The sequence below is a fragment of the Panthera leo genome, chromosome B4 (assembly GCF_018350215.1).
Source record: "Panthera leo isolate Ple1 chromosome B4, P.leo_Ple1_pat1.1, whole genome shotgun sequence".
Taxonomy (NCBI): domain Eukaryota; kingdom Metazoa; phylum Chordata; class Mammalia; order Carnivora; family Felidae; genus Panthera; species Panthera leo.
The window spans coordinates 73076590-73220768 of NC_056685.1; the positions used below are offsets into that span (position 1 = coordinate 73076590).

Sequence of the window (144179 nt, forward strand, 5' to 3'; positions counted from 1 at the left end):
AAAACTTTCCTAAGATCATGGAGAGGAGGAGTCAGTGATGGACAAAGCAAAGGCCAGGCTGCAGAAGCTTTGGAAGTACTGATATAAGTTTCTGTTTTATGGTGGCTACAATATGAGTAGAGGAAGACTAAAGTCTCGATTACAACATACCACAGAAATTAATATTCATAAAGAAGAACCTGAGTTTAAAAAGAAAGAATTATGTTCAACCTACTCTGATTACAAGGAATGGAGAAATATGTAATGTTTCAGATCAGATAGATTTCTATCAGAAGTACTTTAAGTTTGGGGAGGTAAATATAAGCTCTCATGAACATACAGTGTTCTAAAACACTGACAAATGTGTGCAAATCTGTCTCCAACAACCAAATGCCCCCCATTTTAGTATTGCATCCCAAAAGAATGAAGGCAAGTTCAAAAATACTTTTAGTTCACATTTTTAATGTTTAAAAACTATGTTAACAGAACAATTATAGAACAGAACTTCTTATATTTCTTTATTTACACCACATCCTGGGGGGAAAATAAACTATTTGATTAACCATGAATAGCAAAATTTTGTGACTTGTGACATTCACTTCTATCACCCATCTGAAAGTCATTTACAAGTTTTTACATTAATAAAACTGTGGTGTGCTACATATATTGGACTTATATGAAGTCTAAAATACAACTGGACTCTGGAGAGTGGATTAAGTACCAATGATCAAGATTCAAATGTTTTGGGTAAAAATGGCTTCAGACAGTCTATGTTGGCGTCAACACTGAAAATGAAAGGCAGACATGCGAGATTTTCAAAAACTTGATAAAATGGTCCTTCCCCCCCCCCCCCCCGCCCCTTCAAATTCGTGTTCATAGTTAATGTGCAGGTTTTTCCCCCCTTTCAAAGATCCCAAAGTTTGGGAAATGCAGCAATTCAATTTTGGAAAAAATTCTCCCCAACTTCTGTTTTTATAAACACTGTATAGTGGTATCAGTGTTAACAGTGAAAGAGCAGTATGAAGAAACAATTTGTCATTTTGAGTATATCTATATGACAATAACTTGGGTTTAAATATTCCTTATTTGTAGCTCAGAGGATTATCTCTTAAATAACTGAGCTTAATACCAGTATAAGAAATCAATACAGCTATTTCTCAGACATTTTGCTTTCTAAAACAATTAAGATTTTTAGATTCCAAGTTTACACTGAGAGAACAATGTTACCTGGGAGAAAATGTAAATCTGTCTAGTTCCCAAACAAAACCACTAATATCTAGGACAACATTTATTCTTGATATGTAGACTAGATTCTTGATATGCAGACTTCTATTTCAGTGTGGACCAACGACTGAAAAAATATACAGCCTCCTGTTTATTTACAACATATTTACATACAAACGAAGTACTTCCTACAATAAACCTCAGCTGCATAGATTCTTCCTTTTAAAAACACAAATTCAAACTTGTAGACAGCCAGGCCCAGTTCAAAGCCCTTCCTCTGAGAAAACCCTAAAGGAGAATGTCTGAGCCTTGTGAATGTTACAATTTTCAAGAACTTTCCCTTTTAGATTTAGTGATATTTTTCAGTTGTTAGCCACCCCATTCCCAATTTGTACCTGAAAGCCCTATGTCATCATAAATAATCCACTGTGTGTATTTTAGAGGAAGTGTGTTCTTCGCTAAAGGATTCTCAGATCTGCCATCCCTAAGGAAAACCATGTATTAGCATTGCTAAATGATATAGTCTGTACCTTCTTTGTTTTGAGAGCAGCTACAAGTTTACACAACCAGAATGGAGGAATTCTATTCTTAAAGCTTCCGCCCTTTCTAAGCCTCAAGCCATTTACATTGATAAACTGAGGGAAACTAATGGCTTTTGCTCTAAGGCATAAAATCAAATCTGATCTTATCATCAACTTCCTCCCCACTCCAATAAATGTGCCCTTCAGCATTCCGATCTGTTGAAATGGAGCTGGGCTCTACATCCTTTTCTGAGCAGCTTGGAGATGCTTATGAAGTGCAGAACTTTCTAGAGAATTCAATTTAAAAGAGGGACAGAATGGGTCATTACACAACGCACACCAACACTGTGGAGAGCTTACTCATGACACGAATTCAGTATCCAAGAATGCATGTACAGAGTGTGTTTTCATTCTCCACACACACACACACACACACACACACACACACACACACACCTCACCTCCTTCGCAGCTTCAAAAAATGTAATCTTAGCGCGCCTCAGCCCAGATACCCCCGAGTGCAGGCAGCCTTCCTTTATGATTGTGCACCTGCACCGGCGTTTCCTAGGTAACATACTCTGAGGTAGGACTAATGGGGAGAACAAATGAAAGACAAAGTGACCTGGAGTGGTTCTCAAACTTGATGTGCATCAAGATTGCCCAAAGGGCTCATTCAAACCCAGACTGCTGAAGGCTTCCACCCTGACAACTTCTGATTTCATTAGTTCTGGGGTGGGGCCCAAGAACCTGCGTTCTGACAAGGCCTCAGGTGATGCTGTCACTGCTGATCTGGGGGCCATACTTTGAGAACCACTGGCTTAGAGGCCTGAGTCCAACTCCAGAAAGAAGTCCGTTGCAGGGCAACTGTCTCACGTGTCCCCTGAGACACTGAGCAGTCTTACCACAGCTCCTTGTCCACCCCTAGCCCCATGACCATCACCCATGTGCACCTTTCTCAACACGGTCTGGAAGTATAAAGAAGGAAGGTCAGCAGAGAGCTTTTTTACACCGATCTGATTACTAGGCAGTTAAACAATGGTTTGTTAGCACTAAACCCATTAAAAGTGCTGTGTGCTTCAATGACTGGCATATAGGAGAAGCTAGGCAGCAACATCCTCTTCTGTAATGGGCAGGGAAGGAGACAAACGATAGGAGCAACAGGTCCTACGAACAGAAGAGTCAGGCCAAGCCTGAGAACTCCAGGCAAAAGAAAGGATAGCAGGGGAGGCACGTCCCTGGTGGTTTCCAGCCCACAAGAGGTCCCCTCATCCTCCTTCATCCTCCTTCTACCACCAGACTCTCTGGTGGCCCTGGATTTATTCTCCCCCTCCTGTGCTGGACACCCTGCTTCAGGCCACTGTGGTCACCACTAACTGGTGGTGGCTCTACCCCCACCATCCAGCAGCTGGTGTGTGGCTGGCGTGGGCAGTCCAGACTTCATTCACAGGAATGACATATTCTTGGCAACTCTGAACAAATACCCCTTAGAAACAATATTATTTTTGGTGGTTAGGCTTTTTAGCAATCATGTTACATTATCCTATTCTGCTAAACCATGGGTCTGATCATCTTTCCTAGCTGCTCTGGGAGCCTAAACAACATGTATAACATAGTTCCTGGAGGAAAATACATTCTGGCTTGCAAACAACCAACTAACAGGGCTTTGTAACATGATCTGCTTATAAATTGGGGACAGCCCGTGTTTAACAAGACTAGATTTCTTTCCTGTACACAGTTTACTACTCCACTCCCAGTAAGTAACGTTAAGTAAATTAGGGATTTACAGTATATTGTGTTATAAGAACTAGAGAACAGTTCTAAATCCAAAGTATGAAACTGGCACTGTTCACTAGTGTTAAGGTTCTATCTACCAAAGGAAAACGTGCTGCTCCCAATGGCTAAGGTATAATATTCTTTAGTCTACTAATTTAGCAGAAAAAACTTCTATAGCACTTGACTGTTGTTTAAATTCTACCTAACATCTGTGATACATGTATTTTTGGCTACCAGTTCACTATTCTGAACAAGAATTATTGCAGTACATTGACAGCTAATCCCACACAAATGATGTAATTAATCAGCGGTATATAACAAATAAACAGTGGGGTCTATTATATTCAGTTGATAATGAACTTAGATCACACACAAAGATTTTAAAAACCCATGGTATCACAGACATCAACAACGTGCCTCCTCTAAATAAATATTTTAAATAATAATAAAAATTCCTTGTGCTGACACATAAAATCCAGAGATCCAAAAATACCACTACACATCCCAAGAGTTCATGATAATTTTCTAAACTGACTTTGTGAGTGTAAAATGAATTGTTATAAATTAATGAGGAAAATACAAAGTAGCCTAATATTGCTTGTAAACTAAACTATGTATTTTTTTATGGAGGGTCAGTCCACTACCTGGCTATTTCACTACTCGGTGCTCTAGACAAGCCTCCAAGGGCCAAAGGACTTGCTTTGCTTTTCATCCAATATGGAAGATACTGCTGAAAGGGACAGAGGTGGCTGTGGATTTTACTAGGTTAGGTATTCATGTATAGGTAGGCATTCATATCTAATTACCTGGACTCTGTCTGACCTAATGTGGATGTAATTCAGAAGCATTACATTAAAAGCTATAATGATCCTACCAGGAAATGCAGGAAATAACCTTTCCTTCTCCCAAAGAGGATCACAACAAGGTACTTTGATGATGCCTTTTCTATGGGACATTAGTCTGTAAAGGGGGAGCGGACAGTTCCTGGTTACTCCCAGTGAATGGTGAGCAGAGGCCTTTGGGGATTTGAGTGAAGGAGGAACAGAACTCAGAGCTAAGTGCTTGGAAATCCTGCTAAGAGTCTGCAGTTAGATTCTGATCTCTGGATAAGAAATCCGTGCTCGGTGAACTTAGGTGTTTTGAGAAATTCAACCAGAATATAAATGAAATACAAATCCTGTTTCAAGAGACCAGCTCACAGAACACGAACATTTCTTACTGTGTGATATAGACTGTCCAATCACAGGTGATTGTCCAGCTTAGGGAACATGTGGTTCTAGGTTTCCTTACTTCCCCCCAACTTTCCAAGCTGTGTGACTTGTCCCCAACTCTCTTCTTTTTCAGTCTCTGTGGATTTTCCCTCTACCCTGTTTAGGGGACAGTGGGGCTGGGGTAAGAGTGTGAGGCAACTCTGTCCTCTGTGTGGGTCATGTCAGGCAGGCAGTAATGGCCCACTCCTTGGTTAGGGACAAGAAGAAGAAACAGCACAGGCGCCAGAGTCCCCATCTGAGGGAAGCAAGGTACACTGATTTTGTCACAAGTTCTTCTCAAAGGCTATTTCTGAGGGTGCTATGTTTCTTTTCTTTTTTTCTTTTTTTTTTTTCTTCAAGACTCTAGGTGGATTGTTAATAGAGAAGAAATAGGAATGAGGCTTATATTTAAGGTACAAAAATCTTGTATTTGTAATAACCTAAATTTATAGATATAAAACAAGTCTTTTAAAGACCCCCCTAAAGTACCCAATATAAAACAGGAATTACTTCTCTTAGATCGTCCTTGGCTAGATACACATTATTCCCTGTGCAAAAAGCTGGTGGACATGAGTAAAAGCTGCTGGGTTCATAATTTAAGAAAATGTTTTTTCTCCTTTCAACAATACAGGCGTAGGGTTGAAGGCTATTTTTTTCAGAGGAATATTTTCTTAAGCATTTTGGATACTCTTGCTTCTCAATTTATTACAAAGGTGTCATGGGTCTCCCTCAGTGGAAGGTGACTCAGCTCAGAGTAACTTTGACACAATTTGCCAAGAGGGAAACAAAACTTCACTTGCTAGGTAACCCAAATGTGTGGTTTAATATGTTTACCAAGGTAAGAAGTCATTCTCACCCCCTTCCCAGCTGAGAACATTCATTGGAGAATGTCTCTACATAAAGCAGGATGTAGTACCAATGAGGCCACTGGACTGCTAGAGCCCCCGGCTGCCGGGTGATCAGAGCCACCTCAAATATTGGGCAGGTTCTGATCCAGCAATGGCACACACCCTGTCACTCTCTTACAAGTATCCCTGTGTGCTATGTTAACCAAAGTAGGCAAAATACTTATGAAACCATTTTTTTTTTCTGTAAAGCAAAATAACTATATACAATTCAAGATTCTTTTCTAAAAAGGTACAGATGATGTGAGTGGAACATCGGCAGGAAAATTATTACAGAATCTGGATGTGTAATAAATAAACATGATTGATGATCATGTTTTCAAAGTTTTAAGGGACCAGGAAGTAACAAAAAAATAGAGTTAGAAGAGTGAAAAATAACTGTGAAGAGCACGGAGATACACAATTGCATGAAACTTAAAAAAAAAAAAAAATATCCACAATCCTTAAATTGATCTGAAATCTTAGAGGGACTGGAACCATTATAGAAACTGGTTTCTGTTTTGCTACCAAAATGTTATTCCATTTTAAGTATCTTGTGAATTTCTGTTTGCTTCTGTAAACTTGCAAAAGAAGTGATGAAGACTGCTGATGTGGGGTGACATGGCCGAGCAGCGGTCTGGAAATGTCTCCTGTCCTCAGCTGGTCTCAGTGGCCTTCGTCACTATTTGATGAGCAGGCCCAGTCATAGATGACCAATGGGATGCTGACCAGGGAAAACAACACCCCCAGGCCCAAGAAGAGGGCAGCCTGGAGCAACACAAAGGCAAGGGTTATTTTCAGTGAAGCCAACCACATACACCTGGGAAAAAAAGAGAAATGCCTTCCCTCTCTTTTTGTGTCCCCTTGTATTTGGGGTTTGTTACAGCCATTGCTGACCTGTGAGAATCATTCCAAGGCTGTATGGATATGATTCTCCAAGGATGGGGAAACAAGGACTAAGCTATGCAGGGCCATCCTCTCCATTCTAGTTCTTTGACTTCATGGTCACCTCAGAATGAATCCATTCTGTAACGCACTGGGTATCCTTACAGTTTCTTTCAAACTCAGACTACAACTAAAAGGGAAAAATGGCCTTTAACACCATACAGGTCATTTTGTTGCTTTTTACCAACCAACCTAGGTTATCGCTGGCAGGCAAACATTTCTGTTTGAAAAAGTGGGGGGAAAAGATATATAAGAGCAAAGTAGATTTGATCAAGTGAAATAGGAAATGAGTATCCACAACTAAGTTATTTTAAGGGTTGAGGAAGGCCAGCGTGGGGATAGGTTGCTAAATCCAGAATCTGAAGAACGTGAGGTTAGAAATTGCTTGGCCTTAAAAGTGTCCAATGAGAGCTTTGCAGGGAGAAGGATAAAGCAACAGAAGAGCCAAGGGGCTGGACTGGAGCCTGGAGGACAGAGCTAAGGAAGGGAAGGAGAAAAGGTGAATGGTGGAGTTGTACAGACTTTACCGTCAGAGAGCTGGTCTGACTCCCAGTGGGGCCCCACATGGACAGGATCCCTTGTCTAATGCTATCTGGTAGATCCTATGACCAGCTTTAACATGGGAGCAGGGTTGGGGAGGCCCAGCGAATTCATGGGCAACAGGCCTCTACCATTTTCTGATTTAATCTGAGTATATTTTACTGCTGCGCCAAAGTGACTGCTCCTTCTCTGTCCTTGTGAAACCCCTACTGGGAAGGTTTAGAAGGGTTTGGGACTTGCGGCTTCAGGGATAATCCTGTTGGGGAGGTAGGTGCTGTATCAGCATCAGTGCTGCCTCTCCTAAATGTACAAGGATGATCCCTCCTGCCTACATCTCTGCTGACTCTGTAATACGTGCAGTTGGAGCGCTTACACTATTTGGGAGGGCAGCTGAGAAGCCTTCTCCGAGGCCAAACAAAATGGTGCTCCAGAAGGTACTCATGTAGCAGCCACTTCACCCCTGCTTCCCTCACTGTCTCCAAGTGCACCACCTCCAAGATGCCTTTGAACTTCACTAGACCTGGAAACAAGAATCCCAATATAGAAAGGTAGTTTCTGAATCCAGGTCTGTTGTTCCAAAGTATTTTTGTCAAATCATAAAAAGGCTCTTTAAGCTAACTCAGCCACCTTAATTAAGGTGTCCCTTGTTCCCTGGGTTGTCGGAAGGAGTTGCATGACTAGGAATTCTACAGAAAACAGTGGGCTACATGAAATCTTTGAGTCTCTTTCCCTTTCCTGTCTTGATAAAGACAAAGCATTGCCTTACAGAGAAACAGGATGACGGCTGGCCCTAACCCTAGCTCAGAGCAAAATCTAAGGCACAGTAAGAGTAACACATTTTGAGAGAATAGAGAAGATTCTGATGTGATATTTTAAATCTCCCAAAGGGGAAAACTATAGGACTGGTGTCCCCTTTTGAGGTCACTAACAGTAGGATTAGGTGGTGGAGATGGACTATTAATTTGGTAAATTTAAATGAAAAACTAATCAGAAAACTTAGAGTGGCCGGCATGAGACATACCCAAATTCTTTGAGTCCCTTTATCTCCATCCTGACTTGTGATTTTTAAATAAAGAGATGAAGGAAGAATGAAAATAAGCATATTAGCAGATGTAACTCCTGTAAAATAAGAAAAAAAAAAAAGTTTGAAGTTGTTACGGTGAAACTGTAGCATTCTAAGCAGCTGTTGTAGAATGAGGAGCATAAAATAAAGCCATACCTACGACTCCAAAAATATCCTTCATGGAGGGTATGAAGATCACCAACAAGTTGATAATAACCAAGAGTATGAAGGTAACCAAGACATGACGACATAAATTAAACTTTGTTTTCTTAGCCAGTTCAAATAAAGATGAACGAACCTACAGGATCAAAAAACAAAGATTCTGTGAGGGCCTCTGGCCTGGCAACCCTCACATTCTCAGCAGAAACGAACATACTGGTGCATGGGAATCTGTGAAGTGTTTTCTAAGACCTTGTGCAGTATTACAACCAGGGGTCTTGATTTCAGGCAGGTATTTTTATTTATAAATAGGTAGTTTTCTTTTGTGGGGAATAATTTCTGTGTGTGTGTGTTTTAAGTTTATTTATTTATTTTGAGATAGAGAGAGTAGGGGGAGGGGCAGAGAGAGAGGGAGAGGGTGTGAGCCTCATGAGGAGCTCAAACTCATGAACCATGAAGTCATGACCTGAGCCGAAATCAAGAGTCAGAAGCTTAACTGACTGAGTTACCCAGGGGCCCTGATAAATATATTTTTTTAATGTTTATTCATTTTTGAGAGACAGAGTGCAAGAGGGGGAGGGTCAGAGAGAGAGGAAGACACAGAATCTGACAGGCTCCAGGCTCTGAGCTGTCAGCACAGAGCCCAACACAGGGCTCAAACTCACGAACCATGATGAGATCATGCATGACCTGAGCCGAAGTTGGACACTTAACCGACTGAGCCACCCAGGCACCCCTGGTAATTTCTGTTTTTATCTATGACTAAGTATTCTCTTCTGGTCCTTTTATGTTCTCTCATCATGGACAATCAAGATTCAAACATTCTATCTACATTTCTCTGTAAAGGAGGAACAGATTAATTAGAATTAAGATTCATTCCATCAAAGGCTACCCTATCTCACTGATCCTACTTTCTTTCTGAAGAGCCTCAACCGAGTCTCGGGGTCCTTTCCTGATACAGTTTCAGTGACACAGGATAGTTACCTGCAGCAGGCTTTCTCTGGAACAGCCTCCTTAACACAGAAGGAAAGGTGAGACCTCAACTTTTCTCATATTGCACCGAGGCCTTTTACTCACCGTGAAGAATAACACCGGCACTGTGAGGATGACAGCAACAATTACAGCCAGCCGCACTGTCAGGATGAGAATGTCATCTTTACTCTGGTACTTGTGAAGGAGGTCTGATTGCACATTTTCTAAACCGAGGAAAAGAGAGTATTAGAAAGAAAGCACATGGCCGAATGACAGTTTTTCTGAACATCAAAGAATTTATAAACTAAAGGGCAAGGAAAGCAATGTTCTGGGTGTTGAAATAACTATTAAAACAATTTATAAAGTTGAAAAGAAAAATCCCCGGTGTGAGACATGCTCCACCTGTCCATATGTAACTTCAAAAGGAATTTATAGTAATCACTAGAAAGAAGCTACACAGTGTCGGGATGCTTAATTTATACTAAATTCAACCTAGGTGTGAATTGGGATTAAAAATAACATACAGCTGAAGAACAAAACCCTTCTGGAGCACCTGAGTGGCTCAGTCAGTTAAGCGTCCGACTTTGGCTCAGCTCATGATCTTAGGGTTTGTGGGTTTGCGCCCCGTGTTGGGCTCTCTGCTCTCAGTACAGAGCCCATGCCGGATCCTCTGTCTCCCTCTCTCTCTGCCCCTGCGTCACTCACACACACTCCCTCTCTCTCAAAAATTAATATTTTAAAAAATGTTTTAAAATGCTTTAAAAACTCTTCTAATAATCTAGATTTTTCCTCCCTTGTTGCCATTCATCAAACAATGCTAAATTGCTGCAGTCTTGCTGAGGGGACTATAGGCTACATAGAGCGTTTTTCAAACCCTCCTCTTTTCACACAACTTCCAGTGGCCAAGCAACAGAGGTTGTAATGGAACTTCACCACAATCGGGAAGTAATTCTCTTTCATGTATGGTTTTCTTATTTTAAAAAAGTATTCAGCTTCTGTACCACTTTGAACTTTTTCTTAACTCTGAGCTTCTGAATGTTATTTCAAAGACAACCAAAGCTAGAATGAACCAATCTCAAGAGTCTGGGGGTGGGATTCCAATTCTATGCTGGGCCATAGACTGGCCTCAGTTTTGGAAAAAGGAGCCTAGGTTGTAATAAAAATCTCATTGGTTTTAATTTTCTTGATTCAAAACTCATAACCATCTAAAAATAGCTGAGCCTTTCGCTTTAACCTAAGAGTATGAAAGGGTTTGTATTCTACTTTATGTGGAAAAAGAAACGGATTTGCAAAGAAAACTCAAAGCTTGGACGAGATAACAGTGAGACTGTTCAACTAACATGAAGCTCTCCCTCCCTCCCTTTACCACCCCCTTTCCCAGGCCTGCAACTCTGCAGAAAACTTAGAAACACCATTTTTATGCAAAAATTTAATGTGGCATTTATGGATTCATCAGACAATGCTGTCTGCCACTGCTTGTGAAAATGGTAATAATACAACTATATAATCAAGGTAGCCTTTCTCTCCAGGCTGAATTAATCATCTCTAAACATGTTTAAATTTTGAGGCATTTGTGTTTATGAAAAAAAAATGCCCCAGAGAAATATTATTTAATAGAGAACAATGTGAAATATATGTATTCAAATTTAAATCAGGTCCCAAATTATAATAATAATGAAACATGTTAAATACAGCTGGAGGATAATTTGAATAGGAGAGGATGAAGACTTAGTAAAAGAAGGTAAACTATTCATACAAGGTCAATAAATTACAAATGAAATACAGTATATCTCTTTTTCAGGTTTCATTCCTTTTAACCTTCTCTGCCATTCCTTCAAATCTTTGCAGGGCTCCAAATTGCAGTGAACAGTCAGGCGTTTTATTTTTAATTAACACAAGTGTCAGGAGGGTAGCGCCCTGCTCTTTCTCACTTGCAAAATCTGTCTCTGTCTCTTTTCTATTAATGGAATCTGACCCAATTCGCAATAGCAATTAAGAAAGCCTCCTCTGGTATAGTTTTAAACTTTCCTCGGTAAAGGTGGAATACTTATAAAATGCAATTTCTTTTAAAGACAGTAGTAGGAGAAAAAAAATACAGTATCTTGTTTCAGTAATTATTCTACTGTGCAGTCTGCACAGATATATAAAGGAGGCATCACCATTTGTATCAGGAAAGACCAGCAAAATCAATGGGTAGATTTGTGGCTTTTTTGGGCTATCATGTTAAAAGTTATTTGGATACTAATTTTCGCTGATTTATTTACAAACACCTCTATTTATGTGCTAACAGAAGAAACTTACCATAGAATGTCAAGTAGCCAAAAATGGCAGTCAGGAAGTACATAACAAACATGGCGAAAAAGGAGATATTGGAAACCATCTGCATCTTTTTCTGTGATCGACTATGAACAAAGATAAAGGAATTTTAAAAATTAACAACCATGTTACTGAATTTAAGCACCAGTGTTAATACTGAAGAATAATAACAGCCTTCTATCAGGCTAGGACAGATCTGACCAGCTGAAATTACCTCCCTTTCCTGAACCCTCCCCTGCCCCCTGCAATTTCGCCAGCTTAGAATAACTTCTTTTATACCAAATGGGTATTGTGACAGAGAGATTCATGGAACTAACAATCCCTTGAGTGTTCTTCCCCATTCTTTTGAAAGAATATCAGGTTCTCATCTGAAGGGCAGAGAATATTTTTTAGTATTTGTTTTTGATATCTCCATACTCAGCATGTACGAGGAAAAGGGCAGAATAAATTCAGATGCTGTTCTCCCAGCCCCAGAGATCAGGGGCAAAGCTGGAACTTGACCTCAGGTGTTCTGTTGCTAAAGCTGCAGTTTAGGTTCCTTTTTTCCCACTGAGTAGCCAGGGATGCACCAGAAAGTCTCCGTTTCCAGAGCGATTAGTACACAAGTGGTTATGGATACGATGATGAAGGGCTCCTAACTCTTAGGTCAAGTTTACCCTGAGAGTTTGGACAAACCTGTAAGTTGCTTTAATGGCCCAAATAATTAATCTACAAGACTTGTGCTCAATAAGAGACCACGATAGTCCTAACTGTTGTTTGTGTCATAACAGGAAATATGGCAAACAAGAAAAATTAAGAATTACACACATCAGAAAATTACAAATTAAAAGCTGGACTATTAAATTTAAAAGATGTTAAAGACATATGTAAATACCCTAAGTATGGGATCATAAAGTATGATTGATGTACATTATGATTGATGTACACATAGGTAGCTGTAGGTATTTCAAAATTTACCCATATATCAATTACATATGAAAGAGTCCTGAGTGAATCAATGCTAAATGACATCTATTTTATTTTTGTTTCAAAATGGAAATAGACAGCTATATTGTATACATTTGCTGAGCTTAAGACTATGCCATGATGACTATTTTTGTATGGAAAGTCTGCTGACAGTGGGCTAAAAAGAGAACCCAGGATGGAATTTATAAGCAGGACTTTAATTTTCTCAAGAACAGCAATCAAAAACGTATCTATAGAATCATCTTAAGAGTTTAAAATGAATAATAATATACTTTTGTCCAGTTTGTGGCCTTAACATTAATTTCTTTCTGCCTGATTGAACAGCCTTTTCCATCTAAACCAAGAGGCAAATCAGACACAGCGCATTTTGCAACCTGATTATTATTATACACTTATAAAATAAGCATAAGTTACGTAAAGCAACACAAATACTTGAACTCGCCTAAGTAACACAGTATCTGAAAAATCAATTTAACAAAAAAGTCCACACACTTAGCCGCTTTATATATTTATGGTCAAAATATGCTGCAGCTTTCTGATGTTCCTTGCTCTTTTTTTTTTTTTTTTAAATATACTACTTGCTCAAGAATGTGAGAAAGTAAATGCTGAAGCTGGGTGATGAGTCTGTGGGGTTCATTATACAAGTCTATTTATTTTAATATAGGCTTTTCCCATTAATGAGGGAGATTATGGGGAGAAAAATGATTAAGGGGAGAAAAAAAAATCTCTTACTCTTTAAGCTCACTGTAAATCGGCAGGACTGATGGGTGGCAGACAAAAGCAAACGCAATGGTTGGCAAAGCATACACGGTCTATTGGGAAGAGAGAAATAAACATTAAGAAAAAGCATTCTTACCATAAACATTATTCAGCTCCAGTATTTTTTATTATTATTAATATGTTTAGTTATTTTTGAGAGACAGACAGAGTGGGTTGGAGAGGGGCAGAGAGAGAGGGAGACACAGAATCTGAAGCAGGATCCAGGCTCTGAGCTGTCAGCACAGAACCCGACCCGGGGCTCGAACCCATGAATCGTGAGATCATGACCTGAGCCCAAGTCGGATGTCTAACAGACTGAGCCACCCAGATGCCCCTTTCTGAGCTGTCTTTTTGTCTGATAGCTCTTCAGAATCCCTGGATTATTTGGTTATTAGGAGGGCTTTGATCTCTAAAATAGAAGCAGCTTTTCTAAGAGGTCTTATCTAGCTGGAGACATTAGGCACTTGGCACAGAGGGGTTAGAGGTTCACCTCACCTATAGCATATTTCACATACTTCAGGCATAGCATCGTGCTGGCTGGTCACACAGCATGTTTCCTACGTTATTTCACTGAGTCTCTACAACAACACTGATTAGTAGACAGACCACTGCTTTTCTCCTTACTCCCTCCAGCAGGTTAGGTGACATGCCCAGGACTTCTGCCTCTATTTCACTGCTCTTTGCTTTATAGGGCGTGTCAAATCAGACATAAAAGATGGCTCGAAAAAGAAAACTACTTCCACATTCACTACTTTGGCTGTATCATTAGAGTTGAGAGAGAGAGAGATCTATTTAGTTTTCTTAGATAAGACTTTTTAAAACTCAAACTCAGTGAGACTTCTTATGCAAAAAGAAGGAAGAAAAGTAACAATATATCATGCTCCAATTCTGCCCGAGCACTATACCAGGCACATTCTAAAAAATCCCGTAAGATACAGAACAGAATCCTGTTTTTCACAGGGTTTGGTAACTTGACTAAGGATTTAGATCCAAGCCTGACTGGTTCTATAGTCCACTGTTCCCCATACTATTAACAATATCTCAACAGTATGCAAGTTTCTTAAGCGCCAGTTTGTGGTGGTATCTGTATTTCTGCCACCAGCAGATAAGGTGCAGGGGGCTAAAGATGTTATTTATCATTTTTAAAGATCTACAAGCAAGAGAGGAGCTGAGACAATTATCCAGAGAGAGATTTTCGCAGAGAAAGCTTAAAGTTGCCCTATATGTAAACTGGACAAGACAGAGCATGAAATATAATATTTGTCTATTTCCCAAAGGTCTCTAGATTGTGGGAATTTGGAAGTACTGGTATGCTGTTCTATCGAGAATGAATATTTTCATCAAGGCAATTTAACTACAAATATGAAAAATATAATTCCCTTAACAAAATGCTCTTTATTATATTTAAAAGATAGGGAAACTTACCTTTGAATTGAAGGTAACATATTTTGGTGTACACATGTCAGGATTGGTTAAATTAGCACTTATTGTTGAATTTAGCTCTGGAACAATGCAGGGAATTTGAAATTTCTTGTAGATAACCTGGTATTAAGAAACATGGGAAAAACAATATAGACTTTATCAAATAAAGCCAAACAATGAAAAATTGCTGTGTGGCCTTGTACTATGGCAAAACCAAGCCAACCATTTTCGTCAGCACTTACCACTATTAGGAAAAAAACCATACAGCTCAAAGAAAAGCCACTGGTATAGCCAAGATACCCTAAAAGAAAAGTTGAAAAAACTTATTGTCATTATTTCACATATCACCTTGTTTCCTCCAATGCATCATTTCAAGCATAGTTCCAATAATATACAAATATGCTTATGTAAATATAAGACTTATTACTTGAGAGTGCTACTTGATTTGGCAATATAATGGTGACTTTAAATAAAAACATCATATTAATGTTTTGATTCCAGTTTTCGCTGATAACACCAGACAACGCAGATTCCCAGATCTAGGGAAAAAGAGACTCCCAAATGTGGCCATTGCTCTCTTTTGCTATACTCTGATGGATTCCTATTGCCAAATCCATTTACTCTTTGACTCTGATCTACTCAATAGTTCTTTACTATGCACCTATTGTGCACGTGGTGAATATCAGCTATAATGCTTCTCTTCTCAGATGAAGGGGATGCACAGAGGAGATGAAGTGATTTCTAGGAATAAACTGAGCATCTGGGGATCTTCACACTGGCTGCCCTTGGAATCCCCCAACCCCGTAACCTCCACATGGGCAGAGTTAAGTTGTTTCTGGGAGGATGCGCTATTCTTATCCCTGGAGAAGAAGAGGCCTTCCCTCCTTAAACTGCAAAGAGCTATGTGTATATACATAGAAAAGCCAAAACACAGACCTCGAAACCAGAAAATTAAGTCATTTTTTAAGAAATATACCTATTTATAGGGGCACCTGGGTGGTCAAGTGGTTAAGCGTCCAACTCTCAATTTTGGCTCTGGTCATGATCTCACAGTTCTTGAGATCAAGCCCTGCAGTCGGCTCTGCGCTATCAGCAGATTGGGATTCTTTCTCCTTTCTTTCTGCCCCTCTCTGGCTTGCATTCTCAATCTCCCCCCCCCCTCTCTCTCTCTGTCTCTCACAACAAATAAAAACATTAAAAAAAAAAAAAGAGAAATATCTATTTATAGATTTTACAGAACAGCTACAGAGGCTTGATATTTTTCATACAAAACACTATGGTTAGCAATCATTTGGGGAAGAACGTTAATCTAAATATGTCTGCCTTGAGGGGTGCCTGGGTGGCTCAGTCGGTTGCATGTCGACTTTGGCTCAGGTCACGATTTCACAGTTCATGGGTTTGAGCCCCGCGTCGGGCTCTGTGCTGACAGTTCGGAGCCTGGAGCCTGCTTCAGATTCTGTGTCTCCCTCTCTCTCTGCCCCTCCCCTGCTCACACTCTGTCTCTCTCAAAAATAAATATAAACATTAAAAAAAAAATGTTTTTAAAGGTAAATGTCTGCCTGGAGTTAGCCCAGAATTAAAGGAAATGCATTTTGGATTGGATAGCAGTTTGGCCACATTACTCAATGTGTAAAATTCCCATAACATCAGGCACATTTGTCTCTGAATACACACAAAAAAATGTCAGAACCAAATGGATGGGACTTAGTGATTATCTATTGAGTTTGACTTTTCACTTCTTCCTTCCTCCTCAGTAAAGCAAATAATTGAAAATGGTTAGACTGATAATTTAAGAGTGATTCATAATACTTTTGGGGATAAATATAAGCAACTTTCTGTCTTGATAACAGATTTTAAAATCTACGTATCTAAATAATCAGGATATATAAGATTTTGTGTAAGGAGAATTCCATTTTTGGAACTTTTCTCAGAGGAGCCTGTAGGTTATGCTATTGGACATAGCACTGTGTGTGTTCCTGACCCCAGAACCTCCCTTTTCCCTCCACAGCCCGGTAGAGGGATTGCTAAGGAGGTCACATATTGACCAGTGTTTTATCTCATATTAAAGTAAAGCCTGATTAATACTTGTAATTTATCACTCACTTAATCTTGACCCTACAAGGGAAAGTAGAGGGCAAAGTTGTTCATTTGTATTAGGTTTCTGATTCATCTGGGTTGGGCACTGTAGAGACTATGATAAAAGCAAGATCTTTCCTTACCTAAGTTCTTCAAGAGACACAGAGGGAGGATAATGCCAAAGGTAACTACCACCACCAAAACACGGCCATCCACATACCAGGCTCTGAAAAAGGCATTTAAGTGGTTGGGTCATATTTTCTTAGGAAGTATTATTTTTTCTCAAATGTAACATTTCACAATTTTACTAATTTTTTTGCCATCGTTATTTTCTATTATTGCTATTATTATTTTGCTATTTTTTGCTATTATTAATTTTTACCATGAATTTCTATCATTATTCAGGTTTACCCAAGCACTATAACCCAACCAACCACTCCTGTTTACTACAGTCTCTCCCAAGTGATGGAAGAAAGGGATTATTTCCCCTTCCCCCATCTGCTAACTGTGGCATTCCTTTGAATTAGTTACCTGGTTTCAAAGCTGAATGCATACACTGCATTCAGTCAGATTACAACATGTCTGATCAATTATTTAAGGAGAAGTTCCTTTTTGTTGTGTTTGGCTAATACCCTTGAAAAACAAGTCACCACAGGTAGGCATTGCTTTCTCCCTAATCTCTTGTACTTGACCTTGAGCCCTGGTGCTACACCACTAGGAACTCTGGCTTCTAGGATTCTCCCTTGAAAGAAAACAGAGAAACTAAGACTAACAAGAGCAGTCAAAGAGGAAGTCAAAACAAGGGATATGTCAGGTGCAGCTGTAGCGTCTTCCAGTTGGCTCATGTAAATTTCGCTCTCCAAGACAGAGATTAGGGTCTTCATGTTGTTGCATGTTCCACTTCTGTGTTAAATATACTTCTGTGTTAAAAATACTCCCTATCTGTTCTATTTTCTAGAAACCAGACATAGATTTTAGGCGCTTGGGGAGATGTAGCATCTATTGTTTGCAGCATGACAGATAAATCTACCTTTTAAATGTTCATATTCAAATAGCTTTCCCTGCTTCTTTCATTTACATAACCCCAGGGAAATTTGTTGGAGCTAGGAAGAAAGAGAAAAACAACCTAGGGAAAGCTAGGGTTTCTGCGGTTTTCAGAAAACACAAACTTTGGTCAGTCCACATTTAAGTTAAAAATATTTTAGTTATCTCACAAAGGAAAAAAAATGGTCCATAACTTACGAAAATGCCTCTTCCTTTCCCATCAGAAACTTTATGGCAGAGGGTAGTTCATTTTTTACGATGAAGAGGTAGCTCAGCATTGCTAGAGGAAGATGAGAACATTGTTAGAAAGGAGATACTAAGGCTCACGTTGCAGGCTGCATAAAAGGCTAACAGCCTGTTCTTACACTGACCTTCAATAGGACACAAAGACAGTTTTAGATACTCAGTATACTTGGTTTTGAGTAAGGGCTCTCTCTGCTTCACTTTCCTTGTGCCATTTAAGCAATGAGAAGGACACTGCTTCCATTTTGTTAAAATTCATGTGGCCACCCAACCACCAGAATTAGAAAAGATAATAATATTCACATACTTCAAAGTTATGTATAGAAAAGCGAGTTCTTTTTACCTCCAGTGTTCTGTAGAGAGGTGGCTCCGAAGATTACGAGCTTCCCTGTGGTGCCAAAGACCTGTTCTCCCAGCTTCTCATAAACCATGCAGCCTATTTAAAAATCATAGTTGAGGACACAAGAAATGACAGCGTTCTAAAAGCTAAAGAAAGCCAAGATTTCATCGTTCTATTGACTATTCCCCAAGTTATTCTGTGTCTTTCTCAAAATTACACAAATGGCCTTTATGGCTTTGCAAGGGTTAAGGTGTTGCAACCTCTTGACATTTTAAAATGTCAGACATGACCACGATTTCTCCCTTTTCAGGTTGGCTACAAAAGCATTCCAATTAAATTGTTAGGTCGTAAGGCTTATTTTTGACTATCTCAAAGAGTCTTCCTACTTTACTGGGGGGAAATTCCTACTCTGACCTCATTCTCAGGTTTGGTGCATATCATTAAAATAAAGATTTGATTTAAAAATAAAAATCCTGATGACTGAGATGAAAGTTTCCTTTTGAATTAATTACATGAACTGATTAGGCTAACAAGGAATTATCTTAATAATATTCCATGAATGCCTCATGTGTCCTAAATAGAGTAACAAACTTAGAAACATAATAGTCAACATCAGAATTTTGATCATTTGTAAAATTTACTTCAAAGATATGCCACTCACAAAAGAGACCAATAGATAAATCTGTCAAAAGAATAATTTGGCTACAGCAAAATCCTAAAGTGTTCAACTGGCTCATCTCAGTAAATACTAAACTGTTAAACCATTCATTAAAAAAACATGTTTACATTTCTTTATGACGGTTCAGCTCATGTTTTCAAAATGTTTACAGAAAGCAATATGGGTCAGACTATAATTAAACCTTTGTTTAATCCTTCATAAGACTGGTGTTTAAACTAGACAATGGTAGATCCTCCATCTATTACAAAATGTCCCAGTTAAATGGAGCCGTCTATGTACAATAATAGCTGGCCAATGTGGTTTTAGCCAATGTAAAAGTCAGAGTATTACAAACAGAATCCATTCGTCCCAGGAATAGAAAATAAACACTTCAGGTAGGACACTGCCCAGGACTTGGAGCCTTTCCACAGTACCCTCACTCCCACGTTGCCTTGGGAGTAACATTTTCTCCTTGGAATATACACAAAAAAGAATGAAAGCTCTGTTTACTTTTAAAATCGTGAAGGTTATAATATCAAAACATGGGATCCTTGTTCTGAATTTATAAAGAACTAAGTAAAAACTGAAGCCTTTCACATGGAGTCATCTTAAACTAGAAAAACAGGTATAATTGAGGGTTCACTTTAAATGGCAACGCTATTTTCTCAATGTTCATGACAATTTAATTTCTATGGTGCTGTATCTATTTCTCTGGGTAAATACCACTAGAGGTTTTCGAGTGACTGTAGGCCAACGTGCTCTTCAATAATCGGTGGCTGAACTGGGAGGGCATCATTTGTTCACAGTACCCTGGCTTTCACAAAATAGACGTATTATCAGCTTACCTGTTTCCTTTGAACAGATCAAAAGAAGGTTTATTGAATATATAGACAGCAGTGTCACAGAAGTCAAAAGTATCCTAAAGCAAAGAAAATAAGTCTTGTAATAACTATAAAAGAACATACCCTGACCTTACATTTTTTAGAAGGGCAAAGGCTTGTTTATATTGTTAACACTATTCGTTAGTAGCACCCAAATTTTGGGAACTATTAGTCATGCCCTCTTTAAAATCCTGAATAAAAATGTTCTACCCAATAAAGAACTGCTATTTAGAATCAGAGTAGCCCTAACAGTGCAAATCCCCTACATAATTCAAAGTCTAAATAGCTCTCTGAGGTCATTTCAGTTGAGATGACTTTCAAACAATATTATGAAAGATAGCTTTTATGGTCTATGATGCACTTTCCCTTACATCCGAGTGAGAAAGTGTGAGAAAGGGGTGAGGGGATAGGGTGAGGGTGGGGGCTGAGGAAAAGGCTTTTGTGACTCTTAGGTCAATGACTATGTGACTTTAGGCAACTTGCTCAATTTCTCCCATCCCTAGATTCCTTACCTATAGCATAGACACAGGCTCAATGATGTCTAAGGTACTTTTCATCTAATTACTCTAATGACTCTGTGGCTACTTTTGAATCTATACACTGGACCACAAAGATAATCCACTTTTTTTTTGCACCTGGTACCTTACTCTTAAAGAAAAAGCACTTCTTTTAACTGATGGGAAAACTTTGATAAGAAAAATAAAAAGACTTTTTTGAATGACGACCTCATGTTTTTGTTTTAGTACATCCGGCTCATTATCAAACCCTCCTCAAGAAAAAGCACAGTTAAAATGATGCAGGAGATTACACAGATTATTTCTGAATCATTTGGTTCATATTTAGTAATTGAAAATAAAGCCTATTTACTAAAAAGAAAAAAATTCTAGTCCCCGTAGTGAAACCACTCACTTTCCTGAGGTAGGGAAATATAACCTTAAACAATACGTTACTGCAGTTGATTCAACGTTTGAGTAATTAAGGCAATGATTTTTATAGCAAGTGCCATTGAGAGGTACTTGGCACATCATGTGTGGGCTCTCTCTTCCCAACCCTTCCCCCACCTTGCACACCCTCTGAACCACTGCCCTTGGGCCCAGCTCAGATGTCACCTCCTTGGGTGCCTTCCCTTGCCCCAGGCAGAAAGACAGCTCTGTGGCTCTCTCTTGTCTTATATCTCTCATGGCAGTTTGCTTCTCTTGTGTGCAGTGTGGCCATCAGGAGATAAGTGGGGACTACAGAATGGTTAACTGCAAAGTAGATGGAATGCCAGAGACTGGCCACAAAACATAAAAGAGGGACAGAGCTCAGTAGAGGTAAAACAAAACACTGGGAGAAATAATAGAAAAACCTAACACTTTGGGTGAAGACCAAACTGACCAGCTAATAAAAAGGGGAATTTAGGTTAAGATAGGATTGTAAGAAAGTGCATTCAGACACAGATTGACCTAGCTAAGATCCTTGAGTAGGAGGGTGATTAAGAGGGTAAGTCCCTTATTATCTATTCTGGCTGAGGGACTCGAGAAATAGATAGTTTCTCAAGAAACTGAGAGCAAGCATTTATTAACCAATCCAGTAGTTTTGAGATATGGTAATGGAACATGATTTTATATGCTCTGCCAGATAGGAAGATATAGGACACAATTGTGGTATGACTTTTCTTTCATCTTGAAGAGATGAACAATATTTATTTTAAAGAAGCAAGCTATGAAGTTCACTCAGAGCTCACTCATATTTTTTGGGACACTGAACACACACTGGCAACTCCTACATGAGCATGCAACAAGCCACAGAGAAATTCTGTGTGACACAGAATAGCATGGACTTCCAGTTGGGGACAGGATAGATGTCATTTTAGGAATCGCCATGGAGTGACCGACATGTCCCCCATTGAGTCTGTTCTCCCGCAACTGACCTGGGGAGGAGAGGGGATATTGCCACTGAGCCCCAGGCTAATGAGTAAAGAGCACGGCCTTGCAGGGACTATGTACCTAGCAGGAGAGAGACTTACCAACGTCTACATAATGATTAACCAAAGGCCCTAAGCCTAGAAGAACTGGGTATTTATTAGCAAAAGAAACATTATCAGGAAACATCGGTTACTCAGCTAAGTAGCTCATGGGACCACATGGTTCTCACACATGGTTGCCTCTTAACATGTTCTACTTGGTTGAATCTCTTTGTAGGTGATGCTCAGCTGGCCTGTGACCCTTGGCAAGAAGAAAAGGATTTCTTCATAAACTCCTATCACCTCTTTTTCTTTTGCAAGTGGGAGAAAAGTGTTGGTCAGGGAAAATATTAGCAGGGAGTTCACCTATTTTTTTCCCCACACTGAACAGCAGCACAGCGAGGTCCTCCCACGGTGAAGGAAACGACCCTCCCACTCCCATGTTTAAGAGACATAGCATTGCACCCCCACAAAAGGACCTGTAGTAGGAGCCTGACAACCTCTGCCTTTAACCACCCAGTCTCTAAGACTATCTTCTCCATTCCTCCCAAAATATAAATCTTCCCTTCGAAAACTGAAAACTAACATAAAACAAAGCCCTTTTTCTATCAGGTCATAAGAGACAAATTCTGTATGTAAAATGTTAAGACTGCTTTAGGCTGTAAGAGAATCTGGTGGTATTCACGGAATTAAAATTTAGAGAAGGACACCTTCTTGTCTAGATTCTTAGAAACACTAAGTTGTATAATTGGCTATCATAGATCCTAGAATAGTGTAAGGGGATCCAGAGATGTCAAAGACACAAAACATAACATCAACAAGAGTAGGAAGAATGAGTTGGGAGAGAATGTAATGACTTATTTGAACATTTCTCCTGTCTTGAGCATTGTGATTGTGCCTCTGTTTGTCCAGTTAGATATTTGTATACAGTTGTGGTTTGTTGGAAGAGAAATATAAGCTGGAATTCGTGTTCTGAGAGGAACATGTGATGCATTGTTTTCGTCTCATGTGGATATCTAGACACACTTCTCATATTGACCAAAAGTTTTAACATGGTTACGGCAAAAGCTGCATGCTGAAAAAGGTGTTCCGGTGGGAACTAAACCTCAGCAATAGGAACTGAGCTGTCAATGTTGGTATTTCAGACTTATGTTTAGCCTTGAAGAGAAGGGGATTCAGAACATGTGTCTGTCTGGACATGGGCACTGGGGAAGCAGTGGCAGGAGAGTTCTCTTGTTAAGAATGTGGTCAGGAACTTCTGAGAACCCTTGTGTCATTAACACTTTGAAGATATGTATGGTGTGGGGACATCCTCGGACAGTTTGTGTCCCCTGAGAAGAAAGAGGCCTGTTAGGAAACAATTCTAGACTCCTGGATCAGGGAGACAGCTTAGAGGCCACCCTGTCCAGCTTTGCACCCAGCACAGGAAACATCTATGCTCCATCCAACACACAGACATCCAGATCTAGAGAGTTATCTTACAGGGGACACATACGCAACCCATCGTGTTTCTGGAAAGTGCCATGCACGGGAACTGAGGCTGAGCTGAAACTACCGCTGCTATTTCTACCCTTGGGTCCTCATTTCATCCTGTAAACCTACTTGAATCTACTTGAAACCCTCTCCCACTAAACGGTCCATCTGATGGGCACTCACTTTAAGACTGTACCGTTTGACCCAAACCTCTCCAGTTCTTCCAGCTTTTGTCCTGTGATGGAGTGCTCGGGCTCTACATCTCAGTCATGGTCCAGTTCCTCCACTGTACTTTTTAATGGCTGTATGCCAAGAAAAGCACAATGCTGTCACCTCAGTTTCGGGCCCAACAGTACAAAGCATGTTAAGAGTATTAACTTGAGTTGGACATCATGCTTTCTTTAAGGCAACCTATTTCAGTGTTTGTTTTTATGGTGGCCATGCCACATTCTTCATTCTTGAGCTTCTGCTGTAAACTGCTATTAGGCTACTCTTCCTGGTTCTATCCTATGTACTTTTTTTGAAAGCTAAGTGCAGGACTCTGCACTTATTTCCACTACATTTTAGCTTTCCAGTCTTGTGACATCTTTTAGAATCGTTGATCCTTTCTCCTTATGTGCCAACTACCTCATCAAGCTTCATATCTTGAATTTGCCTTCATCCAAGTCACTGGTACCAACTTTGAATAGAACAAGACCATCTAGAAAAGGGCCCACCATCCAGTCAACTGCTCAAGCCAGAAACCTGGGAGTCACCCTTGATCTTTTATCTACTCTCTTATCCCTCATATCTAATTCACCGGCAAATGTCCTATCACTTCTACCTCCAAAACACATCCTAAATCCATATGCTTTTTCCCCCCAATCTCCATGGCCACTACTCCAATCCAAGTCACTATCACCCATAATTTCTGGGCAATTACAGTAGTCTCTATCTGTCTCCTGTTTCTTGCCCCCAATGATCCATCCTCTACCCAAGCACCCAAGTAATCTTTTTATTTCATTGCTTTATTATGTTCCTCCATTACTGGACAGGCCATGACAGTTTAATTTGGAGTCATGGCCTATCCTCTTTGCCTGTTTACATACAATACCAAACGAAGCACACTCTTAGCTAAGAATAAGTGCATTTACAAAATATTAGAATCTCATTTGTAAGTCATGTGAGATTATGCCAAATGTCCTGCTAAAATCAAGATACACTTTGCCTAAGACAGTCCTGTGACCTACTAGTTCACTGTTGTCTCAAAAGATGAAGCTAGTTTAACACAACTATTTAGGAAAACACTACTGGCCTCTGTGGAGCAATATTTTCTGCGGTATTTGCACATAAACAAGCTATTTAATAAATTGCCCTAGAATATTACTTGGGATCTACTTTTTACCACTTCTGAAAGCTGGGATGAAACTTGCCTGTCTCTAGTTCTCTGGCGATACTACTGTTCTCCATGGTCCACGATATATTTACTGTATTTGGTGCAAGAAAATTTTGACTCCTACCTTAAACAGTAACATCTAAACATCTATTTCAAAAACATTTATTGATTGTTTTGAATCACATTGATAAGACAGTAATTCTTTGTTCTTCCATAACTTACCCAAAGATTACATGGGTGACCTTATAATAATTTCATTTCTTAAAGCACTGTATGCTTAGAAAATGGAAAACCATGAGAATAAACGGAACCAAAACATTCAAGGCAATTGAAATGTTCTATCCCATGACTGTGGTGGTGATTTCACAACTGGATTTGGGCAAACTTATCAAATCCTATCCTTTAAATTGGAAAATTTTGTTGTATATAAACTACCTAAAACAAAACAAAACAAAGGACCAACGCCACATCACTTTATGGATGATGAGATTATCTTTTAAAAGCCTAGCTGAATAACAAGAAATCATATGACACACTCCCCACCCAGCACCAGAGCCCTGGAAAGAGGTGGAGATGAGGCAGCAGTCACTGCTGCGGATCCAGAAATAGCATTGATGGGGGTGTGCAGAAGGGGGTGTTCGGGGCTGCCGTGCAGGTGAGCGCTTTCAACTCCTCCAGGACCCACCCACTCCTCTTAAAACATAAGGGAACCCTTCCCAACTACTCTCCCCGCATTACTCTCCCTGTCCTCTTCCCTTGCCAAAGTTTAAGGCAGCTGTCCTCAGACTTTAATGCTCTATACAGATCTCCTTAGGATCTTGTTAAAATGAAGGTTCTAACTCAGTCGGTCTGGGGTGGGACCCGAGATTCTGCATTTCTCCCAAGCTACCAGGTATTGCGGATGCTGCTGGTCCAGCACGTATCTAAATCTGCAAGCTCTGGCCCTGTGGCATACACAATGCAGCGTTTCTGTTTCTCACAACCGCTGAACTGGTGCCGCATCGCCTTGCCACACTGTCTGGGTGAGGGGCCATGCCAGCACCACAACGTGATTAGCTGTAACACGGACCCCAAGGCTGTCCAGGTGAGACTGCAGTGAAGGGAACCATTTACAGCTGAATCATTATTGTTCCCGTGGGACACTGACTGGCTCTCAGTGTGAATGCAAGGTCTGGTCGACTTCCTCAGGGCATTAGGGCATCACTTACTTCACCAACGTGTATATTTTTAAATGATTTTCAACGCCAGACCTCTCCCCCCAACCCCACCCCCCAGCCAGGTCTCTTTCCTTCCAAAAGGGATCTGAGGCTCACCACACTTTTTAATTCTTCCTCTTCTAAACCAGGTTAAAAGTATAAAACTTTTGGGGCACCTGGGTGGCTCAGTTGGTTGAGCGTCCGACTCTTGATTTTGGCTCAGGTCATGATCTCACCTTTTGAGTTCGAGCCCCACATCGTGCTCTGTGCACTGACCATGTGGAGCCTGCTTGGGATTCTCTCTCTGCCCCTCCCCTGATCGCATTCTCTCTCTCTCTCTCAAAATTAATTAATTTTTTAAAAAAAGCTTAAAACTTTTACTGTCCTCATGGCTAGAACAGTCCATATAAAAACTCCCAGCACTGGAAGAAAAGTAGTCTTTAATATTAGTCTTGCTTTTACCTACCATCATCTCCCGCCAAATCCACAGCCCCTCTCTCCAAAACTCAGAGACATGTAAGCTGGTTGAGGCAGAATACTTACAAGAAAATTTAAAACTCCAATACAAGGGAATTGGACAAACTGTAGGAAACATATTGTTTTCTGGCCCGCCATCTTTCTCCAGTCCTTATCCTTATTACTGGTCTCTCCCTCACTCTCTTCTACCCCTTCCCCTGGTCCTACCTTTCCAAACTGTCTCCCCCTTCCTGTCTTCCCCCTCTCCACTTTTCCCTCATCTCTAATCTCCACTAACTCTCCCTACTCTTCCATCCCCTCCCTGCCAACTCCTCCGAAGGGAAGTATCAAAATGAGGTGAGTAAGGATTTAAAAACACAGAGAGCAGAGCGCTAGCTGGGGATGAGGGAAGGGTTGGGCAGCATGGAGAACCCAACTGAGGAGGAATTGAAAGTGTTACCCATCTGTGTGGTTAGATAGAGCTCAGTTTTGGGGGGTTTCCAGCTAGTGTGACAGAGAGCCAGTGGAGAAGGGAATTTTAGCATGTGGGAAAGAGAGGGGTTTTCAAGTGAAGGGCTTGTGACAGCTACATGGGATAGGAAAAGCAGCACAGTCCAGAGGTTCTCCATGACAGTAGAGGACAGGCACAGTGGCAATATCCAAGGGAGGAGCCTGGAACTGGAGGGGGCTGTGGTCAGTAGTAGGATGTCCGGCGGGTAACTGCAGAGGTAGGGTGGTGCATGCCAGCAGAAGGAGACAAGAGGAAGGATTGTCTATTTAATGAGAGCCCAGATGGAAGGAGACATCCCTGAAAGTGAGGAGAGAAGAATGAGGTGTCTGAGTCCCTAATTCAGTGAAAATTTTAAATATTTTGGAAAATTCAAAATTATCTTTTGTATACAAATGCATTTCCTAGAACTTTAATAGGGACTCAATATAATTACTAAAACACTTCACTGATCATTACTAATAATAAATTTAGCATATTTCCACTATGCCAGGCCCACACTAAGCCCTTTTTTATTAAATATTTCACTTATGGGTAGTACTATTACTACTTTACAGATAAGGAAATCGAAGTTCAGAGAGGGTAAATATTTGTCTAAGGTCACACAGCTGGCATCAGAGCCCCAAACCCTCATAGTCTGATTCCAGAGTCCTTACCCACCATGCTATATTGTCTGCCAAAGTCAAATGTCCACAGAAGAATGAGAGTATAAAAGGTAAAACCTAAGCAAAGACAAAAAAACTTGGAATGAAATACGCCACAATGTTACCAGAGCCTGTTCTAACAGTGAGACTCCAGGTGATTTCTTTACAGTTAATTTATTTTATGTACTTTCAAAATGGTCTTTAATGATTATCTTACTTTTACAGTAATAGTATTAAAATGAAAAATATTTCAAATGGTAGTATTATTATTCGAAACTTTTTTTGCGGGGGAGGGAGAAGAGTTGCATTTGTTTAAACCCCCAAGGTCATTCATTAATATTGTCCCTATTTCATTTAAAGAGCTCACAAAATACTTTAAAGGAGCAGAGGGACACCTGGGTGGCTCAGTCAGTTAAGCATCCAACTCTTGATTTTTTTCAGCTCAGGTCATGATCCCACAGTTCATGAGTTCGAGCCCTGCACTGGGCTAACAGAATGGAGCCTATTGGGATTCTCCCTGTCTCTCTCTCTTTGCCCCTTTCTTGCTCATGTGCTCTCTTTTGCTCTCTCTCTCTCAAATTAAATACATAAACATGAAAAAGGGAAGGAAGGAAGGAAGGAAGGAAGGAAGGAAGGAAGGAAGGAAGGAGAAAAGAAAAGAAAAGAAAAGAGAAGAAAAGAAAAAGAAGCAAAAATGTAAATATTCAGTCCCAAAGTGCACTTTTTATCATTAGATCCTGATTGACTTTCAACATTCTAAGGAGCAGAGGACCAGCACACCAGGTCTGATAGCATGCAATTATTTGTAATATTTACACATTAAACTAGGGAATGAAAGGGATGGTTTTTAAAGGCTGAGCCAGGAACAGGCAGGGATAAATTCTTTGTACAATTCCTTCCATTTATTTCCTCGTAGATAAGTCTAAATTGGTGCAAAGTTGCTCTTAAACTAACCTCACTGCTGGTTAAGTATTTTGTTTTGTCTAAGGAAAGAAATATGTCTCACTGATGACCAAATCAAATAATATCTAGTATAATCCTAAAAAAAAAAAAAAAAGAAGTATTGAAAAGAGGTATGCAGATAGAACTTGTCGGTTTAGTTAGTGCTTTAAGAGGTAAAAAATTTAGGAGGAGGTCTGACTTTAAATGAGGAAGCTGTACTGGTAAGAAAGAAAACTGTGCACCACCACCACTTCCTGTTTTTGCCTCCAGTCCTTAGAGGGGGTTGTGGGTTTTATGAGCTCTCCCTTTATAACTTGACATGTCCTCCTTCCTCTTCTTCCACTCCACAAGAATAACTAGCTTACTTTCCCCTCAAACCTAGATCCTTACTTTTGAAAGTGATGCCCCCTTTATCACATTCTTAAAATGTATCTCCTGAGTGACAGAAAAATGCCATATAACCATTAAATAAAGGTGTGTGCTGTTTGGGGTGGGTATTTTGGACTTCCACTCCAGCAGGAATGGTGGATCTGGGGCTTCATTCATACTTTCCTAATGTTTATTCATTTGAGAGAGAGAGAGAGAGAGAGAGAGAGGGAGGGAGGGAGAGGGAGGGGCAGTGAGAGGGAGACACAGAATCCCCAGCAGGCTCCAGGCTCTGAGCTGTCAGCACAGAGCCCAACATGGGGCTCAAACCTATGGACTGCAAGATCATGACCTGAGTCGAAGTCGGAGGCTTAACCTACTGAGCCACCCAGGCGCCCCTGTCTCTTTTTTTTTTAATGTTTATTTCCTTATTCTGTAACGTGGGAGTGAGCAGATGAGGGGCTGAGAGAGAGAAAGAGAGAGAATCCCAAACAAGCCCCACATTCAGGGCAGAGCCCTATGTGGGGCTCTATCCCACGACCATGAAGTCATGACTTGAGCGGATGTCAAGAGTCAGACCCTTAATAGACTGAGCCCCCCAGGTGCCCCCCCTATTATTCTGTTTCCATGGTAACAATGCACATCTAAAGAGAGATGGAAGAGTTCAGAGGACTACACCAGGGGCTTGTTCCCCTCCCTCCCCAGCCCCACCACCAATCACACTGTCATCCTAACAAGTTCCTTAGCCTCATGAGTTCTTAAGTTTCTTTACCTATAAAACAGGAATGATAACTAGGGATTGTTCTAAAGATCCCATGACACATGTATACTTTATAACTATCTTCTTTTTTTTTCTAACTCTTAAAAAAAATAAAAGCTATTCTCAGTCAGCAAGCCACGCAAAAAAAAGAGGCTGCAGGTCAGAAGAGGTTTTGGTCAGTACGTTGTAGTTTGCCAACCCCTGGCTATAGACGTAGATCACTGATACGAGGTACCTGATGTGAGGTGAAGCTTGTGGCCATAGAACAAAGCAAAACTAACTGGCCCACACCAGGGCGGTTTTCCACTCTACTAAACCAACTACCACTCTGAGTAGTAAAAGTTCAAGCTAACTCGGAAATCCCAATTTCTGAACTATGCTGATCTGCAGTGCGGATACACATCTGGGCTACTGCAACCCAGGAAAGTGAACGAAAAGGCCGTGTGCATGATGGAGGTATTAACACTGGTAAGACCTTAGAGAGTACACTTAAGTTGCCTCTTGCAGGCTACGAAAAACACAGTGCTACAAAATAGAGGCCATGCTCTTCTCCTTGGGTCCTCGTCCTTGCCCGACAGCAGGTGCAACTCAGCGTCGACAGGACGGAGCCCACTCTCTGCACATGCTCTTGAGCCCGCGTGCTGCACACACACGCCCACCTCTCTGGGGCCCCGAGAACTGCCTTCTTGGAACCCCTTATCAGACACATCTTAGATGACTCACCAACTAAGCATAACTGCTCAACTTTTAAAAACAATGGGTGGGACTCCTCTCCTACGCTTGCCAACGCTCTCCGTTTAGAAAAGAGGCACTCGTTTTAAGCACAACATTAACCACTTTCCTATTTCCCTATTTCTGAAAAGCTTCTTAATCCAATGCATTTCAATAGAGTTCAATGGCACTGCCACTGTCCTTTCTACATGTATTTCAAATGTTGGCAAGCCTGAATGTGCCACTTCTCCCCTTCCAGCATTATTATTCCCAAACAAGAGGCTCTGATGCCAGTGATTTTCCCTGCCAGCTGAAGGGCAACGATTTTCTCTTCAGATCATTTCTAAGGAACGGTGACTATAACTCAAAGAATTTTAAAAACAAGTAACTGATTGACAAGAGGGTAGATGAATGTGACTATACAGATGGGCCTCCCAGGATCACTGGAAGAGCAGGGCTTCCCTATTGACTTCCTCTTTAATCGCATCATTTTTATATCACAAGATCCAGCGTCGTCTCTCCTCAAGAGGCAAAGAACTGCCGGCTTAAGAGTGCACAGGGGAAGACAACTTAACATTTACAAGGAAGAACCTGATAAGTAGCCACGCAGACCATCTTCATTACTGCTAAGAGCAAAGTGACCCTCTTGGCGAGTGTGATTCATACTTTTGGGAATCTACATAAAGTAACGAAGCAATGGCGGTTCTTGAACGTGCAGAGTACATATTTGTGAAGCTGTGCTGCAATCTCACCCGAACTCATAGAATTTGCTGGAAAAGATGCAGACTTCAGAGCTATGCTGAGGCAGTTATGTAAGCCTTATGCAAGCCTCCTGATATCAGGAGAAGCCCATTTTTGGTGACAGGATAATAATGATGAAATACCTGTAAGACATGAACAGGACTTAGGGCACTGTGCTGATGGGTCTCTGGTTCCAATTCCATTTCTGTCTTCCTTTATGTAGGCGAAGGCCCCTGGAAGTCTGATCTTGGGTTTACAGAGATCCTTATATTTTAGATTTACCCTTACTGGCATGGCTATTTACTGGTATGTTTGTAAACACTGTAATTATAGGTAATACAATGTTGCATCTTTTTGGTGGAAGGATAATGAAAAAAACGCTCCACAAAGGTAAATATTAAGAAATAGACAGAGAGAATTCACCTACAATTGAGGCAAACACTCAACCACAAAGTGAAGGTAATTGCTGTAAACTAAAAATGACAATTACTGTCCTTTTTGCAAGTAGCAATTTAACAACAAATGCCCTTTTAGCAACGCAATACCAACCTCTTACAGTATTTAACAGCCTCAGAACTATTTAGAATTTTCACATGAAGGAGGCAATCCCAGGAAAGTAACCAAGTAACCACTTGGTGGTGAGTCCCGTGCTAACCTTGTTATTATCATTACATCTCCAAAGCCCATTCCAAATTTGAGGGTGAACTAAGGGTTTTGGTTGATATTTTCCCTCTGATAAGTCTGCAATAATTATGAGAGCCCTTGTTTTTCCCTAAAGCCTTGTTTTTTGTTTTGCAAAATCTAATTCTTATATATTCATTCATTCATTCATTCATTCATTTCAATGAAACTTTATTGAGCATCATCTTATATGCAAGCAACTATTCTAGATCTTGTCGGGGCAGAGGGGATGTTTGAACAAGGAAGAATTAGACATTAGTCCTGCTCTTGTAGGGCTCAGAGTTCAATTGGGAAGGTAAAATATATGCCTAATTAATGGAAGTAATACTTGTAATTAGAAAGGTAGAGATTACACTGGAAACACAAGGGAGGGAGAGCTTCCCCTGCACGTAGGAGGATCAGGGAAACATTTTTGGAGATGGCATCCAACTGGGCTTTACAGGCCTATTGGCATTCAGCAGCAGAGACGGGCACGGGAATAGGGAGGTGAAAAAATCAAGGCAACGAGGACAGTGCAGGTGACCTTTACAGAAAAGAAGGGGATTAGTGTAGCTGAAAGGGAGGCAATCTAAAGGGAGATGGGATTGAAAATATAGTTTGGAACGGGTGGCACAGCACCAACGGCTTATTCTCGCTCTCGTGGTCTAAACATCAACACTGAAAATCTGTTTTTCCTCAAGTTTTCTGTGGGCAAGAGGGAAGAAAAAAAGCCTTATTGCATTGGTTTTAAGTTCTCTAAAACACAAGGTTTTTTTCCAACTAGATTCGTCCCCCAAAAGGTAGAAAAGAGAATACAAGGGCACCTGGGTGTCTTAGCTGGTTAAGAATCCAAATCTTGGTTTCAGCTCCAGTCATGATCTCATGGTTCATGAGTTCAAGCCCTGCATCAGGCTCTGTGCTGACAGCTTGGAGCCTGCTTGGGATTCTCTCCCTCTGTGCCCTTCCCCCACTAGCATTCTCTCTGTCTCTCACAGGATAAATAAACTTTACTTTAAAAAAAAAAAAAAAGAGAGAGAAAGAAAATACAAAGAGTGTAAACTTTGCACTTCTGCTCCACCCTAGACCCCGTGTCACTCTCCAGAAGTATCCACTGTCCACAGCTTGCTTGTGTGCCCTCCCGACTAGTCTGTAGGGTATATACGTATACAGTCTCCCTCTCTGCTCACTTCCACCCAGCATTCAGGCTTTTTCACATAATAATATTCCGGGGAAATTTTTCCACACCAGTACATATAAATCTAGTTTACTCTTTGACATAGTAGCCTAATATTTTATTTTATACAACTACTATGATTATGTAAGCAATTCCCTAATAATGGACTTGGCATCATCTGACATTGCTAGCACTTGTGTTTTAATTCTCAGTAAGAAAATTTAAATCTTTGGAAGGAATTAAATTCAAGGGCTCATGAAGACAGTGGGGAATCTTAAATAGCCACATGAGACCAAGTCAGGTGTAGATATGACAAATATGAAGCAGTTCAGAAGTTATATTGGTTTTATAATATACTTTAGGCATATATTTTACTGGCTGTGACCAGGAACTTGACCACTGCTGATCTACAATTTGGTGCATTTGATATTGCAGAACTATTTCCATTACAATGGTTCTTTTCGAAACAGTAAAATAATCCAGGAATACTGACAGATTATACAAGATGACTTTATTTTTTTTTTCTTCCAAGATTTTATTTAAATTCAAGTTAGTTAACATATAGCATTGGTTTCAGGAGTAGAATTTAGTGATTCATTACTTACATATAACACCCAGTGCTCATCACAACAAGTGCCCTCCTATACAAAGTGATTTTAAAGCTAAAATATTAACTTGCTAGTATCTATTGATAAGAATAAAATTTCTCTTGTGATGTACAGTAATAATGCAAATTTGGTTATGGAAGAGGCATCACTAAAAGGCAGTATAGTTTTTTGTCCCTTTTTCTTTTTAATGTTTATTTTTGAGAGAGAGAGAGAGAGAGCACACGAGGAGAAGAGGGGGCTGCAGAGAAAGAGGAGGACAGAGGGTCCAAAGCAAGCTCTGTGCTGACAGGAGAGAGCCTAATGTGGAGCTCAAACTCATGAACCATGATATCATGACCTAAGCCGAAGTCAGACACTTTAATAACTAAGCCAGCCAGGCACCCAAGCAGTATATAGTTTTAGTTTTATAGTATATAGTTTTAGATCACACAGGTTCTAGAGTCAAGAAAGCCTGGATGGGGGCGCCTGGGTGGCTCGGTCGGTTAAGCGTCCGACTTCGGCTCAGGTCATGATCTCACGGTCCGTGAGTTCGAGCCCCGCGTCGGGCTCTGTGCTGACCGCTCAGAGCCTGGAGCCTATTTCAGATTCTGTGTCTCCCTCTCTCTCTGCCCCTCCCCTGTTCATGCTCTGTCTCTCTCTGTCTCAAAAATAAATAAACGTTAAAAAAAAAAAAAAAAAAAAAAAAAAAAAAAAGAAAGCCTGGATGGAACCCTGGTTCCCCAACTTGCTAAGTAGTTATTAAGCCTCAGTTATTACTTCATCTGTAAAATGGAGCTAATACTTCTGAGTGGTGATGAAGATTAAATGAGATAATATGGCAAGTAGAATAGTGTTCAATAAATGTTAACCATTATTTAGTGACTACCTAATTAATACTTCAGCAAATACTTACTATATAGTGCTACTGAATACCAGGTGTTACATTACTGGTACTCTCTTCGTCTCTTTCTCTCCCTCACACACACACTCACAACATACACACCCACACCCACACACCCACACACTCTCTCATAGCAGCCCTATGAGGTTGGAACAGTACATAATCTTCTTGCGTGCCACTTTTCAAAGTGTTTTTAGCTATTTATCTTTTGTATCCTTACAGCCATAGAAAATAGAAAACAAGACTCAAAAAAGTCTGGAGTTGTAATGAACCATAATAAAATTTAAACTATTGTCTACATAGATTGTTACGTTGTTTTAGAATTATATTTGAAACAGATGGTTTAAAAACGCACTGTTTACAATAAATGATGACATCATTGAGCTCTCAGAAGTATCATGAATTACATTCTCCTTTTTCATGCTTTTATACCTAAGGACTACATTATTAAAATAATAATAAACAATAACACCTGCTAAGAAGTTATGGGAAAACATAAAGCATTTATTGCTTTGTCAGATTCTGTGTAGTTTAATAAACCTCTCATTTACCTACTGCTATGAGATGATACGTTCTAAAGACATTAACTTTCTATATAATGTATGCCTTTAATAGATATCTTTAGAAATGTAACTTTCCTGTTTTGGGCCAGAGTGAGGGAGACGGTAAAGTGAAATAAAAACAAAACCTGCCATTCTTACATGCCAATATTTACTTTTGATGCCACTTTGGCTATGACTGAGTTAAGGAGAAACTATGTAAAAAAAAAATCAGTGGTAGAACAGGAAGTTACAGTGGAAGATTCTTCAGCACCCATTGCATTTTCCTAGGATACTCACTCTTAGGAAAACTCACTTCAGTGGGTACATTTTACCCTGAGATACTTGTGCCTCAGCACATCCCCAAACGACTGCCTCTGGGTACAGCCCCGTTTTGTTTCCAACAGAGAACACCTCCTGTCAGAACAACGGTCAGCTGAGATTCCCCATTCCCATACCTCCTGTTCCTCAGATGGAATTATAGGGCTTCGGAATTCAGAAAAACACAAAACTGAACTGTATTCTTACAACAGGGCAGAGTTCGCCGAATCCAACTGAATCAGATGTGTGTTAAACAGAGATGACAGCCATTATGGTTAGGTCAAAAAAAAAATGAGCCCCAAACTCATCCAAGAAAAAGAAATCACTCCCACAAGTTTTCAGATGACTCCAGTGAAGAGCTCCGCACCCAGCCTCAGGGAGACTCGGAGGAGCCTTCCGGCTGCTTTTCTAAAGAAGTTTGGACAGGCTTGGACTCTTTTTCCATGTTGGCTAATATGAGTCTGGAACAGGGCCTTGTACCAGATGAAATATCTTGATCCTGCCAACTGCTTCTTGGCTTTGAGCAGCTGTAGGAGCAGCTGGTTTTACAACACACAGAGTGAGTCCTTGTTCTACATTTTGTGAAAAACTTTAAGTTTGGGTCTTTATACAGCTACCTTCGTGAGCTTTCACTTGATGATTTGTTGCGCCCGCTTTTCATGCATCTTGCAAATAACCGAATGATCTATAATAATTTTATGTAGGGGAAGTCTTCCTGCAACCATAAGAGTCAAGTTTTTCCAGTTCTTTGCTTCAGTTGGAAACTAAAGAGTCATGAGACAAGAGATCAATTATGCCTGAATCACTATAATTAAAAGTCAACTGAATTCTAGGAATGGTAGATTGAATACAAGAACTTACTCCTGCTCCCTCCTAAGAGCATGAGAGGACAATAATAACAAAATTTCAGAACTGGAAAGCAGACAAAGCTAAACCTTAAATTAGCAGTAGAGAAAGCCAAGACCAATCTAATTTTCACCACAGAATTCCCAAAAGGCCCTGAGAGCATTACTGGAAATAGGGAACACTGGAAGGGATAAACTAGAATAAAGGGGATCTTCAAGAGATAGTGAGATTTCCCAGACCAGGCCCCTGTTCTGTAAAGCTATGATTGCTCCCCCTCCATCTGGCAGAAGTATATACGTGAAGATACATTCTCTGGAAAGTATAAAATATAGGTGTCTGGGTGAGGGACTCAGTACAACTTGTTGGGGAGTGGGTACTGTCATGAAAGCTGGGATTCGGTGAACACATGCAAGTGAGATATTCACCACAAGCCCTACCCCCACCTTGGTTCCCAGAAAGATGGCAGAAATGCTCAGACCCTCCGGCAGGAGACAGGAAGATGCTGGGCAATCTGAAACAGCCAAAGAGTTACTGACACTGGTGGTTCCCCAAGTAAAGGGCTGTAGACAACCCTTTTAAGTGAAGCTATTGCCAACAAGCTCCCACTCACCTGTGCCGGGCTTGAATTAGGCTGGTTTCCCCCATCCCTTATTTTTAAATATAATAGACAAAGAAGGACCACCTAATACCTGAGGAAAGATTCCAAAATGAAAGAATCCAAAGCCAACAAACAAACTAAAAATGAACTTGCAACAGAGATACAATCAGCACAATTCAGACTGTGGGACCTCTATAGGACAAATGGCCCAGTTTCTTCAACAAATATATGGCATAGAATACAAAGGAGAGAGAGAATTGGGGGAACCTATAGATTAAAAGAAATTAGAACACATGTCAACCAATTGCACTATATGGACTTTATCTGAGTACTGATTTGGAAAATCCAATTGGTTTTTTTAAAATGAGATAAACAGGCAATTCAAATATTGTTTGGCTATTTGATGATATTAAGGAACTGTTGATAATTTTTAGGTACAACTATTATGGTTATGTTTTAGTCCATTATATATATGTACACACACACACATATATATGCAATACATATATATATGTAATAAATATACATATGTATACATATGTAATACATACATATGTAATACACATATACATATATATATATAATGAAAAATATACTGAAATATTTATGGATGAAATGATATGAGAGCTGGGATTTGCTTTGAGAGAATCTAGGTGAGGTGGATGATTAAATAGGTGAGGCCAGGAGATGACGGGAACATGGGAATCTCATACTATTCTTTCTACTTTATGTTCAAAATTTTCTGTAAAAGAGGAAAACTGTCATTAGAATCCTTGGAGAATACACTGAAATCATAAAACAAAATAACAGAATATCAAAAAAGAACATTCCAAGAATTTTTTAAAAGCTCCTGTAAATAAAAAAATAATAACAGAAATAATACTCAGTAAAGAGCTGGGAAAAAATTTGAGCACATATTCCAGAAACTAAAGAGAAAAATTATCGAAATGAAAATTTAAGAAAAGAATAAAAATTAGAGGACAAGTCCAGAAAGGTCCAGAATCTGGGGAGTAGTTCCAGAAAGAGTAAAAAGGGGAAAGAGGAGGAAGAAATTCATTAACACAATAGTGTATACGAAAATGTCCCCTGCGGCACCTGGGTGGCTCAGTCAGTTAGGCTTCCGACTTTGGCTCAGGTCATGATCTCACAGTTTTTGAGTACAAGCCCCATGTTGGGCTCTGTGCTGACAGCTCAGAGCCTGGAGGCTGTTTCAGATTCTGTGTCTCCCTCTCTCTCTCTCTGCCCCTCCCTCCCTAGCCTCTGTCTCTCTCTCTCAAAAATAGATAAACGTTAAAAACATATTAGAAAATGTCCCCAAACTGAAGACCATGAACTTCCAAAAGAAAAGGATGTACCAACAGCCTGACACAATGGATGAAAACAGGCCCACATCAAGACACATCACTGTAAAGCTGCAGAACATGGGGGACAAAGAGATTCAACAAATTTCCAGAAACAAAATAAAATAAAACAAAAACCCTGGCTATACAAGGACCGGGAATCAGGAGGATATGGGACCTCACACCAGAAGAGACCGGAAAACAATGGAGCAATACGTTCAAAATTCTGAAGGGAACTTACTGCCAATATAGAGTTCTATATCCAGCCAAACTGCCAATCAAAGGTGACGTCAGAATAAAGTCATGTTGCAGACATGGAGGCCTCAAAAAATTATTTCTATTCATCCCTTCTCAGCAACAAAAGGAAGAACATTCAGAAAGAGGAAGAAATGGAACATGGGGAACAAGGGGCGGGATCTAGCAGAGAAGAGAGGTGAAGGGGATTCCCAGAATGGTGACAAAGAGAGATTCCAAACTAGAAGTCTGTTCTCTCTGTCTCGGTTCCCTCATCCATCAAGCAGGGAAGTACTAATAGGACCTATCTCACAAACTTGCAAGGATTCAGCAGAGAACACTTAAGAATAGTACCTGCTACAAAGTAAGAGCTGCAAGAGTTGCTGTTGTTACCACCATCAAAGAATGGACCCTTCACTATGTTAAACATAGAACTACCTGATATACTGCAGTAACTAAAAAAAAAAAAAAAAAAGTAAATCAATGTAAAACACATTTCTGAGCTGAACATATTTCCAGCTTTGGAATAACTAAAATTAGTCACAGAACCATAGGGTTTCGGAGGTTGGCAGGGTTCTGAGATTTTTCTAGGGCAATTTCCTTGTTTTACAGAATAGGAAACTGAAGCTCAGAGTGGCCAAGTCACTTGCTTAAGACTACACAGCCATTTAGAAGAGGAATTGCGACTAGCAGTCGGGTGTTTCCTGCCACTGCTCTGAAAATCACAAGCGCAGCTGCACAAGCCACCCCGTGGCATCCTCAGAGGGTCAGAATTCCACAGATACCAATAAAAAAATCGCCAGAGAAATATTTTGTCCAACTCTTATCATTTTACCCTAAAACCTGGCACCTGGCTCAAGATATACATAAACAGAAAGGCTACATAGAAAGATCCACCCAGGGCAATAAAGAGAAGAGGCTACAGTTGGATTTACTGAGTTGGATGGACAATGAAGAAGAAATGCATTGAATTCACTGTCCTATACAGAGTTTTAAGTCTAGGAAGGACATCTTTAGTGATTTACACATAAGAGTATTAATCCCTAGAGGCACCTGGGTGGCTCAGTCGGTTGAGCGTCTGACTTCGGCTCAGGTCAAGATCTCGAAGTTCACGAGTTCCACGAGTTTGAGCCCCGCATCGGGCTCTGTGCTGAGAGCTCAGAGCCTGAAGCCTGCTTCGGATTCTGTGTCTCCCTCTCTCTCTGCCCCTCCCCAGCTAGTGCTCTATCTCTCAAAAATAAATAAAAACATTTTTTAAAAAAAATTTATAAAGAGTATTAATCCCTAGTGCTACTGACCAGTATGGCACAGCATGGCTGGACATCACTGATCCCTGAGTAATGGAATGGGTAACAATGTACTTTCACTGCAGTTTTCTAAGTCTTTCTAAAGGTATATACACAATTTGTAGGATTACTAGCCATTTCGGTCACTGCTTCCAAGCATAGATGATGCTCCTATCTAAACGACCCAGGGATACAGACTACTCAGCAAGGCCAACAAAGACGTGAGTGTAGTCTTGTGGGGAAAAGGCTGGAAGAAGAGAATGTCCTCCTTGCCTCATCAGGCAAAACACCCCTGACACTCCTTAGAGGTTTGAGAAGGGAATCAGGCTGGGTGAGAATTTTCCTGGTATAAATTCTATGTCTGTTTTCATCTTGTTCCAACTAAAAATAAGCTCTCTGTACATTTGCAGAAAATCCCATTCAACAGTGTGAGAAAAAGTTATTTAAAAACAAAATTGCCTAATTTCTTTTAACTAACTCTCAGAGAAAAGTACATGCTAATTTCTCATCTGTGCTTCTTGGCTATTTATTACAAACAAATTTACAATCACCTTTGGATATAGTACATGTTCCACTGCAATCCAAACACCGAAGTGGTGAGTGGTTGGATTAAATACCTCTTAATATTTTGACCTTTTAGCTGAGATTTAAAATGACAGGTAAAGAATCCAAAAATACCAAAAAAATGCTATCTTGAAATCTTTTAACCCTTTTTATAAATGCTTATTTTGGTGTTTTTGATTAATGAAAGATTTTCTCCTTCCACTTTCTTATAAACATTAGGTGCAACTTGGAAAATCATTCCAATAAACAATATAAAAGTATGTACTCACAACTTAGCCAAGTTAGTAAAAACATAAAATGAAATAAAAACTACTTGGAAATATTTCCAGTGTCTTCTGTACATGAACAGGAACATACAGAAAATACAGTTTTAAAATGGAAATTACAGCACTGTCAACACTCACAGAAAAAGTAGAATTCCGGTGTTTGCCAGGGCAAAGGCGAGTCCCAAAATCCCACTGCCCATAATGGCATTGCTTAGGTTAAAAACAGACATGCCTAAGGAGGTTGTTCCTGGAATCTAAACACAGAGACAAACATAAGCAAAACCGTCCCCAAGAAAGTTCATCATGTCAAAGTCTTTAAAGCACTATTAGGAACCAGTGCAGAAATAAAATTCAAGAAATACTTGTTTAGTGGTCTGGTTATTTTCCAAAATGGGTTTCAGGAGAAAACACACAGGGTCCATGGAATATCCTGGGGAATATAAATAGCTATACTTTTGGTAGGATGCTACATGCATTAAAAACATCTGTCCCAATTTATGGGATTAAAACAAATAAGCAAACTTTATTATAATGACACTTACATAGTCATCACATTTCTTTTTTTCCAAGTGGCTGTTAGTGAGACTTCTTCTACTTTCGCGATCAGAAATAAATTTGCTGTAAAGACATGCAGAATAATTTAATTTCACAATAATGATCGAAGGTTAACATTATTACTTATCAAAACATCACACAGGGAAAGTTATCAGTCAATTACTTAAGAGTTTACAGCCCCATTCAACCACCTTTCTGTTTTATTTTGCTTTGTCCCTTGCCAGTATTAGTTGTTTACACTCTTGTTTTACCAAGTAAACTATGAGTGTCCCAAGGGCAGATACTTTGCCTCATTTGTTTTTAAATTTTTTTTTAATGTTTATTTATTTTTGACACAGAGACAGAGCATGAGCGGGGGAGGGGCAGAGAGAGAGGGAGACACAGAATCCGAAGCAGGCTCCAGGCTCTGAGCTGTCAGCACAGAGCCCAACAAGGGGCTCGAACTCACAGACCACCAGACCATGACCTGAGCCGAAGTCGGACGCTCAACTGACTGAGCCACCCAGGGGCCCCACCTCATTTGTTTTTATACCCCTCACTGTACTTAGTACAAAACACTATTAACAGCAGGTGCTCATCCTGAGATGATATGAAAGACAACCCTAAATCAAAAAGAACTATAATCTCGAATCATTCAGATTCGAATCATTCAATATTAATAAATGACTATACACAATACAAGTTAACTTTTATGTAGATTTTTCTCTAACTGAAAATTAGGTAATGTCAAGGATACTATAAAGCTGGCATTTATTTTTTTAAATGATTATTTATTTTTGAAGTGGGGGAGGGGCAGAGAGAGAGAGAGAGAGAGAGAGGGAGACAGAGGATCCAAAGTGGGCTCCACACTGACAGCAAAGAGCCCGATGTGGGGTTCGAACTCACAAACCGTGAGACCATGAGTCGGATGCTTAACCAACAGCCACCCAGATGCCCTATAAAGCTGGCATTTAAAAGAATACTGGAGCGGCGCCTGGGTTTCAGTTGGTTAAGTGTCTGACTCTTGATTTTGGCTCAGGGCATGATCTCAAGGTTTGTGAGTTCGAGCCTTGTGTTGGGCTCCTAGCTAACAGCCTGCTTGGGATTCTCTCTCTCCCTCTCTCTACCCCTCCCCCACTCGCACACACACACTCTCTCTCAAAATACATAAAAACATTTAAAAAAAAAATAAAAATAGGGGCGCCTGTGGGGCTCAGTCGGTTAAACGTCTGACTTTGGCTCAGGTCATGACCTGGCAGTCCGAGGGTTCAAGCCCCACGTCAGGCTCTGTGCTGATAGCTCAGAGCCTGGAGCCTGCTTCAGATTCTGTGTGTCTCTCTCTCTGCCCCTTCCCTGCTCATGCTCTGTCTCTGTGTCAAAAATAAATAAACATTAAAAAAAAAAAAAAAAAAAAAAGAGGAGCGCCTGGGTGGCTCAGTCGGTTAAGCGGCCGACTTCAGCTCAGGTCATGATCTCGCGGTCCGTGAGCTCGAGCCCCGCGTCGGGCTCTGTGCTGACAGTGCAGAGCCTGGAGCCTGCTTCAGATTCTGTGTCTCCCTCTCTCTGACCCTCCCCCGTTCATGTTCTGTCTCTCTCTGTCTGAAAAATAAATAAACGTTAAAAAGTAAATAAATAAATAAATAAAACTTTAAAAAATTAATAAATAAAATTTTAAAAAGTATGTTTTAAAAAATTGAAGCAGGAATTCAGAAAGCTCTAAGAATCATCAAATATATTCAGGGTTAATATAAGAACTTTATGGCCTAAATTTCTAATTAAAAAAGAAAATTCCCCATTAAGAAAACAAATGTTATTGTCAAAGAAAGGGCCATTCATAGGTAAACTGTTGTATGTATTAGTAAAACACCTTAGGGATGCTTTTAGGCTCTTCTTCTGAAAATGTCATTGTCCGGCCTCAGCAAGAACTAGTCACAGTGAATTTTTTCACTAATAAACATGAAGCCGCTTGAACTGGACTATTTTCAAGCAGGTATCTTTAAACCGTACACTAGATTTTCATAAGCTGTTTTGAATGATGTGGTATTTCACAATAAAACATTTTTAAACGAAAGACAGATATCATCAATGTTGGTTTACTATAGCTACCTACCTTTTTCACCTTTAATCTAAGAGGTCTGGCTTCTCCCTGGCATTACTTCTCCAAGTTTGCTTCATTTTGCCCTGACAAACTAAAGATAAGCAATATACATACTATAAACTTCCTCTGGGACCATCACCTCATATAAGCAGCACAATCTCTGGCTTATTCCCTTCAGCATCTGCCTGTGTCTACAACCTGTCCAGTTACCGTGAGAGAGCGAAAGGAGGTAGAAGGAAACCTCGGTCTCCTGAAACTCAGGAGAAACTGTGCCACTAAAACCAGAATAGGTTTGACTGTGCAAACCTGAGATTAGATAAGGAATCCAGAGAAGGAAACGCTTCTTCTATTGGGTGGGACTAGCCAGAGGAAACTTAAAGGCAGACGCCTAAGAAATAGTATTGCAGGCTCTTAGCAAGAGAACATAATGAAAGTATCTTTGGAGACCAATCTGGCAGCTGGATAGCATTGTTATTAATGATTGGTGTGGCCCTTCTTTTGCCCTTAGCATTTTAAATCTTTACACAGAACTGAGGTTTACGGATCTGGCTGAAGAGGGGCAAGGGAAAGGTGTCTTCCTTTTCACACAGGCAGCCCAAAGAAAGTGGGTGCTGGACTTGCTAGGGTGAAATGGACTCCTATTTGGCGTAGCTATTAAGTAAAAGGCTCTATTTAATCAGGTTAATTTTAATAACTCGATTCTAACCAAATCTTCATCTAGAAGCTCCCTCATTTGCCTTTCTTGTGGAGGGACCTGTTTTCCAAATAGAATTTCCATTATTCTTTTAATGTTTACTTATTTATTTTGAGAGAGAGAGAGAGCGCGCGCTTGCGCAAGTGAGCACACAAGCAGGGGAGGGGCAGAGAGAGAGACAGAGAGAAAGAGAGAGAGAGGGAGAGAGAGAATCCCAAGCAGGCTCCGTGCCATCAGCACAGAACCCATTGCAGGGCTTGAACTCACAAACCATGAGATCATGACCTGAGCTGAAATGGAGTCGGATGTTTAACTGACTGAGCCACCCAGGTGCCCCCAAGAATTTCTATTATTTTTAAGTCAAAAGAAAAACCCCAACATTTTCAAAGAAACCAAACCAAACACCGATAAAACGCCTGTGACAGCAGATCTAAGTTCCTAGCCTGGCGGCACTCAGAGCTGGTGGCAGAGGACTGGTGGGCAGGGGATGGGCCACAGACACCTTGACACCAGGGGCATTCAGTAGGGTCAAACACTGTGCAACGTAAAAGGATAAAGAATAAAGTCCCTGCATGATTGCTGGATCTTTCCTACGGAACTTCTACAGGGGGAGTATGATAAATTGACATACAGTAGCAAGTAACCATTAAAAAGCACATCAGAAAACATGTGTATCAAGTGTCTCCCTGATTCTGCCTCTTCCAGTCTACTTTCTGCGGAGGTTAGGCTTAATAGGTTTTCCCAAAAATCTTCACTGGCTCCCCCACTGAAAAAGCTTCAAGTATGAATTCCCTGTACTGATTAATTTAATTTTGTCTCAATGTCCCAATCTTAGCTCCCCTGCTTCTCAAAATGATCTTCCCAAGAGGGGTGAGGCCTGAGACAAGACCAGTGCATTTTGAGAACAGAGACTGAAAACTCTGAAAAACAAGTACAGTTGACCCTTGAACAACACAGGGGTTAAGAATGCTGACCTCCTGTGCAGTTGGAAATCTGTGGGGAAACAGGTTTTGCTTACATAAATGGGTTAGAAGTTTAGGACAGAAAGCCACCACCATGGGGCGAAAGCACCCAAGGTTAGCTAGCAAGATATTATAATGGGATCACGAGTAACTTGTGATATCACTTGCAGTAAATTACTTTCCATCTGATGCCAATATACTATTGTGCTTTGATCACAAACTCCACTTGCCCCCCAGACCCTTTGCTTCTTACACACATAAGTTAATGATAACTGTCTGACTGTTTTCTCCATGCTCAAGTGTGTAATATCTGGTTTTCTTCATGCTCACCATGTGGGTAATATCCTGTGAGCTCAATAAATACGGAGACAAAACACCTGTTTGGGGCTCTTGTCTCCTCCCTGACATTAGCCTCTCTTGTATTCAATTCTGCATCTGCTCTCTTTCTGGACAAGAGGGCACTCCAGACTCATAGTCTGCAACAGAAATCCACGTATCACTTTTGACTCCCCCAACACTTAACTAGTAATAGCCTACTGGAAGACTTACCGATAACACAAACAATGGATTACACATACTTTGTATGTTACATGTATTATATACTGTATTCTTACACTGAAGTGAGCTAGAGAAAAGAAAACTGTATTAAGAAAATTATTTCCAGGGGTGTCTGGGTGGCTCAGTCAGTTAAGCGTCCGACTCGTGGCTTTGGCTCAGGTCATGATCTCACAGTTTGTGAGTTTGAGCCCTCCATCAGGCTCTGCACTGACAGTGTGGAGCCTGCTTGGGATTCTCTCTCTGTCCCTCTCTCTCTGCCCCTCCCCTGCTCTCTCTTTCTCTCAAAAACAAATAAAAACTTCTAAAAAATTTAAAAAAAAATTATTGCCAGTACTGTACTGTATTTGCTAAAAAAATTGGACCCATGCAGTTCAAACCTGTGTTGTTCGAGGGTCAACTACAGTCGGAATCCACTCTCTCTTCAGGAGACCCTGCTCTCAGCCAGTGCAGTTCTGCCTGTTCAAAATACATTTTTTTTCTTTTTTTAAGATTTTAAAAAGTGTATTTATTTATTTATTTATTTAGAGAGACAAAGAGAGAGAGACTGCAGGAGGGGCAGAGAGAGAGAGAGAGGCAGAGACAGAATCCCAAACAGGCTCTGCACTGATAGCACAGAGACTGACGCAGGGCTCAAACTCAAGAACCTTGATATCATGACCTGAGCTGAAATCAAGAGCTGGACACTTAACTGACTGAGCCACCCAGGCACCCCTGTCCTCCCAGTTCAAAGCCCTCATCTTCCATGAGTCTTCTTATACTCTGGTCTGAATGGAGTTTTCTGACTCTGACCTATTTACTATTTTTCTGTGGCACAGACTGAGCCATGAGGTCACTTTGCATCCCGAGCGGTTATGTGGTGTCCTCACTCCCTCTCCTTCCAAATGTACCTGCCCATGCAGTAGCAACTCAGAAGACCCTCCACAAACCAAATATGCATCTTCTTTTTAGGAATTATGGAGTAGCTTAGGCTGCAGGGAAATCTAGCTCAGTAAGAATGAAGTACTGAAAGAACGCCTCTTTATTCTCTTTGTGTTGTTCCAAAATGTTCTCCTCTTTATATCTCTTTATATCTTTGTATTTCTGTAAACTATTTTCTAAAAACAAATGAAGCCAACCTTTTTTGTAATGGAAAAGTCTATTCAAAATAACTAGGTCATGCAGCTTATCACAAGTTTCTGTTATCTCACCATTTAAAAAATGCAATTGCGTGTTAAAAAGCACTGACCTCTGGCAAAGAAACTGAAATAAAATTTCTATTTACTGACTTAAAAATGGGCTATGGGCAAGGGTGCCTTTGACATGTGGTCTCAGATGATAAAGGTATTATTAAAAAAAGAGTTTCCACAGGGTCGGTCTGTACCCACAAAGCAGAATTCAACCAACTCTTAGGTAGCCAATTGTTCTGCAAACAAAACAAAACAAAACAAAAACCTACAGTGTCTGTCGTGGTGACCTTCAATAGACAAAGCCTTAAAGAGGATGTAGGCGTTATACTGAGGTAGTGTGAAAGGAGGAGAGAAACATAGAACAGTTATTTAAAACCAAAAATAAATCAGCAACAACAACAATCCAGTTAAGGATGGGTTGTACAACAAGAAGAAAATCTTCCTATTGTAATCTCCACCAATCAGGTTCTTACTAGATTATAGTGTTTCATTTAAAGATTCGTCACACAAAAGGGATGAGTGGTTGAACTTAAATGACCTTTGTGAGTTCCTTCCCTGAAATGTTAACAATCTATTAAAAAGGAAAAGGAAAAAAGAACAAGAGCAAAGAAGCAGGTAACAAAGAGACTGGAAAACATGAAAGAATGAAAGACACAGGAAGGCATTTCAAGAGAAGACTGATATAGATGGTCAACGACACATGAAAAGATGATCAACATCACTCATCATCAGGGAAATGCAAATCAAAACCACAACCAGATATCACTCCACACTTGTCAGAATGGCTTAAATTAAAAAACACAAGAAACAGTAAGTGTTGGTGAAGATGTGAAAACAAAGGAACCCTTTTGTACTGTTGGTGGGAATGCAAGCTGGTGCAGCCACTGTGGGAAACAGTACAGAAGTTCCTCAAAAAGTTAAAGATAGAAATACCATATGATCCAGTAATTCCACTACCAGGTATTTACCCCAAGATTATGAAAACACTAATTTGAAAAGATATATGCGCCCCTATGTTTATTGCAGCATTATTTATAGTAGCCAAATTATGGAAGCCACCCCAGTATCCATTCACAGATGAATGGATAAAGAAAATGTGGTATATATCTACAATGGAATATTTCTCAGCCACAAAAAAGAATGAAATCTTGCCATTCACAACAACATGAATGGACCTAGAGGGTATTATGCTAAGTACAATGTCAGTCACTGAAAGACAAATACCATGATTTCACTCATATGTGGAATTTAAGTAACAAAACAAATGAATAAAGAAAAAAAGAGACAAAAAAACAGACTCTTAACTATAAAGAACAAACTGATGGTTACCAGAGGGCAGGTGGGTGGGGGGATAGGGGAAATAGGGGACTGGGATCAAAGAGTGCACTTACTGTGATGAACACTGAGTAATGTACAAAATGTATACAATTGTTGAATCACTATATTGCACGCCTGAAACTAATATTACACTGTATGTTAACTATACTGGAATTAAAAAATAAATTAATGAAAAATTAAAAATAAATAAAGAGAAGACTGAGAAGTAAACAAAGCCTTACTTGATGGGTAAACTCTACTGAAAAGAGAAAAAAAGGAGGGGAAGGAGACTTTAACTGGAACAGGATCCATTAAAGAAAGGAAAGAATTTTCTGACATGAAAACTGAATTCAAGAAGTTATAGAATCTCCTTCCCTAAGGTTTAGACAAGATAATTAAATTTTCAAGGGTCCTTCCAAGCGATACATATTTAGTACATAAATTCTGAAAGATACAGAGGGACCAAAACAAAGGCTAGTACAGGGCATAGTGACAAGAGTTGTCCCAGATTCTTTTAAGAAAAATCTTAGTAAGACACTCAAATTTTGTTAGATGCTTCTAGGGTCGTAACAACACTAACTCTACATCGAGATGAGAACAGCAGTAGATAGATATTAAAATACATGAATATGTGCATGGACACAGAATAATCTACTAATATTTCGACAACTTTAACATTTCAACAGCTTTAAGGTAACAATAACCGGCCACCATGCAAAACCTTAAGCAATGCTGTTATTCCTTGGGGTGGAGAAGACAGACGTGCTTACCAAAGAAAGAGGGTTGCACTGTTATTGATACATACTTTTCTCATACTAAAAGGCTTACTATTGCTGGACACTGCCAAGTACTTTACATGGGTTTTCTCATCTGTTTTCACAATAATTACACGGGCTAGTACTATTATTAGCTCCATTTTAGAGAAATTAAGTAACTTGACTGAAGTCACATTGCTAACAACTAAAACTGTTGAGCCAGGATTTGAATATGAGCTGGCTGAATGCAGAGCCTGAATTTTAACCTACAAACAGTATAACAGTATTGCATTTAATATTCCCCAACGATCCCATGAGGTAAGGTATTATTATCATCCCTGTCCCACAGGGATGGCACTAAGGTTCGAAGCATCAGACCACACAACATCTATTGATGGAGCCAGGATTCAATACAAGTCTAAATCCAAACCATGCACTAACTGTTCTGTGTGTGTGTGTGTGTGTGTGTGTGTGTGTGTGTGTGTCTTTGTCTGTCTCTCTCTCATTTAACAGATATTTTGTAACATCCACCCTGTACCATGCACTATTATCATACCATATCATACCATTACAAGGTGTAAGAAATAGAAAGATGATTAAGATGACTCTTTCTCTTAAGCTTACACCTAGAAAGTTTGAGCTTGCTACTACTAAAGTGTAATCCATGGATCAACAATACAGGCATCACCTGGGAGCTAGCTGGAAATTAGAATGTCAGGACCCATCCCAGACTTCCTGAACCAGAATCTGCATTTTAACAAGGTTTCCAGGTGTTTCATACGCACGTTAAAATATCACCACTACTGGTCTAGTGGACATTTTGAAAGGATTTGCTGTTTCAGGTATAGATTTCTATGACTACAACCCAAAAATTAGGGCATGAAAGAAAACAAATGAACTGGAATAAGGGCAGGTGTCCTAATACCAAAATGGCTCTACTCCATTTTTAACTAAACTTAAAAAGACTAGTCTTTTTTTTTTTTTAAGTTTATTTTTTTTATTTTTTGAGAGAGACAAAGACAGTACTAGCTGGGGATGCGCAGAGAGAGGGAGGAGACAGAGAATCCCAAGCAGGCTCTTCAATGCCAATGCAGGGCCTGATGCAGGGCTTGAACTCATGAAACCATGAGATCATGACCTGTGCCAAAACCAAGAGTCAGATGCTTAACCAACTGAGCCACCAGGTGCCCCAAAAAAAGATGATTCTCATAGTATCCTCGTGGGGAGTTTCTGGGCAAAGTTACCAGTTACATGCCAGGTAAGGAGAGACCAACATTTGTTTTCAACATTCTCTCTAGCTTCCTAAAAAGAGGCAGTGTGACCTAAAAACTCACTCCTTTGGGAGTTGGCTCTCTTAGATTCATATAATTGAGCCTACTTTCCTCTCACCAATGTGAAAAAGCCACAAGAAGTGTGAAAGGTATTTAGGTACAGCTTTTGCAGGAATCATGATGGGTGTCTTTTTTGTTTTTTTGTTTTTAATTTGCCTTTTTTTTTTTTTTTTTTTGGCTTCTCGTTGTCATATCCTGTTTTTAATTTGAATTGTCCTAGAGCCAGGAATGAAGCAAGATTCATGAACTGTGTCAGTGAAAGAGAGGATATTAAAGAAAGAAATGCCTCACACTGTATTTGCAGCAGCGGAACCAAATTCCACAAAGCAAGCGGTCAGCACCAGCCAGCTCTCCCGCTGTAGCTGCTTACTGCCTGAGTCACAGCCTGTGAGGAAGTGAGCTCACCCAGGCAAGGTGCCCAAGCCACAGGCGAGAATGGATATTTCCAGTCACTGCAAGCTGTAACCTCCTCAAAAACTTAGTATTTTCAGTTTAGTAAGTACAACATTTAAAGATCTGGCTCAGATTCTAAACTGAATATTATCAATGACTCACTTGAAGGTCCTCCAGGTTTGCACTGCTTTGGGAATGAAGCTTCATTATCAAACCAAAGTGTCCTAGTTGTGAAATGGTTAGAATCCCATGCACCATTAAGTGGAGGTCAGCAGTGACTGCGGGACGCTCCAGGTATACAGAGCTTAAAATAGCACTGGTAGAGTTAAATAAAACCAGTAAAGACGATCTTTTTCACTAATGCCCCAGCATTATAGTCAGAGGCAGCAGGAGAGGAGCAGAACGACAGGGATTTCTCACAGTCCTGTGTGTGCCCTTGGACAAGTTACTTTATTTCTCGATGCCTGAGTTTCCTTATTTGTAAAACGCATTTTTAAACCATCCTTATTTGCAAAAGAATGCATTGCATGAGGTTATAAGGAAAAATGGCAATATATGTAAAAACACCTGGCGCTCAAGAAATGGTAATTATTATTGATAATGACTCAGAAGAGGTGCAAGAAGCAAATTTGCATCCAACAATAAGAAACATCATAACACAGTGAACTTGGATAATAACGAGGAAGTGTCTGGGTTGCAGACTTAACCTCTAAGAACATTTAAGGAAGGGAAAAGGGAGACGAGGCAGGGTTGGAATTTCTGAGTTTGTAAATGATGGCAGCTGAGTCCTTTGCTGGACTTCCAACTGTACGCCGTATCAGAACACAGAGCAGATTTCCAGAAACACTTTCCACAAAGATGCCTGGTGAGCTGACATGTTTTCCTTTTCCTCAATCCCAATTTCCTTCTGACCACCCCCCAAATGTATAGATCGGTGGTGATCCCAATTTCCTTCTGACCACCCACCCCCCAAATGTGTAGATCGGTGGTGTTCTAATAAGGGGTCGTGTCTACTCTGCTCTCTTCCCCTGGTCTTTTAGGAGGGCTGCATTCTTCAAGCAAACCACAACACTGAGTCCCAAGCTGGAGAGCGTCCTGCTAAGGGATCTACATATGCTGGCTATAAAATCAGTATGTCAGAGAATGCCTCAGATCACTTTTTTAAAAAAGACACTGGTCCTGGGACACCTGGGTGGTTCAGTTGGTTAAGCGTCTGCACTCAGCTCAGGTCATGATCTCACAGTTCATGGGTTAGAGCCCTATGTCAGGCCCTGTGCTGACAGATTCTCTCTTCTTTCTCTGCCTCTATACTGCTTGCACTCTCTCTCTCTCAAAATAAATAAATAAACAAACCAAAAAGAAAAAAGACACTGGTCCTACCCTTCTAACTTAAGAAACATAGGACCCGAGAGCTGCAAGGACACGCTGAGGTCACAACTGGGGCCGAGAACTCTGAGGGCAGACTCTTCCCATCTGCCTCCCTACTTTCTCTCACTCGTGCTCTGTTTTCTTTCTGTTTCATGTACTAATTCTCTACTACATTTTCTCAGAGAGCCACTGGGGCTAACCCATTGTTATTATTATTTAAAAGCTGTGTCATAAATGATGCTTGCAATAATGTGTTTGCAGTTTTAAAATGGGAACATTGGCAAATAAGACGTGGACCATTGTTGATTAGTATGTGGGTGAGGGCAGACGAGAGTGTTACACACTCAGATACGGGATGCGGCAAAATTCCAGCAGTCTGTCTAATTCACAAGCACAGAGCTTTGAAAAGTTAGAGCTGGTTGGGGTCCAGTGTATTGATATTTTTTTATTAGACTCAATTGAAAGGATGAATAAATTACTTTCCTATTTGTTTCATCTGCTATTGCATACTATGCCCAACAGATGTCACATAAGAAATTCAGATTAGATTTTCAAATGGAGCATAACTTTAGTAATGAATAATTCAAGGGAAAAACTGAAAACCAGAATAATATTTTAGAGACATTTCTTTCATTGGATAGAAAGTGTTAGTGGAAAAATACTCACCTATTTATCTGACCATTTTCTACTTCAGTGAAGTCATTGGAATCGTTGCTAATGTTATCATCTTCGGGCACGGTCATGTTTTGCAACTCTGTTAATTCGAGTCCACTTTTGAAATGCATCATGTTTAGAAAGTATCTGTGGTCAAAAAATTAGTCCAAATTCTGCTCTGAGTGTATTACAAAGGGATAGCAGCAAAAATAGAAGCTTGACACCCCTAAAATACAACACAAGAAAACATTATTAAACATATGAATACCGCCACTGATTAAAGATAAACTATTACAAGCAAAAAAAAAAAAAAGTTTACCGATAATTTAACACATTTTGCTATCTAATGCATTAAAGCAATCTTTGTACATCTAGTTATAGAGGTTTATCTCTAAATTTTATGCCTGTCATAAATCTCTCTCCATCTCAACTACAGAGTGAATCATGTCCTGTAATCTTTGTGTTCACGTTTATAGGAACACCATGTCAGCTGCAGGCAATACCGATGCCCTTTTATGAAACAGTGTGTTTAAAATGAAAGCGACTCAGTTATTTTAGTGCATCTGATCACAGGGCACACACATCGTGGGTGCAGACGACAAAGACACAAAAGCACCTCTGATTTAGCAATCCCAGTTTAATAACAATGCAAATCCTCAATAAATGGCATCATGAGGGATCAACTACCCAACCTGGAGGTCAAGCAGCAAAGGACAAATCTGTGTTTTGAAATTTAGCAAACACTTTATCCATCAACTGCGAGAGATTAAATCAATCTCTTCAATGAAATCACTCCATGTCAGGGAATTAGGGAATTAAAAACTCATACTCTGGGGATTTAGGTTAATCCACCTAAAACTATATTTCCTCTCCAGAAACGAAAGACTTGCAGAGTTCATATTCTCCCCCACATGGATGAGCAGAACTTACATTTCAATGGTGTAGAAGAAGGAAAAGAGTTTCAGACACACAACATCACAAATTAAGAAGCAGATGGCAGAGTGCCTGGGTGGCTCAGTCGGTTATGCAGCCGACTCTTGATTTCAGCTCAGGTCATGATCTCGTGGTCCACGGAGTCAAGCCCTGTGTTGGGCTCTACGCTTAGGATTCTCTCTCTCCCTCTCTCTCTGCCCCTCCCTTGTTCACTCTCTCTCTCAAAATAAATAAATAAACGTTAAAAAAATTAAAAAAAGAAACGCAACCTAAAAAGCCAGGTCTATGCACATAGAGGAGCCTCAGCAGGATCATCCCAGTGAGGGGACAGAGACCATGGAATGAAGCAGAATGCCAATAAGTTTGTTCTTTTTACCTCCAATGGTAAACCCTTTTGGATGACATTTTGTCTGATCCTGAATCCTGTAAGATGACGGTAGCCTAGTTAAGAGTCAAAACTCTAGGGGCTCCTAGGTGGCTCAGTTGGTTCAGCATCTGGCTCTTGATTTTGGCTCAGGTCATGATCTTGCGGTTTGTGGGTTTGAGCCCTGCATCCGGCTCTGCGTTGACAATGTGGAGCCTGCTTGGGATTCTCTGTCTCTCCCTCTCTCTCTGCCCCTCCCCACTCACACACATACTCTCTCTCAAAATAAGTAAATAAACTTAAAAAAAATAAAGGGTCAAAACTCTAATGTGCCCAGCTAAGCATCCTAGTATATCCCAAGAAGCATTTTGCGAATTGATAAAATTTTCAGGACCCATAGAAAGTACCTTAGAATGATACCTTTTTTAGAAATTTTCTTCTTCTCTTTCCCACAACCAGGCCACACAGTATTCCCGTTTGTTCATGCAGACTCACATCTAGAATGAAACTTTCCTGGCTCCAGAATCCTTTACAACTTCCAGCAGGGAGATTCCCCCAGTGCTGGGGACCTTCTGTTCCCCTTTGCACCTGTCCTCTTGAGCCTAGACCCCCAAAAGGATGGGGAGAACCTTAGACACCAGGCATGGATGGGGATCCATGGGGCCAGGGTAAATGGACCCCGGAGTGGGGGCCTGGAGCTTCCTCCCACACCCCCAGAGAGAGGGGGACATCTTTGTCCTCTGCTTGTGAAGACACTCTCACTGCCCACTAGCAGTGAGACTGGGGAAGGTAGGCTTCAAAAAAAAAGGAAGAAAACATTTCCTAATGCCTCATGTTTTGAGAGCCTCACCTGCCTGCAGGGCAGGGCCTCTCCTGGAAAACAGGAAGCCAGGACAGGGAGAGTTGAATGCCATGTCTCCTGGGCTAAGGCAAACCTGGCAGCTCAGGGCTGATTCTTCTAGCCAGCTAGCAACAGGGCCTCTCTGTTTTCTGTGCCTTCACACAGCAGCAATGTTTACAACTGCCTTTACTTCATAAAAGCTGAAGTGCGTTAACATGTGCTCTTACTTGCTGACCGCCTTAACGAAAGCTGCACGGATGGGCTAGACTGGGCACTTCCCAGGAGTCTTGCCACACTAGCTGTCTCCTGTACAACTTCCTCAGAGTCTGAAGTGACATGAAGTGATACCGATTCAGATACTGAAGTGACACTACAGGGCTGGTAGAAAGTTGATTCACTGGATGGCGTTTCCAATTTGGGTTGAGTCCTTTTCTCTCTCCAAATTGGTAGAAAATAGGACACTGGACAAAAATTTTCTGGGGACAGGAAAGATGGACTGATAATAGATCTAAAGTCTCCTGTTTGAATTTCAACTTTCATATCAATATATATGTGTGTGTGTGTGTGTGCATGTGTGTATACAAATCATTTAATAAATGGGCATAAAAGCAAAAGAATAAAAAGACTAGAGGAAGTCCTGGCCACGAAAATATGTATTAGGCAAATCCCAGTACAAAGTTAATCACACAGAATTAATTTCCCCCCCCACCCTTTGGCTTAAAGAGAAAATATTTTTTCACAGTTCTGGAGACCAGAAGTCCAAGATTAAGGTGTCAGCAAGTTTGGTTTCTCCTGAGGCCTTTGTCCATGGCTTCTGGCCAGCTGCCTTCTCTCTGTGTCCTCACGTGGTCTTCCCACTGTCTGTGTGTTGTCTGTGTCTTAATCTCCTTTCTTTCTTTTTTTTTTTTAGAATAAATTTTTATTGTTATGAAATAACCTATCTGAAATCTAACTTGTTCTTGAAAATGAAAACTGGAAAATGGGGTAAATCAACAAAGTTAGTGACACCTCTCACCAAGGCTGAGGTCACATTTAGAAATTACTCTCTATTCAGTTTATTTATTGAGGCTAGATGATTAAGGAATTTAAAAGGTTGAAAAAGGTCAAATTCAGGGATCTGAGGCAGCTTTGTAGAAAAGTCACATTTGGACTGCCTCTTGAAAAAGAATTTTTTTTTTACTGATTCTAAAACTAATACATACTCACTGTATAATCTTTAGAACAGAACTTGCAAAAGAAATCCCACCTGCGGGGGAGCCTGAGTGACTCAGTGGGTTGAGCATCCAACTCTTGATTTCGGCTCAGGTCATGATCTCACAGGCTTGTGAGTTCAAGCCCCTCTGTGCTGATCTCTCTCTGCCCCTCCTCTGCTCTCTATATCCCTCTCTGCCCCTCGCCTTGCCCTCTAACTCTCTCTCAAAATAAATAAAAATAAACTTAAAATAACATTAAAAAAAAAAAAGAAATCCCACCATCCAAAATTGGGCCACTGTTAGATACTGGTGTGTTTCCTCTCTTCTTTTCTTCTTTTTTATTCCCCTTTCCTTCTTTTTCTTTTTCCCTCTCTAGCTCCCTCTCCTCCTCTTTCTCTTTTATTAACATTGGGATTTTAGACTCTTTTTAACCTACTTTTCTTCATGTAGCATTACATTATAGGCATTTTGGAGAATAGAAATGTTTTTTTAAAAACATTACTTCCTTATTAACCAATAATATAAACCTTTATAGAAAAATTAGAAAATACATGTTTGTAACACAAGTAAAAAGAAAAAAGTCACCTCGTATCTCAGCAAACAGAGACGATCACTGTACATATACAGGAGTATGACCTTCCAGGGCTTTTCTATGCACATAGATACAGTGCCTGGCATACAGCAGGCACTCAATAAATACCTGTGAAATGAAAAGAATGAATACAAATAAAAAATAGGTATACATTTACAAACATGGAAATTGTACCAGAGTTTTTAAAACGTATTTTTTCACTTAACAAGATATGATCTCCTATCCTGAGTTATGTCGAGAAAGTGAACACGGGCCTACACCATTACTGCAAATGCTTGCTTATCTGCTTGACTGTGCGATAAACTGACATCCAACCTTTACTGCTGGACAGTCACACTGCTTGACAGACAAGTGACTGACTAGAGATGGGGCCTGAGCTGAGACGTCTCAGTAAAGGAGAACATGGTCAATGGCACAGAGGCAGGAAGTGCAAGTTGAGCTCAAGAAGCAAAAAATTACAGTTTCACTGAAATACAGAGCTGATTATCAGATCACATACAATTAATTAAGAGACCTAATAGGATCATTGTGTGAAGATCATGATCTTAGCCCAACCATAATTACTATCTCTCAACTTTTATAATAGCTTATAAATTAAAATGTACTCAGCACAGAACATCTTTTATCCTTTACCACAATCTTGTGAGGTACTCTTAAGCAAGCATGATCTTGGTATGCTTATTAGTACATTTTACTAATAGTACCAACATAAAATACATAAACTTATTCTCTATTCTTCATAGTGTTATATATCAAAGGAGAAGATCTACAGAAAAACTTGTCTGGCCTTACATTGCTTTGACCCTGTTTAAGCAAGCAAGGCCATCCCATATAAAGTGACAGTATACTATAAAATATCTGCATGATAGAGACCAAACTATATGGCAGAATAAAGAAAAAATCCAGAAAGATTTCAGAGATATACAGACATACCGATGTACAGAAGGAAGAAAGGAAGGAAAGAAGGAAGGAAGGAAGGAAGGAAGGAAAGAAGGGAGGGAAGAAGGAAGGAAGGAAGGAAGGGAGGGAGAGAGGGAGGGAGGAAGGGAGGGAGGGAGGGAGGAAGGGAGGAAAGGGAGAGTGAGAGAGTGGGAGGGAAGGAAGGCGGCAAGAAAGAGAGGAGAGAGGAAGGAAGGAAGGGAGGAAGGAAGGAAGGGAGGAAAGGAGGGAGGGATGGAGAGAAGGAAGAAGGAAGGGAGCGAGGGAGGGACGGAGAGAAGGAAGAAGGAAGGAAAGAAGGAAGGAAGGAAGGAAGGAAGGAAGGAAGGAAGGAAGGAAGAAGGGAGATGGGAAGGTGGGAAGGAAGGGAAGGAGGGAAGGAGACAGGTATGAAGGGAGGGACGGAAGGAGAGAGGGAGGGAGGGAGGGAAGAAGGAAGGAAGGAAGGAAGGAAGGAAGGAAGGAAGGAAAATAAATGGTTGCCTGGAGAAATTGCTAAGGTTTTACAAAGAGTTAGAACTTGAACAATGTCTAAAAACAGGTGGATTTAGACCAGGGGGTTGGGAAGGCATTGCTTGTACTGGGAACAACACAGGCCAAATGTACACAGAACAGCCCTGAGTGACCATTTACATGAACCTACCTAGAGTAAAGGGAGCAAGGTACATGTTCTTAAGTAGTAGAAGTTTTACAGGTTTGGTAAAAGCCAACTGAAAGAAAACCAAACCAAAGAATATACTATAACTTAAACAATGTCCAAAATCACTTTTAGGGATAAATACAATTTCAATTGCTCATGTACTTTGTGGTGGATCCTGCTCAATATTTGCTCCTACTTCTTTCTAGTCTAGTTCTGTAGATGATGGAAAGTTGATGGCATCCATTCTGCTGGTACAATTCTAACAGGTGCAGCAGAGAGTTCTGGAGCCAACAGTGTGGCTATGGATTCCTGATCATTGGATGTGGCTCAAGCAATGTGTTCCTGGAGCACGCAGTTGAGACAATAAGAAACTGGCTTCATGGTTTCCTGCCTTCGTGACAGAGGCACAAGTAGCAGTTCCCTTAGCAGACTGTTTTTAAGTGGTGGTATTCTGGTAATTATTTCTAAAGACCCAGCCTCAGGCCATCTACCATCTCTTCTAACAATCTTACAGGTATTTAGTTGTCTGTATTAAATCTCTCTCACTTAACATACATAGGAAGATCTCTTCCTATGCAACATGCAACTAAACCCTAATTGATATTCTTATTTTTATTTCCCCCCTTTCAAACTTTTATGATGGGAACTTCTAAATACATATACAGAATAGTAGACAGAATAGAATAATGAACCCTCATGTACCAACTTCAACAATTATCAGGTCAGGCCAATCTTACTGAAGTTTTACCCCCACCATCACATAGAATTATTTTAAAGCATTCTGATATCATATCATCTGTAAAATATTTTAGCACATATTTGTGAAAGAATGCTTTTATAAAACAATACCAACAGATCACTATCAAACCTAAAAACTAACAATAATTCCTTAATATCACTACATGTCTGGTCACACATACTTAATTCTAAAATTGTTATGAATCCCTCTTGTTTTTTTTTTATTATTATTCTGAAAAACTAGTAAGATCAAACCTTTCCTAGTTCAACTCCTGAGAATCAATTATAATAACTGGGCCGGTAGTTTTGAGAGAGTGTTAGGCCCTCGGACCAGTGATGGTCCTCTTCCTCCTGCCGTCTCTTCCCGGGCCTGAGCCAGTTTACCCACCTGGGATCCTTGGATCACCTGGCTCTTAGCTGGTAATAATGCGAACCCATGAGCTGCTTTTGTGTATCTCAAAAGGCCTCAAACATGCCAAACAGGTTGACTAAATGTCAGGTATCCTTGCTTTTAACTAGATTGCATTAACTTGGTGTGATGATCCTAAATTCTAACTGGCAATTTTATGTTTCTTTGAATAACAAAAATAGGAAATAAATTCATATATTAAGGTTATAGTCAAAACTCATTCAACGGTATCCTTAAGATCTAGATATTGTATCTCATATAAATTATATTTCAATTAAAACAAAAGCTTAAAGGGGTGCCTGGGTGGCTCAGTTGGTTAAGCGTCCAACTTCAGCTCAGGTCATGATCTCATGGTTTGTGGGTTCGAGCCCACGTCAGGCTCTGTGCTGATAGCTCAGAGCCTGGAGCCTGCTTCAGATTCTGTATCTCCCTCTCTCTCTGCCCCTCCCTTGCTCGCACTCCGTATCTCTTTGTCTCTCAAAAATGAATAAATATTTTTAAAAAATTTAAAAAAAGAAAAGCTTAAAACTGATAGAATCTTTGAAAATCTGTGATCTTTGGACCATGGGGAATAATACAAGTGCCTTTTGGTAGTGAACAGGCTGGGAGCCAGTAAGCAATCTCAAACTGTAGATGTTTTCTCTCTTTCTTACTCAAGACTCACGTCTTAACCAAGTGCAAGTGGCCTCAGCCGTGCCAGCACTTTGAATCACCACTTCCTCTCCGCCGGTTTCCCTGACTTCCGCCAGTTACTCTCAGCTCTATATCTGGGAAGTGACTTTGTCTATAACCTTGAAATACCACCCCCACCCCCTTTACTGCCAACAGTCTGAACAACTTGCTCCTGTCTTCATCACTCCCCTGAAACCACACTCAAGTGGCAAATTCTGGCTCTACCAATTAGGAGCTGTGGACCCTGGGCAAGGAGGTTTTCTCTTTGCCTCAGTTTCTTCATCTGCAAACAGGAGACGTGGAATACCCACCTCATTCGGTCGTTATAAAGATTCCATGATCGGCGAGGGGGGGGGGCGGTGCCTGGGTGGCTCAGTCAATTGAGTGTCCAACTCTCGGTTTAGGCTCAGGTCATGATCTCACTTCATGAGTTCGGGGCCCACATCGGGCTCTGTGCTGAGCGTGCAGAGCCTGCTTGGGATTCTCTCTCTCTCTCTCTCTCTCTCTCTCTCTCTCTCTCTCTCTCTTCCCCTCCCCAGCTCACACTGTCTCTCTCAAAATAAATAAGTAAACTTAAAATTAAAAAAAAAAAAAAAGGAGATTCCACTATTGGGCACATGGGCAGCACATACACCAGTACCTGGCCTGGTGCCTACAGGCTACTGTGACTATGCTTGCTACCACTGCTATGACTTCTAGTCAAGGCAAGTGGCCTTGTCTCAGTCCTCATTTTCCTCAATTCCTTCCACAACAGGGAGCACTGCTTCCTGACCTCCTCCAACATGCTCCGGAGCACTGCCTCCAGGCCTCCTTTACCAGCCCCCTCACTCCTCCCTTATGCGGGAAGAGGGGTAGCTCTTCAGGCACACGCTCCAAATTCTTTCCTTCTTAAGGTTTCAAGCTCGTAGTGTCAGGCTTCATCCCACAAAGGCATCTTTCCGATTTCTTTCCCCAGTCTTTTTCATCTTATAAAACTAGCATTCCTTTGCATTACGCAATAGGATCTCCCTTGTAAATACTACTTGATAATGATCGAGTCACTTAACATCACATGTTTCTTCATCTGTAAAATGAGAAGGCTGGAGGGAAAGTGGATCTCTCAGGCTCCTTCCTGCTCAGAAAAATTTCCACAAGTTCTTTGTAGACTCCAGCTGCCCGCTGGACTTCTCCACGTGGATGTTTGCCATTACCTCAAACTCTGCATGCCGAGCTGAACACATCACTGACCTCACGCATCAGCTGTCCTATTCCTGTTAAAGATAACGTTCCCTCTCCTCATCACTCAGACTTGGAGTCTGGGTATTACTTTAATGCTGCTGAGTATCTAATCAGTCACCAGCCCCCATCAACATTCTTTCATACGTGCCCCCATCCTCTCTGCCCCTCATTCCTCTCCACCCACAATCCTAACTTGCAGAGTTCAGTGCCTCCGTGCTACCTGCTGACTCTACCCTCTCCCTGCTGCAGACACACGTTCTGGCCCACTTCTCTTCCCCTCTTGCCAACTGTAACTTCCCAATGTCTACAGGATGAAGTCTAATCTCTGGACCCTTACAATGCAACACGGATTGCTCATAACAATCTTTTTAATTTTCTCTCCTGTGATGTTCCTCCTGAACTTTCCATTCCCCACCACGGATCTAGTTGTACGCAGTCTTCTGCTTTGTTCACACCATTCCTTTGGCCCTGAACATGCTTCCTTCCCCCTTCCCGTGAAGCCCATGCTTACTTAAGGACAACATTTCTTTCAAAGCCCAGCTTGTTGACTTTCATGCTTTTTTTTTCTTTTTAATTTCAAACCAACCTTCTCTGTGATATCTTTTTCCCATGACCAACCCACGACAGATTGTTTACCTGTGATGAATTCTTTCAGGACTTTTGTATAGATTACTCATTGGCTTACACAAGGATTCTTATATATCTTAATAGTCTTCTTGCATTCTATCATCCTTCCTAATTATAATCTCAACTCCTTGAGGCAGGGACCATAAACCTCACAGCTCCCTAGCACATGGTAGCAGCAAATATGTTAACAATAATAATGATAACTAAATTTAAAAAGCAAGCTATGATCATCTGTCTGCAGATAATGTATCAGTGATCCCCACAAACACACTTTCTCAGGAAAACAAAATAACAGGTTGACCTCTGTGCATCCTACCTTGTTCACAGTACCCCAACCCTTGCTCTCACGGCTCCCAGAATTCCTCTTCTGTTCTGGTTCCTATATGCTCTTTCAAATGTCTGTTATCAAAATGCCCAGCCTATGATGTCCGGGAATTAACCTAATCCACATTCAGATGTTTTGAAACTACTGTGATTTCTCTAAGACAGAAAATACTGATAAACTTCAGAAGTCAATGAAGTCTCTGTATTTAACTGTAAATTTAAGAGGACAAACTGTATGTTACATTAAAAAAAATCCACTTGAAACTTAATTTAATGAGAACAGCGAGTGTATCTGACCAGTGTGTATACCACAAAATTAAAAATCTTCCTCAATGGGTTCCTGGGTGGCTCAGTAGGTTAACATCAGACTCTTGATCTCTGCTCAGGTCATGGAGATCAAGCCCCGAGTGGACTCCATGCTGACAGCACGGAGCCTGCTTGGGATTCTCTCTCCCTCTCTACCCTTCCTCCACACGTGTATTCTCTCTCTCTCTTAAAACAAATAAATAAACATTTAAAAAAATCTTCCTCATCTACTGAAAATTCATAGATGTAAGTAATTCCTAAAAACACACAGTTGAAAGCAACCTGCAATAGTTCAGCCTTTGAGAAAATTCTCTTTCTTTGCACATGTATATTTTTGCTCTAATGATATTTTTGATTACGGTTGAACTAAAACACTGGATGGGATTTTCTTTGTTATTAAGGCTTAGCTAAGCTATGACAGCTAGCTCCCAACAAAAATACTCAAGAAATAATAGAAATAAGGAGAATTTTAAAGCATCACAAAGTGGTACATGTAAAAAGGATCATTTGTAAAAGAAAAAAAAATTTACAAATATGCCTTTACATGAAAATAGAAAATGGAAAGCACACTATTCCCTAATACCAAATGATGTAATAATCCTTGGACAAGTTTTTCTTCCCTCTAGGCCTGTTTTCTCACTTTAAAATAGGAAGATCACATTAACTGATGCTCTCTCAAAGATCTCCTCCAGTTTTAAACCCCCCTGAATTTATGATTCTATAATGTTTCTTAATGGATCGCTTTCAGAGATAAGAAATGGGCTTGTGGACAAATCTTCTGAATAGGTGACTTAGGCTAGAAGTTGTCAGTTCTAGACAGAGAGGAATCACCTTGGGAGTTTTTTTGTTTTTTTTTTTTTTAATAACCTAACACACACCAGTTTCTGATTAATTGGTCTAGGGTAGGATCAAGCATGGATATTTTAAATGCTTCCAGGAGAGTGTAACGTGCAGCCAGTACTAAGGTCTACAGATGCAGACCAACGGTTGCAAATGCAAACAGTGCCCAGGTCCACGAGAAAATGGGCAAGACAGACTGGCATAAGGAACCGGAGAAAATGTACCCTATCTAGTTCAGTGGGAATAAGCCAGATTGTCCCTTTTTTTTTTTTTTTTTCCAACAGATGCAGATTTTAAGTGAAAATCTGATGTTTAAATACTGACAACTAATTCCAAACAATTTTAAGAGAAAGTGTAGGTCACACAAAATGTACTCACAGACTTTATTTGGCTTTATAGTCACCAGTGTACAACCTCAACAAAATGAGTCCCATCAATGAAACACAACTTTTTCTCTGCACTCTGTCCTGTCTCTCCTGCTCAGAGCCTCTTCCTCCTATACCTGGGTCAGAACCTATCCCTTTCCTTTTTCTTTCCATTGTCTCTTTCTTTTCCAATCTTCTTCATCACTCCTAAAACATGGAAACTGAGATCCACACATTTAATCTTTTATGTGTGGCCCTGGCTGTATCACTGGACAGGATTTTGTGCCTGGGAAAATTCAGGTTGTAAATTGTAACCTAAGGCTATGGTCCCATGATGTCAAAACTGGTTGGGTTAGTCAAGTCAGGGAAAAAGTCAGTCAAGCTCACAATTCTGCATTACTTAGACTTTATCAAGCAACATACGGAGGTCTTCATTTGATTTCTGACTTTGTTTTGTTTGCTTTAAAATCTAAGCCACTCAGTCAACTCAGTCAGTTGAGCATCTGACCTTTGATTTGGGCTCAGGTCACGACCCCAGGGTCGTGGGATCAAGCTTTGCGTCAAGCTTGCGAGGATCATGGAGCCTGCTTAAGATTTTGTCTCTCTCCCCTCTGTCCCTCCCCTGCTCGCGCATGCATTCTCTCTCTCTAAAATAAAAAAAATAAAAAAAATAAAAATTAATAAAATAAAATCTAAGCCACTGTGATTAGAATCATCCTTGGTGTTTTTAAAAAGCTCCTAAATCTGGGCTCCACCCCAGGTCAACTAAATCTAAAGATCTAGAAATGGAATCTGGGCATTCACTGGTAGCTTTTCAAAGACCCCAAGTAGGTCTAATATGAAACCAGAGTTGAGAATCACTAATCTAACTCATCCCCTAAAGCGGTGGATTAGCAGCGCATTTAACTCCAGATAACTGGTCATCTTGGATGACATCTTGAATAGATCTTTTAACTTGTTCAAGGGTTTCCTCAGCAATATTTTCATTGTTATCTTCATAACTCTGCGAGTCAGGGAGCTCAATAACTATTACTAGCATTGGAGAGATGAGAAAATGAGGCATAAAAACGTTAAATGATTTGCCCAAGTGTGCCCAGCTAGTTAATTGGCAAAGACACATTGTAACTTTACTTGAGGCAGAGTTCCTGGATTGTGAACTTGGTGCTCGCTAAATTTCCCCAAAACATAGTGCCTTTGTGATCACCAAATTCCTTCACTCTCAGTAGGTAACCCTAACACATAGGTGGGCACTAGAAAGTCAGTGACTATAATGTGGTCCGATTTCAGAAATAAGTATAACAACGTTTTTAAAAGCCTCAGTCTAGGGTCAGTGGTCCAAGGTGTCTTTTTCTGAAGTCTATGATGTGATTTTGAAAGTGCTTACTTCTACACGCACCCTTCCCCCCACCCCCACATCCCCTCTCAGAGTTTCCATTAAGGTATTATTTTGAGAAAAGCATTTTGAATGATTAACTATGCACACAATTTCAGAGGTAAGGGGAGCTTTGCTGATCAACTTTCCCAGCACCTCTGATAGATGACAAACCGAAAGTCCCTTTTAATTCAATACATACGCAACACTAACATGGTGCCAAGCACTTCATACCCGTTATCTTAACTACATCGTCAGGCTAACTCAATGGGATGGGTACCACTACCACCACCATTGTCATTCTCTTCATTCCCATTTAACAAACAGAAAACAAGGCAGAAACCCTGAAGTTTAGAGATGCTAAACAAGCTGCCCAATACGTTGGGATCTGGAATTCGTATCTGACTCAAAGCCTCTGGCCTCATCCCCCTACCTTCCATCACCGGGAGTGACAAAAGTGCAAGAAGTAAAAGATAAATCCTACGTAAAAAGTAAAAGGAAATGCTAAGAGATGATCAGTGAACACTTATTTGAAAGGGCAGAGAAGTGGCATTTGGGCTAGGCCTTCACAGATACGTAGGATTTTAGTAGGCATTCCAGTCCACAATCAACACCGATATTGAAGCAGAAAAGCAACAGGAAGAGCATTGGGTGAACTGAGAGAAAGAGAGGGAAAGATTCAAGGAGTCAGATCATGGAGGGTCCTGAGTGTCCAGCCAAGGAATTGAGACTGATTTTAGGCAATGGGAACCCCCTGAAGGTTTTTTTTTTTTATTTTTTTTTTAACGTTTTATTTATTTTTGAGACAGAGAGAGACAGAGCATGAACGGGGGAGGGGCAGAGAGAGAGAGAGAGACACAGAATCAGAAGCAGGCTCCAGGCTCCGAGCCATCAGCCCAGAGCCTGACGCGGGGCTCGAACTCACGGACCGCGAGATCGTGACCTGAGCCGAAGTCGGACGCTCAACCGACTGAACCACCCAGGCGCCCCAAGAACCCCCTGAAGGTTTTTAGAAGCAAAGTCATTAGGAAAGCAAACTGAGTTTTAGAAATACAGATCTCATGGAAATGTGGAGATTGAATTAGGGGAGCAGAGCTTGGTACTGGAAGAGAGCAACCAGAAAGCTGTTAACACGTCATTCATTCCCTGCTTCACTCTTAACCACGCGTCGCACTTCCACAAAGCACTGGTTTCTTCAGGGCACCTCCACATCTGTTTCATGGTCCTCATATCCCAACACACTACTCGAATTGCCATGTCTAGGTCAGGTGACAGGAACCTGAACTTGGGCAAGTGGGAATGGAGATGAGAAGACAGGTTGGAGAGGCATTTGCAAGGGCCTCGTAACCCAGGGGATAGGGGAGTGGGTGAGAAGTAGGGAGACGGTAAGAAAGAAGGAGAAGCAGGGGAGCCTAGTTGGCTCAGTTGGTTGGGCATCCAACTTCAGCTCAGGTCAAGATCTCACAGTTCGTGAGTTCGAGCCCTGCGTCAGGCTCTGTGCTGACAGCTGGGAGCCTGGAGCCTGCTTCAGATTCTGTGTCTCCCTCTCTCTCTGCCCCTCCCCCACTCACGCTCTGTCACTCCCTCTCCCTCAAAAATAAACAAACATTAAAAAAACCTTTTTTTTAAAGAAAGGGAAGCAGAATTTAAAGAAAGGAAGAAAAAAAAACCTCTCATATTTAAACTTGGGAGAAAAGGGAACAAATGAGATAGAAAAAGGAAGGGATGGTCACCAGTAGCATAAAGAAATGAAGGAGGTGGCTAAGGTCTCAATCCAAGAGGCATTTATTAAGCTGCTGCTCTGTGCTGGGCACTAGGGGAACAACAGTGAGTAAGATTGGTTTTTGTCCTCAACTATCACCAGGAGGGAGGAAAATATAAAACTAGATAGCCAGATGCCTGGCCTCCTAGTCTCTGGACAAATGTCACCCTCCCACACAGGCCCCGCTAGAGGGTTATCTATTTCAAGCACCCATCCCTATCATGTGATCCTGTTTTACTTCTTCAATGCGCTAACAAAGATCTGAAATTCATTATATGTGCATTTATTGTATGTTTCCCCCACAGAAGCAGGAACTTTATACAGTTACAAATAGTTAAGTCCTCAGTACGATATATTTATTGAATGTGCTGGGGGGTGGGGAGAGTAAATAAACCTCATCAAGGTTTCAAGACCTCAAACCAAACTAGGCAAGCCTCCTAGATGCCGAGAATTGAAGCCACTCTGAAGAGTAAAACCCGTTTTGAAGTTGGGACCCACAACCGGTCGGTGCCCCAGCTGGACTGTTTCACATAGCTTTCAACCCACCCCGCGTGAGATGTTTAAGAATGAGGCCGGCCGGTCACCTAGCTCAGGTTTTATTTCCGTTGTTCCTCTGACGTCAGAAAAAGCACGAGTTGCCGCACAGTTTCTTCTATCAAGGTGACAATTACAGCCTCGCTGTGCCCCGCAGTCTGCAAACCATACATTTATTCTCTCCTCCCCCTTATGTTAAAAAAAAAAAAAAAAAGAAAAATTTTAAACTTCACTGCAGAGATGTCAAATCCCCATTTGCGTGTAAATAAATACCGTTTCTTAGTGCTGGGGGTCTTTTTCACTCTTAACTACCTAACATCGCCACGGATTCGTCAGAGAAAGTACGTGATCCTGGCGGCTCTAAGGTTTCCACCGGAGAAGCAGTGCTATAAAAACCGGGTCCGCGCCGCAGAGCGAGACACAAAGGACTCTCAACTGTAGCACCACCTTCTCAAGCCCCAGACAGCCTGTGAAAGGCATCCCGAAATGCGGTGACGCTGTGACCGCGAAATTCCTTTTGCCGCCATAGGCTCCCGTACACCCTGATTACAGTTCACCCCAAACCCAGGGGGCGGGCGATTCCGCAGGGAAGCAGCGCCCATGCAGCCCCGTAACCTGTGGGGTCGCAGTGGGTGCTGAGCAGTTGGACGCTAGGGAGGCGGATTAGTTGGGGGGGGGGGGGGGGGGGGGGGGGACGGGCGCCCAGGGCGTGCATTAGGACCGAGGAGCGCTTTCCTTCCGGCACCGACGCGGCGAGTTCAAAGGCCTTTTGTGGCAACATTTAGGAACGCGAGCTAGGTGCCGGGGACTGGGGGGAGGCGGGAGGAGAGGAGGCGAGGGCAGTCCGCGCCCGGGCCCCGCGCGAGCGGTGGCCTTTTGTTCGCCAGCGGAATCCAGCTCTCAGAACATCACTTCTCTTTCTCCCCTTCTTCATTTAAGAAAGCACCTCTTCGGGGCGGGAAAGGGCAGTGAATCACCGCCGGCATCCTTTAGTAACCTTCCCCCCGCATCCTCCTACTCTAGTCTCCCTACAGAGAGAGGCAGACCTGGAGGAGAGACTGCAAACGTGCTCCTGTTTACTCGCGCTCGGCGGCTCGGTTCCCCGCGGCGCCGAGGCCTCCAGCCCCAGCCGGACGCACGCATACCCCCGGGGGCATCACCTGCCCTCCTCTGGGCCAAGCGGACGCAGGAAATTCCCCCCAAAAGTCCAGGATTCGAGCACTTCTCGCGTACGCAGCAGCGCCCTCACGCCCGCTATACTCCTCCCCCCCCCCCCCCGCCCCAGACCCGCGTGGTCCCTGACCCCTCGTATCGTTTAACTAGATAACTAGATCTGGAGCCACACTCTCCCGCTATGAAAACAGACCCAAAAAGTAAGCCACAGCTCACGCAAAGGTGAAATCAGAGGCCCCTGCGCCTCCTTACGCTGCCGAGTGCGTCTGAAAGAACAGAGGACCTGGACTTTTCCTAAAAGCAAAATCCGAACGCATCCGGTAGAGCCGCACACTCATTCCTTCCATGCCCGCATGGGTGCCTTGTACGTTACCGCCTCTCTCGCATCTAAAACATCCCTTTCCTTCCCGCCGCCGCTCCCTCAAGCTCCCCTAGAAAAGCAAAATCGCCTTACCTCGGGCAATAAAGGGAAAAGTGGCCAAAGGAGACCAGGTGTCCGCCCTTCCGGGATTCCCCCCGGCCGTGTGATGTCCTTTGTATCAAGGTCTGGCTGTCTCGGCCGGGAAAAGGTGGCCTCCGTCAGCGAGGGCTGGGCGGGGAAGCTTGGCGTGGCGTGGCGGATTTCCGAGGAAGGTGAAGGGCGGAGGTTCCCGGCGACCTTCAGGCAGAGCGGCGTGGCCACCCCAGCCCGCGCTCTCTGGCTCTCCTCCTCCTTTCTGGGCCGATTGCATCAGAGTCTCCCCCCACCGCCAACCCCCACCCACACTCTGCTCGCCAGCCTCGCACTTACATCCACACGCTAGGGCGCGGAGGGTCTCGAATCGCAGTCATTCTCCTACTGGGGGGCGCGTCGCCTTTGCGCATCCATGGCTCGTGATGGTTTAAAGGGGGAAAGTCAGGCCATTCCTCCGCGTCCCGCGTCCCGCCGCCTCCCCTCCCGCGCGCCCGCTCTTTAACTAAAGCTGCGTGTCACTGAGCGGTGCCCGTCACATGGTGTCTCCGCTGGCGGCCGCGCCTGGCGACCTCCCTCTTGCCGCTCTCAGAGGATGCAGCGACTGCGACTGGCGGAGACCGAGCATCGGGGAAGGGGCGAGGGAGGGGTTGCGGGGCGTGCGTGTGCGGGGCGCACTGACGGCGGCACCGGGAGCGGAGGCGGCGTGCAGCCTGGACACCTGCCCCACGACCCCCTGGGGCCTGGCGGCGGGCCCAGAACCCTGCTGCGGGGCCGGCTGGAGACGCGGAGCCCTTGGGAATGGAAGTGGGGGCGGCTAAGAGGGCGCCGGCGGAGGAGGGCTGTGTTAGGGGGCAGCATTTCGGGGTACGCCAGAGCGCAGATGGGCCGAGGGAGCCAGGGGAGTTGCATTGTGGGAAGGGCGCAGCGTGAGGATGGCCGCGGGAGTGGCTGGTCCGCGCACAGCCCTGCAGGCGGCTGGCAGCGTCTGGAGCTGCGGGTGGCGATGGAGCGGTGTGTTGGCTCGGGGGACCGCACCGAGACGGGCCGGATCGGCTGGGGACGGGGGTGAGGGGCAGCAAGGGCACCTTTAGAAACCCTTTGTCCCACCCCGCGGTGGGAGGTGCCTCCCCTCTTCCGGATCCAGCACCCGCAGACCTAGCCAGCCTTCCCTGAGACCTGTGCTTTCGCGCTGTGTTTGGGGGTCTGGGTGTGACGCGACCCCATAGATTTGCCGAGCTCGCAACGCGCACCTGCCTGGGCGCGAAGGGGCGCTCTTAATTCAGGGGCAGTGGGGAGCGAGGGATCAGGATGCAGGGGAGTGGGCAATTCGCCCAGTTTCCCTTTCTTTTGCTTCCTCTTTGTTTCAGACACAGACCCTTTTAACTGGGCACTTCCCTGCAGGGGAGTTGTGTTTCCTTAAAATGGCGACAGGAAATCCCACCTGCGTCCCAGGCAATTAGGCTGTCATTATAGAGCGAAGTTGCGGGGTGGAAACTCGAGCTTTTTATTGACAGGAATCGTTCAGTCTCCGTGTTCCATCAAAACAGGAAAGGGAAGGTGAATCATAATTCAGAAATTAATCTACCTGGAGCGTTTCAACCGGGCAGACTGAATACGCCCTTATAGTAGTGGAGTGGCTATCACTTTTTTATTTTTTATTTTTTAATCACTGCTGGAAAAGTGAGAAGACAACCAAATTTCAGACTCTTGACAACTAAAATCCTTTTTCCTTTCGAGCGGCAGTAAATGGGTTTCGTTAATTTAGCAGTAGCCTCCTGAGAACCCTATTTCGAAGGTAATGTTCTTGCATAAACCCGAGAAATTGAAAATGCAGTGCAAACAGAAGGGGGCAGAATGATGGTCGCTTACCTCCCATGGACCTGTGTTCAAATTCTGCCTCTGACAGTGCTGCCCTCCCAGGCCTCACTTTTGTCCTAGCCCTGTTTTCCCAACTTGTTAACAGAGGGTTAATTGTACCCACATCATAGTAATGTTCTACAGGTCCTCAAAAAGTTGATTTCTTTCCTACAGGAAGCTAATTTAGTATGGACTTACTAATTTCAAGTAGTGTAATTTCAAGTAGTGTGTGCATCTTGCCTGGCAAAATAATTCTGATAAATAAGGAAAGAAATCCGAATAGGCAAGGTAGGTTAAACTGTGAGCATGGTTCTATAAGTCTCTTGAAATCTTTACCGTATGGGACAGAAGGTATATTCACCAATATTTGTTCGGAGAGCATATGATCTCAAGCTCATCCTTTGATTAACTTATTTGCCAGTTTCAGGGTACCAAAAATGCTGCAATTACCTGGCATTTTTTTGAATTGGATTCAATAGTGATGAATTGAATTCTACTCCTTGCCAGCTTCTGTGCTATGTCCTTTACACATAAATATTATCTCATTTAATCCCTTCAACCACTCAATTAATTGGGTATTATCCTCTTTGTATAAACAAGAAAGCAGGTTCAAAGAGGCTGAATTGGCCTTGTTCACTGAAGGCAGAACAAGGTGAAGGTGGAAACCGGGAAGTGATTCCTGGTGAGGTCTCAACTGAAAGTCTGTGCTCGAGTCTTAGCCTTTTGCAACTAGACACTCTTGGTCCTGGAGTTGAAAAAGATCTTTGGCCTCATCTGGATGTTAGTTGACAACCTGGAAGGGGAGTGCAAGCATCAACATGGAAGCTGAAATGAAGGACTTCTGCTGTGTGGAGAGCTTGGGGAAAGGAGGGAAGAGGTAGTGTTCAGGACAAGCGACCAGTAACTGCAGTTAGTGTGTTTTTCTTCAGGACTGCTTGTAGGTGAAACTTCCTTTGAGTAGCTTAGCACTTAAACCCAAAAGCTGTGGCCTCAAATGGGGACCAAGGGTGTCATGGGGACAACTCCCCCACTCACTTGATGCTTACTGAGAGATCAGCATCAGGATAAGCACTTTACAGATGGTTTCTTATTTAATCCTCGAGACATTCCTAAGACGTACAGACCATCTGAATCTCTGATTCAGATGTTCAGCAAATCATCGCAAGTTCACACAGGTCTAATTGGCACATCTAGCTCTAGAATCCCAAGCTGACTCCAAAGCTGATTCTCTGTGTGTCTGGCTCTAACATGTTCCCCGACGTGTGAACAGCTTTCTTTGGAGGGCCAGGAGGTGGGACAGGCCCCAGGCCACTCCACCTTCAGGTCCTTATGACGGCCCTGTTTCCAGAGAGCCCACGGAGTTAGTTTGCTCTGTGACGGCTTTCTGAGTTCCAAGGGCATTGTTCCCAAACGGTACTAAGGTGGTCAGGACACATTAACGGTGGTATTGTGGGCTGCCCTATGGAACTGAGAAAATAAAAATTCTCTGTCTGCCCTGAATGTAATGCCGGAAAAGGAATCTATACTGTGAAGGGAGAGTTTAGTCCTCTCGGGTCACCTGGGAGTTTTCTAGTACCCCATGGGTCCTTTCTGGATGGTTCCAGGAAGGAGGGGTGGCTTTGTGAAGAAAGATCCCCAAAGGAGATTCAGCCTGAACTTGAGTCACATCTGCTCTCAATCCAGCTTCACCCCGTACTCACCTGGGCTGCAGGTTGCCCAGGAGGACAGTGGGAAGGGTCACCACTAGCTGCTCACTTACAGAGACACTATGCCTTCCTCCTTGCATTTCCAGAGCTTTCCAATATTTCTTGTGGATGAATTTTGAGTAATGGGATAAAAACTGTCTTCTGAATATGTAGTTTTTCTTTTTAATCTGTAAAGAACTGTTTTAGGACAGTCTGAATTTTAAGAATGGCGAAACCAGAAAAGTCAACTGGTGAGGTTAATTCAGACTAAGCGTCCTGTACTTTTTCTGCTTGTAACAGAAGCAGTACAGCCATCTGTGAACAAACCTTACCTTGTTAGAAAATAAGTTATTTATTCTGAAATCAGTTTTTTGTTCCTATGTATAGGGTCCACTCTAAAATAACAGATGGTCCTTAACATTACTGGTCTTTCCTTTGACTGATGTAATCACATTTCTTTGCCTCATTAACCCTTTTTACCATCGTTGGTCTTTGGATCTTATCCATAGATGACAATATTTTGACACTAGGAATTAGTTAAGCAGCCACAGCAAAAAGCAATTTGCAACTGAAGTTCCCAGTTGTCTTAGCCATCTTTCTGCAGATACATAGCACTGTGTGTTCTAACCCCTCTCCACAGTACTGTGACACAGCCTGCTGTCACCTCTTCCAGCAGTAAAATGAACATTCTACCTCATTGGATTTGTAATTGATTGGTCCTGGTAGGAGGTCAACAATCCCCCTGACTCTAAACTGAATTTAAATTAAAATCTCTGAGTGGGCCTCTTTCAAAGTGTGTATTGTCTCTGATTTTGGCCCAGGGCACCTTAGTGGGGTCCTTTGTTTGTTTGTTTGTTTGTTTGTTTGTTTGTTTATCTTGGGGAAGCAGGGAGTAGGACTCATTAAGTATTGTGACTGTATGGCAAGCTGATAGAGAACCAGGGCTGAGATCAGTGTAATTGATGTGTAATTTACCTGACACTTATGCATCATTGTACAGGTCAGCCTGAGTGTATTTCCCTAGCTTGTTGCCAAATGGGGTAATGATACCCATCTTATGGTCAAATGCGTCAGTGTGTACAGAGTACTTACCACGATGCTTAGTACATAGTAAATGCTGAATAAATGGTATCTGTTATTATTTTCACACTTTGCAGAAAAAAGCATGGAGCAATGACTTTTCAAAGCCTGAGTTTAGAGGCACAAACTATCAAGCCCACACCTCTAAGCCCATTTGTCCCACTGTGGGAATGGGGAGGCAGACGGTGTCAGAGAATAGTTAGCCCTCCATTTCAACTCTCAACCTTATCTTTAAGGTGAGAAAGCAAAGTTTAGGATCTACCTAATAATGTATTAATTAAAAAGTAGAAGTGTTCCCAAACAGTATGGTCTCTACTTATTAATGGTGCCAGTGTAAATTGGTACCACTTTTTGTAAGGTAGTAAGTTAGGTGGTTGAGGGTAGGCTCTGGGCCAGATTTTCTGTGTTCTAATTCTGACTCCATAGCTTACTAGCTCTGTGACACTGGGGAAGTTACTTAATGTCTTTGTGCCTCAGTTTCCTCTTCTTTAAAACAGTAATGAACAATAATACCTATCTCACAAGGTTATGTGAAATTTGTATGTTAGTAAGTGTAAACACTTAAAATAGTTCACCACATATCTTAAGTATTCAACAAATAATGAAAATTGTTAGTGGAAAACAGTATGGCAATAAATAGAACTTGGATTTCATTGGTGTCACTTCTGAGACCCTGTATCCTAAGAAAAATGCACAAAGATGTTCACTACTAGCACAGAGGGCATAGGCACAGGCAAGTAAAGGTTAAAAGCATGTTTATAAATATTCATTTAAAGCAAGGATGACATAGGGACACCTGGGTGGTTCAGTTGGTTAAGCAACTGACTTCGGCTCAGGTCATGATCTCACAGTTTGTGGGTTTGAGCCCTGCTTCGGGTTCTGTGCTGACAGCTAAGAGCATGGAACCTGCTTCCGATTCTGTGTCTCCCTCTCTCTCTGCCCCTCCCCCTGCTTGCAGTGTGCCTCTCTCTCAAAAATAAATAAACACTAAAAATTTTTGTTTTAATAAAATAAAGCAAGGATGACATAAATTCATAAATGACCTATTGAAATAAAATACTCCACTGGCTAGGCTTGGACAGAGCTATAAACCCTCCATAAGCCCTTAGAGATACTTTGGGAAAGAGGATACAGGGCTGACCTGTCCTTTATCCTGATCCAATGTGATCCTTCTTTCTTTCTTATCAGTTTGGGTGCCCAAAGGCAATAGACCTAGAGAGAGGATCTGCATCCAAGAGTGAGGGTTGAAAGGCATCAGGGAAAGATTAGAAAGATAAGAAAATGAGAAAATGAATGACAAGATCAGGAGACGGGAATGTCTGAAACAAGTCACCTGGCAGGGCAGGACTAGAGCTGGGCTCATCTCAGGATGTTGGAGGCTTTCATGCTGCTATTTGATGCTACAATCTTACTGGGGAGAAATAAGGGTTTTTGTCTTTTCTGATGACAAGATAGCTTTGAGAAGGAGGGGCTGTTTTTTGTTTTTATTTTATGTTATTTTATTTTTTACTGCTGGCAGTACTTAGGGGGAAGAGTCCTATTCATTACTTGAGTAGAGTAACACGCTTTACTAAAATAAGATTCTATTCTAAATGATTGTTCTTAAAATAGGAAATACCCAGAAATATCCATTTTGAAGGACTCTTTATTCAGTTATATTTTAGGCACACGAAGCTACTTCATAATCACAAAGGGGATAATTTTAACAAGAGATTTAAAACTGATAGTCCTCTGTTGATAAGTATTTATAGTTTTTTATACCAACATATATTTATGTACTTCTAAAATAAAATGCTCAAGGTTTTTATTCAAATGTAACATGTCCAAGATTGAACTCATCATTTCTTTCCCCGACCCAAAGGGCCTTCTCCTCCTGTAGACGCCATCTTGGGAAACAGCACCACCATGGACACAATCACTCAAGCTAGGAGAAGGGGAGTATCTTAGCTGTCTCCCTCACTCTTCATGTTAAGTTAATTAATTCTTCGAATTGACATTTACTAAGTGTCAGGCATTTTGCTGGTCTATCATGGAGCTTGGAGTTAGAGTGGGAGGCCAATATTCCTCAGGTGGTTTTGGCAGTGGATGTGAAAATTACAGATGGAAAGGAGTGCTCAGAGGAAAAGAGCATGACCCTGTGAGCGTAACAGAGGAACATGTACTGGCCTGGGAGTCAGGGAGGCTCCCCTGAGGATATGAGCCTTCTTGGATTCTGTCCTCTTCTTACTAAGGTGGGTGTTTTTTTTTTTTAATTTTTTTTAGTGTTTATGTATTTTTGAGAGAGAGAGACAGAGCATGATTGGGGGAGGGGCAGAGAGAGAGGGAGACACAGAATCTGAAGCAGGCTCCAGGCTCTGAGCTGTGGGCACAGAGCCCAACATCGGGCTCGAACTCACAAACGGTGAGATCATGACTTGAACCGAAGTTGGACACTAAACTGACCGAGACGCCCATGCGCCCCTTTACTAAGGGTTTTAATAGGGAAGGGGTGATGAACATGGTCCAGTGTGCATTTTCAAAGGAATAATTGCCAGTCCCATTGCTCTGCTGCCTAAATACTTCTGGCATCTGTTCCTTTTTCTCTATCCTCATGGCCATCACTAGCGTGAGCTTCCATCAACTCACTCCTGGCCAAGTTCCTTCCAAAGAACATTGATTATGTACTTAATCATTAAAAAGATCTGGATTATACTTACTCAACACAATATGTACATGTACGTATTTCTCAATAACATATATGTATTACTGTCCCACTTATTATGTACCTTAAAAACGTTCCCCCAAATTTTTAACAGTTAAATAGGATTTTACATTTTGTATTTATTTGTTAACTATTTTATTCTATTACTAAAAAGATTCCTAATGGTCATTAAAACATTAACATTTAACTTTAAAATTTTTTTTCAATCTTTATTTTTGAAAGAGACAAAGTATGAGCGGGGAGGGGCAGAGAGCAAGGGAGATACAGAATCTGAAGCAGGATCCAGGCTCTGAGCTGTCAGCACGCAGCCTTACACAGGGCTCAAACCCATGAACCGTGAGATCATGACCTGAGCTGAAGTCAGACGCTCAACTGACCAGGTGCCCCAAAATATTAACATTTTAATGATGTAAATTGATTTAGTATACTTTATTTTTATTTTTTAAATATTTATTTATTTATTTTTGAGAGAGAGAGAGCAAGCAGGGGAGGGGCAGAGAGAGAGAGAGGAAGACAGAATCCCAAGCAAGCTTCGTGCTGTGAGCACAGAGCCGGATGGAGGGCTCAATCCCACAAACAGTGACATCATGACCTGAGCCAAAATCAAAAGCCAGATGCCCAACTGACTGCACCACCCAGGCACCCCAGTATACTTCACTTTTTAAATTGTGTTTAACACTCTGTGATACAGCAATTCACAAGTCTGGTTCCAGATTTGATTTATTTTGACTCTGAATTTAGTGGCTGTGGCAGCTAGAAAAGAAACCTCATAGACACATGTGGACCCAGTGGAGACAGTGCAGAGATGGCTACACTTACCAGATGAAGCCAGTCATTTCTTCATCCCATCCGCTAATTTACAAAGATGTATTTTATTCATTGTTCATCTACAAATGTATCCTTAGATGAAGGTCATCATTAATAACTATGGAAGTGAGCCCATAAACCCTACTTGATACTTCCTTATTGGTTTTGATGGACTTCTTAACACCTTTGTTTAGATGGGCATTTCTTTACCTTGCAATGTGGCCAAAGAGCTCTTATGAGAAGTGAAAGTGTCAGCTCTACTTTTTCTTATTTCCTTATGCTTGTATTGTCCATTTTTGGAGGACAAGTTAAACTAAAACATAATTTAAAATTTTAATCAACTAAGCACACAGAAATGCAATACATCACAATATGCCAAAAGGTGACAAATTAACAAGGGCATCATTGTCACCCCCCTGGGTTCCTTCCTCAAGATACCCTGAGTGCTGCAAGTGACAGGGGGCCATCTAATGTGTGGGCTGAGGGAGGGTCACCAATGATCTATGTATTAATCTAAAGAGGAGTTCCAATATTTTCTCCCTGCAGTCTACTTTGTTACTCCATGTCAGGCTTCCCCCAGAGCCTTCTAGCAACTCCTTCTCCCTTCTCTTATCAATCTCTCCACTGCAGTTTAGAAGCTATTGCCATTTCTGAAATCCAAACTAGCTTAAATGCTTCTCTGAAATTATTTATTCAAAGACCACCTTCCCCACTAGTCGACAAGCGTCATAAAGGCAGATAGCGTGTTTTCAACTGTTTCCAAGTTCCTCAGACATAATGGAAGTTCAATACATATTATTTGTCCAATTAATGAATGTATGAATGACTAAATAGAATATCTCTATAGCTAAATAGCTCTAATTCTTTCATATTAACTTTAAATGTCAGGTCCCTAAAAGGACAAGGAATATAACAAAAATACAAAATATATATCAAATGTACATTTAACTAAGTTTTGAAAGTTTAGCAGTCTGTATATGTGTATCAAGTGAATAGCCTTATTTATTTATTTATTTAGATTTATTTATTTAGATTTATTTGTTTTTGAGAGAGTGAGCATTGAAATGGGGAAGGGGCAGAGGGGGGTGGGGACAGAAGATTCAAAGCAGGCTCCGTGGTGACAGCAGCTAGACCAATGTGGGGCTTGAACCCACGAACTGTGAGATCATGACCTGAGCTAAAGTTGGACAGTCAACCAACTGAGTAACCCAGGCGCCCCTGAAGAGCCATTTTTAGAATCTTGTGATGAATAAATTGCAATTTTAAAATGCCAAGGGTGTCTATTGAACGTCATTCTTAAAAGGGAAAAAAGAAACCTCAGCCTATGTTTAAAAAAATAATATATTTAGGGGTACCTGGGTGACTCAGTTGGTTAAGCATCCGACTTCGGCTCAGGTCATAATCTCACAGTTGGTGGGTTCAAGCCCCGCATCTGGCTCTGTGCTGACAGCTCGGAGCCTGGACCCTGCTTCATATTCTGTGTCTCCCTCTCTCTTTGCCCATCCCCCACTCATGCTCTGTCTCTTTCTCTCTCAAAAATAAATAAACATTAAAAAATTTTTCTTAAGTAATATATTTGGTTTAACAGTTTTCTAGTTTATGTGAATTATCTGGGAAATTCAGAACCCCAACCACTTCCTTAATAATAAGTATCGTTTTTACTTCCAGAATTTTCTGGATATGTGCCAGTGTTCTCCAAGTCACATTCTCTGCATGATATTAACATTTGTAAACGCAGTCTAATTAAATTTTGTGCTAAAAAAAAAACAGTTACAGTTTGTTCTGTTTTTCCTTCTTGCTTTTCATATAAAAATGAGAATTTAGACATAATCCTATAGTTAAGATAGAAACCATTCAGCAATATCAATTTAATGATGAATATGATAGTTCTTTGTCTATATTCAGATTCTCATTTTTAATCCACTGATCTCAATTTTGAAAAGGAGCAGAATTATAGGAAACAGTCTTATTACTGCTTGGCATTTGTTCGTTCATTCATTCGTGTGTTCAACGGATGTGTTCAAAGTTACTTCCTTTTAAAGGCAGCATTCTTCATTGGGTTCTCTCACCTTTGGAAACTTGCTCCTGAATTTATTTGTTTACTACTGTATTTTCATTCCCTTCTCTACTGAGAGGGTAAAATATTCAAACCTCTCATCATTAAAAAAATAAGATAGAGGGGCGCCTGGGTGGCTTGGTCGGTTAAGCGTCCGACTTCGGCTCAGGTCACGATCTCGCGGTCCGTGATTTCGAGCCCCGCATCGGGCTCTGTGCCGACACCTCAGAGCCTGGAGCCTGTTTCAGATTCTGTGTCTCCCTCTCTCTGTGACCCTCCCCCATTCATGCTCTGTCTCTCTCTGTCTCAAAAATAAATAAACGTTAAAAAAAATAATAATAAAAAATAAGATAGAAAGGAAGGAAGGGCGAGGAAACAAGAGAAGACAGGAAGACAGGGAAAAAGAAAGGGAGTAAATGTCCCTGGATTTTACTTCTCTCTAGGTACAGCTTTTATCTTCCTTCTCTTTAAGAACAAGTTTCCCCCAAGAATAGCTAACAATATGTTTCCAAGTTTTTACCTCCCGTTCATTCTTTAAACACACACACATAGGGGCACCTGGGTGGTTCAGTTGGTTGAGCGTCGGACTTTGGCTCAGGTCATGATCTCGTGGCCTGTGAGTTCACAGCCCTCTTGGGGCTCTGTGCTGACAACTCAGAGCCTGGAGCCTGCTTCCAATTCTGTGTCTCCCTGTCTCTTTGCAACCCCCCCCCCCCCCCCCCCCCCCCCCCCCCGCTCATGCTCTGTCTCTCTCTGTCAAAAATAAATAAACATTAAAAAAAAATTTAACACACACATGTACACACACAAAATTGCAAAATTGTTTCTCACTGTAAAAAAGTTGGAAAATGCAGTAAAATCTAAAAAAACCCAAACTCATCCCTAAGTTCATAGACCATTAAATAAACACTATTGATATTTGGTTAATTTTGTATATGTGCCCATCTTTTTAAAATTCAGAATCATGTCCAGTTTTGCATTTTTTAGCAACATTAAATTATGATCATTTTACTATATCATTAATGATTCTTCAAAAACATAAAGTTTAATGACTACAAAATATCCTATCATATGGTTTTTGCATTCTCATTAACTTCAGATTTTTATTTTATTTTATGCACATAATACTTTTCCCCCATCTCTGATTATTTCTTTTTTTATGTTTATTTATTTATTTTGAATGGGGGATGGGAACATGCGCATGGGCAGGAAAGGGACAGAGGGAGAGGGAAACAGAGAATCCCAGGAAGGATCCATGCTGTCAGCACAGAGCTGACACCAGGCTGGAACTCAGGAACTGTGAGATCACAACCTGAGCCAAAATCAAGAGTTGGATGCTTAACCGACTGAGCCACCCAAGCACCCTTGACTATTTCCGTAGATAAATTTCTAGAAGTAGAATCAAAGGGTTTAAGTGTAGCAATATTTTAAAATATTTGATATAAATTTAAAATCACTTTCTAGAAAAAGTATGCATTAAAACATTGATAGTATGTGAAGGTGCTTGTGACGTTACATCTTTAGCAGTCTTGAGTATTATAATTTCACTCATTTTTATTAACTTAGTAAGTGAAAAAGAATTTCTGGATTGAATTTGCATTTCTTTTGTTACTGATTTTATTGAACTTTTAAAATGTGCTTATTAGACCTTTTATTTCTTCTATGAATTGTGTATCATATGCTTTACTCATTGTTCTAATATTTTGATGTTTTTAAATCTATTTGTGCAAGCTTTTTATACTTCAAAAGACATAATTGTAGCTAATTATACATCTTTTCAATTTTTGCTTTTTATTTTTTATCTTCAGAAGTTTAAACTTTCTATGTCAATGAACTGTTGAATTTTTTTCGTACATCTACAAGTTTATTTCTCATACAGACACAATATTCACCAGAATTTGGCCTTAGTTCCTATGACTTGGGTTCCCTTCCACCATTTGTTTCATCCACCTAGGAGTAAGAGTTAAGAATCTAAATTGATTTGTTCCAAATCACTAACCAATTATTCCAGTACCAGTTGTGAAAATTCCTTCTCTTTTCCCCTCAGCTGTGGTGCCTCCTTTATCAGATTTTATTATATTTTAAAATATATATATGTAATAAGGTTCTACTCCTGATATAACTATTCTGTCTGCTGATCTGTCCACTCTTTTATCACCTATATGTATTTAGTAGACCCTCCTTGTGTGTTTTAATATCAGCTAGGGCACAAGTCTTTTTATATTTTTCTTAGCTCTTCTTCTCTGTTTATTATTCCGGGTGAATTTTAGGATCATTACGAAGACAATAAAACAAAACCCCTAGATTTGGACTTTTATTATGTCTATAAGTCAATGCAAACACACACATAAAACATTTACAATAAAAACACATAAAAATCTAGGAATTCCCTTGAAAAGAAATGTGTAGGCTCTCTTTCTGTAATTTTGAACATATAGGGGTGCCTGGCTGGCTCAGTTGGTAAGGCATGTGGTTCTTGATCTTGGGGTTGTAAATCCCGGAACCCACATTGGGCCTAGAGATTACAAACAAACAAAATACACTTTAAAAAGTGAACATGAAAATTGTCTAATATATAAATGAAGTACTGCATACATTGAGAAATATACCATACAATCAGAAGGTAACGAATTTTCCTAAATTAATTCATAGAAAATTAACTTTGCACCAAGATACTTCTTATTTTTTTAAGATTTCATTTTTAAGTGATACGATACTCAAAGGTGGGGCTTGAACTCACAACCCAGAAATCAAGAGTTGAGTGCTGTACGGACTGAGCCAGCCAGCCCTGCCCCCCCAGCCCCATAAATACTTTAAAAAAATAATAAATGAATTATGTTAACCGTTCTCAACTAAGGCAGCCAGTTTTAGGTAAATTACGTTTCTATATTAGGAAAGCATAAATCATAAATAAGAACCTTATGTGCATGGGTTTTTTTTGGGGGGGGGGGTTGAGTTTTGGATTTTGGTTTTGTTTTTGTTGCAAAAAGCTTCATTGTTTCCCCTCAATCCACGGTTGTCTGAGGGGCTCCAAGCGGCTGAAAAGCTGCCTCGCGGCCGCCCAGAGAGGCTCAGGCAGAAGCCCGTACCCGGGCGGAGGCCCGAGGGGCCCCCAAAGGCTGCCGGGCTCCTCGTCGTGCTTGGGGGGCGCCTGGGGCAGGGCCCCGCGCCCAGGCCCGCGGTCCTGCGGGCAGCGGGGAGCCGTGCGCGTGCGCGGGCGGCCCGGGGCCTGCACGAGCCGCACGAGGGCCTCCGCGGGCGCTTCTCCGGGGCCGCAGGCGCTCCCACGGCGTCCAGGCTTCGGGCCCTCGCGGCTCGGGGAGCAGGGGCTTCCGCACGCCCTCCGGGTCTGCACGCTGAGGGGCCGCGGGCGCCGTCGGGTTTCTCCCGGGCCACTCGGGGGACGAGGCGCCCGCCGTCCGGAGCCCGGGCCTGGCGGCAGACGGGGGCCCGAAGACCCGTGAGTAGGGGGCCGCGGTGCGCGTGCAGCGGGTGGTTGTCCCGGGGAACGATTCCGGCGAGTCTGGGAGCTCAGGGGTGACCGGCAGTCCGGAGCCCGGCTGAAAACGGTGCTGGCTGGTCCTCGGGGCCGAGGGTGGCTGAGAAGATGGTGGCATGGGTTGTGACCGGAAAGGAGGTTGGAGGGTGGCGGGAGGCTGGATGAAGGGGCGTCCCTGAGGTCTGTTGACCCAAGAGACAGATCCGGGACTGCCAGGGGCATAGCCCTTAAATATGCTTAAGTTTTAACCATCTACAATACATTTGTTGCCATTCTTATTATATAGGTTGAAATGAAAGACACCCCTTGTGTTTGCTGTATAAAGAGAATCTTGGTCCAAGTTACCAAAAATGTTTAATAATCAACCAATTAGGTTATCTGTCGAGGGTTGGGTTCTCTGGGGAGGAATCCAAGACTGAGATTAATGAGCAGAAAGTTTATTAGGGAGTGCTCTTGGGATCCACATTTGAAGAAGGTAAGGAAGCAATACTAGGGAACAGATAAGTGGGACTATGGCACAGTCTCAGAGAGGGCCTAAGCAACCCCTTAGGGAGCCCTGAGGTTGTGATGGCCCTTCAGAGTTGTCTTGAGTTAGGGTGAGGGGCTATCTTTTTACCGGCTTGTGGCCCAGTCGTTGGATGCCGAACTTGGCGGGAACAGAGTGTGACCTTGGGAGAATCGGCTTTCTGTAGCTGAGCTATTTCTGTAAGACAGCAGATAAATGAGGGCTTCTGCGGGCCTCTAAAGGGGGACATGGACAGTGTCCCATGGTGTCCTCTGCAGTACGGACTTAAAGTAGGCCTTACAATTCTACATCATGTATCAGTGCATACTCAATAAATATAAATGCAGAAGTAGAAAATCCTTGGGAGAATTATTTTTAAATACAGCCCAGTGTGCTTCATGTCATAAACAGGAAGGAATATAAAAGGAAGGATTCTAGGGTTCTCATCGTTCTGACTTTGTCTGACTCTTGAGCTTGAAAAACTAGAATGGAAGAATTTGAATCTCATTTCCTTTGCTTTCCAGTCATTCCTTTCTTTAGTGAAGCAGCAAAATAAAAAGAAGCCAGGAGACATAGTGAGGGATCAAAGTTCACCATACATTCTTAAACAGGCCGGGAGGGGTTGGGGCAGTCAAGATTTCCTAGACAGCAGCTAAGCTGAATTCAAACTCAGACCGGTCTGCTTGTACTGCCTGTGTTTCTTTTTCTGTATGCTATAAATATTTGAAATAGAACAGGACAAAACAATTAGAAACTATTCCTCCATTCTAGCATAACTCCGTTTTGTCATTCACTGGTTTAATAAATGTTGATGGAGTGCTTACCAGGCACTCTACTATTTGTTTAAAAAGAGATATAGTAGGCACTTTACTGCTTGATTAAAAAGAGATGGATGAAATACAGTTTTAGTCATGAAGATCTTCCGAGCTTATAAGTCCCGTTAATTATTAGAGTGTTTTGCTATTTTGTTCCTATGGAAGTGGCAAAGTGACTGAAATAGTTATCCAGTTAATTCCTTTGATAGCTTGCCCGAGTTACCTAAATCCATGTTGAGTGGGCATCTGAAAGCCATTAAAAACATAAGGTACACACTGAAGTAGATTTTTGGAGATGAAAGGTGGATATGCTAGCATGGGGAGGGGGGACACAGGCAACCCATTTTCTAAATAGAAACAAAGTAAAAGAATGTCCTATAATGGGAGTAAAAATGCCAGTGAAGAGGGACATTCCCGAATTGTTTGTTGACTTTAATGAAGAACCTAAAATAGTAAGTTAGATGTCATTTATTCTTTCTTTTTGTATAGGGTCCTGCTTACAAGCATCGGCTTTGTTAACTAAATATACCCAAATTCTAGTCTTATCCACGCAAGATGAATGTGTGGGCAAGTAACTTAACCTCCTCAGTCTTGTATCATCACTTGTAAGACAGGGATGATAGTACCAATCTCATAGGATTGTTGTGTGGATTACATGAGATACAAGCTTAAATAGAGCCTGGCACTTACTGCTTACTACTTCTTAGCTCTTGTTAAGGATTCGTATTCTTGGGGCACCTGGATGGCTCAGTAGGTTAAGCGATGAACTCTTGATTTTGGCTTATGATGGTCTCATAGTTGGTGAGTTCAAGCCCCACTTCAGGCTCTGTGCTGACAGTGTGGAGCCTGCTTGGGATTTTCTCTCCCCCTCTCTCTTTGTCCCTCCCCTGCTCATGTGTGCGCACTCTCTCTCTCTCAAAATAAATAAATAAACTTTCAGCCAAAAAAAAAAATTGGTATTCTTTACTTGAACACCTATTTAACTCTGTTTGTAGTTAATATAGGAGATGGTAAAGCCTGATGGTTACAAAAATGGTCTCTAGAACCAGACAGCCAGAGTTCGAACCCAGTTTCTGCCTTTGGCAGGCTGCATGACTGAACAAGTTACTTACCCACATTGTTCCTCAATTCCATTGTCTGCAAAGTGGAGATTATACAGTTCCTACTCATAGTGTTGTTGTGAAGACTGAGTGAGTAAATGTCTGTAAAGCCTCTAGCATACTACCATGTAGAAAGAGCATGTAGAGGAGCCTGGGTGGTTCAGTGGGTTAAGTGCCTGACTCTGGGTTTCAGCTCAGGTCATGATTTCACGTTTGGTGAGTTCAAGCCCCACATTGCTTGGGATTCTCTCTCTCCCACTGTCTATCCTGCCCCCACTCTCACTGTCTCTGTCTCTCTCAAATAAAATAAAATAAAACTTAAAAAATTTTCAAAAAAAGAAAGAGCCATGTAAATATTAGCTATCATCATCACCACCATCATCATCATTATCACTGCTTGGGTTGTTAAAGACATGTGCTTCTCTAAACAATAAACAAAACTAAAAGGCAAACGATGGAATGGGAGAAGATATTTGCAGAAGCTATATTGGATAAAGGGTTAATATCCAAAATCTATAAATAACTTATCAAACTCAACACCCAAGAACAAATAATCCAGTGAAGAAATGGGCAGAGGACATGAATAGACACTTTCCCAAAGAAGCCAGATGGCTAACAGACACATGAAAAGGTGCTCAACGCCACTCATCAGGGAAATACAAATCAAAACCACAATGAGATATCACCTCACACCTGTCAGAATGGCAAAAATGAACAACTCAGGAAACAACAGATGTTGGCCAGGATGTGGAGAAAGGGGAATCCTTTTGAACTGTTGGTGGGGATGGAAAACTGGTGTAGCCACTCTGGAAAACGGTATGGAAGTTCCTTAAAAAGTTAAAAATAGAACTACCCTAGGAGCCAGCAATTGCACTACTAGGTATTTATCCAAAGGATACAAAAATGCTGATTTAAAGGGGCACATACCCCAATGTTTATAGCAGCACTATTGACAATAGCCAAATTATGGAAAGAGCCCAAATGTCCATTGATGGATGAATGGGTAAAGAAGATGTGGTATGTATATACAATGGACTATTACTCAGCAGCCAAAAAGAATGAAATCTTGCCATTTGCAACGACGTGGATGGAACTTGAGGGTATTATATTAAGCAAAATAAGTCAGAGAAAGACAAATATATGATTTCACTTATATATGGAATTTAAGAAACAAAACAGATGAACATAGGGAAAGGGAAGGAAAAATAAGATAAAACCAGAAAGAGAGGCAGACTCTTAAATATAGAGAACAGACTGAGGGTTGCTGGAGGGGTGTTAGGTAGAAGTTGGGCTAATTGGGTGATGGGCATTAAGGAGGACACTTGATGGGATGAGCACTGGGTGTTATATGTAAGTGACAAATTACTAAATTCTCCTGAAACCAATATTATATACTATATTATATGATAACTGCAATCTAAATTAAAAAAATAGAATTAAAAATTTAGAAAAATTTAAAAAAAGACCTGTGCTTCTCTAGATTAGTTGATGTTGCAAGACACACAGCCCTCAGACATCCACCAACACACTGGAATGCACACAAAGGCTAACACACCCCAGCTACAAATAGTCCAAGCTGCTACACACCGTTCTCTGGGGAGACTAGCAGGATAAGTAGACTTATCCTCTACTGAATTTCTCTGGGAAAGGGAACCAACTTCTCTAACAGTGTAAGGGCAAGATAAGACAGGAGGAATGAACTGCCAGCCCTGGGGCAAAGGGTAACCCTGGTGCCCTTCCCACCTCCCTTATCAGCCTCCTTTCCTTCCTTCTGCCACTCCCACCCTCTACTCCCCTCCCCCCCCCCCCGCCCCCCCAGGGCCTCTCCTGTGTCTAGTCCTCAGTTTCAGTGACTTTCAACAATGAGCTCTTGCCAAAGCGTGAACTCTATTTAATGTATTTGCTGAGAACTTCAGGTACAAAACCTCCCAGAGGGCCTTTTCTTTTTTTTTACAGGAGGAAGGGGCAGTCTCTGCTTTGTTTCTTCCACCTCTTCAACTCTCCCTCTTTGTAACATCTGTTAGGGTCTTAGTGAGAGCCCACAGCAGGTGGAGCAGTGGGACTGTTCATTCAGAACAGTGCCGGAGGTTCTGGGTTATGTGTGCAAGGTTTGCTGGACACAACCCACGTCAGCTCTTCCACTCACTTACCAGATTATGAGTCAACGCAGGGGTCCCTACCTTTGGTTCAGAAAATGTTGTCATCAGTCAGTCTCTCTGACTTGTCTCCCATAAGAAACGTTCCCACTTTTAGTTGGAAAAAAGAAGGGAGCCATTAAAAAGAGGAAGGAGAAAGAAGTTTAAGCGAGGGCTTTGACAGGTTCCTCAAACCAGCTAGACCTGCCTGAGTATGCCAGTGGCCAAGCAGGTGTCGCTGAATGTGTGAGCAGACAGATCTTGGAAGCATCATAGAAACACAGCATTCCAAGCTGGGACTCTGGAATTTCCTTTATAACATCCCTGATAAGTGGATAGGTCTAGCCAGTTGGGTTATTTATTTTGTTTTCAGGTTATTCTGTTTCTCCTGACTCTGTCCTTCACCACCCCACTCCCCTCTTCCCTCTGCCACATGACAGACACTAGAGCAACCTCTCATGCATTCTTTCTTTAGCCACCATCTCACCCAGGCCAACCCCACCCCAATCTGTCTTGTCTTCTCTTCCTCAGCATGAGTATTTCTAGTTCCCTTGATCATCCCATATATGTGTGTTGACAATATGTTCTGCACTTAAAATTTTCCAATATGTGATCTGTGCTCACTTTGGCTATTCCATTGTCAGACCACATGTTCTAAATATTGTTTGGAGAAGATGTTGCTCTGGACCACTAGGTTATTCCTCCAAATCCTCTAACTCTGACTCCTGATCTTGCTCTCTTCCTCTCCCTTCAACACATTACAGCTTCCTAAATACTTTGCACAGGTACCTGTAAAAGTTGCTGATCCCTAAAGAACCCTAAACATTATCTGAAGGTAGTGGTGCATGTGCAATTCAGGAGTGACCAGGATGTATTAGGAGGGGTACAAGTAAATCTTAGGTGGTGGAGGGGAACACAGAGTTAGGGTCTAAAGCTCATATAAAAGAAAAAAAAAGGACATCTAGTCAAGCTTATACTGCCTTTAAACTTTGGGTCTTTCTGTTCCTTAATAAATATTTGCCTTTTGTAAATGATTTTTGTTTCTTTATCTCTTTATTCGTTGATAGTTTTCTATGGGCTTCAATTAATTCTTCATTTTCTTCCTGGAGAATATCTACCCAGCCCTTGCTACACAAGAATCAACAATGTGGGCATCCCATGGGAATTTGTTAGAAATGCAGAACCTTAGGTTCTTCTTCAGACCTATAGAAGCAGAGTCTGCATTGTGAACAGATCCCTAACTGGTATTACCTTGCACACTGAAGTCTGAGAAGCGCTGTACTAAGCCATCACAGCCACCTGCAAATATACTACTGTTCTTTGTCAGTGGCTGGAAAGTCTTAAAATAATGATACTTTGTCCCAAAATTCCACCAGTATACACTAATCATTTTATCCATGATACATGCATTGTTTTTTTTTTTTTTTTTAAGGCGAGTACAGTTAAATTCAGGGCCTTCACTATAATTCTAGGAAACGATAGACATTTAAATCCTTGCCTTTTGATAAAAATGGTGATGAGGAAAGAAAGGGGTATGAGTAGAATCAAAAGCAACCTCAGGACTGGAGCTGTTTTCAGGAGTAGACCTGGGATGACCATGTTTGCTTGCAATGAGAATGAGTTAACGGGCACTAACACAATCCCCATGATTGGAAAGCTGAAGCCATGTGGGGGCAGTTAATAGAATATCTTGTGGACAGTTGAGCAAAGAAATCATGTGACTAAAAAGGGTTTTGCCATTTTTTTAGGGGGCTGTAAAGGATGGGCTGGAACTTCTCTAAGCCTTAGTTTCCCCATCTGGAAAATGGAGGGTAATTTCCAGTGTACAGATTGTTGTAAACCATGCAAAGAGCTTAGACCAGGATCGGCACATAAGAAGCCCTCCACTGGCACAGAGGTGGTTGTAATTATTCAGGCATGGGGGATGAGAGACTGAAAGCAGAGAATGCATATGGGAGGCTCTTCCAATAGTGATAATGATAGCAACAGTGCTTAGGTGCTCCCTGTGGCAGGGCACTATTCTAAAAGCACTTTACAGGGGCGCCTGAGTGGCTCAGTTGGTTAAGTGTCCAACTTCTGCTCAGGTCATGATGTCACAGTTCATGGGTTCGAGCTCCGCATCGAGCCCCGCATCGAGCTCTGTGCTGACGGCTCGGAGCCTGGAGCCTGCTTGGGATTCTGTGTCCCTCTCTCTGCCCCTCCCCTGTTCACACTCTGTCTCTGTCTCTCTCAAAAATAAATAAACATTTTAAAAAGTGCACACATACTTTTCACCATAGTCCTATGAGGTGGAGATTGTTATTCCCATTTGTCGGATTGGAAACTGAGGGACAGAGAGTCTAAGTGACTTAAGTTTCCACAGACAATTCAAATGCACAGTGTGACTTCAGGTCTGACACTCCTGCCCACCGTGCTATTCTTTTCCTGGTGTCTCCGTGAAGACAAGGAGGAGGGGTGTGATGGGAGAACTAGAAAAGAAAGGGAGGAGCAAATGCCCATCGGTGAGGAGAGATGGCAGTGTGTGAGCAAACAGCCCTGGATGAATAAAGTGCAAAATAACTCTGAGCTGGTAAGCAGAGCCGGAAGGAAAACGGCACCAATGCCAGAGATGGAGGCTTGTTTTGTTTTTGGCTTACTCTCCTTGAAATGTTTAAGGTTTGATTTAAAATGCTGGGATCCTTTTGGAGCTATAAAAAATTATTTCTGAAAAATAGCATTGCTTTTGTTTTTTGAACAAAGAACACTTCATTCACCTGAAGCCTGTGTGTTCAGTGATTAGTTCTGTACACAGGTGAGAATTTCTCTCAAGTAGCTTATATTTAAAGAGCATAAGTGGCTTTTTTTCACACCCCATTTAATTTACACTGGTTTTACCTTCCTGCACAGATGGCCTGCTTTTCCTCTTCCTGTGCTTAATTCTCACTGAAGCCAGAGAATGCTAAATGCCCATGAGGATTCAGTGGAGTTAAGGAATACAGGAAAAGGAGTCATATAGTGCTAATATTACAACACAACTGCAGGGAATGGTCCCTAACGTTCCGATTTTATGCATAAAGCATTGAAAGCATTTTTGCCACACAGTCAGTAAAATGGCAGAGATATAAGTAATGTGAAATAAAAGAGAAAACTCAATAGTATCTGCAGTATGATTCTCAAATGGTAAAATTAAAAAGCGTTTATAAGTGTATGTATTTTTTAAAGGCCAGGAGTTTATTTCAGAAAACCATTAGTGGTAATTTTGGTCAAAAAGACTTAGGGTGATTTTATTTTATTCTTTAAATTCATTTTCAATTTTCCATGCTGAGTATGTATTCATTTTATAATCAGAAGAATCCCATATTTTCAAAAAAAGAAAAACGGCATTTAGAATCTGTTTTTACTGTTAGGTGTTTGAATCTAAATTAAGGCTGCAGTTTCAGCTGAGTTTCAGCTGTGTTTTTTGCCTGGTGGGGGCAGTATTGGTCCCCAAGATTTCTGCAGTTACCATGTTCTCCGTGCGACTGGGAGAGCCTGAAGTGCAGGGAAGAAATGAGGCTCCTTGTCCATCACCAGTTGTTAATTGATTAGCAGCGCTAAGTAGAATTGTTCTTCCTATTAAGGGGAAGAGTCAGCCTAGAAGAGCAGAAAGAGGGGGTGGTGGTGAAGGAAGAACCTTCAGGAGAGCTTCCTCTTCAGCATTTTTCAGTGATGATTACTCCAGGGTCTCAGCCAGCTGCAGCATGCAGCTGTGTTTCCAGCTGTGCCTAGTGGGGCTGGATAATGTGTTTGGCAAGTGCCCCAGTGGCTCTTCTCAGGGGCATGTAGACCAGCCAGTAGCTATGGTAGAGCTGTGGCCACACTGAAACTCTGGGGAGCGAGCTCTCCGGACAGCCCTCATAAGGTTGAAGGTGTACCTTTCAGGTGTCAGAAAGGTCAAGTGAGCCGATATACATAAAATTGAAACCTACAAAGCACAATTGTGATGTGTTTGTATGAGGTTACAATTATTTCTCTCCTTAAGCTCTAAAACTTTAAAGCTTAACCATTGTTATTTTCATAAATGGAATAGACATCATTTTTTATTACTAAGCATATTTTAAAATTCCGAAAACAATATTATAATGGTCATAAAGAATGCTTGAGAACAAGAAAAGGATCCATGATTTAAGAATCCAATTAGTTTGGGACGCCTGGGTGGCTCAGATGGTTGAGCGTCTGACTTCGGCTCAGGTCATGATCTCACAGCTTGTGAGTTCAAGCCCTGCGTCAGGCCCTGTGCTGACAGCTCAGAGCCTGGAGCCTGCTTCGGATTCTGTGCCTCCCTCTCTCTCTGCCCCAACCCACTCGCATTCTGTCTCTGTCTCTCTCAAAAATAAACATTTAAAAAAATTAAAAAAAAAAGAATCCAATTATTTTCATTTTGGGGGGCCTTGAAGTATTTATATACTTATAAGAATAATGAAACTATAGGGGCGCCTGGGTGGCTCAGTAGGTTGAGTGTCTGACTTTGGCTCAGACCATGATCTCAAGGTTCCTGAGTTCAAACTCCACCATGGGCTTGCTGCTGTCAGTGAGGAGCCCCACTCCAGATCCTCTGTCTCCCCTTCTCTCTGCCTCTCTCATTCAAGTGCATGGTGGGTGCGCATACGTGTTCTCTGTCTCTCAAAAGATAAACATTTAAAAAAAAGAATAAACTATATTACAGAAAATTTGGGGGAAAAATGTTATCCCCCTGAGATTACACTACCCTAAGACAGCTGTCACCAATTCTGTGTATTATTTTTTTAATATCTTTTTATTCATTTATTTATTTGAGAGAGAGGGAGAGCATGCCTGAGTATGTGGCAGGGGCAGAGAGAGAGGGAGACAGAGAATCCCAAGCAGGCTCTTCACTGTCAGCACAGAGCCCCACGTGGGGCTCGATCTCATGAACCATGAGATCATGACCCAAGCAGAGATCAAGAGTTCAATGCTTAACCGACTGATCCATTCAGGCTCCCCCAATTCTGCCTATTTTCTTCCAAATTTTTTTGTAGAGGCAACATCTTTAAGTTATAGTGGATATAATAATTTTGTAACCTGATTTCTTTTTGCTTTTCTGTTTAGCACGATATTAAATAGGAGATAGTTTAGGGTAATGGTTAAAAATGGTTAAAAATCCATGCTCTGAAGTCAGGTGAGACCTTCTTTAAGGAATTCTCTGTTAAGTAGAAAGGGAAGTCAGGGTGGAGAGATAATTGAAAGAAAAGGGGGGATAAAAAAGAACCTTCAAAAGAACTTTCAATAGGAGTAATACCTACATCACAGAATTATTGTGAAATAGAAATGATATCCACAGTATAGCTACTATATGGCCTGGGACATACTGAGTATTCAGTGAATGGTAGCTATTGTACTGTACATATATTGTTTTATAGACTTCATAATTATTTTAATACCAATATCATTATTTTAATTTCAATATGGAATTTCAGCAGATACATAATATGATAATATCTTTATTGGTAACCATTAATTTTCTTACAATTTTTCAGCATAATAAATAATGCAAGACATGGCTTTTTTCACATTTTAGATTATTTTTTGAGACTATAATTTAATAGAATTATTGTGTCAATGAACATTTTTATAGTTCTCAATACATTTTGTTTTATTGATTTTTAAACATGTTCCAATTTACAATGCCATCATCAATATTTAAAAGCAATAGTTTTAGCGTACTGTTGCCAGGATTGAATATTAAAGTTAATGTATGTGTGTGTGCGCATGCTTGCATGCATGAGCACACATTGTGTGTTTGTGTATGCTTACTAGCATGGTGAAAAGCTAATGATGATACAAGAGTATTTTTGCTAAGCCACAGCAAAGCCTCTGATAGGCTGGCACGTGGAATTAGGAAGCACTATTCCCCTAGAGGTACTCTGCAGGATCTGGGTGAATTAACTTTTTAACTGCATTAGAAAGTTCCAGAAATTTAACTCCCACAGGATATGTGGGACAGATGCCCAAGTATATTTCCCAATTTGCATTGGTTCAGGAATGCAATGGGAATGAGTTAAAATTTAGCTTACAAATGGGGCTCAGATGTAGAAAGTTTTAATGGTAAAAGAGAGATTTTCCGGGGCGCCTGGGTGGCTCAGTCGGTTAAGTGTCTGACTTCGGCTCAGGTCATGATCTCGCGGTCCGTGAGTTTGAGCCCCGCGTGGGGCTCTGTGCTGACAGCTCAGAGCCTGGAGCCTGTTTCAGATTCTGTGTCTCGCTCTCTCTCTGCCCCTCCCCCATTCATGCTCTGTCTCTGTCTGTCTCAAAAATAAATAAACGTTAAAAAAAAGATTTTCCAAAAAAATGAAAGATATATCACAGTTCAGGAAGATGCAATGGAGAGTTTGAGGAAAAAGTTTCTTTGAATAAAGATATATTCTCACAAAGTGGCTCGGGCTCAGCAGCAGGAACTAACTGCTGAAAGGAGCTGGCGTGCTTCTGAGCTCTTAGAAAGAGAAGATGATAATAAAAAGAAAAAATATCACCTAGGGTACAATATCTCTGCTGTGGCAACCTTTCTCTGAAACAGCTGGTTAGGAAAAGCAGGTGTGTCCCACTAGCTGGAGAGTTATAAAAGCCCTAGAATGGAAGGAGAGGCAATGTGTATGTGAGGGGGAGCAGAGCAGTAACCATCAGTGGAGCAGGGATAGCTGAGACCCCAAACACTGAGTTGGTTGGGGGGAGCAGCAATGCTTTGGCACCACTGAAGATACGTTAGACTGTGGGCCTGCCTGTAGCTGCTCACTTTCCTCTTTCTAAATTGCTGCTGCTTATCTACTATGGGCTTGGAAACCAGATACCTAATCTTGTCAGAATTGTGGGTAAAATAACAATAAAAAGTTTCTGGGATGATGGTGGAATACCAAGTGCCAGAAATCTGTTTCCCTACCTAGACAAAAATTGTATTGGCAGAATCTGTGTGATGTAACTATTTTGGAACTGTGGAATCTGTGGAAGGCTTGTAACTTTCAGAGGAAGGCTTGGATGGTAAATTGCAGTAAATTTTGGTCACTTTCAGCTCTTAGCACAGTATCAGCTACCCAGCCCTCACCCCCTAGATCCATGACAGGCAGCCATGTATGCATTCCAGAAGAAGTTTGTATACAGCTTACAGGAGCCAGGGTAGGCAAATGTTGGGGATCTGCACTCCAATTGCTAATTACTGCTCTGATCACAGAGATGCAGACAAAGAAGGTGATGGCCATTGTTGTTGCCCCTCCCCGCGTTGTTGCAAGCCCCTCCTCCTCTGGCTGACAAGACTTCCAGAGAACTTAAAGGGCCAGTGACCTTTTTTGCCTTCATTTTTCTTTTTCCCCTTCCATGAGCCAGACATTAAAAACCAAGACATTAAAAAACAAAAAAGACCCCAAGATTTTTCAAAAGCAACTGCAGGGGTGCCTGGCTGGCTTAGTCGATAAAGCATGTGACTCTTGATCTTGGGGTGTTGAGTTCAGGCCCCACGTTGGGCATAGAACTTACTTAAAAAAAAAAAGGCAACTACATATATGGGGACATTGGAAAGTCACTGCACACACCGAGGAAAGAGCACAAGCTCAGAAAAGACCTGAGAAGACATTAATATTACTCCTCAGGTCGATCCCTGGCATAGAGATAGCTCACATCAATCGAAACAAAAACAAAAACAAAAAATAAAAACAAAACAAAACCGAGCAAACCCTGGGCAAAGGGGAGAATTTGATCTTCAGAGTTACTATATTATTAGATTCAAATGTTAAGTTTTCAATAACAACAAAAAAATCACAAGACTACAAAGAAACTGAATAAGGCCCATTCAAAGGGAAAAAAAAAACATAAATCAAAGAAAAAAATTGTCCTTGAAAAAGCCCTGATGGAAGATCTTCTAGACAAAGTCTTTCAACAACTGTCTTAAAAGGCTCAAAGAACTAAAAGAATATGTGGAGAAAGTCACAGAAACAATGCATGAACAAAATGAAAATAAATCAAACACAGCAACATATACATTGTGGGAGTCCCAGAAGGAGAGGAGAGAAAGAGGCAGAGAGAATATTTGAAGAAATAATAGCTAAAACTCCCCCAATTTGATGAAGGCATGAATATAACCAGCCAAGAAGCTCCATGACTCCAAATAGGATGAACCCAAAAACATTCACACTAAGATACATTATAATGAAACTATCAAATTATCAAACTATCAAAACACAGGTATCAAAACCCAAGAGTGAGAATCTTGAAAGCAGCAAGAGAGAGGTGACTCGTCACATATGAGGGATCCTCAATAAGATTATAAGCAGATTTCTCCTCAGAAACTTTGGAGGCCATAAGGCAGTGGTCTGATATAGTCAAAGTGCTAAAAGAAAAAAATTACCAACCAAGAATCCTATCCTATCCAGCAAAACTATTTGTCAGAAGTAAGGGGAGAAATTAAGTCATAGCCAAAGAAAATCTGAGGGAATTTGTTACCACTAGACCTGCTTTACTAGAAATGCTAAAGTGAGTCCTGCAGGTTAAAATGGAAGCACAGTAGACAGTAACTCAAAGCTGTATGAAGAAATAAAAAGCTCAGTAAAGGTAAATACATGGGCAATTATAAAATCTAGTATTTTCATAACAATGGTATGTAACTCCATTTGTTTTCTGCATGATTTAAGAGACTGATATATTTTAAAAAACAACAATTATTAGTCTAAATGCTAGTATCATTGTGACTTTGCTCTATAACTTCACATTTTGTTTTTTACATAATTTTAAGAGACTAACACATTTTTAAAAATTGTCAGTTTATGTTTTGGGACACACAACGTGTAAAGATGTAATTTTATGACATCAATAACTGAAAGGGGCAGGAACAGAAATGTAAAGGAGCAGTTTTTGTATGTTAATGACATTATGCTGTTATAAATGCAAATGTTATAAATGCTGTTAAAAATGCAAATAAATGACATTATGCTGTGTTGTAATGTTAGGATGTTAAATGTAATCTCCATGGTAACCACTAATAAAATAAAACAATTCAAAAATAGGCAAAGGACCTGAATAAATATTTTCCCAAAGAAGATATACACATGGCCAACAAGCACTTGGAAAGATGCTCAACATCACTAATCACTAGGGAAATGCAAATCAAAACTACGGTGAGATACCACCTCAACTCACTAAGATGGCTACTGTGAAAAAAAAAAAAAAACAGAAATTAACAAGTGTTGGCTAGGGTATGGAAAAATTGGAACCCTTGTGCCCTGTTGGTGGGAATGTAAAATGGAACAGCGGCTGTGAAAAACCATCTGGCAATTCCTCAAAAAATTAAAAATTAAATTTCAGTTTGATCCATTAAACCCCATTTCTAAATTTTTTTTTTTTTAAGAATTCAATTACATTTTATTCCACTGGTGGTTTCATTCCCCCCCTCCCTCCCCCACCCACTCCTTCATTTCCTCTCTAATTGTTTGCGGGACTGCAGGGTGTACCGTGTCTTCCAAAATGATTAAGGAGGACTATTCCATCCATCCCCAGACTGGCAGAGTTGGAAGGGATCTTGGAGGTGATGTCAGGCTGCCATTTACAAGTTCTAGTAGATGAATCAGTTGTGCTTCAGAACCACAACTGGAAATTCTGATTGTGTGGGTCTCAGCAGGGCTTGGGAATCTGTATGTGCCTCTGTGAGTTTCTCTACCAGTTCCTGTTCAGTCCCCGTTTGGCCTTGCTGTCCCCTGAGTTGTCCGATCTCAGTTACTCCTTGGTAAAATTGATGCACCTGAGGTACCCAGAAGAATTCCCGGCAGGGCTGTGACCAGGACCCACCTCTCTCCACCCTGATAGCAGTGCTCCTGGTCTTGGAGCCCATTTCTAAATTTGAAGGCCGAGTCTTGAAGAGATGTTTGTTCACCATGTTCATAACAGCATTATTCACAATAGCTAAAATGCGGAAACAAACCAAGTGCTCATTGACAAATAAATGGACAAAAAGAATGATATATACATACAATGGAATATTAATCAGCCTTAAATGGGAAGGAAATTCTGACGCATGGTGCAACATGCGTGAACCTTGAGGACATTATGCTAAGTGAAATAAGTCAGTCACAGAGAGACAAATACTGTGTGAATCTATATATGAGGCACTTAGAGTAGTCAGATCATAGAAACAGAAAGTAGAATGGTGGTTTCCGGGGCCTGAGGGGAGGAGGGAATGGGGAGTTACTGTTTAATGGGCATAGAGTTTCAGTTTTGCAAGATGAAAATAGTTCTGGAAATGGATGGTGGTGATGGTTGCACAACAGTATGAATGGACTTAATACCACTAGGCTGTACACTTAAAGATGGTTAAGATGGTAAATTTTACACTGTGTTTATTTTAGCACAATAAAAAGTCTCTGAGAACCTGAGGAATTATCATATAAACAATGTGTGTGTATTTTAGTGTACAGGTTTATAAATTCCATTTTGACTACTTAACTCTTTTTGTTTTTTTCCTTGATTCTCTGCTCTGTTTTATGCAAAAGCGTTTGTCTAATAGCTGAGTTCGATATAAGTGAAGTCCTTTGACAAATTTTATATAGGGTTTTTTTGCCCTCATTCAGGTTCATAATATATAAAGGCACTTTAACGGAATGAATAAAATTTTAGGCTCTGGAGTCAGAAAAAGTCAGGAAGACCTGGGTTTGAATCTGAGTTCCACAGTGACTACTTAAGTGACTTTGGGAAGTTATGCAGCCTGTGTCAAAGTTTATTCATTCATGAAATGGAGATAATAAGTTACCTGTGGGGTCCCTTGGGAAGATTAACGAGAAAATGGTTGTGTAATGGTACAGTGCATGATGCCAGATACCAGTCAGGGTCAAGGTGTATTAACACTATACTGAGAAGCTGCAGCAGGATGAGGGCGAGGCGGGGAGTCTCTCTTGTTCATTCTGCTTGGTGGTGAGTGACCATTTCAGCCAGTTCACTTTACAGTGTGGAGGGGAAATTACACCCAGAGCATTGCTTTATTATTAGATGTTATCAACAATATGCGGATTTGTAATGATAAAATTTGTAAAACTTCTTTTATAAAAGAAAAAAATGATTTTTCAATTAAATTTAGAAAATGGGCAATCAGAAATAAACTTATTTCACATGAGTTTACCCTATGATCACAAAGTGGGCCTGAGTGAGCATATGGCCTCTTAGAATAAGGGTAAAATAAAGTCTTTCAAGACCCAGTGGGACACATTGGTTTTCCCTAAAAGGCCTAGGGACCAGATATTCAAAAGAGACATAACCATATTTAAGTTTGAAAGCCTTCTTTCTCACTTTTTATTTGCCTTTTGGATGGAAGCCTTTATACATACACATACAGGTGCGCGCACACACACACACACACACACACACACACACACACACACTGTGTGTGTGTATTCTTAGTTTGCCTACTTGTATTTCTTTTTACAGAAAAAAAGAAAAAGAACCATACAGTTTCCGGATAACCTTGGTGAATACACTTCTTCATTTGGAACCAGGAAAGGGATGTTTGGGGTTCCAGGTCACCCTCCTTTTACCTCTCTTACCTATTCTCTTCTTTATTCAGACTTAAAGACAATGTGAGAGCATAATTGATGATAAAGTGTCTTTCTTTCAGAAGCAGGCACGCAGAAGGAAAAAAGCATATGTCAATAAGCTATACAAATGTATACTGGGATTGAAAGCATATGTCCAAAGACTTGGACATGAAAGTTCACAGCAGCATTATTCATAATAGCCAAAAAGTTGACATAACCCAAATGTCTATTCCCTGATGAATGGAGAAAATGTGGTGTATCCGTACAATGGAATATATCTGTGTATATATAAGTATATACATATTTGTATTTAGTTTATTCAGCTTTGTTGTATTCACCGAGTTGTATACCTTAAAAGTGTAAATCTTAACAGTATGTGGATTATATCTCAATAAAGCAGTTTTCAAAAAAGGAAAAGCCTCAAAAAAAAAAAGGAAAAGAAAGGCATGACTAGGTTCTCATAGAACTGTTGGTTTTATGACATCTGTATGTAACTTCACCATAGCAGAGTTATAACATTTTCATGAATAACCTGAAGGTTATTTACATAGAGCCAATTTATTCTGAAAAAAAAAATTCAGAGTTTTCCAGGAAAAGCAGGCAACATTAATGGTAAATTAGCTCCAACTCTCTTGGAGGATTATGGAAATATTTGCACTCTGTATTCACATTCATCAGTTGAAGCTTCTGAGGCAGTGTTTGTTTTCTGAATGTTTCACGCTTCCTGGAGAGGTTGAAAAATTCTTATTATTAGGAGTAATACCAAAACAGCATTACGCATTTGACGTGAAAAATTCAAGAGAATGACTAACAAAGTTCTAGCAAAGCTGCTTTTACATTCTACCTCTGTTCTCTGCTAATGTGTATAAGTTTTGTTTTCCGATGCCTGTTTATTTAAGCAATGAATTTCTTCCAGAAATGGAAAACCCAGTAAGCAATGATAAAGTCCACTCTAAAAACAAAGTTGAGAAGTTGAGTTTTTCATTGCTTTTCCATTTGATCTTCTTTAATGATTAAAATGAACAATGTCCTCAATGTGCTAAAGTAAGGAATTAGATGGAAATAATATTACAGGCTTTAAGTTGTGCAATGCTTTTAATCTTATAGGTATAGCAACTGATATTTTGGGGCTAGGGATCATTCCTTAACTATCAATAGAAAAATTCTTTTACAGAAGAAAAGTACATTATGTGGTTAGATTTAGAGGTTATTTGGATCATACATTTAATTATGCTTTTTGAAAAAAAATAAATTCTGATCTATAAAACAGATTAGAAATAACAGCGCAAATCCTTTTAGCCTGCAAGCCAGTTTTATTGTCAGTTATTATCAGAAATTATCTATAACATTCAGTGAGCCAGTCCACTGCCAGTTCCTCTAAGAACATAGATTCCAAAATAAAACAAAAATAAATTAAATGAGAAATAGAGACAGAGTCTTTCATTTGCAACCTCCTTAAAGTCAAATGAAATGATTCCTCCCTGGGTCCAAACAGCTTTCTTTTCAGCTGATGTCACTAAAGAATTCCACACCCAGCAATGCCTGAGGGTTATAGTGGAAGTGAAGGGCAAAGATACCCTGGTTTCCAGGGACAGCTTCCTGGACTAGAGACATTGGAAAAACTGCCCCCTAACAAGTCTTTATTACACATTTTTAAAGTTCTGAAGTCATTCTTGGTGGCCCTACTCTTGATATGACCCATCCAACAACGAGGCGCCCATGGCATCTGATCAGGAAGTAGGGATCACTGCACTCACATCTGATACCTTGGGAATCACTACAGTAGACTTACGTTTTCATCAGTGTCTCTCCCATACCATTTTAAAATCTGTAGCTCACCAAAGTGATACACTGTTCCTCTACACAGCAATCCCATTTGCCTTAATTCTCACTACCTCTGCTTTGCTTGTCAAGGCATACATTTTCTCTCCATGTAAACAATCTCTGTGCATGCCAATTTTGGAAAAAATTCCAAATCTCCACTGAACACTCACCACCCACAGATTGGTGGAGCATATTAAGCTGGACCTAGCAGAACAGCTCTATCTGTTGCTAGACATTCTACAGACAGCTGGGCTAGCAGAGTACTGAGCCACTGTGGTATTTACAAACAAGATACCACTTCTCCCACAGTACATCCACTTCCACACCAATTGTCTGTTCTCCCCACCTGACTCCTGAGCTTCCCTGCACCATAGTTTCTCCAGCACCTGGCTAATGTCTGAAAGAATGACAGGCAAGTCATGAGAACTTTCAGAAGAACTTCCAGTGGCCCAAAGAGCACAAAGAATACAACAACTGGCTGAGAATGTCCAAATGGGAGAGACTATTAGGTTCTGCTTCCAGCACACATGTCCTCTGCATATATCCTCCATTGGAAAACCAAAGCATGGAAGTCATCAGATTCATCACCTCCTCAAGTCATCTATCCCAGGCTATTTGCAGTGACCTCTCTGCAGGTATTTTCTCTCTGCAGGTATTTTCTCTCTGCAGGTACCTCTCTGAGGTATTTTCCCCACCAAGACCTCTATCCTTTCATATCCCAGGGCCCACTTCAATAATCTGATAGTAGAAACCCAAGTACCTTATCAAAAAGATTCTGAAAGAATGGCAATAATAAAAAACATGGACAACAAAAAGCGTTGCTGAGAATATGGAGAAATCGGAACTGTGCTAATGGTGTAGCCACGTTGGCATACAATTTAGCAGTTTCCTCAAGAAGTTAAAAGTAGAATTGCCATATGACCTGACAGTTTTACTCCTGGGTACATACCCCAAAGAACTGAAAACATATGGCCACACAAAAACTTGTTAACAAATGTTTACCACAGTAGTATTCATAATAGCCAAAAGGTGGAAACAACCCAATCATCCATCAGCTGATGGATGAACAAAATGTAGTAAGTCCATGTGATAGAATATTATTCAGTCATAAAAAGGAATGAGGTACTGATACATGCTACAACATGTATGGACCTTGAAAACATTATGCTAAGTGTAAGAAACTAGTCACAAAGGACCACATATTGTAGGATTCCATTTATATGAAATGTCTAGAGTAGGCAAATTCATGGAGACAGAAACTAGATTAATAGTTGCCTAGGGTGAGAAGAAATGAGAAGTGATGGGCTCTGGGATATGATAAGATAGAGGTCTTGGTGGGGTTAGTGCCTCAGAGAGGTGTTAGCGTTAGGGTCATTGCACATAGCCTGGGGTAGTTGGCTTGGTGAGGTAATGAAGCTGATGACTTCTATACTTCGGTCTTCCAATGTGGGATATATGCAGGGGAGCAGGGATATATATGTGTTGGGAGCAGAGCCTAGTAGTGTCTCCCATCTGGATATTCTTAGGGTGATGAAAACATTGTAAAACTAGATAGTGGTGATGGTTATACAATGAATTACTTAATTGTATACTTCAAAAGGATGACTTTTGGGGCGCCTGAGTGGCTCAGTCGGTTAAGTGTCCAACTTCGACTCAGGTCATGACCTCACGGTTTGTGGGTTTGAGCCCCGCATTGGGCTCTGTGCTGACAGCTCAGAGCCTGGAGCCTGCTTCAGATTCTGTGTTTCCCTCTCTCTCTGCCCCTTCCCCAGTCATGCTGTCTCTCTCTCTCTCTCTCTCTCCAAAATAAATAAGCATTTAAAAAACAAACAACCAAAAGGATGAATTTTATGGTATGTGAATTATATCTCAATTTCAAAAAGATGCTAGATTCCTGGTGAAATGTCCAGTTCTAACATCTGGTTCACTGAGAAGCATATAGGCCAGAAGAAATGGGAACTTGCCTTCTACCTCAGGAAAGTCTTAAGTCTAATTTATTAAGACTGTCCACCCATGATGAGATGAATCAGAGAAGTGCCAGTGCAGACAGGGCAGAGGTTGCATTCATGTAAAGCCAGCTCCTAGCTGTCTTTGCCCAAGTTTATCTTCCTCTTTGTTTCTTCAACCCACCGATACTTGTTAGTCTGCATTTGCCCCACCCCCAACCTCAGCCCATTATCTATTCTTTTCCACCCTGAACTGTGCTTTTCCAGATTGACCTTCACTGATGCAGCTTCTGGGTTTTTGGCTTTTTGGAGTCCAGTTGGATTTGGCCAATGGGAGGCACCAGAAATTAGATTGGAGGGCGAAGGTGGAGAGGATGGGATATTAATTCTTCTGGTCTTCCTTTCTCCCCAACTCCCATTCTTTGCCTCCTTGGGATCCTGGCAATGGCTTCATCCCTCTATAGCCATAGACCCTTCTTCCACATCTCCTGCTCTCAGTAGGCATTTCCCTCCCTTTGCCTTTTCAGACCGCGTTGTGATAATGGCTTCCTGCTAGTGCTTGCTGCAGATGCTTCATCTTCCCTTGTTAGTTTCTTTAATCCTGCCCCAACTGTTTCTTGTTGGGACAGTGGCTGGTATCCTACTCCTTTCCCTGTGTATCTCCCTGATTTCTAAGTCTGAGGCTTCTTGGTGCAGCTCCTACTTCTGAACGTCTTCCTTATTCTCTAGGAATAACCACATTGGTGATGGGGAGTGGAGAAAGAATTGCAGATTTATAATTCCCTTCCTTCTATTTTATTCTCCAAATATTATTGAGAGATGGCAGCTACCTGTAACACAGTGCAGGGCTTTCCCGTATCCAGAACATTAGTGTCTTAGAGGGATAGAGACAGAAGGGGGCTCAGTGGACAGTCTGGCTGTGCACCAGTGGAATTTTTAGAGACAGCCTGGGACCCAAGTTGCCCTGAACCATTAAGGACTTCATACATTTTTATTTCTAAACTCCGCAGCTTTTGAATGAGGGTTTGTGTTATATAGACCCTGGCTTCATTTTTCCAGGAAAGGGGCAGTCTTTAGAAAGTTAAGATAGTTTTTAGAGTCAAGGTAGGGCCTGACAAGAACCTCCAATTGTTTCATTATATAAAATACAGATCTTCCAATGCCAAAAGTTTATAGTGAGTTGAACATTTTCTCTTAGTCCGATCAGCTCCAAACCACTAAAATCAAATCCTTTATTAGGCAAATCAGGTTTTTTTGACCCATTGCTATGGGGCAAACTACAAGGCATCTCACTAAACAAAGGAAAAAGAGTTAGAATTGATAGAATTTTGGAAGAGTAGAGTTTAGGTAAAATTTAAATAAATCAGTGTTTTGATGGGTTCCAAGCAAAGCAAGGCTGCATAAAGTGGTTAATATCAGATCCCGAATGCAAGGTAGACCAAGGGCCTTATTTCCTTGCAGGGGGAGGGACAGGGGGAAGTTGAGATAGATGTGGAATGTTGTGTGTTAAAACTCCTTATCTGAAGGTCTGCACCTGGGCTGTAAATCCAGATTGCTTCTCTGTGTCCAAGTAACTTACCCCCAACCCTGGGCAAGTGGGTTGTTTCATTCTTACTGACATCATTTCAAACAATTTAAATCAAAGTATTTAAAATTTCGATAGTCTCTGATTGCAGGCAATAGTTTCTCAGTGAGTGAGAAAGCAGTAGTCTTTTAAAGGAGGAGGGTGTTATGACAGTTTACAGCTGCAGTGTGTCCTCGGGGGAAATATTGTTTCCTGTTAACTCTGCAGCTGGCTTTATCTGTGTCTTTTATTCCAATCTGATGAATGGCAGACAGATTTTTACAGTCCTAGCTATTTTTACTTTCTCATTACCTTGATGAACTGCACTGGACACGTAGCATAAGAAAGAAATAAACTTTTGTAAGATTAAGCTGCTGACATTCTGAGGTTTTTGCTTTGTTTTGTTTTACCAGAGCATAACCTAGCCTATTCGGGATGTTATAGAAATTTCTATTTTAATTAAATTTCCATAAAATGAAGTATTGGCTTAGGGGTTGGTAGCAGGTGGTAGAAAACTATTACTGGAAAATGGAAGGATGTATATCCGTATTATGCAGGAGCAAAACATTTGGTACAGTTGTCAGCTGAAGTAATTTGTAAGGCACATTGAATTTCTAATAATTTGAGGTTTGAGAAGAAGAGGTTGGAAAATAGAATGTTTATAGCCTGTGTTGGTTGCTGATGATTATGTTTGGCAAAGTGTTATAAGAAATAGTTAAGTTCAGGAAAGAATTGGCCAGTTTGCAGACGGGAAAGGGAATAGTGTCCACAAATTTGGGAATTTATAAGGGTTGCAGAGGGCAACCATTTTGGAACCTCAGACAGCAAAAAGCATTGAGAAATGCTCTAATGACAGAGTCTGATTAAAACTCAAACCTGTGGCAAGGATCAAATCAAGGTTAGCCATGGGACATATTGTTAAAATCTCTGTATGGGTCGAGGTGGCACTTGCTATATCTTTTCAGTTGGACAGATTAGCTCTGGGTGAATGTGGCTGTCCCACCAAAGACAGGCCCAAACTAATTGCAATTGAGAGCAAGAGAGAGACACACACACACACACACACACAGAGAGAGAGAGAGAGAGAGAGAGAGAGAGAGAGAGAGAGAGACAGGAGCGGTGTGTGTGTATATGTGGTGGGGGGTGTCAATAAAACAAAGAAATGTGGAAAATTCAAGAAGTATGACTAGAGAGAAATGAAAACATATGTCCATTCAAAAACTTGTACACAAGCATTTATAGCAGTATTCTTCATAATAGCCAAAATGTGGAAACTACCCAAATGTGTGTCATTTAATGAATAAATCAAACACATGTATCCATACAGTAGAATATCATTCATTAGTAAAAAGAAATGAAGTACAGATACATGCTACAACATGGATGAACCTTGAAAACGTGCTACATGGAAGAAGCCAGTCACAGTAATTGACGGTCCACTTCTCTTTTTTTTATTTAATTTTATTTTTTTAATTTAATTTTTTAAATCTGCATCCAAATTAGTTAGCATATAGTGCAACAATGATTTCAGGAGTAGATTCCTTAATGCCCCTTACCCATTTAGCCCATCACTCCTCCCACACCCCCTTCAGTAATCCTCTGTTTGTTCTCCATATTTATGAGTCTCTTATGCTTTGTGCCCCTCCCTGTTTTTATATTATTTTTGTTTCCCTTCCCTTATGTTCATCTGTTTTGTCTCTTAAAGTCCTCATATGAGTAAAGTCATATGATATTTGTCTTTCTCTGACTAATTTCACTTAGCATAATAGCCTCTGGTTCCATCCACGTAGTTGCAATGGCAAGATTTTATTCTTTTTGATTGCCGAGTAATACTCCATTGTATAGATATACACCACATCTTCTTTATCCATTCATCCATTGATGGACATTTGGGCTCTTTCCATACTTTGGCTATTGTTGATGGTGCTGCTGTAAACATTGGGGTGCATGTGTCCCTTTGAAACAGCATACCTGAATCCCTTGGATAAATACCTATAGTACAATTGCTGGGTCATAGGGTAGTCCTAGTTTTAGTTTTTTGAGAAACCTCCATACTGTTTTCCAGAGTGACTGCACCAGCTTGCATTCCCACCAATAATGCAAAAGAGATCCTCTTTCTCTGCATCCTCGCCAACATTTGTTGTTGCCTGAGTTGTTAGTTAGCCATTCTGAGAGGTGTGAGGTGGTATCTCATCGTGGTTTTGAGTTATATTTCCCTGATGATGAATGATGTTGAGCAGTTTTTCATGTGTCAGTTAGCCATCTGGATGTCTTCTTTGGAGAAGTGTCTATTCATGTCTTTTGCCCATTTCTTCACTGGATTATTTGTTTTTTGGGTGTTGAATTTGATAAGTTCTTTATAGATTTGGGATACTAACCCTTTATCTGATATGTTGTTTGCAAATATCTTCTCCCCTTCTGTCGGTTGCCTTTTAGTTTTGCTGATTGTTTCCTTCGCTGTGCAGAAGCTTTTTATATTGACGAGGTCCCCATAGTTCGTTTTTGCTTTTGTTTCCCTTGCCTCCAGAGACGTGTTGAGTAAGAAGTTGCTGCAGCCAAGACCAAAGAGGTTTTTGCCTGCTTTCTCCTCGAGGATTTTGATGGCTTCCTGTCTTACATTGAGGTCTTTCATCCATTTTGAGTTTATTTATGTGTATGGTGTAAGAAAGTGGTCCAGGTTCATTCTTCTGCATGTTGTTGTCCAGTTTTCCCAGCACCACTTGCTGAAGAGACTGTGTTTATTCCATTGGATATTCTTTCCTGCTTTGTCAAAGATTAGTTGGCCATATGTTTGTGGGTCCATTTCTGGGTTCTCTATTCTGTTCCACTGATCTGAGTGTCTGTTCTTGTGCCACTACCATACTGTCTTGATGATTGTAGCTTTGTAGTATAGCTTGAAGTCCGGGATTGTGATGCCTCCTGCTTCGGTTTTCTTTTTCAAGATTGCTTTGGCTATTTGGGGTCTTTTCTGGTTCCATACAAATTTTAGGATTGTTTGCTCTAGCTCTGTGAAGAATGCTGGTGTTATTTTGGTAGGGATTGCATTGAATATGTAGATTGCTTTGGGTAGTATCGACATTTTAACAATATTTGTTCTTCCTATCCAGGAGCATGGAATCTTTTTCCATTTTTTTGTGTCTTCTTCAATTTCTTTCATAAGCTTTCTATAGTTTTCAGTGTATGGATTTTTCACCTCTTTGGTTAGATTTATTCCTAGATATTTTATGATTTTTTGTGCAATTGTAAATGGGATCAATTCCTTGATTTCTCTTTCTGTTGCTTCATTGTTGGTGTATAGGAATGCAACTGATTTCTGTGTGTTGATTTTATATCCTGCAACTTTGCTGAATTCATTAATCAGTTCTAGCAGTTTTTTGGTGGAATCTTGAGGGTTTTCCATATAGAGTATTATGTCATCTGCGAAGAGTGAACGTTTGACCTCCTCCTGGCCGATTTGGATGCCTTTTATTTCTTTGTGTTGTCTGATTGCAGAGGCTAAGACTTCGAATACTATGTTGAATAACAATGATGAGAGTGGACATCCCTGTCTTGTTCCTGACCTTAGGGGGAAAGCTCTCAGTTTTTCCCCATTGAGGATGATATTAGTGTTGGGTCATTCATATATGGCTTTTATGATTTGAGGTATGATCTTTGATCCCTACTTTCTCGAGGTTTTTTTTTTTTTTTTTTTAATCAAGAAAGGATGCTGTATTTTGTCAAATGCTTTCTCTGCATCTATTGAGAGGATCATATGGTTCTTGTCCTCTCTTTTATTGATGTGATGAATCACATTAATTGTTTTTTGGATATTGAACCAGCCCCTGCATCCCAGGTGTAAATCCCACTTGGTTGTGGTGAATAATTTTTTTAATGTATTGTTGGATCCAGTTGGCTAATATCTTGTTGAGGATTTTTACATCCATGTTCATCAGGGAAACTGGTCTATAGTTCTCCTTTTTAATAGGGTCTCTGTCTGGTTTTGGAATCAAGGTAATGCTAGCTTTAATGAGTTTGGAAGTTTTCCTTCCATTTCTATTTTTTGGAACAGTTCAAGAGAATAGGTGTTAACTCTTCCTTAAATGTTTGGTAGAATTCCCCTGGAAAGCCATCTGGCCCTGGACTCTTGTTTTTTGGGAGATTTTTGATTAATAATTTGATTTCCTTACTGGTTATGGGTTGTTCAAATTTTCTATTTCTTCCTGTTTCAGTTTTGGTAGTGTATATGTTTCTAGGAATTTGTCCATTTCTTACAGATTGCCCATTTTATTGGTATATAATTGCTCATAATATTCTCTTATTGTTGTTTTTATTTCTGCTGTTGGTTGTGATCTCTCCCCTTTCATTCTTGATTTTAATTAATTAATTAATTAATTTTAATTTATACCATAGGCTTTTGTTTTCTTTTCAAGAAAACAACAACAAAAACAATTTATAAAATTTTTTTTCAGATTATTACTTTACTCTTGTTAAAAGTCCCTTTCCTTTTTCTTTTTGATCAAACTGGCTAGTGGTTTATCAATTTTGTTAATTTTTTCAAAGAACCAGCTTCTGGTTTCATTGATCTGTTCTATTTTTTTTTTTGGTTTTGATAGCATTAATTTCTTCTCTAATCTTTATTATTTCCTGTCTTCTTCTGGTTTTGGGTTTTATTTGCTGTTCTTTTTCCAGATCTTTAAGGCATAAAGTTAGGTTGTGTATCTGAGATCTTTCTTCCTTCTTTAGGAAGGCCTGGATTGCTAAATACTTTCCTCTTATGACCGCCTTTGCTGCATCCCAGAGGTTTTGGGTTGTGGTGTTATCATTTTCATTGGCTTCCATATACTTTTTAATTTCCTCTTTAACTTATTGGTTAGCCCATTCATTCTTTAGTAGGATGTTCTTCAGTCTCCAAGTATTTGTTATCTTTCCAAATTTTTTCTGGTGGTTGATTTCGAGTTTCGTAGCGTTGTGGTCTGAAAATACGCATGGTATGATCTCAATCTTTTTGTACTTGCTGAGGGCTGATTTGTGCCCCAGTATGTGGTCTGTTCTGGAGAACATTCCATGTGCACTGGAGAAGAATGTATATTCTGCTTCCTTAGGATGAAATGTTTTGAATATATCTGTTAAGTCCATCTGGTCCAGTGTGTCATTCAAAGCTTTGTTTCCTTGTTGATTTTTTAATGATCCACTTATCTGTTATCCTCACCAGTCTGAGTTCTTTAAGGGCACTATATCTTTGTATTCCCTGCTTCTGCAAATAACAAATAATCAATAAATGATGATGACAACAAGTGTAACTTATGCAAGGCTTACTATCTATCTGTGCTAAGGTAAAGGCTTTACCCACATTATTTCATTTAATCCTGATAAGTCATGTGTAGGTCTGTTTAACACAAATCTGGTTGAATGAACCTCCCCAAGTCTTCCAGGAGTCCGGGATCTTTGTGTCGTTAGCACACAAGTCAATATCATGTGAGCCCTTACCATAACTGTCTTCCCCAGGATTTCTGCGCTCTTCCGAGAGCTTGTTTTTTTTTTCAAAGTGTCTTCTTGCTTTTATTTTTCCATTCCTCCTGAATTCCTGACCTCACTTGGATCTTTCCTCTTGCCTGTGTCACCTCTCAGCTTTATATCAAACATGGAACATAGGCCTTTTCTTTCACTTCACCACACTCATTAGCATAAGGTAGTTGCAGGTAGCAGATTTTTTACCAAAGTCTTGAGAAAAACAAAGTGGCATATTGCATTGCAGCACGGCATGCACTATAAAATTGATCATTATGCCAAATATCTCTGAAGGGATGCACAAGAAACTGCTAATTGCAGATGCCTAAAGAGAAGGGAACTTGAGGGTTAGGGCTCAGGAGTGAAAGATGGGGTTTTAATTTATACCATGGGCTTTTGTTTTCTTTTCAAGAAAACAACAACAAAAAAAGCAACTTATAAAATTGTTTCTCAGATTATTACTTTGCTCTTGTTAAAAGTCCCGTGGCCATTCTCATCCTCAGAACATGTCCTCTGGCTGCCTCTTGTAGTACCTCAGCTTTCTGAGGTGGACTCTCTCCTTTCTCCCGACTCCCTTTACTCTCAACCCTTCTTTTATTCTCCACTTCCGCACCTCTTTTTTGGTTCTCCCTTAATTGTACCTTTTTTTCCAATTTTCCAGACTAGGCCCAGAAGGATAGAGAAGGAGGAGTCCTATCTTTCATGTCCAAAGAGACCATCTAGCTTCTCCATGAATCATGCATCAAGTATAGGAAGCTGCAGTCTGTTCTTATTTGAAGTCACACCTGCTAAAATGACTATAATTTTTTAAAAATGAAAACAACAAGTGAAGATTGTGAAGATTAGAGAAATTGGAAACCTCGGGCATTGCTCACAGGAGTGTAAAATGGTACAGCCACTATGGAAAACAGTTTGACAGTTTCTCAAAAGGTTAAACTTAGAATTATCATATAACCCAGCAATCCCACTCCTAGGTATATATCCACAAGAATTGAAAGCAGGGACTTAAACAGATATTTGTATGCCCATGTTCATAACACAGTAGCCAAAAAGGTGGAAACAACCAGTATCTACCGGATACAGATAAACAAAATGTGGTATATATGTACAATAGAATATTATTTAACCATAAAAAGGAATGAAATTTTGTTATGTGCTACAACATAGATAGACCCAAAAAACATTATGCTTAGTGAAATGAGCCTGACACAGAAGGACAGATATTATATGGTTCCACTTACATGTGGTCCCTAGAATAAACAAATTTATAGAAACACTAGGGACTGAGGGGAGGGGATAGGGAGAGCTATTGTTTAATGGATACAGAGATAATGAAATGGGGATATTGAAAAAGTCTTGAGTACAGAGAGAGGTGATGGTTACACAACATTGTGCATGTATTTAGTGGCACTGAATTTCACCCTTAGGAATAGTTAAAATGATAAATATTACATTATGTAAATTTTACCATGGTAACCCTCCCTCCAAATACCATATTTTCTATACCTGCTATGTACAATTTCCCCCATGACAGAGATGCAAACTCGGGCTGAGGAAAATAACATTGTCAAGGACACACATCTAGGAAGTGCAGATTGGAATGCAAATCCAGTTGTGGACTCAGGCCTTCTCTTAATCCTAAACCACTAAATCATTATCTCTTATTTACTGTACTGGTTTGTGATAACACTTTTAATGTTAAAGTGCAGTTAACTGTTGGTTTGTTCCCCTGGCTTGATTGTGAACTTCTTATAGGAAGGAAAAGCTTTCTCCATATTTGAATGCTTAATGATTAACTCAGAGGCTGACACATGGAGTCTTCTGGAAGCTGAAGGCGTTGCTAAAGGTTAGGCCAAGACCCAGCCAAGGACTTGATCTGAAATGGGGCTGTGATGGATTCTATTAAGGAACTCTGCAAATGTGAACATAGCACTTATGCCAGCACTTAGATGTTGGGGTGCAGGGCCAAGGAACACAGTCTCCGACCTCAGGAAACTTGAGTCTAGTGGCCCAGGTGTGGACAGTGAGACAGTCTTAGAGAACCACCAGACACATGCTCAGAGAGCGCATAAGGTACAATGGAGGAGGCAGCGCCTGATCTGAGTCTTGATGAAAAGACGGGGAGAAGAAGAGCAGGAAACAGTGTTCCAGGCAGAAGACAAAGCAAGTGTGAAGACATGGAGTGTACAAAAGCATGGTGGGTACTGGGAATAATTCTTTGTGGCTGGGATATGGAGTAAGGGGAGGGAGATGTGCTATGATCCAAAGCTGGAGGGGTGGAAGAAGTCCCAGCCAGGAAGGGCCACTGAGATTTGGGACTTCGTGCTGACAGATGGTTGTAAAAAGAGAACTGACAGGGGCGCCTGGGCAGCTCAGTTGGTTGAGTGTCTGTCTCTTGATTTTGTGTCAGGTCATGAGCTCATGGTTTGTGTGATCAAGCCCCGAGTTGGACTCTGTGCTGATAGTTCACAGCCTGCCCGGGATTCATTCATTCTCTCTCTCTCTCTCTCTCTCTCTCTCACTCTCTCACTCTCTCACTCTGTGCCCCTCCTCACGTCAAAATAAATAAATAGACATTAAAAAAAATAAAAAAGAGAACTGACATGATCACATTTGTTCTGTGGAAAAATCAGTCTGAATGCAATGTGGGGAATGGATTGGATGGCGACAGGCAAGGCTGGAATCCCAGGGTGGATTCCAGAGATGCCAGTGGCTTGAAACCATCCGAGAAGGCTTACAAGCCAAGAGTTACAGGCAGGGCCCTGTCACTCAAGAGATGTAGCACAGATGTCAGAAATAGGGACTGACAGCCAAGCCTGACAGTCTAAGGAAGCTGCTGTCAGAGAATGGCTGCAGAAGTCAAAGATAGAGTCCCAGGAGCCAGGCTGAGTCAGAAGGCAAGAAAGCGGTGCCAGCATGGGGCATGGATTCCAAAACTGGGATCTCAGGGACCCTGAAGAGCCTTCAACATTACAGAGGAAATGTCAAAGCAGCAAGGCACATCCCCTTGTTATGAGAGGCGGGATGACCAGGAACCAACCATTCGGGGCCTGAGATCTGTTCTGATTCACTTCTCTGTGCCCAGTCCCCTCTACTTACTCCCCACACAGTGTAATCTTTTTCTTCTCCCGTTGAACTGCATTGAGATTTTGAGTGACCATTAATTCAATGATTATTCAGCATCCCAAATGAACTTATCACTTTGACAGAGCCCTTGGGACACAGAGGCCAAAAATTGGTAGTGGGATGGAGACACCTGTCTTCCTTGGAGCCTCGGCTGAGGGGCACATGAGTTCAGGGTGCTATAGTCTGTGTAAGCACCTCATCATATTAAGCAAGCTCAAGAAGGGATAAATAGAAAAAAAACCCAATATTTATTGATTAGATCTTATTAGTTCAAAACTAATTTTGAAATTTCCAGTTGTGAAGGTGAAAATTGAGAAAAAATTGACAATTTCATGTAGTTCAGACATGTAAAAGTCACCTTGTTGTGAGCCTCAGAAACACATAATTGACTTAATCAGTCACATTCACCATTGGTTCAAGTTGGCCACCTGTTGTCTGTCAGTTTTCCCACCCCCCACCCCTAACACCAAAGAACTAGAGCGCTGACCACAGCATCCATCTCTCTGCATACTTGCCCCACCCTGCCCTTTCCAGAACCCTCCTGAAACAACCACTGTCTTGAATGTTGCGTATATCACTCTCTCTCTAATCGCTGTATCCAGCACATAGGTAGGGCTGGTCTAGATACTGTTTAGTTGTTGTTTTGAAACTTATGAAAAGAACATAATGCTGCAAGTATGTGATATTCTGAGGCTTTGCATTTTTCGTTCAAGGTATTACTAAAACGAACTGTAGTTTATTCATTCTCAATGTTTACAGTTTTCCGTTGTGTGATATACACAGTGAAAGGCACTTTCTGGGTTATTTCACTCCATCTCCAAAACAACCCTAAAAATGGACATATAATATTCATCCTTACTTTGGGAGCAAATTAATTAATGGCACATCAGGACTGAGGCTTGAGTCTCAACTCCCTCACTTTCTGGGCAAGTTACATAACCTCTTAAGGTTGAGACTGGATCTGTAAGCCTCACTTTTCTTCTTCGGGTAAAATTTGGATTGAAAAAAAAAGCCCCTCCCTTAGGGGATTGTCGTGATTATCTCAGCATGGCACCTGGCAGGTGGTAAGTACTAAATGATGTGAATTACGTTAGATTTTATTACAAAGTGAGGCAACTGGGCCATTGGCAGTTTAAGGAGATCTTTCTCGAGATCACACAGCTAGCAATGGCAAACCAGAACTTGAACCTGTCTTTGCACAACTACCCCCAGACCTTTAAGTGTAGTGTAGTGTAGTGTGTGTGTGTGTGTGTGTGTGTGTGTGTGTGTGTTAAGAAGAAAGGGTGCTTGTTTAAAATGCAATTCACTAGGTTCTCTCTCACAAGCAAGAAGGACTTTCTCTTGCTTCATTGCCTTTAGTACAGGCAGTAAGTACTAAACATTTCTTTTTGGAACAGTTTATGAGAGAAAAATGTTTTCAAATTTATGAGGCTCTCATGCATTTTGAGAAGAGATTTTCATATTCCACATATTTCCTTCTTTGGATCTTTCTATTTAGGGATCAGTTTAAAAATACAGTCCCTCTCTCTGGAGCAAAAAGGTTGTGAACCCTGAGTTTCATATCTCTTGAGATTTTCAGTCACTTTAAAGGAGAAATACAAAGAAAATGAAAGGAAATAAAAAGAAATATAGCTTATTTTTGGCTTGGAAAACAGCACGATTCCATGATAGGCTGCAGTAAATTGGAGACACTGAAAGAAAATTCATCATTTACCAAAACTTATGGGATGCTTTTCCCCTCAAGAAAAATAAACAGTTGCGTACTGGAATTACATCCTTAAAATAGGCCTCTTCAATATATCTGGTTCCTTTTACTGCCTGTTGACCAGATGCCTCTCTTTAAAAAATTATATTGACGTGTGATTTTGCCACATTTTTAGTAACAATGTATATAGCTTTAGAAGCTTAAAGCTCTACTTTGAGGACCTAGAAGTAATGTCCCAAACCCCTTAGAAACAGATGATTCACAGGATTTGTTTGTGTTCACTTGTCCATTTAAAACTAAAGACCTCTAGAACTAGATCAAACCAGAGTTCAGTTTTGTTTTTGTTTTTTTCAAAGATTTCTCTCCCTACCTTTCTGAAAAGACCACACCTTCTGTCAGCGAACTGAAGGCAATTCTTGGCAATGGCATCATTGTTGACTAGGGGACAGGAAATGGATTGTTCAACATCTATGTCTGTTTTCTACTTTGATTTCTTTTCCTGTCCCACATTAGAGATACCTGGAAGGACATGAGTGTTTCCTCAGCAATATATACATATCAAGGAGACTTGGCCTCTGTGTGACCCAGTGTCAATCATGAGACTAGTGGGCTGTTCCGAGGTAAAGATGATTGGGTTGTAGACGGGATGCCTGGGCCACCATCTTGTCAGTAGGGGAGAAAGAGACTATTAGAAAATGGTGACTCAGTAGTTGAACTTCAGGCCAGCAGGTTCTTGGTATCTTGGGGTCTTGTTCTTCTGAAAGAACTTAGACTCATGTTTTCAAAGTATGTTCATGGGGATTTAGATTAAAGTAGCACCTTGTGGTCCATGGTGGAGAGATGAAGCAGGTATAAAGGGTTTGGGAGCCAGAGCCGTTAGGCTCTAGACCTCACCCCTCACCATTTCAACCCACACAGCTCTGCTTTTATCTCATTGATAGATTGGACCTTACATCAGATATATTTTTTTAATGTGTATTATTTATTTTGAGAGAGAGAGAGAGAGAGAGAGAGAGTGTGTGTGTGTGTGTGTGTGGGCGGGAGCTTGACCCAGGGAGGGGCAGAAGGAGAGGGAGAGAGAATCCCAAGCAGGCTCCATGCTGTCAGCACAGAGCCTATGTGGGGCTCCATCTCACAAACTGTGAAATCATGACCTGAGCTGAAATCAAGAGTCGGATGTTTCACTAACTGAGTCACCCAGGTGCCCCTACATCAGATATTTTTAATATAATCATATAAGGAAGTTGAACTTACCAGAACTCCTTTCAGGGAAAGTAAGTGGTTAGGAAGACTGCTAAGATGAGTCCAGTAAAATGCCGTCTCAGGAAAGTGAGTCTTAATGACTTCAAAACTTTTGTTCGTTTGAGAAGGATAAGCAGGTTTGAAGACAGAGTTGAATTGCTCAAAGACAGAGTTGAATTGCTTATGGGCATCAAGGACAGGCTGTGTGTGTGTTGTGGGAGGAAGGCCAGACAGAGAATCTCTTGTGCACAGCACAGCCAAAGGGACTTGGGAGAAAAAATGTGTCAAATGGTATTTTATGAAGTGGCACACAGTAGGACATGTAATGTAAAAAATCTCCTTTACTGTCTAATCCTCTGAACACCCACATTCCAAACAATATTTAGTCAAACTTGCTCAGTGATGCTTTGAGGCTTTCATTGTGAGTAGATTCTTCATGGAGAAGGCAAGAGATACTGAGGTTTGTAAACTGATGGTGTAGAGAAGAAACAGACACCATACGTGTTTCATCTGGTGACTCACCAGAAGGACTCCCAAGACTCAATAGCCGGTAATATTCGCTACTGAGATTTATTACAGCAAAGGGTACAGAGCAAAAGGAAGAGGAAAATGATACGTAACATTGGAATCCAGAGAGGTCCGGCACAGGGTCCTAAGAACTTCCTTGTCTGAGGCCACACAGGAATGAGTGCTTTTTTTCTAGCAGTGAACTACAGGGACGCGTGTGGAATGTCTCTGCTCAGGGAAGCCAAAATGAGTCTCAAGGTCTAAGGCTTTTATGGGGGACTGGTTACGTAGGCATATTCTGCTTGGCAACCAGTCTTGGCAGCCAAAACTCAGGATCTCAACAATGAAACCAGGTGCACGTCATTAATCTTGGTGTCTGGGTAGAGCAAACTGAAAAGCCAGGATAGCATGGTCCATTGCTTTAGGTATATGTAACAATACCATTAGTCACTAGCATAAAAAACTTTCTGAGGTCCACATTCCCAGGAGTTGGCCAAGAGACATTCATGGTTCCCTTGAAGACATAAGTAGTAACCAGCCAGACTTGCTGTGTGAACTTTTCCCTCACAATATGTGGAACACAACCAAGTCTGACTAGGATTCGAAATAGATTTCACCATCGCAAAATCACATGTATGTAGTAGAGGTTAAAGATGGCTTCTGCCACCTGGAGGCAGATCACAGGCTAGGCAAGAAGCCTTCCTGTCATAGGCTATTGATTGAAGATGAAGAAACTATTATCTTTTAAGTCAGAGTGTTTAATTTCATGGTACTTGCTGTATTTATTTTACAAGCATTTAGTAAATTTTTGCTTAAAACTTGGAGCCTTTTCTCAACTTATGTGTGATGTGCTAGATTGTTGTGAATGTTGGGGATATATTAATGAAAAGACAGGTGTCTGCTCTTATGAAACTTACGACTCATGGGGGGAGGGAAATCAGAAAAAAAAAGTAATTTGAGGAAGATATAATCCATTGATTTGGGGCAGAGTTGTAAAAGAAGACTGGTGTTCTCCCTGGGAGGCTAGAAAAAGGAAATTAGAGAAAATGAGATTATCAGTAGTGCAAAGCCGTTTTATCACTTTCCTGCATGCCTTGCTAGCTAGGGTGACCAACCATCCCAGTTTGAATGGACTGAGGGGTTTCCTAGAATGCAGTACTTCTAGTGCTAAAGCTGTGACAGTTGGTGACCCTATTTCCAGCCCATGACCATTTCACTCCTCCTCCTCCTCCTCCTCCTCCTCCTCCTCCTCCTCCTCCTCCTCAGGGAACTGTTCTCCCAACCACGGGGCTGGGTCTTGGTAGCCCTGTTTGTCCTGTGTCACCCTGCCAACCTGGCTATAGTAGAGATCAGGACCCAGTATTAGCCAATGTTTATCTAGAGAAGTTGGCTGAGGAAATTGTTCACAATCTAACTGCAGAGTTCTGTAGTGAAGTCTCACATGTTTCTGTCACTGAGGTCTCTGGAACAAATCTCGTGTTTGACCTTTGGGAAGCCTGTTTTTCTTTTAATTCTCTGAGGTACCTGATCTCCTTCTGAGTCCTCTTCCTTTGCCATCATTTTTGCTTAACCTAATTTAAATGGATTTTCTTTACTGTTACCAGAAACGTAACTAAGCCAATTGTCCAGGAAAGAGTATTTCCAAGTCAGGACAGACTACTCTTGTTCTTTAGTTAGAAGTGTTCCTAGAATATTCCTCAGGTTTACTGGAGAGATCTTTTGGGAATAGCTAACTACCTGGTTATAGAACTGTATTTTCATCTCTTGAGTGGACCTACCCACCAAATATATTCCTAGTTTCAGATTAATTAAATTGGTATTCTGCTTCATTTCGGTATCCCTTTTCTTTTTGGAATGGCTCATTCAAAGTGTCTGGATTCTGTTAAAACTGGAGTGTGACACACAACCTCATCATCTTTCCCAAGGGCATGTTATTTGTATGCAGTAGGTGTGCAATGAACACTCAGATGAGTAACTGACACCTCTAAGCCTTTTGTTAATTCGGAGGCATTGCATATTCTGCTCTACTTTCTAACCACAAATAATGCCCTCCCACTTAACCATTGCACTTGCGGAAAAATTGTGGCCTTTGCAACCACTCCCAAGCACACCTGGTGCTGTATCTTCTTTTGTTTTGGCCTTGGATATTTCACTGCACATGCTCTAAGCTTTGAAGGCTATCAGTAGGCCATACCTGAACTACCGTATCTTAGCAACCCCTCTCCCATCTAGTGTCACTCAGATAAACTTCAGCCTGTCTGCAGATTCGTCTGCAGCCACAGTGCTGATGCTTTCCTGGGACCTCACCTAAGCTGAACTCCACGGGACTTCTTCCTAGGCCTATTTCAGCACTCCTTAGTTTTATCTGTGCCTCAGCATCAGCTGGGGTAGGTTTCTGGGGTGGGGGTGGGGGTGACCTGTGGGCTGCCCTCCAGACCTATGGAATCAGACTGTGTAGCTGCACTCATAAAAAGCTCCCAGGTGATCCTGATGCACTACTGGCCTACCCACAGCAGGCCCAACTCTGGGTCCTTGGGAGGCCTTTCAGCAGGTTTTTCCTTCCCTCTTCACACTTTTAGGAACTTGAAAACTTCTTTCTGACCATTCTCTTCATCATACTCCTTACCATTATATGGACACCTCAGTAGGTCCTGATGTAAAATACATCAGAGACTGTTTATCCCATTACCCCAAAGAAAACAGGACTACTCAGGATTAAGCATGTATTTATTTTAGTTCAGTTAAAACAAACATACATTGTTTCATTGAAACGGTGTAGCACTCTTTGCCAACAAGTCCTAGTGGAAGTGTTGGCCTCTAACAGTACAGTGGGGGTATTTACACTATATACATAAAGCTAACACACCCAGGTTCTCAAAGATCTTTCATTACACTAGATCACATTTGATTTCATTACACTAGATCACATTTTGAAACTACTGCATTTTGAAAATTAGACCTTATTTAAAATTTAAATAAGAGATCTGAATTTGCACCAAGTTTTCATGAAAAAATGTGATGTTCATCCAGTCTGTTTATTGCAAATACAACTTAAAGAATACTTTAAGGTTTTAGTGTTTACATAATTTGTCAATTTGTTTATATTGAAATCTCTGTACAGGTACTTTGGGGACAATTCTTATAGATACATAATGTGAATTCATCAAAATGCAGTTAAGAAACTTACAGGAATATATACACTTGAACCCAGACCCAAACCTGACATTATATACATTATATATTACAAATACATATGGACAGACAATGTATGTACAGATTATCATAAATATTGAAAAATAGGTTAGCTTTAATGGATTAATGCTGTTCTATAAATAACATTACAGTTATAACTGAAACATCCACGGAAGACAGTAATGCAAAATGAGGTGACAAGACAGTGGTTTTAATACTGAAGACTGCTCATTAATGGGAATTCACTGTTTAGGAACCTCAAGGCAGACAAGATAGCTCCAAGAATATCATGCAATGCAATTTACTCTAGGCAGTTCATTTTGAACCTCAAACAGCCAAAGAGGATTGAAGGAGCCTCCCCACATCAATTCGCTGTGAGAAGAAAATTTTTTTCCATTCCTTTCTGGTTGCCATGGTAGTTTCTCCCACATTGAAAGGATGTAAACTGTAGAAAACAACTCTACTTGGTATATTCCCTGGCAGGTCTCAGATACAAAGTCGGCAATCCTTCCAGGAACTCAAGTAGAAGTGCCAATTCTTGGTCTGAACTAGAGGTGAGGTTCTGGATTTGAAGGGAGTGCCAAAGCCCAATTAAATGAAAGCAGTGCTGTAGAATCCATCTTCTCACTGCCTTTCTAGATGGTCCCCAATTACTCAATTTTTGTAGAAACAAAAGTGGACCATTGGTTTCACCCAATGTAGCACTACAAGACGTCTTCCAGTTCCATCCACAAGGGTCTTTACAGACACATCCTGTCTGCAATTTACTCACATATAATACAAGAATGTGTAACAAAAACCATGTCTGCCACATTTCTGGCCCTTGCCTACAACTAGAAATGCTTAGTTCAAGAGAAAACCTTAAGAGCCAGATGACCAATTAATGATTCCATTATTTGCTTCCCTCAACCACTAATGGAATTATGTATATACTGGATTTTAGACATTATGCCTGATGAGCAAAGTACCACATTATTTAATATATTCACCATACACCATAACGTACAATAAATGTGCTCTTAAAGCCAAGTAATTTTTTTCACTTCTAACTGGCATTGAAATGGCAGGGTGCACATGCAGTTGGACCAACTCCTTACACTCAGGTTGCACTGGTTTCCCTAGCTAACCACTTGTTGGATGTAAACAATTCTGTGTTGTACAAGAATGAGATGACAATCCAGTGCAAATGAGTTTTTTAAAAATTACTGCATGAGAAACCCAGTGGCCTATACAAAGAGAACTTATACCAAATATCGGTGTAACCTGTGAAATTAGACCTCTACTGTAGACAAAACATGAACACAACTAAGCCATACATTATCAAGTAATTCACACTTCCAGGAGCAGATGAGCATTTTGAAAAGTTGCACTCTCTGGATAGAATAGTTTTGGCCTGTAGCCATCAAATGCTCATTTTCCACTGCTGGAAGCAATGTCAAAAAAGGGCTGGCCCAAAAAACCCAGAGCTGTCAATACAACTCTGGAGACAGATGCAACTGAATAAACCCTGTTTTACCCAATTGCACTATTTGGTACCTCAAAATTAGTTATTTTACTTTCCACAGAAATATTTGCATTGTATCTTCCATTCTAACAGACTGAAGCCATAAATATCTCAGTCTGAATGAAGCAAATTATTTGGGGCCACAGAAGAAAAGTGATGAACAAGTTCACCTGATTTGGTATAACAATATTCAATTATTCTTTAATGGTGAAGTCTGAATGGAAAAAACTATGCTCCTATTCATGGTACAATTTTTCATTACATCATTTTCTCTAAAAATTTTGGGTAAAAAAAGTATTTGGCTTATTATGCCTACAAAAAGGCAAATCATTTCATAATACTAACATTTGTTTTTAAATACCAATGAGTTTTTCTTAATGGAATTTGTTGACAGTTGTTTTTGGAGAAGGTTTAAAAAAAAAGCAATTTTTTTAAAAGTAAAATAGTGCTTCTGAGGTCTTTAAATATTTTTGGTACAAAAACATAATAGTGTTTTCCTCAATGGTTATTTCAATACTTTGCTGTAAATTAATAAGAACTGTTTCTCACATCGAATGGTTCCATTAGGCACATTCAAGTAAAATCATAAAATATCCAAGTTAAACAATGACACAGCCAAACATGTGGCTTGATAAAAGTTAAGAGTTCGTCCATTCTCTGGAATGGAATAAAATTGTCACTTCCATTAACCCGAGACTCGTGGTTTTGTTGTTAATATCCATTTCTAGTATACAGAATAATTTCTTTAAAAAGAAAAAAAAAAAGTTCACTTATTCTGCACTCAGAAGAACCAGCGAGGAATCTGCACTTCAAAAGGAAGTGAAACTGAAAACATTAGGTGAAATTTCATAGTGAGTTGAGTTGACTCAACACTGGCATCAAGTGGACTATGGGAGTTTCAGTGGTGCCAGTTAATGGCCACCTCCATGGGCATTGTGCACCCAATCCAAAACAATCAAGGCCATGCTTCCGGTCATCACCACTATGCCACTTAATAGGAAGAACACAGCCTGCAATGAGCAAAGAGAAATTGATCAGCAAGCAAAGAAATATATCCACTCAACATTCCTTCTTACTTTTAAAAAGTCTTGTAATTACTAAAATTACGCTGACAGCATTTCACATACCTTGCTAACTTGCTAAAGATATTTAAACTGTTGTTAAGGTATCAGGGGGTTACCTGCAGTACAAAATAAGTCTACTTTTGAAATCTTCCAAAGTTTTGCTTTTTCATTCCTTTGTCTCAAATGAAAAGGTAAATAAATGTTCTTTGCTTAATAAACTCCTTCATGTAATAGAATGGGACTGATTTTTTGTTTTGGGTTTTTTGCATTTTTTAAAGCAAAAACTTCAATCACAGAATCAAACCGAAGTCATCCTAAAATGCAGCCTGCATCAGAGCCAGAAGTTTTCCAAAGAGACAGGAGTAACTTTACTCCTAATTCTACCCCCTTCAATTATTGCCACTATATATTTTGAGTAAAACAAGATGGCAGGTTTTTTTTTATAAGCAATTCTAGTTCTTTAATCAGACTTGAATTGTAGCAGAGTAACGACTAAAAAGCAGTCTTCTCCCTAAATAGCCCCACCACCAGTTAACATATCATATTCTTTGTAAAATTAGTTGTTATTCCACTTTAAAGTACATTATGGCACTTTGAAGTGTTGTGACAGCTCCCCACAGCTTTGCTTTGAAGATGGTTAGTTCTGTTCTCTCCTTTAAGAAGGCCTATTTGAGTGTCTGTAACAAGGGGCACTCCAGCAGACACCAGTTAAACTACTACTGAAAGCTGAGTCAGTATCTCCACTCTTTATCTCTATTCCTCTCTCTAAAATATCTCAACAGCTTTCTTGCAATGAACTTAGGTTTGTATTAGAAGCAAAATGGTCTTTCACCGCCCGTCCCCCAACCTTCCACCTGTATGCAGAATATACCATTATAGAACTATTTGCTAGAAACTCAGAAGTATAACCACAACAAACAGCTAAGAGACTAAAATTAAAACCAGGTGAGGAAATTCTGGTTAGAAGATTACAGTTTCTGGTAGTCAGGATATCTCACTCACCCCAATCTTCTGTACGGATTTCATAGGTTCTTTCTTCACTAGCTTGATATAAAAGGCAGATGGAAGAATAAAAATCAACATAGCAGCTGCAGATGCACCTGTAAAAGAAAATTTTCTTGACAAATTGTCTTGACAAATAGTGAGTTGCTTGTCATTCATTTTTTAAACTTTAAAATCCCTGATATGTGAAAAAACTTCTGACACTTGCTCAAACTTACCAATGAAACCAAAGATGTCTCTAATAGTTGGGACAAAGATAACAAGCAAATTGGTAAACGCCAAGATAGACACTGTAATGAGACTATGACGCCACCAACTGAAATCTTTTGCTGCACACAACAAGTGAGTTATGGAACTCCGGATCTGCAAAAGAAAACGCATACAGAAATTGCAATTCCAGCTTTGAATTAATGGGAGAAAAAAAAAAAAATCCCAAATAATGGGAAATGTATCTAAAAAAGCAGCTTTCTAAATTGTTAAATTGTGTCCCTTCCTCTGCTGCTGTTTCCTTAACATCTGGATGCCGGAAGATCATTTTAGATCTTCAATTATGGAAAAAATGCCCCAGGATGTTTGGAAAATCTACGAAGTATTAAAAAAAAAAAAATCCCTCGAAAACGACCATCAACTTGGTGTTGCTCACAAATCTCCACATGTTTAAAAACGCATTCCTACTGAATGAAAGCAGAGCAGGGAGGGGATTACTTACCGGGAAAATCACTACTGGTACTGTCAGAGTGACAGCCACTAGCACAGCCAGCCGAACGATGAGAAGGAGGATATCAGTTCCTATGATAGTAGAGTAGGTATGAAGCAATTCTGACTCCACATGTTCTATGGGGAAAGACAAAAAAAAGAAAAAAAAAAAAGCTTCAAGTGTGCCATTTCCTCTAGAGATCAGGTAGAAAATCTAACAAATCTAACTTACAGCAAATTTGCACCAGTTATTAGCTACTCACAAAACGACTATAAACTAAGAGGCTAATAAGATTAATTTGGAATTAGGGTTAATGCAATTAAAATAACATTGAAGGGAAATTTTCCTAAATACCAAGCAGATTTAGCCACATGACCCCCATCAAAAACAACAGGAGCTAAATAGCTAAATCCCATGGTCTGGCTTACAGTTTGTGTTGTATAACAGAAAGGTGATTGGAAGAGGAGGTGGGGAGGATGAATTTAGGTGCAAGCGCATCACATACAAATGCCATCACATGACTAATGAGATGAACCTGGACTTGAGAAGTCACAGATTAAATACACTATATTCCTATAGTCTAAAGCTCCAAATTCAGGTTCTCATCACAGATATGAAATATACCAAAATAGACAGAATACAAGTGATAGATTATACACAAGAACGTATCGATTTTACTTCACAAAGTGTCTTTTTCTGAAATCCAGACATTATTTACCATAAAATGTCAGGTATCCAAAGAGGGCAGCAAGCAGGTACATGAGAAACATAGCGAAAAATGAAATCTTGGACACATCCATCATTCTTCTACGGCTGCGGCTGTGTAAGTTCAGAGAAAAATACAAATCTGTATTTTAGCAGTAGTTATCGCAGTAATCTAATACTTTTCTAACTTTCCCAACGAATGTATATAAAAATAAGTAAAGCACTCACCCTTTCAGCTCTTCATAAATGGGAAGAATAGCAGGATGACAGACAAATGAAAAGGTCAAAATTGGCACAGCGTAGACAGTCTGCAAAAAAAAGTAAAAATTTACTTAAAATCCTTATGGAACACGTTGTGTTACCACAGTTTTGCAGCTTCTATTTTGTATTAATGAATTTTAGGATCAGAACCTCAAAGTCTCCCTTGCATAATTAGATTCCCTTCTAATCTGTTCACTAAGTGTGACCAACATCCTAACTTCTAAATGTGCCAATTATTAACATCATAGGATTAGTTCATTTCTCCATCTATATTAAGATACAAACCTACGGCTTTCTTCTCAGTCCTCAATAATTCAATAACTAGCTACTCATGGTTGAAGAGTAGCTATTAACTCTCCTCCCTTTTCCTTGGGAATTAATTTCTGGTGGAGAGTTTCCCTCTCTTCTTCCCTAAAATCTTACTTTAAGGAAATAAAGACTATATTCAGTTACCTGGGAGTTGAAGATAAAATAACGTGGTTTGCAAGTATCGTCATCAGTCACATTAAATACCATCTCAGGTGCAAAAGCTGTTGGCTGTGTTAAGGTGCTGTTTACAGTTTCATTAATTATCAAGGCAACTTCCACAGGACAAGGGATCTGGAATTTCTTGCAAATCACCTGAAAACATTATTTTGCATTTGTTAAATTGAATAATTTTGCATTTGTTAAACTGAATAGTGTGACTGGGCTCATAAGAGAATCTCTAGTGTTACAGAAAAATTATACCTACCACAATCAGAAAGAACATCATGCACAGTAAGGAAAGGCCACTGGTATATCCCAAATATCCTGTAAGAGGGGCAGAAATTAAACTTTAATTCAGCAGATTGCAGGCAAATATATTTTCTCAACTAAATAACTCAATGCTGCCTAGAAGACTTTAGTATAAACACAATACGAAATTTCTAATTCTTATATACCCAGGTATAGAATTATGTAAAAATAAATAACTGAAAGAGTGGAAACTTCCATTTTGTATGATTATTTATGAAGCAGAGATATTATCAAATGTCAACAAGACATTCTAGCCCCTGGCCACAGGATTTTGAAAGGCCTACACAGGGGTATATTCTCCCGCTTCCAAAGTTATGTGTTGGGGACCTTTTGGCTTTCCGTTTCTATTAAGGGCAAGCCAACTAGCTGGTGAGAGGCTCATTTCAATTCTTTCGAGAGGAGTTTGCTCACCTAAGTTTCTCAGCAGTGACAGAGGAAGAATGAGCACCAGCGACACCAGCAAAACCAAATAGTCACCGTTCAGATACCACAGTCTGAATTAAAGAAAAGAGAAACAAGGTCAAAACCAATCACGAAAATCCCCAAAACGTTAGACACATCTTCTCCTGGGACTCATTTTATAGAAATACTATAAAAATAAACACACAAAAAAGACAAGTTTGGAAAAAGTGCCGCTTATTCACAGACAGAGCATAGGCAGGAATAAATGTCTAACTCTGGGCTAGCTGAATATTCACTCAGGTTAGAAATGGGGTGTGAACAGTATAACTTTTGTCCCACTGTCTGCTCTGGGAAGGCTGCCAGCTGATTCATAACATAAAATGCTTCTTAAAGGCTTGATACTAATGTAAGGAACAAAGCAGCATTGTTAGGCCAGTAATCTTATCTTGAAGCATTTTTAGAAGAATTGTACACCAACTCTGTAACAGATAGCTTTAGAGCCTGCAATTTTTAATGCTAGAGACAAGAAAATTTAAAACAAGTTTCTTTCAGACATCCATTAGCACAAGTACTTATTCAACACGTCAACAAGGAGACTTTTTCATACTTAGGTAAAATACACAGGCAAAGAAAAGACAACAAAACCCAATTCCCCAAACCAGGATTTATTCCAGGTTGTCAAAAGTATGTTGTGACACCTTGACCCACCTTGACTCCAAAAACAGTCAAAAGGCCCCTTCTGAACTTAGAGAAAAGATTACCCATGTGTCCTAAGAGTTCTAACGAGGTCTCTTCCTTTCTAGGTAATCAACCATACCCTCTTTTAAATAGCCGTTTCCAAATTCTAAATGCCCTGTGAATTCTACTCCACTTACTTCGGCAACAAAGACCCCACAGAAAACTAGTGTTTAAGGTGGCTTATTAAATTTCTCAAGCCAAAGAGATAACCACATTGCTCTACTTTGAGATAATGAGCTGCAGGCGGGCAAGTGAATGATCCTTCCCCATGTTTACTTTAGATAAAAACCTGTTCCTCCACTGGGAGGAATAACTTTGCTACAAGGATAAGGTTTCCACAGTGTGGTCATACATTTTCTGGTATTATACATTTTGAACAGATTTAAGCTTTAAGAATTTCAAATTTACAAAAAATCAGACAGGACTGGTCTTTAACATTACTCAAAGCTTCAACCTTAGGTTGGAGTATGTGTTATTCAGCTACAATCTCTCAATGAATATAAAAAAGTGAAGTTCTAGAAAACCTGTTTTCACACACAGGTTACAGAAGTTATTCAGAGTTACAGCACTAGCTTCAATCTGCCCTCTTTCTTAAGAGTTCTGCTCAGTTGATGGGGGACTTCTTGCTCAATTTCAACAGGAACACTTACGGAAAAATTATTGGTAATTATTTTGTATCCAACTTTGATAAAATGTATCTAACCATTTTAGACTATAATTTTTCTTATGAGTAACCTTACTTAGCACCTACCCAGTTGTATCTTCAATGTTCATTAATGCCTGGATCACCAAAGGTAACTCATATTTCACTATGAAGAGGTAGCTTGACATAGCTGGAGGAAAACAAAATTATACCATTACAAGTGCAAAATGTGGCATGTGACACCGAAAGTAACGTGTCACCACTCTGTGCTACACAAAGAGCAAAAAGTCTACCCAAATCACCTTTTAAAAATCCTTACCTCCAATGTTCTGCATTGTAATTGATCCAGAGGCCGCAAGCTTTCCAACTAATCCAAATGCTTTATGTCCCAACTGTTCGTATAGTAAAGACCCTGTAATATGAAGAACACAGAAGCATGAAGGGAGAAAATCGTGACAGGCATAAATTGTTTTAGAAATCTCAAGAATGCTACCATACCTCCTTCATTGGCAGTTTTCAAAAGGAGATGAACAGAATACAGGGAAAATATGGACACAAATGTCAAGAGAATTCTGATGAAGAGAAGGAAAAGGCACAGGGTTATCAATAAGCACAGCTGTATTTAAAGACCATTCTTTTGCTTGTAGCTACACATTAAATATGGAACGTAACGTGTCCTAATAGTTCTTGCGCTAGACAGAAAGCCTCCAAGGACTGGTGTTTACTCTCCTGGCTAGAGTGTCATCTTTTCTTACCTGGTACTAAAAACTTGCACTGTGTCTCAGGTGTTAGTTCTACAATACTGGTTAAAGCAGGGGTTTACCTACTGACTCAAAGGTGTCGGGAGACCCAGGAAAGCTCAACTTTAAGGTGGTGGACTCATGAGACTTGAACTTTGATTCTGGCACTGTAATATTTAACTGTATCCTTGCCACTTCTCTGCATTTTAATAGTTCCTTTTATCTATAAAATGGTGGTAATTATCTGCCAGTAAACCCAGCCCACAAGGCACTTGTGAAATGCAACCGAGACAGGTTCAGGAAAGATCTTGAGACCACTTGGACTACATAAATAAGAGGAGGAATGGGACTATAAAGGGAAAAGAGATAGTCAGGCACAGCTTTACAAACTGGGCACAAGTCAGAGAAGTAACCACTGTGACAATATACCATATTGCCCACCATGGTGTAAATACAGGCCCAGTAATATGACAAATTTAAACAATGCCTGTGCTAGAACAAGCAGGCTATCAGTTGACTGGGCTATCTCCTCCCCTCCATCTGGTGGAACAGAAAAAAAGTTAAAAAATAGGGAGGAACTAAAGGTTCCCTAATGTCACTTAGTTTTAAGGGCACAAGTTCTTTCTCATTGCAGCTTTACTTTCCTCCCCTCCTGGGCAAGCCAAGAAAAGTATGGATTTCTTTTTATTAAAAAGGACAACAACAAAAAAAGTCAAAACCAGAGAAAGCACAGAAAACTCTGCAAACAAGAGAGCCCCTTTTTTTGATTCTGTACACGAACAATGAATATGGTACCATATCAGGTCTGGCAAAGAACCGGATGTCTATTAGTTAAAACCTAGGTGGTTGCATTAAAACTGCCATTCTCATGCCACAAGTTTCATGGGGTCTAGTCTGAGGTGGAAAAATGACACCATCAGCCTTACTTTTACTTCTAACTGTACAAAGTTGTTGGTTTAATCAAAAGCAATGTTCAAAGTATGTTGACAAATTCAGCCCTTCTTTCTTACACTGAAATTACAATGAGGGATGAATGGACTTCATAACCTTTGAGGTCACTTTCAATTTCAAGACTGAGTCTGCCTAATAAGCGGAGCTAGAGTTGTTTAACCAGACTATAGCAGCCACGTGGCTTTTGGCCCATTTACCTGCATACCTCTATATCCTCTAAATATACCTTGTAAGATACTGATGGGATTAAACACTCACTTCACTCCTGATGTTATTTAACCATTTATTAAAAAGGTTAATCAAACACAGAGACTTTACCAAAGTATAGGTAATTTCAAAAGTGCAAGGGTAACATCAGAATTTTGTTTTCACTTATGAAACAGGTGCCATTTTGTCTTGTGTAATTATAACATATAACCATACCAGCAGCCTTTAAAGACTGTCTCTAGTTTTTATAAGAGCCAGGAAGGACTTCAAATATTTAACAATGACACCGTTTAAGCTCCCCAGTAAAAACTTTGAAACTCTAGGGTCCTTTCGATGTAAATTCCTGGTCCTTCCCCTTAGTAAGAATTCTCAAAAGCTTCATGCTAAAGAAGCAAGCTGCTGGAATCCTAGCTTCCAATGCTCAAAGCCAGGCTTAACTTCAGTGTGGAATTTCACCACGAAGCAGAACTTTGCAAAGGTCTGCTTTTCCTTTCATGAACATGCTATTCTGCTGGAGAAAATAACTTGAGTAGATGGCACCTGTCAGCTAACTAAAACACATCTGTCACAAAAGGGACAATTCCATACTCCCTGTAAGGTATAGTTTCCTCATCTGCACAATAAATCACACTATCTTCCACAGAACTTGCCTTAGCCAGGAGCCCATAGGTACTTAACAGCTATGATACAGACATCACTGAAAATGTATGGTCAAATTTACATGTACTTTTGTACTTCTTCTTTTCTGGACATAATGTCCACACTTGTCTTATTTTCCAAGGATTAGTGACCCCACATCAGTTAACAACCACTGTCTTCTATAGCCCCAAAATTCTAGTCTAGGCATTGATGCTAGAAAGCACTGGAATAAGTAATTTTAATTGGGCAACTAGGGAAAAAAAAAAAAAACAACATTTAAAAGCAAGTACTTATTAAAATATTTATTTCTTTGCTATGGCATGTAGCAACCACACAGACCTGAAAGAAATAAATATTAAAAAGGGAAAAAAAAAAAACAAAAAAAACAAACCACACCACATATGGGTTCTTTCAGTGTCCAGAAAATTATGACTCACTTTTCTTAGAACAAACATGTTCCAGGTTAAGCAAATACCACCACACCCTATATATTTTAAAAAGTCTGTTTTCCTTGTGCAAAGGTTCTTGGGGAAACTCATTTATAAACCAATTTGGAAGTACCATGCTTATTAGTATTTTTGCTTTCCATTTTGCCAGAACAAAATTTCTAACCACCTTGGATTTATCAATAGTTCTTCTTCACAATCCAACCCGTTACAACTTTTAACTATTCCAATTGATTTAAAGACTGTTGGTTTAATTATTAAAGTGTTGTCCTACTTCTTCCTAATTGGCTTTCTTGGTATCATGCAGTTACACATCAGAATAAAGAGGTTTTTGGATTTTTCATTTTAAATTTCACACAAATGATTTTTAAGTCAACTACTTCAACTGTAAATTCCATCTCTGGAGCCAAAAGTATGTTTTATCGTTATATTAACTGCCCTGCATGGCAGACTCACTACTTACACATACTTACATAAAAAGAGCAATTCCAGTATTAGCCATGGCATAAGAAAGCCCAAGGATTCCACTGCCCACAATCGCATTGCTCAGATTAAATACTGACATTCCAAAGGAAGTAGTACCTGGATGCTACATAGAGGGAAAACGATAACCAAACATATAACAATAATTAAATGGAGAAAACCAGCTTTGGGCAAGTTAGATTGAAATCTAAACGTAAAACTATTCTTTTACTCCATAAAGCCACAGACACACAAATTATTATTTTCAACTTACAAAGTCTGTTTCATACTTCTTCTTTCCCAAATTCGATTCAAGTAAGAAGTTCTGGTTTTCAGGATCTACATCTGCATAATGGCTGTGAGGTTAAAAAAAAAAAAGGGTAAACCTGAACTGTTTTTGAAATATACAACGGAATGCTTGAACACAGACTGCCCTTTAGTGCTGTCACACACCTTTACTAAAACGCCTAAGAATTAAGTAGGAGTCGACTTTCACACGAAATACTGTCACTGCGACAATCGGATACTCTTTCAGAGATTACACACTCTCCAAATGCTACAGTAAATTAAAGCAACAGAAGCAGAGTCGGGGGTAAAGAACCCCGGACCCCCCCCCCCCCCCCCAAGCCGTTTTAAGAAAAAAAGCACACAACTTCTCCTACCTTTTCAGAGCAGCTTGCTTGGTGGGGTAGGCGTAGTTGAAGTCGCTGTTGGAACTGTAGCTGCTGCTGTCCTCATCCGGGGAAATATTGAACCTTCCCATTTCGGCTTTCTTCATGCTGGCACCGGGAGGAAATAGGGTACAGCGATCAACACTGGGCTCCTTTTGTCCTTGGCAGTGCACCGGCCCGCGCGGCTGCCTGCGAAGAAGGTAGAGGCGGCGCGTCAGGACTGCAGCGCCCGCCCGCCCGCCCGCCGTGGTCACGTGACGCCGCGGGGAGGCGCAGCGCGGCTGATTCATCCCCGGCCAGGCGAGTGGAAAAGTACCAGCCGAGCGAGAGGGGCGGGGGCGCGCCAAGGGGCGGAAAAGTACAGACAGCGAAGCCGCGAAGAACAAAGATGGTCCCACCGCGGCGATGTGCCCGCAGAGGCCCGTGCCCTCCGGACCCTCTCCAACGGATTTTGGTACTGCACCCTCTCCATTATCCCAAGTGTGAGGAGTGGGGTGCAAGGGGGCTGTTTTGCTTTTCCTCCAGCCTCTCTGGTCGTGCACAGGCACGCCGGGCATTGGTTAGGTGTGCGCGCACCCCAGGCGTACAGCTCCCCGTTTCTAGGATTTGCAACAGCAGTGCGCGTAATCCGTCCTTTCGTGCCCAGGGTCCCCACACGGGGAAATGCCTCTGCGGCACATAGCGGACTCGAAGAGGGCATAAAGGGCTGACAAGAGTCCTCTCTCGAGAAGGGGAGAACACCCGTTCCCCAGCAAGCAGAGGCGGCGAGGGTTTGTTTACACGCGCACGCCCGTGCCCTCGAGCACACTCGTCTACAGGCATTTGGCTCGCTAGCGCTTCGCCCGGCTGGCCCCTCCTATGCCCGGAAAGGAAACTGATGCAATATCGATCGCCGATTATCAAATGTTCCTGGCCCGTCTTCCCCAACCGTGGCCTCTGTATACCAGAAGCCCGAACCCACCTCTGCTGCTCCCAAATTCCAGGACCCCTCGATTTAATTTTTTTATTAATGCAAATCAGTCACAAGACTTGCCGCAGCGGGGCCGCGGGCCGGGCTGGTTCCCCTCCCCCTAACGGGAGGATGCGGCTCCCCTCCCGGCGGGCACGCGGCCCCCGCGCCGCGCCCCTCCCCCGTCCGGAGGAGGGCGGCGACCCCCTTACGGGCCGGGGTCGAAGACGGGCCCCGCCGACCACAAACGCCAGTCCTGGGAGGAAACGACCCCCGCAGCTGCCTTCCACCCGCGGCCCCTCCCGGACGCCCCTCCCCCACTCCCGCTTGGGCCCGCGCCCTTTGCACAGACGCCCCCGCGCGCGTTACCTCGGTGGTCTCGGCTCTCGTATCCCGGAGACGTCACGAAAACGCCTTCAGTGGGGTTTTCTCAGCTAAACAAAAATCGCAAAACAAAAACAAAACCAAAAAAAAAACCCCAATAGGCAGGGAAAATAATTTTAGCAAAAAAAAGGAAATGGCAAATTGCCGCCCCAATCGTCCGGCGTCCGCCGTCTCAAGGGAAAGGCTCGAGTGTACGGGAACGCGTGGTTCGGCTGCCAGCGGTGCTGTAGGTAAAGTGCTCCAGGACGGCGGCGTCGCGCGGCTCTGAAGCTGCCCGCGGAGCAGCGGGTTATAGCGGCCGCCCAGGAGGACGCGTTAGGGGGCGGGGCCGCAGCCGCCGGGGTGCTGTCTCTTTGTATATCAACACCACCTGGGCTCCTCCCCCGGCCCGCCCGGGCCCGCAGGCCCCGCCCCGTCCCACCCCTCTACCCGCGGCCCATTTGGGGCCGTAGCTCCGCCCGCTGGCGCCCCCAGCCCTCCCGAGAGCCAAACCCCACTCTCTCCGGTCTCCTAGTCAGCCCGGAAAGACCCCCCATGCTCATCTTGGCCTGTTCATGTCAACCTCGATATGTGCCCAACACATGCGGTTGTCTTTAAGGAGCCTTCTGCTTCATTTCCCTTCCGTCCGAGTTACCAGCAGTCTTTGCTTTCTCCTCCAGGCTTTTTGGGGACACATCCCGCCCACCCAACTCTCTCCTGCCTGTTATTTTGTGATTTACTTGGGGTTTTTCTCTCGCAAACTTGGACTAACGCAGCAACGTTGTCTCCATGGTCGATTTCTGTTCTCGTTCTTTCTTCTCCGTCTAGACCTGCTTTCACTCTTCAAAACTAGCCTGGTGGGGCCAGCTCCATGTCGGTCTATCCTTTTTGTATGAACGTGGAAAACCCTAGGAGGGGAAAAACTACATGCCGACCAGCAAGCCAGAGACCCTTTGAAAGGGGATCCCAGATGGGCCTCCGGGGTGGGGGGAGCCGCTCTTCTGAGAAGGTGTAGGAGTTCCCAGTTTTCCTTTCGCAGACAGATTTCGCTCATTCCACCACCCCCAGACCCAATTTGAGAGCACTTCTCACCTCGCCTTTCTTCCCTCGTATTTACAAAGGCGCTGCCTCCACTGGAGTGCTAGTCTGGGAGACTTTCTCCCGACCGAGCCGTCCTTCCCTTCCAGTGGTGATGTGGTCTTGCTGAGCCAGGCAACTAGGGGGCCCCTTCGCTGCGGAATACTCTGTGCTGCCGAAAGGCAAGAGTCCATCCCTTGCTGGAAACAAAGGCCCCTTAGGAGAAATGCTTGCTGAATGAATGAATAAACAAACGAGTTTGACCTACTGCTGTCTTCCTTTTGGGGACGTGGGAGAGATTGGGCAGGGCATAGAGGAAAGAGTTGGGTGTGATCACAATTTTTGCTTTCAATGTTTTCCTGAGGAAATCTGTACAGCTGTCTATTTCCGTGGCACGTGAGGCTGCGGATGCCCTGGGCCTGCACCAGTGTTCGTGATTGACAAGGGAGGACCCGATTTCCCCTTTGCACTCCTATGTTCTCCACCCCTTCTGGTGGTCAGACCAGTCTCACAGAAACAATATGCTTTCTTGCTTTAGTGCCCAACTTGCCCTCACCATCACCCAAGGCTTAGTCACGGAGCCGCAGGCTACCCCCTCTTTCTGCAGGAACTCTTTTCTAAACCATGTGGTGCTGGACTTTTTAAACCTGTGCTGTCTTGTACTCAAAATTGTTGGAGTTTGTTTGTAGTCTGCTCTCCCCGGGGAGATGGTGAACTTCCCCAAGGCAGGTTTGGCATCTGACACACAATCAGGACTGAAAAAACTTACCTTTCTTCCACATTCTTTCCCTAATAACACCAATCAACTCTTCTTGTCAGGAGAGCAATCTTAGTGGTGGGTTAGAGAGGACTCCCTGCAAGTTTCTTTATATCAGGTTTCAACTGATAAAAATCAAAAGGTTTGAAACCACTTTTTCATCCAGGTGAGTCCCTTTGCCCAGTCAGATGTGCTAAGGAAGCCCTCAGGGTCTGTGGTTATGGTTGGCAAGGTGCACCCTCACAGCTGGATCTCTTGTCCTTTGGACTTTTTGGTGGTTTGTACTGCCACTCACACTTAGGCGAACCTGCAAAATTCAGGGTGTGTGTGTGTGTGTGTGTGTGTGTGTGTGTGTGTATGTGAGTGCATATGCTGGGGGGGAGGGCTGTAGTCTTGTTCTGACTTCTGTATAAGAACCTGAACAGTAAATGACGAAAAAGAGAAAAAGAGGGGGAGGTACTGAAACATCTGTTCTTTTATTGTTTTATTGAAAAACATCTTGTTTTTCAAAGGCCGATCTGAGGTCTATCTGCTAAGTCAAGTGACTTCCAATGGAGGCCTGACGTGCTTAGGTTTTTGCTGTTATGCTTTCAGCTAAAATGCATGGGGCACCATGCATTACTAAAAGCAAACCTAAGACAGAAAAATAATCACAAATATCGGTTGTCAACTTTAGATTTTCTTTTTTTAATTTTCATTTTTTATTTTATGGGGGGGGGCAGAGGAAGAGAGAGAGAGAGAGAGAAAGAGAGAGAGAATCTTAAGCAGACTCCACACTCAGCTCAGAGCCCTACAAGGGGCTCCATCCCACAACCTTAGAATCATGATCTGAGCCAAAATCAAGAGTCGGATGCTCAACCTACTGAACCGCCCAGGCGCCCCAGCTGTGGATTTTCAGAAATGCATTGTCAAGGTAGGGTGTTAGAACTTTCTAGTGAGGATAGGTAGTTTTCTTCTGTAGAATTATTTGACCATTATCACCTGACAAAACACGGGGGGGGGGGGGGGGGGGTTGTTTCCTGAGGGCATAAGGAGTTAACTTTCCCAACCAGTTGTTAAACAACTGACCTTTAAGATGTTCCTCAAAATTCTATTTATCCAGCATTGTACTTTGCCTCAAGTGGGCTGAGATATTTACTTCTTTCTACCCTACCATTTCCAACTATGGAGTTTCATTCTCAGGTGGGCTTTCGTGGCTTTCTTTCATCTGGCCGTGGCCTATATTTATAGCCTCTACCCTTAGTATTCCTTGTGGTAGGCAGCTCCCTGCCACTACCATATGTCCAAACTCTATCTTTCCTTTGAGGTTCAGCTTGAATACCACACCTTTCATTAATTTTTCTTTATTTGATGCTATCATTTGAAATTGATTGCATTGTACTTTGAACTTCGTGCTTTAGAAGTATATTTTGTGGGACTTCTTTTTGTGATGTCTATGTACCAGAGTTTATGTTAGTGTCTTTTCAGGGTAGAATCTGGCTAATCATACCCAGCCTAGTCGCTTGTAAAGAGAAGGTCCTTTCTGAGTAGATGGATGAATTAAATAAGTTTTTTTCTCTATAATCACTAACTGAATTATATTTGTTTATTTACCTATTTATGTGTTTAGCTCCCTCACTAGAATGGAAGCTCCTGAAGGCTGGAATTTAATCTTGTGAAAAGTAATAAACGAAAACTTTACTATATGGATTGGGGATGCTAGAAGGGGAGGTTGGTAGGGGGTGCTGGTACCACTCAGTGACAATTACGGAGAAGAATTGTCAATTACAGACCAAACAGAAGAATTCTCAACAGGAAAGAATCATCATTTACAGGCCCCAACATGAGAAGAAGTACATTGCATCTTCTATACGAGGTTAACCACCCCTGTAACTCAGCCGATGAGAAACTGTCATCACTTGAACTCTTGCTTCTCTCCAATGGACTTTTGTTCAAAACAACCCCTCCCAACTTCCTCCTTCTTCTCCATAAAATAAGGTTCCTCTCTTTTGTTTGTTGGACTTGCCTATGGTTTTGCCTTGGCTTGCGTGTCCTGGATTGTAATTCTCTGCCATTCCCAAATAAACCCATTTTTGCTGGTAAAATAACTGGCAGTTTTATTTTTAAGGTTAACAGTCTGCTTTGATCACTGTTAGTGCCAGCACCCAGAACAGTGCCTGACAATACTTTGTCGAATGAATAAATGGAGGAGTAAAGAGTTTGTGAGGTTTTCTAGGACCAGGAGGAAACATATTATCTAGTGTATCTATAGGGCATCTCTCTCATCCATTACTGGCCCAAGCAGAACTCTTGATTTCCCTAGCAAAACTGTTCCTCTCCCATTTTTATGATTTAGAAGAGTAACACCACCATGCATGACTTCCTCATGGGGCCTTAGGCCCCAGACCAGGGAGTCATCGTGAGCCGTTCTTTTCCTCAAATAGCCAATCCATCAGCAAATCTTGAGGGCTCTGCCTCCAAATAAATTCAGAATCCTGCCACTTCTTACTATCTCCACTGCTCTGGTCCTAGTTACCTCTCTCCTGAATCATTGCAAAAGCCACAGTCTAACTCATCTCTGGGCTTCCATTCTTGGTGCTCACAGTTCATTCTCTCCCCCCCCCCCCACCCCCAGCAGTCGGGAAGATCTCAGAATATAAATAAAATCCCTTGCTTAAAGGGATAAATTATTTCCCTTACTTAAGGTCCTCCAGTGACTGCTTTTCGCAACCAGAATAAAATTCCATATTTCTCATTCACCATGGCATTGCCTGGTTGTGCCCTTGCCTACTTCCTCAACCTTACCTCCTACCACTTTTTCTTTTCCCCACATACTAGCCACATTGATTTTATTTCTGTCCCTAAAACACTCTAAGTTATTCCTTTTTCAGGGCTCTGCACTTGCTCTTTCTTCTGCCTAGAAATCTCCTTGCCTGGATCTGTGTGGTGGTCTTCTCATCACTTAGGTCTCAGTTGAAATGTTACTTCCTCAAAAAACAAAGAAAGAAAAAACTTCCTTGACCATTCCCTAGCAAAAGTTGCCCCTTGCATGAAATCTCCATTTCACCACTGTCCTATGTTATTTTTGATCGCATTTTTTTCATGATATGAAAACATATTATTTGATCATTTGTTTATTTGCTTATGATCTCCCCCTTCCTGCCTCTCTGCCAGACCCCTTGGAGAAATAACTCCAAGAGGAAAAGTCCTTTGTTTTGCTAATCACTGAATCTTTAGTGCCTGGAACAGCACTTGATATACAGAAGGAGTTCTGTGAATTAGTGAATTCATATATTTAACTCAGTGCCTAGCAAATAAGAAACTGAATAAACATCTGTTGCAATAGCTTGATGGTGGAAAAGGGCAGGTTTTTCTTGAACCCAGTCTTCTGTAAGACAGTGTGAGAACTGATCCCAAGACTTGCTTTCTAATGGCTTCATTTCACCTAATTAATATGACCTTTTGCAATGTACAGAGGCTGACATTCTTGTCTGGATAGTATTATTCAAAATTCTGGTCCTGATATTAGCATTGTGAGGAAATACCCTTCCCCAGCCACAGCCCTCCCTTTATTCCAATGACTTACATATTTCTTAGCATTTGCCTTTCCCAAGTTCCTCAACAAATTCCTCACTTGACTCTTTTTTTTTTTTTTTTTTTTTTTTTAACGTTTATTTATTTTTGAGACAGAGAGAGACAGAGCATGAACGGGGGAGGGGCAGAGAGAGAGGGAGACACAGAATCGGAAGCAGGCTCCAGGCTCCGAGCCATCAGCCCAGAGCCCGACGCGGGGCTCGAACTCACGGACCGCGAGATCGTGACCTGGCTGAAGTCGGACGCTTAACCGACTGCGCCACCCAGGCGCCCCCCTCACTTGACTCTTTACCCCTTTTTTTCCTTTTCTTATCATTTGGTGTATTTTATTCTTGGCATTCTGTTTTTAGTAGGGGCTCAATAAATGAAATGTTGTATTTATTTTATCTTTGTAAGACAGCTCTCAAGCCCAAAGCAATACTATTAATTGTGAGCACCCTGGTGACTTTAGGCATGTTTCAATTTTGTGTTTTGGCTTGAAGTCTCCTATGAGGTTGCTGTCAGTCAGCTGACAGCTAGGTCTGTAGTTATCTGATGGCCTGACTGGCAAGCCCTATTCAAGATGTGAATGCCAGGAGGTGAGGATGGTTAGGGCTATCCTGGAGGCTGGCCACCACGGAGATGTTGTGAGCAGCAGAAAACCTTTTATTGCAAGAAACACAATATGCAATTAAAAATGGTTTAAGTTATAAGGACTCATATACTATTTCATATAATAGGAAGTCCATGGACAGGGCAGTCATAGGGTTAATTCTTGGCCTTGATAACCTCCTCAAAGATTAACAGCTCACCATTTCTTCACTTTGACATCTTTGACATGCTGGAGATGTCCCCTATCATGGTCACATGTTGACTGCAGTGGTTTCAGGGGTCATATGCAGACAGGGCCACATCCACTGACAAGGAAAGGAATGTCAGTTCCGTGGGTCAATTTTATTATGAGAAATAACATTCCCTGGAAGTACTGCTGTAGATGTCTCAGGTCGAAATGACCAGAATTAGGTAACATAGTCATACATAAAAAACATAAGATGTATATCGTGAAGCCATATGTTTGGAAGCATTACCGTTGTGTGAAGTACACACCTCATTTTTTCAGTCAGAAAAGGAAAATCTTGGTGCCCACAGAAACTCAACTTTAAAAGTGAAAAAAAATTTAGAGAATTTTACATATATTTTAGTATAAATGTATTCAATTCCGTCAGGACTGTAGAACTTCCCAGAGTATCAGTTCGCTGTTTTTCTCATCTCCCCAAGCAAAGGGGGAAGGAATGGCTTGAGTAATGACCTTTTTGTGGTATTTACCCATTGGCCTTTTCATGTGACCCTAGGATGGTCTATTTTGCTAGATGTGGTATATAATAATGGATGTGAACGAACACACTGCAGAAAGATGAAGGATTTATTGACCATAGTTCTTTCACTGACACCTGCTAATTAGCAATAAGTGGCTTGGAAAGTGAAATGTGAAAACAAAATCGCAGACGTGAATTCTCACGTACATGCTTCCAGGTTATTCAGAACGTGCCAAGTTTTCACTGAGAATCAAGAATTAAGCTAGAAGACAAGACAACATGGGCATATACTTAGTAAAGAGAAGATTTATGTTTTACCGAATAGTATACTATGCTCCGTTCTTTGAAAATTAAAATTTTCAGACTCTTAACATTTTCCAAAATAAGGCGATTTAAAAATACCTTTATTTTTATGCTTGTTAGTGGTCTGTTTTCTTGTCCAAAGAGAAACTGAATGATGAGTTCTGCTTAAAACACTCTTAGGCCACAATGGACTTACGTTCGTTCGTTCTCGGCCTTCAGTGAGTTTCTGAAACTTTCTTTGCCCAAGGCTAAGATACTCAAATAGGGGTTTATTAACATTAACATACCTGTAATTCTGGTTCTTAGATGAAAAGCCTATCTGAGCTCGGTTCTGGAATCCTTACTCAGGTAAAACTCCCAGTTTTGGCTGAAATCTTTGGCACCCTGTGTCTGATTAAGACGCCTGCATCCAGTTCCAAGTAACCCCATTTTGGGACAACTGGCGCTGATACCACTTCTCAACCCCCCACCCCATTCAGTGTCTTCCACCCAAAAGGACAGTCCAGAACCAACCAGTCGCTGAAACCGTTAAACGTTATTTGTTTTCTTGAGGTGAACCACGCGCATAACACACCCCTTTTGAGTGAAATAATGTCATTGTGTAGCCATTTGTCACCCCTGGGTGGATGAGGTCAACTAACTCTCCAAAGTTGCTGTCTCAGGAATAAATTTCATTCGTGGTTGGAAAAACCAAGTGAGGAATGTTATGGGAAAGGGAAAATAACTTTTATTTGCCTGGTGGTTAAGTAGGGGTAAGTAAAAATCGAGCCGAGTACGTGCTTTGTTTGAGCGACGACGCAGTGCGTGGAGTGGAAGACAAGACGCCCATCGGAACCGGCTTCTCCCTTTGTCTTTCACTCCACCCGAGGTGGGGGGAGGGCGTGTCATGCGGATCTGGGGTGGCGGGACTGAGGGGGCTTGCGGCGCCCCAGCGGCGAAGGCGGAGGCGCCAGGACGCCGCTCCTGGCTTCTCAGGATGCCAGCCGGCTACACACAAGGTCGGGGGCAAGGCCGCGCCGCGGCTCGGAGCCCCAAGGAGGGGCGCGAAGGAAGTGAGGGCTGCCAACCCGAGGGCGAGCGGCGCGGGCGGCGCCAGCCCGGGGGCTGCAGCGGGCGGGGCCTGCGCAGCGCGGCTCCCGGGGGAGAAAGGAACCTCTGCAGTGGCGGGGCCCGGCCGCGGCCGGAAGACGGGGGCAGGGGGGCAGCGAGGAGGGAAGCGACGGCGGGCGGGGCCTCCGGCGCGCAGCCCCAGTAGGTCTCCGGGAATTTTCCACTAAGGCGCGGAGCGCCAGAGCCGCCGAGGCGCAGCCCGCCTCTGCGCACCCGGGGCCCACGTGACGATGATTCACCAGGCGCCGCCTCCCGAGCCCCGGGCGGGGAAGCGACGGGGTGAGGAGCGAGTGAACAGTGGAGGAGAAGGAGCGGGGGAGGGGCGAGGACGGTGCGGAGAGTGAGGAGGGATGTGCGGGGTAGGCGGGTGGAGGAGGACGTCGGAGGTGCGGAGGCCCCTCCCGCGTGGCCGGGGCCTGCTGGGCGGCTGCCGTGCGCTCGCGGGCAGTGCTCGCGGGCCACGCTCGCCCGGGGCGAGCCCAGCGCCTGCCTGCGACGGGGAAACCTAGATAGCCCTCAAACGGCAGGTTTCTTCCGGGGTGCTTTGAGGAAAGCTACAGGGGGGCTGAGGTCCTGCGGGGTTTTCGCGAACGCGCCGGGCGGCTGGGGGATGCCCCGCTTGGGAGATCGCAGTGTGGGAAACAGTCACGCCCTGTTGGAGTCTGTCTGTGCCTGTGTACGTGGCTCCTGACGTGGACAGCCGCGGCGCTGGAAAGCGGGCACCGGAGGGAGGCAGAGAGGGACAGACGGACAGAAGGAAGGGTGCGGCCTTGGGCCATCATCCGTGGCCTGGGAGACCCACAGGCACCGGTATTTGTCCGTTTAAACCCGCAGACCCACCAGGAGACCCTTGAGGCTTCGGTGGACGTGGGGGTTGTCGTGCAGCTGGTTCCAGATGGTTCCCCCGTGACGACTTTTGGAATTGGCATACCAAAGATTTCCTCTTACCCTTCTGCTGTGTTGATTAGACATTACACAGACACCCCGCCCTTATCGCTGCTCTTGCAAGGAAACATTTATTACAGAAGTACTCCCTACTGTTTCATCTCTCGTGTCCTTTTAGGTTCTTTCGAGTAATTGTGACCTTTTCCTTTTCCTCAAGTTCCATCAAAGACTTGGAAACAATATAAAAAGAAAAAGAAAAAAAACTAGCCTGAATTAGAAAGTTAAGATCTTTGTTTACCAAATGCGTTGCCTGGGAAGGCATCCTTGTGGGTTTGCTCTGTTGAGGTTCCCCCAAGGCCTCTTCTGGGGCCTTTTCCTCTCATTTCCACCTCGAGGCAAAAGCTGCTGAACTTGCTGGATGCCTTTTCCACTTCGGTTTTAACTTTTGTGCCCGAACTATGTATATTGTTTTCCCATAGGTTTCTGCAATTAGAATTACGGTAACTAAAAAGAATAGCTAATGTTCGTGCACTGCTTGGGATAGGTGCTATTTCAAGTTATTTATAAATGCGTGAATATTTAATTCATCAACACTGTATGGTGGGGGTTATTACACACCTTACCTCATTCCTTAGAGGTCGGGAAATTGAAGTTAGATAACTTGCCCAAGGCCATCCAGTTTGTAGGTGGAGGAACTGGAATTTGAAGCCAGACAGTTGGAGATAAATCCCATGCTAGTGGTCACTACGGTGTGGAAATTTCCCATTAACAAACATAATTGTCCTGAAATATTAAATGTACATTTTGGTGGAATTCCCTCCCCCCCCCCCCTTTATTTATTTAGCCTTCCTGAAGTTTATTTTGAAGAGATGTCTAAATTTAGTTGGGGTGGAAAACCACACACAATTTTAAAAAGAAACTTATGAAGAAATCATGCATTCCAGGGCAGTATTATTACATTTTTCTTACATGGAATATTATTGAAATATTTGAGTTAGGAACTTCTTTTTCTCGGAAGGGTTTGTCTTCAAATACCTTTAACCCCTAGTAAATAGTAAAACCTCCAGGAAAATGAGGATGAGACTCTTCAGTTGTCAGTGTTTGATAAATATATATTGATTGAAATGTGCTTGAGAAGTGAATACCCTTGAAATGGTTGATGACATAATGCGAAGTGAAAAGGAAATTTCCAAAAGAAACATGAATGTTGGATAGTTCAATAAGAAGATACTATGGATTTCTTTCCTTCTTCTCTTCCTCCCTCCCTCCCACCTTCTCTTTTATTTTTATTTAAAAAAAATTTTTTTTAAATGTTTATTTTTGAGAGAGAGACAGAGTGTGAGTGGGGGAGGAGCAGAGAGGGAGGGAGACACAGAATCTGAAGCAGGCTCCAGGCTCTGAGCTGTCAGCACAGAACCCAATGTGGGGCTCGAACTCATGAACTGTGAGGTTATGACCTGAGCTGAAGTCGGGCACTTACTGACTGAGCCACCCAGGCACCCCTCTTCCTTCCACCTTCTTGTAAAAATATACTGAGTTGGGATTTAACAGAAACCAGGAGACCAATGTACGCATGGGGAACATAGTCTCTGTCCATTCTTGGTCCGTAGTGAACTCATCCAACTTCCCTTCTTTCTTACTTTTCCTTGTATTTTGTATATATTTATCTAAGTTTACCACTAGATATTAACTACCCAGGGCTAGGAATACACATTTTGTTTGAGTGGGTGTATATGCCATTGGCCCACTTGTTATTTTGCATGTTATAGTTTTTTGATGTTAAATAACAAAAACAACTGAAAAATTTTGTGTCTAGTTAGCCAATTTTATTTCAGGACCCAATTAATGGTCAGAGGTTTAATAACCATAGGCTTAATCCTGACCTCGCAATTTGGGATCCTTAGAATGATAGAATCATAGGATTTTTTGCTGAAGGGGACCTTATTACTGCTCTGTCCAATGCACATCTACTAGCCACACAAAGCTATTTAAATTTAAATTAATTAAAATTAAAATTAAAAATCAAGTTCCTTATAGCATTAACTACATATATATATATGTATGTATATACATATTTCAAGTACTCAATAGCTATATGTGACTTGTGGGTACCCTATTGGATGGTATTGAAATAGACATTTTCATGACTGCAGAAAGTTTTTTTGGACAGAACTGATAAATGAAAAAAAATAGGTAGAAGAACACTTTTATTGGCTTAACTATGTCACTGTAAACTAAAAAATATTTCAGATTGCTTAGTTCTTTTACATGCAAAGAACATCATATTTGGGGTGCCTGGATGGCTGAGTTGGTTAAGTGTCCAGCTCTTGGTTTTGGCTCAGGTCATGATCTCACGGTTTTGTGAGTTTGAGCCTTGTGTTGGGCCCTGCATTGGCATTGTGGAGCCTGCTTGTGATTTTCTGTCTCCCTCTCTCTCTGCCCCTTCCCCACTTATGCTATCTCTATCTCTCTCAAAATAAATAAACTTAAAAAAAAATCACACATTTCAAATGTTTATTTATATTTGAGAGAGAGACTGAGAATGAGCAGGGGAGGGTCAGAGAGAGAGAGAGAGGGAGACACAGAATCTGAAGCAGGCTCCAGGCTCTGAGCTGTCAGCGCAGAGCACAACACGGGGCTTGAACCCACGAACCATGAGATCATGACCTGAGCTGAAGTCGGACGCTTAACTGACTGAGCCACCCAGGCACCCCAGCATCACATATTTCAGATGTCTGTTATTTCATATAGAATAAAATTTTCTTCCTTAACAGTTGTGTTTAATTTAATGCAAATTTAAACATATTCAGAAGAACTGATGGTTCAAAAGGACTCCTCTTTGTTTCCCTTAAAGTGAATATTCCCCCCCAACCAATCCTTTGTGAATCTTAGTTTTTTTCTGTGTAAAAGTGGTCTAATCAACTTGAGTCACTGCACAAGTTTGACATTCATTAGATTTGGCTGTACATTTTAAGCTTGCATGATTGAGAAACTCAGATTCTCAGTAATGTTGG

General features: G+C 41.3%; 3 protein-coding genes and 1 long non-coding RNA gene across 9 annotated transcripts; 1 reads left to right on the top strand and 3 right to left on the bottom strand.

The window, feature by feature from the left end:
• Positions 1-352: 352 nt before the first annotated feature.
• SLC38A1 (solute carrier family 38 member 1) lies at positions 353-68654 on the bottom strand. Of its 4 annotated transcripts, XM_042946313.1 has the most exons (18): positions 68575-68654; positions 56195-56309; positions 53996-54177; positions 52291-52504; positions 40991-41066; positions 40587-40702; positions 19980-20053; positions 18480-18572; positions 18092-18173; positions 16993-17075; positions 15016-15074; positions 14777-14893; positions 13325-13404; positions 11612-11712; positions 9416-9534; positions 8336-8477; positions 8138-8235; positions 354-6399 (listed from the first exon to the last, which is right to left on the bottom strand). In XM_042946313.1, exons 4-18 carry the CDS (start codon positions 52410-52412, stop codon positions 6298-6300), a joined length of 1464 nt encoding a protein of 487 aa, XP_042802247.1. In that variant the 5' UTR covers positions 52413-52504; positions 53996-54177; positions 56195-56309; positions 68575-68654; the 3' UTR covers positions 354-6297. The 4 variants fall into 4 exon arrangements, with proteins under 4 accessions (XP_042802249.1, XP_042802247.1, XP_042802246.1 ...); XM_042946312.1 differs by lacking the exon at positions 53996-54177; XM_042946314.1 differs by lacking the exons at positions 53996-54177; positions 56195-56309; positions 68575-68654 and adding an exon at positions 53588-53694.
• Positions 68655-118461: 49807 nt separating this feature from the next.
• On the bottom strand, positions 118462-132260 carry SLC38A2 (solute carrier family 38 member 2). Of its 3 annotated transcripts, none has more exons than XM_042946317.1 (16): positions 132172-132260; positions 130845-130961; positions 130457-130538; positions 130194-130309; positions 127236-127309; positions 127057-127149; positions 126846-126927; positions 125366-125448; positions 124911-124969; positions 124631-124798; positions 124145-124224; positions 123930-124030; positions 123224-123348; positions 122733-122877; positions 122515-122612; positions 118462-121458 (listed from the first exon to the last, which is right to left on the bottom strand). In XM_042946317.1, the coding sequence occupies exons 2-16, from the start codon at positions 130958-130960 to the stop codon at positions 121360-121362; spliced, it is 1521 nt and encodes a 506-aa protein (XP_042802251.1). In that variant the 5' UTR covers position 130961; positions 132172-132260; the 3' UTR covers positions 118462-121359. The 3 variants fall into 3 exon arrangements, with proteins under 3 accessions (XP_042802251.1, XP_042802250.1, XP_042802252.1); XM_042946316.1 differs by having other exon boundaries at positions 130845-131042; positions 132172-132252; XM_042946318.1 differs by lacking the exons at positions 130194-130309; positions 132172-132260 and having other exon boundaries at positions 130845-130936.
• Positions 132261-138956: 6696 nt separating this feature from the next.
• Positions 138957-140258, bottom strand: LOC122225619. The gene is made up of 2 exons (XR_006205263.1): positions 139458-140258; positions 138957-139129 (listed from the first exon to the last, which is right to left on the bottom strand). It is a non-coding gene; the product is annotated as an uncharacterized LOC122225619 (long non-coding RNA).
• A 252-nt stretch (positions 140259-140510) lies between these two features.
• LOC122225380 lies at positions 140511-141977 on the top strand. The gene is made up of 3 exons (XM_042948295.1): positions 140511-140611; positions 140644-140956; positions 141115-141977. Exons 1-3 carry the CDS (start codon positions 140511-140513, stop codon positions 141355-141357), a joined length of 657 nt encoding a protein of 218 aa, XP_042804229.1. The 3' UTR covers positions 141358-141977.
• Positions 141978-144179: the final 2202 nt, after the last annotated feature.

What these genes read in the sequence shown, in the direction of transcription:
- SLC38A2 (XM_042946317.1), bottom strand. Translation starts at nt 130,960, where the DNA reads ATGAAGAAAGCCGAAATGGGAAGGTTCAATATTTCCCCGGATGAGGAC. An exon ending in TGATGTTCTTTCTGATTGTG is followed by an intron (nt 124,799 to 124,910) that starts GTAGGTATAATT and finishes TAATGTTTTCAG; the next exon opens with GTGATTTGCAAGAAATTCCA. An exon ending in ATTTTATCTTCAACTCCCAG is followed by an intron (nt 124,225 to 124,630) that starts GTAACTGAATAT and finishes TTTTTTTTGCAG; the next exon opens with ACTGTCTACGCTGTGCCAAT.
- LOC122225380 (XM_042948295.1), top strand. Translation starts at nt 140,511, where the DNA reads ATGATTCACCAGGCGCCGCCTCCCGAGCCCCGGGCGGGGAAGCGACGG. An exon ending in GCGGGGGAGGGGCGAGGACG is followed by an intron (nt 140,612 to 140,643) that starts GTGCGGAGAGTG and finishes TGTGCGGGGTAG; the next exon opens with GCGGGTGGAGGAGGACGTCG. An exon ending in TGGAGTCTGTCTGTGCCTGT is followed by an intron (nt 140,957 to 141,114) that starts GTACGTGGCTCC and finishes TTAAACCCGCAG; the next exon opens with ACCCACCAGGAGACCCTTGA.
- SLC38A1 (XM_042946312.1), bottom strand. Translation starts at nt 52,412, where the DNA reads ATGATGCATTTCAAAAGTGGACTCGAATTAACAGAGTTGCAAAACATG. An exon ending in TGGTTTTTTTCCTAATAGTG is followed by an intron (nt 14,894 to 15,015) that starts GTAAGTGCTGAC and finishes TCTTAATACCAG; the next exon opens with GTTATCTACAAGAAATTTCA. An exon ending in ATTTACAGTGAGCTTAAAGA is followed by an intron (nt 11,713 to 13,324) that starts GTAAGAGATTTT and finishes CTTTGTTCATAG; the next exon opens with TCGATCACAGAAAAAGATGC.